This window comes from Lissotriton helveticus, chromosome 6 (genome assembly GCF_964261635.1).
Source record: "Lissotriton helveticus chromosome 6, aLisHel1.1, whole genome shotgun sequence".
In the NCBI taxonomy this organism is placed as follows: domain Eukaryota; kingdom Metazoa; phylum Chordata; class Amphibia; order Caudata; family Salamandridae; genus Lissotriton; species Lissotriton helveticus.
This window is the reverse complement of record NC_136067.1, coordinates 1,312,713,485-1,312,857,663: the sequence shown is the minus strand read 5'-3', so window position 1 is coordinate 1,312,857,663 and position 144,179 is coordinate 1,312,713,485.

The window sequence follows — 144,179 nt, the reverse complement described above, 5'->3', positions numbered from 1 at the left end:
TCTGGTATACTTGTAGAGACGCTCCAGGTAAGCATAACTTTGATCTTTTTTGGGGTCCCTGTTAATTATGCATCACAGATAAAAAACACAAATAAACAGATTTTCCTCCTTATACTACTCGCCCGTAGGGAAGTATGTAAAAATTGGGTGAAAGCGGTACCTCCTAGTAAAATAGAATGGTTGTCCTCTATACAACACACTAATGTATTAGATAGATCTTCAATAAGCAAGAGAAACAACTTTTGGGTTCCATATGAGAGATGGGTTGAATCTATTAAAATCAGATTAGGCCTCTATACCATATTGCCTAATATTCTGACGGTGGCATACAAGCGCCGTAAAGAATCAGCTACCGATGGGTGAATAAGGAGGGCACGGCATAGAGTGATCCATCCCAATATACGGATGTTTGGGTAGTTTCAATTCTTTCTTGATTGGGACCTGAGACCCAAAGCTCTGGTATATTTGGGCAATGAGGACAAAAAAAGAAATGAGTGAGGCAGCTCAGATTAAAACAGTGTTAAAACAAATATAAAACATAAAAACTGCAAACATTGTTTCAGCATAATAAATACAATGGTATCAGAAAATATATTTTTGTGACTGCACAAGTGCAAGCCGTTGTCGTGTTGTAAGCTCATAACTTACATGGTGTGTGGCCAAGCACACACAAACAGCAACAGTACATATGTGTGGATGTACAGCAGATACGGAACAACACTCAATGAACAAGGAATGAAATAGATGAAATAAGTAGTGTTAGAAAAGTAAAATTTCAAAAACGTATAGGAGGGCAAAGAATCAAACCGTATACTTTAAAACAAGCATTGGCATAGCCAATAGGTCTCACTTTTGGGACCTTCTAAGTGTTTAGCCATGCAACAGTTGATGTTGTTGCACAAAAGGATATTGTGCTGCATAACTAAATACTTATAAGGTCCCAAAAGCGAGACCTATTGGCTATGCCAATGCTTGTTTAGGACTTGTGCCCTGCGGAGGACGATCCTTCTCCTACCTCGCCGCTAAGACCTGGTACACCCCGTCTACCCAACTCAGGCAATCCCTGTCGCTGACCCAATTAGGAAGGATCTCAATACCTGGCTCATCAACTGAACAACTAAGCGCAAATGGACTAGCAGCCCCCCACCCAGCCCATCCCAGCGCCATGAGACCCTCACGGGTGAGTAGACACGCTTTACAAACCCTAATTGGTTGATGGATCACACATTGCGCACGTGCGCTTTCACCAACGGGGGCTTCCAAAACTAACTCTGGACAACGGATGTACACACGGTACACAACACCATGATATGTCCCACCTTCTACCACCAGATCCATCAGCCACGGCCGGTAGTGGGACTACCTGCCGGGCGGTGACATGGGCAGGGGGAGGGGCAGGGTGGGGGGTAGTAATGTATGGATTACGGACCTTAACAGGTAAGTAAACATATAAATAAATAAAATTAATTTCGTTGCGCGCTCTGCATCGCATTTCGTGATGCAGTGCACGCAATGAAATTCGATTTATTTATTTATATGTTTACTTACCTATTAAGGTCCGTAATCCATACATTACTACCCCCCACCCTGCCCCTCCCCACGTCACCGCCCGGCAAGTACTCCCACTACCGGCCGCGGCTGAGATCCATTGGTCCGCGGCGCATCTCATGTCTACGTGCACACCCAACGTGATGTCATGTGCGAGCTGAGACCACACTCAACCACCAGCAAACAGTGTGGGAAGCAAGGATCAGCTGAAAGGCGAGAAGACAAAACAGCAAAGGCACCCCAACAGAAATTATAAGAATGATACGTTAGGCAACGTGGAATGTGCTTTCAGCAACAGGCAGCTTACCCCGCTGTTTAAGGGGGCATCACACTCAAATTCCAGCCTCTTCCTGGTAGGTGACACGCCATTGCAATTGCGCTGTCTCTGGAGCTGTTCGGGCGAAGAGGGAGTCTGGCACGACGCTGTCTGACCAGGAGATAAGGCGAAGCCAGAATCATCGTGACCTGGGGCACTTTTCCGGGGTGTCATCTTCGTAAACTCACCCGCCATGCCATGCTCCTCTCCGAATTGAAGAAGAAAAAAAAACTAAGGTATAAAATACAAATTAAAATCACTGAACTTAAAAGAGTCAGACTAGTTGCAATGGTGTGATCCTGAACAAATCGTGACAGGTCTCACAAAGGGGACAGATGTATAGTTAAGCAACAGCAAAATGTCGGATTTACGGGTCGGGGCAGATTCTGCCCGTGGGTACTTGCGGGGGCCCCTACCTCAGTGCCTGGTGCCGGCCAGACCCCGGCGGTCCTCCGATCTCGCCTCTGTCACAGGTCAGTGGTCTGTAATCCTTGTTCATTCAGACTCACCCTATGGACCCGCAACAATTTAAGAATTGCCTGCTCATTCTGTTGCTGTGTTGCTGGAGTCTGATTTCAGAAGCAGGACTTGGATCTTGCATCTCTTTTGATTTTGGGTGAACACAGTTAAGACATTTATTAAGTGTGCTTTTGGACAGACCTGGATAATAACTGTGTGGCTTCCTCACACAATATAATTTTCACATTTTAACTTTCACTTCTGAAACAAGCATACTTTATTACTGCATTATTAAACACTATATAAACAAGAGCCGCATAGATACCCCACGGAGCTGAAGCAGTGAAAACGTGCAGCACACAAGCAGCTGACAACAAGCGCACGCGCCTCGCGCCGCAGCGGGGGGCCTGTGCAATTCCCTTGTGGGAGCGATAATTGCTGCCATATGACGGCGCTCGCTACCACAAGTGAATGACCAGACGTGCCAAAGCGATAACTAAAGGTCTGTTTGCCTATGCAGCACATGCGCGCTGCGTAGGCGAGACCTAAAAAGAAGTCGGATAATGGCAGTGGTGAGCTAGAAGCGTGACATGAAATCCTAAATCCTGAAGTGCATGGCGATTAACTTCGGATGGGACACGTTCACATGTGTGAGGGGGCTGCCTTAATCGACCATTGTACAAAACTGCAGGATGTCTCGTATCGAGGGCTTTGCAGCAGCTCACAGTGTTTACTCTGTGCCCAGCCTCTTTGGCAGGCAGCCCCATCCCCTATGCGCCCTGCTGGCTTTTGAATGAGCTCTGCTCTTAATCATGCCTGTCCCTGCTTCTGCCTGCCTGCGAGGTTACTGCTAGCAGCTACAGACAAACATACACAGACCAATGCATACACACAAACATATACACAGACACATCCACAAATATACGCAGACGGGTGCACAAACAAACAAACATGCATGGAAACATGCACACAAACACACACCAGAAGCTTAAACATGTGCACACAAACATGCACACACGCAAACGTATCACACAGAAACATGCAGGGCTCGAGTCGGGGTATACGTGGGTGGACGGCACCTACCCACTCTTTTCACAGGTTGGACTCCATCCACCCTGCCAAGAAGTTGTGCCCTACTCTAAAATATGCTGAACTCCTTCGGGTGTAAGTTTGAGACACTGGGATTCATTCAGCAGCCTCACGTAACGCTGTGTAGTCCTAGATCGTGATACAGAACCTAATTTCTGGCGATCGTAGGCCACCCACTTGTTTTACTTATAGTAGGGGAACCACCAGAATAAATTGCTCTCCGGTATCCCTTGCTATATTTTAACACACCCACCTACACTATCCACTTCTTACCTGGCCCCTCACTTGCACTTCACCCACAGGCTGTTGGAAAAAAGATCTCCGATAAAGAGCCCCTCCTAGAGGTGAGCCCGTTGGACATTGCACCGCCTGCCCAACGAGGAGCAACGGCCGATGATGAAGCATGACACTCGCAAGGGTGTGTGAGGCCATTCATTCCAACTAATGGGATGCCCAGGGGAGCACTCCACTGAGCACTACCCCCTCATCAATTTTCATCCTCTCTTGACCGTATTACTATTACTCTTCGTCTAGGAACAACTGAGTCCCTTTCTTGTTATTCATTCAGCAGCGCCTGCTCGTTATCTGCTTTCCTTCCGAGCAGCAACGTGCAGATGGGGAGGGAGGTTTTGTCATTTGAGACTCCAGGTGGACCTAAGTAAAGGCCCAACTTAAGGGCCCATTTGGCCTTCTTTTCTCTGAAGTATCCAGGCTGGATGCTGGCTGTAGCCTCACACCTGGATGCAAATGCAGAGGAAGGGAAACAAAAGCAGCAGCTTGTTAACACTTTAAAGACGCATAAGAGAGACAAGATTTTGACTTTGTTCAGACCCCCATATATAATAGATATTCATGCAATGTAAGAATGTCAAATGCGTTACTCTGTCCCAGTGCAAATTATTTAAATACCAGTATTTTCTATTTGTTTTACAGCGCTGTTCATTCCAATATAGGGTGTTAGGTCACTTCACAGCAAACATACGCATTATATTGACAATAAATCACAAACGTTTGTAAATCATTGCATAGGATGTGTTGCATAAGACAGTGAGGGTCACTGTGTGAAGGAGACACATATCATCCTTCATAGCTAACTGTGCCATACTAGAAGGATTACAATGCAACTGCATGTAACAGAAGGATCTCTGTGTTCAAAGCAGTACCCTACTTACCTATCTACATAAAATAAAATCTGCCATCTACATATAACATGATGTGCCTTGCAGGAGGCGCATTAACCCTGTAAGCTACTTTAAGTCAAAACAAAGACTAGACAAAAACAAATCTTTCCAGCAAATATGTTAACCACCAGGCAGCTAAAGCAATCACATTTACTTGGAAATGTGCAGCACATGGAATATAACGCCTAGTGGCTGGCAGCAGAGTGGTTGTCAATCCTTTGGGGAAAAGGAACTTGTCACGCTGTGATGTCACTCCCTGTGATGTCACTTCCTTTAATGCCAGGCGCTGTGATGTCACTTCCTGTGATACTACCTAACTTGGAGAGTCCCCCACTTCTTATTTTTAGGACTTGTGCCCTGGAAACATGCACACACAAACATTCACAGATGTCCGAGAACGAGGCAGGGTGCTAATTGCAGCAGGCTGTTGTATATTTATCCTACTTTTATTTCTATGGTTTCTTCTGTTTCTTACCTGTGTCATACATTCCAGAATGTGGATGGCTCTGGCTCTTCTAAGTGTTCTAGGTGGAGACAGTTTGTGCCTGGCCAGCTTGTAATGAAGATGCCTGCTGTCTTTCTTATGCAATAAACCTGCTCAACTACACAGGAAGTCTATGAGAACTTTACTACAATTTTGGCGACGTTTTGAAGCAGGTCAGTGATCCTTCTGAAGACTTCCAATGATTCCTGATGACTTGTCCTGGACATCGTTCTGGTGTGAAGCAGTGTACAGCTTAGGATCTTCAAAAGAAAAGAACCCATTGTGTGCGGATTTCGTCATCTTCTGTATCTCGCGAGTTCTTTTAACTCTGCCAAAAGATGCCAGTTTCGGCGAAATCGTGAGTACCTTCGCCCTAGCGCGAGCGCATTGCAAGAACATTAGTAACGGCTATTGTTACTAAGCTCCTACGCTAGCTCATACGTCACTCCCTCCATTCTCGAAATCACCTTGGAGACGGACGCTTCATCAGCTAGTGTTACATGCGTTCCAAGCCTCAACTATATCAGTTTCAAGCCTCGTTTTGGATTTTCCTTTGTGGCGGCCATCTTAGCTCTCAATTCGGTGTGTTCCAAGCCTCGTTCTCGATAAAATTTCTGTGGCGGCCATTTTAAGTGCAAAGAACGCGAAGAAAACAGTAAACTTACTGAAATACTTCCATCTTCGTCGTGTCATGCTTCTTACACATCAAGAAGACAGAATCCCCTCATATTAAAACGGACTAGAGGTATGTTCATGCCATAATTGCAATCCCTCGTGGCTGTACTAATAATTTAGTTTTCATTTGTTTGCACTTTTACTTCAACTGTTTATTTCAAACATGGCACAACAAATTACTTTACCTCCACAATTCTTACCTGAACCTGGCATCCCAGAAATATCTTGGGAATATTGGTACATAATGTTTGACAATTATCTTGAGGCACTAGATGGACAGGAATTCTCTGCGAAAAGGAAAAAGGCCATCCTTTTGGGCACTCTAGGCAAAGAAGGACAGAGAATATTCAGATTTTTACTGATAGTTTGAGAGCTAATGGTCAGGAAATGCCTGATGAATTTAAGGAGGCTGTTGCAAGGCTTGAGGTCAGATTCTCAAAGGAAGAGAATTTAGTTATGAATCGGTATAAATTTTATACCCAGCGCCAAAAAGACTCAGAAACAATAGATGACTTTGTAGCTCGACTCAGAGAATTGTCTGTTAAATGTAAGTTCGGAGCTATGAATGATGAACTTATATGAGATCAATTAATCATCCAATGCTCAAATAAAAAGATTCAGGAGAGGCTATGGGCAGCCAAGAACCCTTCTTTAAAAGATGCCATTGACTTGGCGAAAGTTATTGAAGAATCTAGCAAATGCATGAAGGTTCTAGATTCTCATAAGTCGTGTCCTCAACAAGAAGTCTCTGTTGTCTCTGACAAGAGAAGTTTAGCGGAGTGTGAACATTGTGGTGGAGACAATATCGCTGTGGTTAAAAACAAACCCAGACCTCCAGTAAAAAAAACTTTCACGATGAATACATTTTGCAATAGATGTGGGAGCAGTAGCCATTCATCTGACGCAAGATTTTGCTTCGCAGCCAACAAGGAGTGTCTGAAGTGTGGTAAAATTGGACACTTCTCAAAAATGTGTAAAGCAAAATCCAAACAAAGAGTAGCTACTGTGGATGACTATAGTAATGACATCGTAACTGAAGCGGAAAGACTTTTAGTTGTCGATGAAGTTGATGTCATTAGTGATGATCCAAGACAAGACAGACCAAGAGCCATCTTCAAGATTGACTCCCATGAAGTGTCTTTGATGGTGGACACAGGATCACGTCATACCATTATACCTACGTCCATATTTGACACTTTCTGGGAGGGTCTAAACTTGGAGGAGAGTGATATTTCTCCTAAGGGTTTTAATGGTCAGAAGATTGAAATACTTGGTTTCTTTGAGTCTGAAATTGTCTTTGAGAAGAGATCTACATTTGGTAAAGTGTACGTCTCCATTGATGGACCTCCCATACTAGGTTGGGTACATCAATACGATCTTTATATAATCATCAATCCCAGGGCTAAGAATCAGATTAAGGTTGTGGAAGATGATTCAGTTGAATGTATTCTAAATGAATTTGGGTCTATATTCAGAGAGGAGCTGGGTGAACTGCGAGGTTATGCTCACCTTATTAAACTGAAGAAGAATAGTTTGCCTGTACAGCATCGTGTAAGGAGAATCCCCATATCTATTCGTAATGAGGTAAAACTCCTGATTGAGGAGATGCTTCAATCTGGAGTGATAGAACCAACAGAAGTATCAGCATGGGTTTCCCCTGTGGTCATTTCTAAAAAAGAAGACGGGAAATTAAGATTCTGTGTTGACCTCAGGGCATTGAATAAGTGTGTTGTCGCAGACACATTTCCCTTACTCAATATTGCTGAGATGGTATCCACTCTTCAGGGAGCAAAATACTTTTCTAAGCTCGACCTGAAGAGTGCCTACCATCAGGTCAAGCTCCACGAGTCCTCAAAACACCTCACTGCCTTTATCACTCCGGAGGGAATCTTCCAATTCACTCGCCTTCCCTTTGGTTTGATATCGGCAGCGAGTGTGTTCCAAAGGTTGGTCAGTGAAATTTTTAAGGGGTTAAAGAACGTAGTATTCTTTCAAGATGACATCTTGGTTTTTGGAGATTCGGTGGCCGATCACAATCATGTCCTTAAGAATGTGTTGCATAGGATTTGGGACACTGGTCTTACTTTGCATAAGGAGAAGTGCTCCTTTCTTGTCCAAGACATTGAATACTTGGGACATGAAATTTCGGTTAACGGGGTCAAGCCAAAGAGAGATCTCCTTGACGCAATATGTTCTGCCCCTTGTCCGTGTGATAAGGACCAATTGCGGTCATTCATGGGGTTGATTGAATACTATTCAAAATTTGTGGAAAAATTCTCTGAGAAGACCATGCCTTTGAGAGCTTTGTTAAAAAAGGTTGCAAATTTATTTGGGGGCCTGAACTTGAAATGTGTTTCAACAATATCAAAGAAGCAATTTGAAGGGGAAAAGTCTCCACTTTGTTGGTGGATGCTAGTGCATGTGGGCTCGGTGCTGTCCTGTTACAAATGCATAGGGATGGTGAGAGGCCAATTGCAATTGCTTTGCGCACTCTTTCTCAATGTGAACAAAATTACTCTGTCATTGAGAAAGAGGCCTTGGCGGCTGCGTGGGGTGCTCACCCTTTTCGACCTTATTTGTGGGGTACACGCTTTAACCTCAAGACTGATCACAAACCTCTTATCCGAAATCTTTCCCCATGTGGTGCAGTCTGTAGTTCTCCAAGGTTGGCGAGGTTAGCTTCCAAGCTTCAAGAGTATCATTTTGACATTTCTCACATTTCTGGTTGGAGGAATTTTCAGGCAGATTGCTTGTCTAGACTGGCTGTTCCGTCTGGTGTTGATTCTAATGTTGGTTTTAGTCTTGAGGGTGTGGAGGAAAACATTGCTTGGATTGATGATGTACTTTCTCTTGGTGAGAGTTCCTTTTCTCGTGTTGACTGGCTTGAAGCTATGTCTAGAGACAGTGTGATGCAAGAAGTTATCCAGTTGATCAAACTGGGTTCGCGTAGGGAGAGTTGTGTGCATGTCTCTGTTCGTCCTTTCTTAAAAGTCATTGATGACCTATCTGTTTGTGAAGACAATGTGGTGATGCGTGGAGATAAATTTGTACCTCCTGCTGATTTGAGGTCAAAGCTTATTTCCATAGCACATGAGGGTCATCTTGGCCAGACTTTAACGCAACAAAGGCTCAAGTTGAATTTCTGGTGGCCTGGGATGGATTCTATGGTTTGTTCCTGGATTGAGGATTGCCATATGTGTAAGGTAGGAGAGAAGAGATTGAAGATTTCAGTTGGGTCTGAGATGGGTGCGTTGCAATTTCCTGAGGTCCCGTGGCATACCATCTGTCTGGATTTTATTGGCCCTATGGTGGAATTACCTCTGTCTCAGAGGTTTGCTGTTGTCATTGTAGATTGTTATTCTAAATGGTTGTCTGTGGAGTTTATAAAGGATATCACTACTGATACTACCATCAAACATTTAAAATCCTATTTTTTTGGAAGGTTTTCCTAATGTCATCATTACTGACAATGGCACGCAGTTGGTTTCACATGATATGCAAACCTTTTTGGCTGATTGTGCTGTTTCTCATCACAGAACCTCTCGCTACAATCCCCAAGGGAATGGTTTGTGTGAGCGCTTAAATAGATTAGTGAAAGGTACTATTCAGATGGCTCTTTCTAATGGCTCTTCTGTTTGTACTCTTGTTCGTGAAATGGTCTATGCCTACTGTACTACTCTTCATGGTACCCAGCTCAAGTCTCCCTTTGAACTCATGAGAGGTAGAGTCCCAAGCACTAAACTAATCCCTTCTTGGCTAAAAGGAATGGTCCTTCAATCTGATCTGGCAAAGAGTGCTTGTATGCCTGTTTCTGCTCCTAGCTCTTCTAATAAGGGTTCTGTGGGGCTGGTGTCGAAAGTGGTCCCTAGCAAGCTTGCTAAGGGTGACCTGGTATAAGTGAAGTCTGGTAGAGTTTCTAGTGGCTTGTCGAAATTCCGTGGTCCATTTATTGTAAGAATGGTCTATCCCCATTATGTTGTTCTTTCCAATGGAGAGAATTTGAACTTAAGGAGGGTGGCTCTTTATCAGAAAGCTGGTTCTATGTCTGGTTCTCCGCCTGCTATTTCTGCTTCCACCCAGGATCAGAGTACTGGTAGGAATGATTGTTCAGGTTATATGTTTATTTCGTCTCATGCTCCTACCGCACCTGTTCCTGTGCATACTTTAGGAAGAAGTAATGGTGGGGGTGATGCTCCTGAATCCCAGCTTGGGTACAGACTTTCTGATCAGTCTGTTCATCTTTCCAGTCCCAGTACCTCTTTGTCTGTTTCCAGACCTCCAAGATGCCGTAGACCTCCTGTGTATCTGAATGATTTCTGTTGTGATTAGTTTTGTTCAGAGGGGTGACGTGTGTCCCTTTCATTTGCTTCAATATTTTACTTTAGTTTTTATTTGCCTTAACATTTCTTTAGATCAATTCTGTGTTAAGTTTCATTTCAATAATAAGGTTTCCTCTTGGCTCTAAAGTTGTTTTGTTTCAACGAGAGGAGATGTGTTGTATATTTATCCTACTTTTATTTCTATGGTTTCTTCTGTTTCTTACCTGTGTCATACATTCCAGAATGTGGATGGCTCTGGCTCTTCCTAGTGTTCTAGGTGGAGACAGTTTGTGCCTGGCCAGCTTGTAATGAAGATGCCTGCTGTCGTTCTTATGCAATAAACCTGCTCAACTACACAGGAAGTCTATGAGAACTTTACTACACAGGTCTTTTCCATGGCAGCCGAAGGGTCATGACAATACCTTCTTAAAACAAGAGCATTGGTGTGTAGCTTACTTTAGGATTATTTAAGCTATCCAGCGTAGCGGGCAAATAGCTGAATCAACCCAGTTCTTAATAAAATAAACAAACTTGCATAATGTAGCTGGTGCTCATGTAAAGCACTACATTACCTTTGGGATGAGTTTGATCTGTATAAAACAGCCCCCCAAAAATACCGTACCATTGCAGCAGAACTCACAGAGGCCCCCTGCACTGTTAACCGCCATTGATTTCAGTGGGTTCACATGCCACAAACTTCTGCTTTCGCTACAGTCCAAGATTGACTATAACCTGCAGTTACAGCAAACACAAATGTTTTGCATTTAAAACATTAACTTTGGCGATGTCTTCCTTATACACAGTTTTTCAAAGGAGATTTGTGTCAGGCTGGCTAAGCAGATTTCTTTGAAGTGGTGTCTGCCTAGGCATGTATGTGCTAGGGAGGGAATACCGATATATTTGTGGCTTGCATTGTGCCACTCCATTTTTCAGGGTGATAGGTTTCTGTTGGGAGAAAGTGTGCAGGCACACTGTTTGATGAATTTGTTTTTCATGGGGAAGAGAGACATGCTACCAGAAGGAGAGAGGGGTGGCGGAAGAGGGCTGAATAGTTTAGCTGTGTTGTGAAAGGAGATGCATAGCTGTAAAGGTACTGCTTCTGTCTCAACCCCACAATGAGCATATCCTCTCCTCCAAGCAGGCAAATCCAACATTAGTCTCAGTAAGATAAATACTGTTCTAAGTTTCAAGAAACTCCTGACTTTCAACTCATTTCTCTATCTCCCCAAACACCAGAGATCTCCCCTTTCATACATTTCACTCATGCCTGAGTCACACAGCCTACGCCCTCAAACGTGTAGACTACACTTCTTATGCTTTCTCTCTCTCCTTTCTACAGTGTGCATGTCTTCTGAGTCGCATTGCAGGCAGCATTGCAGTTAGCAGCACCTCTCCCACCTCTAACAGGACCCCAATGATGACTGGCATCACAACACATCCCTGTCACCCACCCTGGCATGCCTTACTGCTATGCTACAAGTAGACAACTGTCCTATCTCACCACTGCCACAAATGTATCTAGCCTGCACTTGCAGAGGCATCGTCCTCACCACCTTAGGAAAGGGCCAGTGACTTAGCCTCGTATGAACAACCTCACAATGTAATTGTGTAACCAGGGGCGGCCTTAGGCATGTGCAAGCTGTGCACCTGCACAGGGCCACCAAACCCCAGGGGCCACCACGCCAATATATATATCCTTAATATAATAATCCTCTGAGGATGGATACATATTTGCGTGGCGGCCCCTGGCAGGGATTTGGCGGCCACCGGCTATGTTCCACTTCCAAACACCTTCCTGAGCTCCGGGGAGGTGGGGGGGGGCTCCACCCCGCCCGGACCTCCTCTTCCGGGGCCCCCTACCTACGCTCCCTGCCCAGGGCCACCATGAGCCTAGAGCTGTCCCTGGTGTAACCTTTTCACGCCCAGAACCTCAGTCCCTATGCCACCTGCCATAGAGCCTATTTAGTCAACATACATGTCAATCTGTAATAGTCTATGCATGTCTTCCTCTGCACACATATGCAGACAGTGAAAATGTAAATCATTGACACACAAAAGGCCTATGTGGCACCAGAAGGTGAGTCAACAGGTCTGATTTCTTTCCATTAGAGCACAACATACTCCCTTTCTTACTCTGTGGGGGTTTTGGAGGAAGTTGTCTGTCCACTGAGCAAAGAGAGTCCATGCCAGGAAGGTAATGGTCGGCCCATCTCTCATTGACGCGGGCGGACCGAGGGTTTGGTGTGCCTGGCATTATCTGAAAGCATGGGGAGACGCACTGCACCATCTGAAAAACACCGAATAAAGGGGCATATTATCAAGGGATTTATCTCTGCTTTTTTGGCTTTAAAAGCCAAGAAAGCGGAGATAAAATTATCTCCCTATCAGCAACAGGGTGCTAACAACCAAATTTGCATGTTAGCACCCTTTTTCTCTACGCTTAAAGGGGGCGTTCCAGAGAAAAATAATAGGAGAAATGTTGTTAAGCGACATTTCTCCTATTATCAAGGATTTCGCTAACCCTGTTAGTGATAAAAAAAGCAGTGCTAACCGCGGTTAGCACTGCTTTTTTTACACCTGGTATTTTCCTGACTTAGCCATGATATCCTATTGAAGGTGGATATCATGGCTAAGTTTGTGAGCCCCTATCATCAAGCTAACGCCAAACTTCGAGAGATTATCGTTGGTTTTCCAGCGATAATCTCTCATTTGGCAGTTAGCGCAAGGATTTTGATCACTTCTGAGATAAACCTTGCTAATAGCAAGTTATCTCTGCGATAATTTCCGGCGATGCTTAGCGTTAAAAAAATGTGTTGCTAAGCATCGTTAGCAATAAATATCGCTAATCGTTGGTAGTATGCCCCAAAGATTCTTTCAATAGGAGCCAGAAAGAAAGAACAGTCACATCATGTACCCTGAATCAAGGACGCCGTGCGTGTAGAGGTCACGGTTTACTCTGATTTTATAGGTCACTGTTGGAGCTTCAGGCGTGTGAGGGGGAGTCTGGTGTGCCATCCACATGTAATAGAAATGGGAATAATGGCATCTTTCACACTGACAAAGTGGTCTGCAGTGCTGCACAGTTGCTTCCTCTAGGGGAAGAGCAAGGCAGAGCAGATGGTTGCTGAGTGATGTATGTGCTAATAACCTCAGCTCACCAATTTCCAATAAAAGAGATATATTGAAAATGGAAAATTAGTTCTTCTTGGGTACAAAATAAGAATATGCCTTAAACCAGCATGGACTGGTCTGGAACAGAATAACATATTTCAATTTTGATCTCTTCCCAAATGATCAAACATTCTCTCGAAGCAGCTGTATTAATAATGAGCCGGAGCCACTTGAACAAGAATAGTGAAGTCAGAAAATGTATATTTTATATAATGTCATTTTTTTAGTTGTACAGAACCGAATCATAAAGCGTTCTTCCATGAGTAAGCGTTAAATACTCCTGGAAATTAAAGAGTAAGTCACATCTGTTCAACGAAAAATCATTACGAATCTGGCCGAGTACAGCATTCTTGGAGCTTTAAAGTGTTCGAAACACAAAGGCATTTATTTTTATCAACTTCAGAAGCATTAAATGTTGGACGGCCGGACCATACAGCTCCCGGCATGTATCTTGCAATTGACCTCACAATAGGCGCTTAGCCCGCTGAGCTGACAGAGGCTGGCAGAATTATGTCTGCAATATTGCGCATTAAATATGGATAGAAAAGCAGCAGGACTGTACCAAACTTTTCTAATTGACACGCAGGAGGCCTATCAATTTTCAAAAAAACATGCTGCCATGCAGGTAGCTGCATAAGAAAATTCCACTCTTTTTTTATAAATATGTTCCCAAGGGTCCTTCGACCTGAGGAACAGAGGCAGCGAATGAGTGTAGCTGAGAGGCACTGATCCCCGAGGCACGATCCCCCGGGGGGACAGCCAGCCAGCCTCTTTTGATGAGTGCACTACAGTAAATATTGAAGCACCACCAAAGCTGAGCTGGAGGAACTGAACCCCAGAGCTCTGAGCCGAGCCATCCAGTACAGGGCTTTCCTTTGAAAAAGATTAAAGCGGCTGCAGTGCGTGCTTGATTTTTACTTCTTCCTGCCCCATGTCCTCGCTTTTTCTTATATTCGGCCTACCTGCGTTAATACATTAAACATCCTTTCAGGCCTTCCACCCTCAAGGGGATTAGCTGTCGGGAGCTTGCATTCGGATCGCCTGAATTAGGAGTTGTCCAGGACCGGAAATGACACCTATTATGAATTACCGTTTTGGTTCCGAGGCCTCTGGCTGTGGCTGAGAACAGAGTTAAAGGGGTGGAGAGGTTCGGCGCGGTGGGTTGGATTTAAGGGGCGTTGTGGGAAGGAACTATTCAAAGGAGCTCAGTATGGGAGTTAATATGTGGAGACATTTATAAAAATCGTGTTTCACCAAGCAGAGAAGAGTTGGCCTAATCTGAACAAATTGAGAACAACCAAACCGATGCCATGCTGCCCTCTTAGTTAGCAACAAAAATGGAAGCAGGCTAATACTATTTTCCCCACATTGTTTTTTTTCCCACCCTGACATGTCATTCACTACTAATAATGAAAGTGGAAGTTGTTCTGGGAGTAAATTCTAGATTTCCTTATTATGTAACTAGAATAAAGATGTGTCTCTTGGAACCAAGAAAAGTATTGGGCTTGCGTGGGGGCTGAGGACAGCATGGTAATGCCAGGCTAGCCAATTCACACTAGCATTGTACAGGATGCCAGTCTGGCGAGGATCTGAGCCACGATCTACCTAATTCTTGTCTGACTGGTGCTCATCCACCTTTGAGAGCCTTTATGAGCTTTAGAGGTGTGAACATGAGATCAAAATCTTGGCTTCCTTAGACTTAGCAGGACTAGGTGCAATCCGGGCCTTTTCTAGGTTTGTGTAGTTTCTGCTCAGGGGTACAACTTACGCTGTACGCAGGGCTTTAAGTGGCAAAAAAAAACCTGGGGGGGTGCTCTAAAAGGGGCGTCGCACATTTCTTAAAGGGTTGTGGCCTATCCGAGTAGGGGCGTGGTCTGAATCAAGATAACTAGCATTGTGTGCTTAAGAAAATCATGAAGTCGCATCCAGCAAAGGATAATAAAATTGGCAAAAAAGTATATTTATTAAGTATAAGCCATAAAATACCAAACACTTTAAAAAAAATATAAACATTATTTACATAACTTAGAAATCTATTGCAGGATTTCCCAAAACCCTTGAAGATATTCACTGTCTATTTTGCTGGGGTTTCTCACAACAATTTTCTTTGGCAGACCTACCTTTTGCCAGCCAACTCTTTACATACAGCTTTGCGTCAAATGTTTCAAATGGAGGACCATTGAGTTTTACCCATAAGCATGAAGAAATGGTCTCTACAAGAAGAGAGGCCCTTGTTTGACTAGCAATTAAGTTCATTGCGCTGAAACCTCTCTCGCAATCCGCATTACTTGCTGGCAGGGTTTCCATGCTAACTACTAACTTTTTTAATGCTGCAGGGGTTTTCTTTCCACCAAAATCTTAGAAAAGTCTAAAAGCATGGATAGTATCTCTTGCTGGCAGCTGAAACTCTGAACACAGTTTCTGGATCTCTGTTTCACCATAAAGAATGCATTTATCACCAGAAGGCAAGTTGCCTGCATCTAGCACACTGAAGCTGGCTATAAGTTCTTCTCAGAATCCGGGGAACATCGTTTATTGATATTTACAGACAGACTTTGGTAAAACTGATTTGGATTAAGGGCAACATAGTTACTTCTACCATGGAAAAGAGGAACATTTCTTGAATTTGCCCTCATCAACTGCTCTTTGAGCCGCAGAAGCACACTCCCCTTGGTGAGTCCTTCATTGCTCTAAATCATGGGTACTCATAGTACGGCCCGGCAAGCCTTCCTCGGCGACCCGCGGACTGTTAGAAATGGGATCCCTGGCTGGCCAGGGCTTGCGCCAAAGTCAGTCAGAGACCACCATTTCCACGTCAGGGCAAGGGAGTTACACGCCAAGATAACCCCTGCTCACTCCCTTGGTAACATAGCACGAGCAGTAAGGCTAAACTCGGAGGCAATGTGAGTTAAGTGTTTGCGCATGCACCCCCAGCAACAACACCCAAGGCCCACCACAAAGGAAACTCGACACAAGGTTATGTATAAAAATTGCCTTTGTATTACACCAAAACACATTAGATAAAAACACACACTTTACAATGTGCCAACAGGCACGGGCAGAATTTACAGGGGATATGTACAAGACAGGGCCACCTGGACCACTGTCAGGAATCAGCACTTTTAGAACTAGAAATACTGTTAGAAATAGCACGTGGTAGATCATAGAATAATAATCACTTTAGCACACAACCAGTAACCACTGGTAAAGGTTAAGTACCACCTACGCAACCCTAACCACCGTAGGGAAATATTGCGCAGGGAACCAGGACCTCCCTAGAAACACCTGTACTAGGAGAAAAACAACCACCTAAGTATCACCATACATTTAGGGGTATAAGCATAGGAACATTACACATGATGCATAAACATTCAGAGGTGTAGGGAAGGAAAACACATGATGCATAAACAACACATTCAGAGGTGTAAGAACAATTGCGAAGCACTCACATAAGTCACCACCTGTGACTGTACCCAGGCCAACTGGCCTTGTTGGGGCTAGGACGCCCTGTGTCCCAAAGTCAGGGGGGCCTAAACGGAGCAGCTGCCCACTAAGTGCTGGGCAGCTGTGGAGACAATGGGGCCAATGCTGGAGTCTCGTGGTCCTAAACAAATAGATTGTTCCCCTGACGTTGGAGTCCCCCCTCTGGGGACTCGAAATCAACAAATGACCCCAAGAGCCTCGTGGGCTCTAAACAAACACTGCGGCACTCCAGAGCCTCTCAGGGCTCGTAAAACAAATATACCCCCTTGAGCCTCTCTGGGGCTCTAAAGAACTGTGCTCCTTGTGGGAGTCCCGCTCGGGGGACTTGCGAAAGGATGGCCCCCAGGAGCCTCATGTGGCCCTAAAACAACAATGGCCGCCGTTGGAGTCCCTCCCTGGGGGACTCGAAATCATAGGATGCCCCTGTTAGTGGAGCGGCCCTCTGTCAGCCGGGGCCGCTCTAGGAATCTGCCCGGGCCCCCACGGGGCCCTTAACGATCAATGCTGCCTCCAAGAGCCTCTCAGGGCTCTAATTACCAAGGCGGCTTTGGCCTCGGGGCTCGATGACCAACAATGCCCCACACGTTGGAGAAAGCGCACTGGGGGGCGGGCACCGGCAATGTGCCCCGACGCCCTCCTCCTCTACTGAACCCCGGGCCCCACTCACCGGCTTCTCCAGGTGCGGCGGCGGGCTATGCTCTCTCCTCTGTCGGGCGGGTCTCCTGCTCGGTGTGGAGGCGAGGGCAGGCACGGGAAGGGGCCTCACGCCCTCCCTCCGTAGGGATAGGCTGCCGGAATTCTTCTCCTTGCCGGGCAGGAGCGCGGGGTGGCCTCCCGTCCGCTTCCTGCCTGGCCTACTGTGCTTCCGGGTCCCGGCTGCGGGACCCAATCGCAGCGTGGCCCGGGGTTGTGGAGGCGGGCACTTCCGGGTCGCACTAGGCAGCGGCCCGGCAACGATTCAAAACACTCCTGGGCTGCGGCGGTGAACTCGGTGCTACGAGGGGTGGGCTCCCTCTAATTAGATCATAAAAGTGAATATGCGGCGTGGGCGGCAGCAGAAGGGGCATAAACGTGTTACCAAGCACTGAGGGGCAAGGTCAAGCGCTAGGGTGATATAAAGCGCTCCCAGGCGCTAGAGGGGTGAATACAGCGCTCCCAAGCGCTGTGGCAAATATAAAGCGCTTCCATGCGCTTAGAGGACAATAAGCCCAGCAAAAGGTCCCTCAGCAGAGCAAGGTAGGGGGGGGCAAGGCTGGGCCAGGGGCCAGCTCACTGGGCCCTCCAGGCAGGAAGGCAGTCCCAAGTGGCGGTTCCTCCTGGCGGCCAGCACCAGCCCCCCTCAGATAGGATCTAGGAAGAAAGCAGTTTGTAAGGGGACACAGCCCCTTTTTATACATAGTATTCCTTTGTCTGGCTCAGGGTGAGGGGGCAAAAACAGTCGCAGCAGGTTTGTGAGCACTCTTGATGTGCTCAGCCCCTCATTCTATTCACTGGCAGGGCTAGGGTCGTTAGACGCACCACAGGGGGTGGAGCCAGCATTGTGTGGGGAAAGCCGAGCCCCATTCAGGACCCAGGTGCACCACTCCCTCACATCACACATGCTAATCTCAACACTCACTACCAGGCAGACCCATCATGACTCATGGTGCCTGGCACCCCAGCCAGCTCCAGCCAATCACACGCCAGCACCTTTACAGCACAGAGAGGCACACTTCCAGAAGTGGCACTTCCACACTAGACACATGCACACCGCATGCATCATTGCGCAGCATTCAATCACACGAGTCCGCACATACCAGACTCGAGCCTGCACACCCCACGCATCAGGAACTACCAGGGACACATACATTCCCCATGCATTCCTATGGGAGGGCAGGCCTATCTTACCACATGCACTCAGAGTGCGCACGCACTTTCCACTGGGACACAGTGAAAGTGCGCAGAAACCAAAAATCACTACTACTGGGTCACCATTAAAAGCAAAAAGTTTAGGGGTGAACATGCCAGAAGGGCCAAGTCCAACACAACCCCCTTCCAGCCAAAACGCAGGGTAGACCAATCACCACCGTGATGGACTTCCCTGCTTGGGGCGATAGAACACGGACGCGGGCCCGCAACTGCAGGGACACCCTCCTGTTCTATGCCACGGTGAACCCATCGGGTTCCTTCTAAAACCACTATCTTGAACAACTGGGCTACCCCACTGGTACTCCCAAGCTGTCCGCGGCCAGGACCAGGCCCTGGGCCACCCAGGTGCCACTGGTCCTTGCCTATTCGCAGAGCGGGGGGTAGTAACCCCTGGCACATAGTAGCCATTCTCCACTGCCACTGGTTCTCCAGCCTAGGGTCTACACCCTTAGGCGGACCAGGAGTCTCAGGGAAGGCTCTCCTCCCCCTACCTCTTCTTCTAGGGTTCCTCCACCTCCAACAAGGGGTACACCTAGAATGCCATTCCAACCAAGGGTTTAACCCCTCAGGTTGCACCGGGGTCAGAGGTGGGCTCTCCCACCCTCTGCACCCCCTTCCAGAGGTCTGCACCCTCCCAACTGGACAGGTTCCCCTGGAAGATAAACCGGTCAGGACGCTGCTTACAGACGTCCTACCCTTCAGGTCAGGCGGATCCTGAACCTGGCCTTCCAACCTCGGGTCTAGAACCTTTGGTGGAATAATTGCCTGGCACTCCAGGACTTCTGGGGATTCACACGCCATCCCCCTGAGGCTGACACATGACCCATGTGTCGTGTGACTGTCTGTCTGGCGCAGATCTTCCGTCCCCTGTCCACCTGATAGTGCGTGAAGATCCCCCAGAACAGAAGTGGCACCACCCGGGTCCCCCCAAGAAGATCTAGCCCAACTGGCTAGTCCCTGGTCCACTGGTGCATCCACTGGGAAACTCATCCCCCAATCACTCCTGACTTCGGACTTCTGTGCCCTCCCCCCTGGAGTAGCACTGCCGGACACTGGAACCCCTGGAGCTCTAGTTACAGATGCTCCAGGTTCCCTAGACACTAGGAGATCCTCCTCAAGTGGACTAACAGGACAGCCTAGGTCCCCAACCTGGTGTTCCCTCATGAAACCACCCAGGTTCTGAGATAGGGCTTCGGGCATCTGGGGACTCTCAGCCACCCACTGACTCCTGCTCCACTGAGCCAGGTAGTAAGCCTCTCCACCCCTCTCACTATACTGGGACCTAGCTGGGCTACACTGAGCCTCTTCCACCACGCTGGGCTGGAAGATACCTGAACCACTACTTTTGGAATCACTCACTAATGACTCTAAAGAACCTCTGGCACTTTCCCAGTGGTCTGCTTCATCTGCAAGCTCACATGCCTCAGACAATCCACACCCCAACAGGTGTTGGCGCAACCCAGGTGAACAATAACTGAGCAGGTGCTCTTTGACAATCAGATCAAACAGTTTGCCAAAATCAAAGTTAGTGTGAACCTCTACCCAAGCCCACAGTGCTCCACAACATTCATCCTCAAACTCCTCCCAAGACAGGTGAGACAGTTTCTTACTGTTTCTGAACTTCAACCTTAACTCCTCCTCTTGGGAAACAGGTACCATACTCTGGGGAGTGGGACTGCTCGCACTGGGCTCTATACTGCTGCCACCACTGGACTCAACCCGCCCTGGGGAGTCTAGAAAATTAAAACTGCGCACAGGGGATAGTCTACCCTCCAGTGGTAATTTCTCTCTGGTGAAGGCCCTCTCAGCCTCCTCTATCCCCTCCTGCGCTAAGACCCTCTGAGTCTCTAGCTGTTGCTTTCTAACGCCCAGCTGTGCCATAGCCTGGGCATGCTCTAGCCTGAGCTTTTCTAAAGCTAGCTGGTGCTCCCTTTCTTTCCTCCTATCTTCCCACTCCTCTGGGGACAGGAAAAGGGATGAGGAACTGCCTCCTACACTGGACCCAGCAAGGGACTCCCTTTCTATGGGGTCTTCACTATCTGCTGGTGTCCCTGTACTATCATTTTCTTCCTCCTCTTCAGACTCTTCAGGGCTCCCCTAAGACCCACCATCCTCATGGTGTGAGACCCGGGCCCTCTCCTCACTGTGCTCGCGCTCCCAGTCATCCTTCTGCCATTGGATTAGGTTACCCCTAAGTTGGGACTGGGTGTCTGACTCATTCACTGCAATGTCTCTCTCTTCGCAAAATTCTCTCAACTCATGCATAAACAGACCCCAGACATTAAAAGCAGACTCCATCTTGGCAGGATGCCCACAGACACGTGCAACACAGGGGACTTAACGGTCAGAGCTGAAGCCAGAGTACAAAATTTACAAAAAAATTCAGTGAGCTCCCTATCCCAGAGAACTCACACTCATGTGTCCAGTGAAACACACCATTCGTCTACACACAACCCCCCCTCGGACTAGTAAGGCAGTTTCTACCACCTCTGATTTCTCAACCTGACCACACGTGACACAGGTACCAAACTCTGGGAGCGGGGCGGGGAACAAATGTACTGGACACTATTACGCTGCTACCACTGGATCCCACCCTCTGGTGAATCGAGAAAATTCAAACTGCATTTAGGGGATATAAAACCACCCAGCTAGTGACACCTAACTCACAGTGCACAAGAAACACATTTCCAAAGAAATGACATTAAGAACAATTTAGAAACAATAATCCCCAAAATGTGATTTATCTAAAATGCAGAGTTTTTTAGTGCGGCCAGTTGCTACTGCGGTACAACGCAAACACAAACCCGGATCCTTCCGCTGCTGCCAATGTTAGAAATGGGATCCCTGGCTGGCCAGGGCTTGCGCCAAAGTCAGTCAGAGACCACCACTTCCACGTCAGGGCAAGGGAGTTACACACCAAGATAACCCCTGCTCACCCCCTTGGTAACGTAGCACGAGCAGTAAGGCTAAACTCGGAGGCAATGTGAGTTAAGTGTTTGCGCATGCACCCCCAGCAACAACACCCAAGGCCCACCACAAAGGAAAGTCGACACAAGGTTATGCATAAAAATAGCCTTTGTATTACACCAAAACACATTAGATAAAAACACACACTTTACAATGTGCCAACAGGCATGGGCAGAATTTACAGGGGATATGTACAAGACAGGGCCACCTGGACCACTGTCAGGAATCAGCACTTTTAGAACTAGAAATACTGTTAGAAATAGCACGTGGTAGATCATAGAATAATAATCACTTTAGCACACAACCAGTAACCACTGGTAAAGGTTAAGTACCACCTACGCAACCCTAACCACCGTAGGAAAATATTGCGCAGGGAACCAGGACCTCCCTAGCAACACCTGTACTAGGAGAAAAACAACCACCTAAGTATCACCATACATTTAGGGGTATAAGCATAGGAACATTACACATGATACATAAACATTCAGAGGTGTAGGGAAGGAAAACACATGATGCATAAACAACACATTCAGAGGTGTAAGAACAATTGCGCAGCACTCACATAAGTCACCACCTGTGACTGTACCCAGGCCAACTGGCCTTGTTGGGGCTAGGACGCCCTGTGTCCCAAAGTCAGGGGGGCCTAAACGGAGCAGCTGCCCACTAAGTGCTGGGCAGCTGTGGAGACAATGGGGCCAATGCTGGAGCCTCGTGGCCCTAAACAAATAGAATGTCCCCCTGACGTTGGAGTCCCCTCTCTAGGGACTCGAAATCAACAAATGGCCCCAAGAGCCTCGTGGGCTCTAAACAAACACTGCGGCACTCCAGAGCCTCTCAGGGCTCGTAAAACAAATATGCCCCCTTGAGCCTCTCTGGGGCTCTAAAGAACTGTGCTCCTCGTGGGAGTCCCGCTCTGGGAACTTGCAAAAAGGATGGCCCCCAGGAGCCTCTTGTGGCCCTAAGACAACAATGGCCACCGTTGGAGTCCCTCCCTGGGGGACTCGAAATCATAGGATGCTTCCGTTAGTGGAGCAGCCCTCTGTCAGCCGGGGCTGCTCTAGGAATCTGCCCGTGTCCCCGCGGGGCCCTTAACGATCAATGCTGCCTCCAAGAGCCTCTCAGGGCTCTAATTACCAAGGCTGCTTTGGCCTCGGGGCTCGATGACCAACAATGCCCCAGACGTTGGAGAGAGCGCACTGGGGGGCACTGGCAATGTGCCCCGACGCCCTCCTCCTCTACTGAACCCCGGGCCCCACTCACCGGCTTCTCCAGGTGTGGCGGCGAGCTCTGCTCTCTCCTCTGTCGGGCGGGTCTCCTGCTTGGTGTGGAGGCGAGGGTAGGCATGGGAAGGTGCCTCGCGCCCTCCCTCCGTAGGGATAGGCTGCCGGACTTCTTCTCCTTGCTGGGCAGGAGCGCGGGGTGGCCTCCCGTCCGCTTCCTGCCTGGCCTACTGTGCTTCCAGGTCGCGGCTGCGGGACCCAATCGCAGCGCGGCCCATGGATGTGGCGGCAGGCACTTCCGGGTCGCACTAGGCAGCGGCCCAGCAACGATTCAAAACACTCCTGGGCTGCGGCGGTGAACTCGGTGCTACGAGGGGTGGGCTCCCTCTAATTAGATAATAAAAGTGAATATGCGGCATGGGCAGCCGCGGAAGGGGCATAAACGCGCTACCAAGCGCTGAGGGGCAAGGTCAAGTGCTCCCAGGCGCTAAGGTAATATAAAGCGCCCCCAGGCGCTATAGGGGTGAATACAGCGCTCCCAAGCGCTGTGGCAAAGATAAAGCACTTCCAGGAGCTTAGAGGACAATACGCCCACCAAAATGGGCCCTCCAGGCAGGAAGGCAGTCCCAAGTGGCGGTTCCTCCTGGCGGCCAGCAGCAGCCCCCCTCAGATAGGATCCAGGAAGAGAACAGTTTGTAAGGGGACAAAGCCCCTTTTTATACATAGTATTCCTTTGTCTGGCTCAGGGTGAGGGGGCAAAACCAGTCGCAGCTGGTTTGTGAGCACTCTTGATGTGCTCAGCCTCTCACTCTATTCACTGGCATGGCTAGGGTCGTTAGACGCACCACAGGGGGCGGAGCCAGCATTGTGTGGGGAAAGCCCAGCCCCATTCAGGACCCAGGTGCACCCCTCCCTCACATCACACATGCTAATCTCAACACTCACCGCCGGGCAGACCCATCAGCACAGACAGGCACACTTCTAGAAGTGGCACTTCCACACTAGACACATACACACTGCATGCATCATTGCGCAGCATTCAATCACACGGGTACGCACATACCAGACTCGAGCCTGCACACCCCACGCATCAGGAACTACCAGGGACACATACATTCCCCATTCATTTCTATGGGAGGGCAGGCCTATCTTACCACATGCGCTCAGAGTGCGCACGCACTTTCCACTGGGACACAGTGAAAGTGCGCAGAAACCAAAAATCACTACTACTGGGTCACCATTAAAAGCTAAAAGTTTAGGGGTGAACCTGCCAGAAGGGCCAAGTCCAACACGGACCTTGGAAACATCGTACCCATGTATTATTATTATTTTTTTTTAAGAGTGTCTGTTGCAGCGTGACTCTGAGAGTCTCTGCTGCTCTGTGGGGGTCGGGCGATTCTCGCTTAGCCAGAGTGGAGCTGCAGGGGCCTACGATGAGGTGAAATAAAACAAAGCCTCATTAGCATGCAAATGGCCTTTAACGACCTGTGAAGTGCTTGGGTGCAGCTGTGTTTGTGTGTGTGTGTGCACCTGGTAGCGGTCTCAGCCCCGGCTGACACGCAGGAAGGGTGAGATGACAGAGGGTGACAGAGGGAGGTAGAGAGAGGGAGGGAGGGAGAGAGGTAGTGATGGAGGGGGAGAGCGAGGGAGAGAGGGAGTGAGGGAGGGGAGAGCGAGAACGAGAGGGAGACGGGGAGTGAGAGAGGGAGTGAGACGGGGAGGGGGGAGTGAGAGAGGGGGAGTGAGAGAGGGGGGTGTGAGAGAGAGACAGACAGAGGGAAGGGGACAGAGAGAGATAGACAGACAGAGGGAGGGATGGAGAGAGGGAGCGAGGGAGAGAGGGAGCGGGGGAGCGAGGGAGAGAGGGAGGGAGAGAGGGAGGGAAAGAGGGAGAGGGAGTGAGAGAGGGAGGGAGAGGGAGCAAGAGAGGGAGTGAGAGAGGGAGTGAGAGAGGGAGAGAGGGAGCAAGGGAGAGAGGGAGCGAGAGAGAGTGAGAGAGAGAGGGAGAGAGAGAGAGAGGGAGAGAGAGAGGGAGGGAGGGAGAGAGGGAGGGAACAAGAGAGGGATGGAGAGAGGGAGGGAGAGAGGGAGCGGGAGCAAGAGAGGGGGCAAGAGAGGGAGCAAGAGAGGGAGGGAGTGAGAGGGAGAGAGGGAGTGAGAAAGGGAGAGAGGGAGCAAGGGAGAGAGGGAGAGAGAGAGAGAGGGAGAGAGGGAGAGAGAGAGGGAGTGAGGGAGAGTGAGAGAGGGAGTGAGAGAGACAGACAGAGGGAGGGAGAGGGAAGGAGCGAGAGAGGGAAGGAACGAGGGAGAGAGGGAGAGAGGGAGCGAGGGAGGGAGAGATGGTGGCAGAGAGGGAACAAGGGAGGGAGTGAGAGAGAGGGAGTGAGAGAGGGAGGGAGGGAGAGGGAGGGAGGGAGGGAGAGAGAGAGCGAGAGAGGGAGTGAGTGAGAGAGGGAGGGAGGAAGAGCGGGAGGTAGAGAGAGAGAGGGAGTGAGAGAGAGAGGGAGTGAGAGAGAGAGGGAGTGAGAGAGAGAGAGGGAGTGAGAGAGAGAGAGACAGACAGAGGGAGGGAGAGGGAGGGAGAGAGGGAGAGTGGGAGCGAGCGATGGAGAGAGAGAGGGGGAGAGAGGGAGCGAGACAGGGAGCGAGAGAGGGAGAGAGACAGGGAGCGAGACAGGGAGTGAGACAGGGAGCGAGGCAGCGAGAGAGGAAGGAAGGGAGAGAGGGGGCAAGAGAGGGAGCGAGAGAGGGAGGAGAGAGGGAGAGAGGGAAGGAGGGAGAGAGAGAGGGAGCGAGGGAGGGAGAGAGATGTGTATATGCCGGGTCTGGTGCCTCAGTGGATGAAGGCATTCGCTTCAGGGACCTGTGATCAACCTCATGGTCATAGTTTTTTTGTTGATCTAGCCCGCCCCCTCCCCCACTGACCCTGCCCCCATCGGTGCGGCCCTCGGACACAAACCACACTGTAAATCTGGCCCCGAGAGAAATTTTGTTTACACGTACTTGACTAACCAAAAGTCTGTGGGCATTAGCAATTGTAATGTCCCTACTCTGTAAGGAGAGTGATAAGTCTTTGAGCTCTTGAAGTGCATCACACATTACCCCCAAATCTCTGATAAAAGAATAGGATGTAAGCTTCTTCAAGAGACCTTCATACTTACTCCGGTCTCTTATGGGTCTGGATGGGTCTTTAGAAGCATTCTCAAAATGTTTGCACAAGGCAGGGAAGCAGTGCCAAACAGCTTTCACAGATCTGTAACTGGATGCTACCCATCTAGTATCAGGCATTTTTCCTATCTTCTGAAGCTGTACACATAGCTCACTGGCGGCCAGATTTAGCTCTCTCTTGTTTTTTGGTGACATGCTGTATGTAGCATACAATGAGTCCATGAAAAACTTGAAGTAATTGGCTGCGGCAACCTCATCAACTGTATATGCCACAGCAAGTTCTAGTCTGTGAGCCTAACAGGGCCATGTCAGTACAAGATTTGGAAATTCTGATTTCAGCAATGCTACTAAGCCTCCTTTTTTACCAAACATTACTGCTGCTCCATCTGAACATACTGCAATCAAGATATCATGTAGCAGACTTTGTGAGTCCAACTTTTTCGAAGTAGCTTAGGAGAGCTGTCTTTACGCCAAGGGTATTTTTTCTGCCAGCTCCAGCTGGCCGAAATAGATGGTCACTGGGGTACTTTCATTTCCAAAAATGCCACGGAGGTAGATGATTAAGGTAGAAGGTAAATGATTAAGGTAGAAACATTGCTTATAGAAGTGCTTTCATCAATTAATACTGTGATCTTTGGTTTGTGTTGTCTGATATAACAGGCCATCAGCACTCAACTTATGCTTCTTAATCTTCTTCCTGAGCTGTTTCTGCCTGGAAGCTTTTCCGTCACCGGAAGGACCAACCTCGCCATCTGCCCACTCTTTACTTTACTCTTTACTTTACACGCATGCCCTGAGTGTTTTTGTGCACTGAAAGACCTGTTCCTTATGAAACAAGCTGTACTGGTTTCAGCAGTGAGTGGTACAACAGTGACCCGGGGGCGTGCCAGGAATCTGACTGAAGGACCCGGCACACTGCTGCAAACACACTTGTAAGACCCACCAAACAAAGTAGGCAAGAAGCAGCACTACAAAGGGGCATGGCAGGAGAGGTGCTAACGGTGACCCAAGAAATAGAGATGGTGACAATGAGCAACTGCGAGGGCCGCCTACCAGATATGAACTGAATTATAAACTGGAAAGCGAGGGCAGCTATTGGGCTAAAGTCCAGAAGAAAGCTTGAATATGGATCTCCCCCAGTGGTGTAATGATGCGGGGCTCCCCAAGCTCCTGAGTGTGGTCAGAGGGGGCCCCCTCCAGGTACTTTGCAGGGGGGCCCCCTTAAGTTTCGTTACACCACTGACATGTAAGTAGCAACAGGGCGACCTGTAAAGAGAAGGCAGGCCCGCCGGTAGCACGTGTGATCATAATCTCTCCCCCTGTGCAAACTCCGGTTAACGGTTACCTTAGGATGTGAAGGGGGCTCTGCGGTCCGTGCTGATCTCCAGTGAGGCCGCTTTCGCCGGTCGGACGCGCCTCGGCCTCAGGTTCAGGCAGCTCTTTTCCTCGATGACAAGCGCAAGGGAACCCTGGTTGCTATGAGACACCTTGCGCCTCTTCAGACGCAACGTAGCCCCGCCTGATGAACCTCCGCGTTGCTGAGGGAAATCCTTGTTGCTGTGACCAATCCGAGTGCGGTTCGGAAATGATAATCCCGGGCCTGTGGTGGTGAATACTGGCAGGGTGTCAAGTCTCCTTCTCAGAGCTGCGAACCCGGCCTTGGGCACACAACACAGCTCCAGGGGCGGCAGTGGAGTCAATGCACACACAGCGCTCCGGGGCAAAGCAGGCGCTCCAAAGTTCCTCAATGGTGCGTTAATCCGCACACACCGAGCGTGAGGGACTTGATCCTGGGGCAGATCATGTTTGAGGAAGAGCAGGCCTCACGACCTTACGCCCCAGCTGTGTGCTGATGAGCACACCAAGACAGATTTCACAGGGGGGCAGCTTCACGAAGGCACAGCGCAGAGACCCACACAGCAGCTGGAAGGGTGGGTGCTGGAAAACTTTTGTATCCCTGAGTATCCAGCTCTTCTTAGGCCCTTGGAGACAGGCAGGCTTCAGAGGGGCAAAGCACACAGCACAGCTCCTCTTCAAGTTAGGGGGACACAGCACACAGCAGACAGTCCCTTCCTCAGCAATCACAGCAACTGTAGGCCAGCTCCCAGACACTCAGCACGGATTCCTTCTTGATCACAAAGTTTCCTAATCTATTTTTACTGAAGCTCCAGTCCTACTTTTATACCCCAAAAGTCTTTGTTTGTCTTGTGTGAGGGGTCCTGGACCCAAACTAAACTAGTTCTGGGTGCACTCTGCCAGTACACCTCTTCTTCCTTTGCGAGTGTGGGCCAGAGCCATCAGATGCACAGCAAGAGGTGGAGCCAGCATTGTGGCAGGCAGGCACAGCCCTATTGAGACCCAGGTGCTACTCCTCCCACCACTCTACATGCAGAAGGGTCTATTCAGCCGTGTGTTGACTCAGCCAGCCTCCCGGAGCCACCCCCAGCCCCTGTCACTCACAAACCAAACAGTCAAAACACAACCAGGCAGAGGCACACAGAAAGGTTGAACAGGAAAATAGCCATTTTCTAAAAGTGCTATTTCCAAACTTAGAATTTAAAAAACATCTTCACTAAAGGATGTGTTATTAAATTCTGAGTTCAGGGATACCAGAGTCCATATGTCTATCTTGCCGTTAGGGGAAGATCTGCAGGTAAATATGTCACACAGCATTCCCCCTGTTATCCTATGGTCAAGATAGGCTTTCAATAGTGAAAAACGAAATTGGCAGTATTTCACTATCAAGACATGTTACCCACATTAGTAACACCAAAAAAAAACGGGACGTCTGCTCACCCTACCTTTGACCTTTGAGGCCTGAAAATAGAGCCCCCTAGAGCCCCCTTTCGAGCCCCCCCCAAAAAAAATGGGGGGCTCAGCCCCCCCCCCACTTAAAGCCCTGCCTGTAGTATTCCTCTCCTTCTGATATCTCTCCCCCACCTTTCCTTACACTATTTCCATCACATCTCTCTCTCTCTGTTTCTCGCTGTCTCTTGGTGCATGCCCCAACTGTGCCGGTTACAATAAAACCTTAGGAGTTGGAGAAAGTAAAAGAGGCAGGCAGGGGCTTCAAAAACCTTCCTCTAATGGTTCTAGCCCTTCGGGAAAAGCCAGATGAGATGGATGGCCAGTCCGGCTCTGCTTTGAACGAACGTATCAACAATTAGCAAGAAAAATGAAAATGACAAATGAAAGAGTGAACTATTTTCACCATCCTTGTTCCCATAGGTGCGTTGGGACATGAGCCACTATATTGGCTTCACCCCAGAACTTGTAGGTTTCTCTTTTTCGTTGACTTTGATCTCACAATGCAAGTGTAAGCGAAACAGAGAAATACATACACATGGGGAAGCTGGGATTTTTCTCTAGATTTTCTTACCCATCTCTAGAATCCCAAACCAGGTCGACTGGAATTTTTTCCCTGTTCTAGAAAAATGGAGAAAGATTTTAAAATGATGTCTTTAAACAACTTCCAAAAGAGAGTGACACAGGTTTTATCACTAGCTTGTCACTTTTGTATTTATTCGCGTGCTGGCCCAGAATCGTGGTCTGCCCGAAACCACGTGCTTGTGAAACGCTCTAAAAATAATGGGGCAACCTCTCACCCCATTTCCAGACGCACAGCGATAATGGAAGCATTTCAATAATGCAACGCTTTAAACCAAGTTCATTCCAACGTTTATTCAAAGTTCATCAAAGTTGTTCACGGTATCTAGGATTTATCCATAGTCACGTGCGAGGCATTTTACTTTCATCACTGTAACCTCAAAAGCTACAGACATGCCGAGGCCTTAATCAGTAGCTAGGAGTGTATGCAAGTAATCTTCATAATTTCATCACGATAACCCAATGCATTTCGGGCCTTGACATGGCCCTTCGTCAGGGGTATTTCTACAATTAAAAAACAATGTTTTAATACAAAAACGATGTATCTTTGTACATGTTTTAACACATTTCAAAGAGATTATTTCATAACCCTTTCAACGTTTTCCCGCTAACCGTGACCATAAACCGTCACTAAATTGTGCATTAATGTCTAGGTCTTCCTCCCTTTATCTTCCTCATTCTCTTCATGTATAGTTGAATTTATACATCCCCGTGTAATTATCATAAACATACAAGATGCAATATAATGCCTCTATTTAATTTCCAAGCTAATTTTAAAAATTCCTATACGTGCGCGAATTCAGATACTATATTTCAGTTGGTTTTCAAGCCAAATCTCTTCCATCACATTCCTTACCTTTACAAACATCCATCTCATTCCCTCCCAGGTGGTTAACTAACTGTGTTTCACCCGCAATTGTCTTTTAAGTACAATTGGATATGTTGGAAGTTGTTTAAACGCACTAGAAACAATGGGGCAACCTCTCACCCCATTTCCGGCCCCTGGGCCCGGCATTATGCCGGGCCCAGGGGCCAGGCATAATGCTCCTTACATTACTTACACCCTGCCTGAGCTCTATAACCTACAACATGATGGTCCCATTAACTCTCTGGACAGGCAGGCTGCACTTACTTCGGATATTTACGTCTCCAAATATACCGGGTCTAAACGTCAGACAAGATCACCTCCTGCTAGGTCTCCTGGGATCCCTCACTGTTCCCGTACATCTACCACCCCGGCCCTAGCCCCTCTAACTGTTACCTATCTTAACACACGCTCTATGGTGAAACACCAATTGGAGATTTTTCAACTACTCGATGCTGGTACTACGGATATTCTTCTTTTGACAGAAACCTGGCTGACGGACGACTCCGCACCTGACATTCTTGCTGCAATCCCTAACGGTTATTATTTACTCCACTCGAATCGCCCTCAAGGCAAAACTGGTGGCGGAGTCGCAGCTATTATACACGATAAGCACAAATTTACCACCTTAGAAAGGGTTAGCATTCCTGGTGTTGACAGCCTTGTACTACAATTCACCTCTCCCAAATTTGCCTTTATTTGTGCCCTTTTTTATCGACCCCCGGATTACATGCCCTCGTTCCCTCAACTCTTTGGAGAACAGATATCTCAACTTGCTCTTAATCATGCCAGAATCATTGTTGTCGGTGATTTCAACTACTGGCCTCTAGATCCTGGCGAAAGCAACCTCTCGGTGGAATTCTCCGACCTATTGACTGGCTTAAACTTCACCCAAAATATTGATAAGGCCACTCACATCAGGGGGCATATTCTAGACCAAGCCTGGACCTCCAATATTACCAACACTCCCCCTATTATTTCTCCATGTCCATGGTCTGATCATTCCTTTATTTCCTTTGTTATTACTCAGATTCCTTATGTCCCTCCCATTCTTGCCAATAATTTCTTGGCTCGAAATTGGACCCGAGTTGACCAGAGCGAATTCCATAGTCTTTTGATCTCCTCTGCCCCCAAGGAACTGTCTTCCACCTCCGCCCAAGCTTCTAGCATTGTTAACTGGCTGGAAACAGCATGTGATAAAGTCGCTCCCATGAAAAGAATAAAATCAAGCGTCCTCATGATGCTCAGCGCTGGTTTTCAGAGGATCTCAAAAAGGAGAAACTAGCCTTGCGGCAGGCTGAACGAAGCTGGCGGCGCCACTATACCCCTGAGGAGAAAACTATCTACATCACCCTACTAAAACAATATAAAAATTCTATCTCACAAACCAAACATACATATTTCTCTCAAAAAATAATTAATTCCTCGTCCAAATCCAAAGATGTCTTCTCCATTGTTAATGAGCTCACTCTACCAGACCGGGTACTAGCTAAGCCAGTCCCCTCTCAGGCACTGTGTGACTCACTAAACACCTTCTTCATTGAAAAAATTGCCCTAATCAAAAACAATATTCCGCCCTCTATTCCTTGTCTGGTCCCTGCTAGCACTAGCGGGAATCCACTGGTATTAGACCATATTCCCCCAATTTCCATGCCAGAGTTTTTGGCTCTTCTAAATAGAGTCAATTCTGGCTCCCCAAATGATTGTTGCCCCCCTGAGGTCCTAAAAGAAGCTTTTCGAGCCTGCCCCGCCCCTCCACTTTCCCTACTTAACAGTTCTCTGATCACAGGCACCGTTCCTGATTTCTTTAAATGTGCCGCTGTGGTGCCCATTCTTAAAAAACTCAATGCTGATCCCTTAGTATTGAGTAATTTCCGCCCCATTTCCCTACTCCCTTTTCTCAGTAAGATTTTAGAGGCCCATGTGACTAATTGTCTCAGTTCTTTCATCGAGTCTTCCCAATTCTTGGACCCCCAGCAGGCGGGTTTTCGGTCGGGGCACTCCACCGAGGCTTGTCATTATGGCTGTGATGGATGAGCTCATGAAGGGAGCTGATCATAACATCCCCCAGGCTGTCGTGCTGCTGGATCTGTCGGCTGCTTTCGACACGGTCGATCACACTCTCTTGATCGACCGTGTCGGCAGCGCCGGCATCCGGGGCACAGCGCTAGAGTGGATCAGATCCTTCCTACTCCATCGCTCCCAGGCCGTTCATCTATCCTCCTTCTCTGCCACCCCTGAGAAACTAACCTGTGGAGTTCCACAGGGGTCGGCCCTATCACCACTTCTATTTAACTTATATATGCAACCTCTGATTCACTCCCTACACAATTACCCTGTCACCATCTTCAATTATGCTGATGATATTCAAATGGTCTTCAATATTTACTCTACATCCGCATCCATCGCCGATTTTCAGTCTACTATGACTTTTATCGGCGAATGGATGAGCCAAAGCTAATTGAAATTGAATCCCAATAAAATGGAGCTGGTCCTAACAGGAGGCCCCCATAATCCGTGGAACTCTAACTTTTGGCCACCGTCTTGGGGCCCTGCTCCTCCCCCCTCTGACTCTGTAAAGAGTTTAGGGGTTATTATCAGCAAAGATCTTTCCCTCACACCCCAGATCAAGGCAGTTACTTCGTCATGTTTTTTCCACCTACGGCGAATTCGAAAAATTTCTAGGTTCCTGACCACCGAGGCCCTTGTTTTAGTCATTATGGCATTGGTCATCGCCCGTCTTGATTATGCCAACGTTCTTTACGTTGGCATTCCCGCCTACCAACTCCGCCAATTACAACTGGTGCAGAATCAAGCGGCAAGACTTGTCTTCGGCCAACCCAGATATCAACATGTCTCCCCCTACTGAAAAAGCTTCATTGGCTGCCAGTGGTGAAACGGGGCATTTTTAAACTTGGCTGTACCACCTTCAAATCATTGACCGGACAGGGCCCTGCCTTTGTAACATCTAGGATCCATCGTTCCGTTCCGTCTCGTAACCTACGCTCCTCGCATCACAACCTTCTTTCTGTCCCTTCCTTTAAGCAGAAGAAACATGGCGGCCTTGGGTTTTCCTTTCTTGCTCCCAAGATTTGGAACTCTCTCCCCTATGAACTACGGTCAACCTCCTGCTACATTTCCTTTAGAAAACTATTAAAAACCCATCTGTTCCGACAAGCATATGATGATTAACACTGTCCCCTGTTTCCACCTCTGTTCATCTGTACTAAAGCGCCATGAAACCAGTGGTGACCGAGCGCTCTACAAATAATTTTTACATTACATTACATACATTACCACAAGAAATAAAGTCAGTGTAAACTCTATGCACCCTCGCTCTTACCCTTCTTCCCAAAACTACACTATTAACATCTTTGACCTAAGCCAAGATGAGAGTACTTTTGGGTCATAAAGAGGACAGCACAGACAACATACTTGCTTATTGTGTGAATAAGGGTGCTTATAAGACAGGTACACATCACATTAACCGTAAATACTCTAGGCCTTTGGCTCACAAAACTAGTCCTCACTATACATTACTTCACCTAATTCCTCCTACACCCAACCCCTAAACATCTTTACCTTGCAATTGTAACTCCTACATTGAACTGTCAACATTTACATCCATAACACTTAAACCTACATCTACTACCATCTAACTATCTAAGTATCTGAACTCTTAACTTTTAATTTGTTGCTTCCTCCATGTTTAACTTTATTGCAACCCCCACTCTCCTGATTCCCCTATGTTCACAACCATCCTCTAAATATATAACAATGGCAACTGAACCTGCTGACCGCCAACCAGAAAATACCTACCCCCACTTTTCTCCCCGGATAGCCTCTCTTATCTCAGTTCCCTTTCATTGTTTTCTCAAGCACCTCCTTGATTGGCATCAAATATGACTCTTTGCCATACTTGGAGAAGTAAACCCCATCCCTTCTAAAACATTTGCTGCATCGTACCTCAATTCTGGATGTTCCGCCAGCCCAAACCTTTCCTCTCTGCAAAAAACTTGCATGCCCCTATTTATTTTGTTTTCGCACAACAAGGAGCTTCAGAGGAAAAAGGAATGATTAGGTCATCCTCCACTCAAACTGCAATAATAACAATAAGACCTGATCATCAAAGGCACCTCCTATTGAGGAAAAATATAAGTGGAGGATGGGGGGGTTTCATAATTCTTTCTCCCATCAACAATCCTCACTTTCAACTGAGGTAATGTCCTCCCATTTTATTGCCTGATTTTTGATTCTGAACCCTTACAAATGACAGTCACTGTAAGTCCGCACCCTCCATTTATACAGAAGTGTGCCACCGATAATATTACCAACACAAGTCGCAGATACATGTGTATAAACCAAACAAAAAGTGTGAAAGGACAAGATGGCACCTCACGTGCACAACACCAATGGAGCTGTTGTTGTTATTCTTATTTATTTTGTGTCAGGCCTTACTAATATCAGCGGGCCTAAACACCCTCCTTCATTGCTGCCTTGGAATGAATTCCGTCCATGTGACGAAAGTTCCTGACCTGTGTCTCCTAATCTCTAGCATGCCCTTCTTCATTTTTTTTAACAGCACCAATACCTTCACTGCCACAAAATCATTTTCACCTAGGTGCAAAAGCAGAATATCCGGACATTTATGTTTCCTCATCAACTTATTCAAGCATTGCAACAACCATTGCCATTTCATTCCACCTTTTCCATGCCAAGTCACTTTAAAGAGGTGTTCATAAATCCCGAGGTTATGACCTTTTCCCTTTTGGGGTTCATGCCTTTCTGCCCATTTTATAAAAGAATGTCCTACAATACATATTGATAATTCAATCACCTCCACCTACTGCACCTGAAACGAACAACATATGTGAGATATCATCGAATGGACTTACTCATAAACTTCCCTATTTCTCCATGTGCATATACCACTTAAAACACTCAGTTGACCATCTACCCAACTGCATAATCCTGTCCCTGCCCCTCCCTCACTGAGCTGTCTCCGTGACCACACCAAGCCAAAATAATGCGTCCCATATTCCCCTGGCACCTCTCCCTTGACAACTCTCTCTGCAATCGCATGGCGAAAGACTGTTCCTGGTGCTGCCCGTTAACATCTTGCCACTGTGTTCCCCAGCACACAGGACATACCTCCTTGCCTGGAAATGCTTGTAGCAAAACCATCGCCCCCCTGTCTTCTGGTCTGTTTTTGACTGATAAATGCACATCTCAGTCCTTTCCTTTTTAACTCCGATGTCCATCCAATCCAACCCTGGAAACCCTTTTCACCCCAGTAGTGCAGAGACCCTGAAGGCCCCGAAAAACACCCAGGACATGAGTGTGGAAAACAAAACTGTCTCCTCCTTGTTCCTGCACAACATTGGCATAGCCCCATTGACCTGGCCCAACAAAATGCCTAGATAATAGCCTCCTCATCCATGACCTACAACCCTTTTCTCTTGCCCACCCCTCTAGCATCCTCCGACCCAGTTCCTCAGCCGATGGCATATAACCCCAGAACAGTTTGCCCATGAAGGCAACCCCAGCCAGTTTCCCCTCTATTGTTACTTTAGATAAAACATTTTAAACCAATGTGAGTATGTACTGCACTACGTCCGCTTCCTTGCTTTCCAGCTCTGACCTCCATTCCGCCCCGCTCCTATAAACTCCTGCCATGCCTGCGAATATGATTTCCTGTTTGATTCCAGAAACAACCTGTGGTGAACAAAGCAATTCCAGATGCTTCTGTAAGATCGGAAAAATTGACTTTATTGAGTGCCAGCAGTGTAACTGACTTTTTACAGCTGACCAGTCGAGCAACTGACTAAACCAGAATGTTCACAGAGGAACAACACTAGAATTAACCTGAGGAATTATATAAGGGTAAGGCAGCATTACTTATAGTATAACACATCTTCCTCCTTTATACAAACAAATAGACAAAAGAAAAGAAAAATAAGAAAGAAATATGGAAGGAAAAACTAAGGGTTAACAAAAAAAGTCATTTAAATATGCAGGTGGTGTGCGCCTTCTTAAACTCCTGACATTAATATTATTATTATTATTATTTGTGTGTTTATAGAGCGCAGACCTGTCACCCAGAGGGCATCCTGGCGCTTTGAACTTCTGGACGGATACACTTCTCACTGCTCACCGCTGCTCACCGACATCATGGAACCTTTTTGAGTTTTCTTCTCCATAGGTATTGGCATCACCACCACCCCCTTCCCTTTCATCACCAATGGAAGGGGCCACTGAAGGACCGAAATCTTATGCATGTAAACGCTACTCCTACTCATGTTGTCCCATCCCAGGTCAGAGGCGGTAAACTCAGAAGGATGTACAGCTCTCTGGTATAAAGCCACACGACAAAGGTTCCATTTTTCACCATTCTCCAAAATGACGATGTGCGGGAAGGCACGTTTGACTTTAAAAGGTCCATTGAACTTAGAAAGGCTCTTGTTAAACCTACCCGACTTGACCTTGACTAAGTCTCCGTCAGAAATATGAAGTTTCCTACCTCGAGAATTGCTTAAGGCACTGCACTCATCACACCACCGCTTGATACCCACTCCTTTATCCAAGCAGTAACCAGCTGAGTGCCTGGTGCCCTTCTACGCATAAGTCCAAAGGGAGAATTATCGCTTTGATTGAATTTGGTGGTATGATAAGCCCACACCATTTCCTCCACTATAGCTTGAGCAACATCTCCACTGACAAACGCCATATGGATAATGAACTTGACTACACGGTTAGGTCTCTCACAGAGACAATTCCCCTGTGGGTTGTACATAAAAGTCTGATGATGCATCACCCCACTGTCTGTAAGAAAGATCTGCATGTCACATGAAGTAAGTTGAGTACCATTGTCAGTGATGATAATGGAGGGTAAACCTTCTTGGAATAAGCACCTCAAGAAAACAATAGTGCTCTCTGTGGTGATGTCCCTTACAAACATCACACTCAGCCATTTGGAAAAGACATCAATACCCACAATGGCAAATCTTTGACTAGATGGTAACTCATCCATGGGCCCAATAAAGGATGAGATGCCAAGCATTGCCTGGGTCCCTGCTATGAACCATCTCGGACTTGAAACTCACCTAAAGCCTTTTCTCTCCCTCCTTGCACACAGAGCACTTTCCTACCCATGAGGTCCCCTGTTCATCCATGCCGGGCCACCAAAAATGTGTCTTAAAACGACATTGGGTCAATGTTTGACCCAAATGTCCCTTATGAGCGAGAGCTGGAAGTTTGGACCTCCGACCAAAAGTTGGAACAAATCTTTCTTCCCTCATAAGAACATTAGTACTTCACTCGGATAACTCCTCTAAACGTTTTATGTATGGACGCACAGGGACAATCACACAGCTCTCATGTCTGGCACCTAACTTAATGAGATCCATGCCAGCTTTCAGGACGTGATACGCATCCATCTCTCAGCACCACTCTTCACAAGTAAATGTTCTTTTACCGACTGCCACTGCGTCGTGTACAGAGGTGACTGCACTATCCTCACTGGTCAGAAAAATAGGTGATCCATCGTTTATTTCCCACTTAAGAGACAACCTGGAAAGACAATCTGCTTGGAGATTTCTACAACCTTGAACAGGAGTGACCTCATACCTGAATTCTTGCAGTATAGCTGCAAGTTTAACCAACCTTGCTGATCCTTTATCTGCACCTCCAGGAGACAAGATCTTCACTAAAGGCGTATGGTCAGTCCTAAGTGAAAATCTTGTGTCCCAGAGGTACGTTAGGAAGTACTCAATGCCCCAGGTCACCCCCAGTGCTTCACTTTCAATAACGTGAGGACGTGAGTGTCCTAGACGCAAAAGCGATAGTTTTCTCTCCCTCAGGATGTTTCTGCAAGAGGATGACTCCTAAACCAGTAGCACTAGCATCAACTATAAGGATGGACTTGAGTTTTTATATCGAACGGTGCCAAACCATTTGCCTCACAGATTTTTTTTTTTTATGTTGTTAAAACAAACAGTTTGTTTTTCCCCCATTCAAATTTCACACCTTTTTTAAGCAATTGTCTCAACCATAAAGTTTTATTAGAAAAACTCTGAACAAATGTAGAATAATCTATGAGGCCAATGAAGGACCTTAACTGATTCTTGTTTGTAGAGGATAGAGCCTGTTGAATAGCGACAAGTAAGTTCCTCAGGTTTCATTGCTAGCGCTGATATCTCATAGCCCAAATATTCAATGTGCTCCAACAAATAAAAACATTTCTCTTTGCAAAGAGTGAGTCCAACATCTACAATCCCGTGCATGACTGGTTTCAGAATGTGGTCGTGTTCAATGACAAACTTTCCAAACACGAGGATATCGTCTGGAAAAAATACAGCTTTGTCAATTCCCTTCAATAGTTCAGTGCCCATCCGCTGAAACACACTAGCCGCAGATGACAACCTGAAGGGTAAACATGTGAACTGAAATGTTCCTTCTTCGGTGAAGAATGCTGTTAGGTGTTTGGAACTCTAGTGCAACTTTATTTGATGGTACGCACTCTTAAGGTCGAGTTTGGAAAAGAACTTGGCATCTTCTAAGGTGGAGACCAACTCACCTATATTGGGTAAGGGAAACGTTTCTGCAACTACACCTGTTAAGGAACCTCAAGTCTACACAGAGCCTAAGTTTGCTGTCTGCCTTCTTGGTAATCACTACTGGAGACACCCAACTAGAGGCCTCTATGGGTTAACCCCACCATCCAACATCTCTTTTATGATGGACTTCACCTCATCCCTCACAACCAAGGTGACTCTCCTCAAGTTATGTTGGACTGGTACAGCGTCTTTCTTTAGCAATATTTTGTGGATGTAACCTTTGAGCACTCCCAACTCTCCTATAAAGACCCTACCAGACTCTTCAAGAATATCATCTAAACTCTCATTATCCACCAGCATGACTTGCCCTGGGATTCACAACAATATGGAGATCATATTGGTGAATCCAATCTAAAATGGGGGTCCGTCCACTGCCACATACACCTTGCCTTTTGTGGACATATTGGAGAATACAATTTGTGCTTTGAAAAAACCTAACAAGTCTATGGACTAACCCCTGATAACCTGAAGGTGATATACCTCTGTCCTGCCGGAGAGGAAGGAGGTGGTCCAGTTCAGTGCTGCGTAGTGTGCGGTGGCAGACTGTGTCGAAAATGGCTGATAGGTACAGGAGGATGAGGACCGCGGTCTCGCCGTTGTCCAGCAGGGCCCTGATGTCATCAGTAACGGCGATGAGGGCCATTTCGGTGCTGCAGTTGCTGCGGAACCCGGACTGGGACGGGTCCAGGATGTTGTTCTCCTCGAGGTAGCGAGTTAGCTGTTTGTTGACAGTTTTCTCAATGACCTTCACCGGGAACAGGAGCAGGGAGATGGGCTGTAAGTTCTTGAGGTCCCTCGGGTCTGCCTTGGGTTTCTTGAGCAGGGCGTTGATCTCGGCGTGCTTCCCACTCTCCTGGAAGGTCACGGTCTTGAAGGAGATATTGATGGCTTTGCGGAGGTGGGGTGCGATGGTGGAGCTGGCTTTGTTGAAGATGTGGTGAGGGCGGGTCTGACGGGAGATGGAGTGGATGGTGCTCATGATTTTGATGGTGTTGTTGTCGTTGATGTTGGTCAAGGTGAGTAGGGGGTCCCCATAGGTAGTGGCCGTGGGGTTTGAGGTGTCGTTGGCTGCCGTGGTGGACTGGTTGTCGAAGCTGTCGTGGATGTCTGTGATCTTGCAATGGAAGAAGGAGGCCAGGGAGTTGCACAGGTCTTGCAATGTGCTGGTTGGCGAGGTTACATTCGGGAAGCCAGGAGGCCATCTTTAGGAGGTGGAAGAAGCCCCACTTTCCAGAATTGAGGGTTCTCATATTTGGCCGAGGACAACATTGAGGGAACCAGTAATGGGACCAACACCAAGAAAATGGTCCGAAGTGTCTGCTGCTGGACTCCGCTTGCAGGATGCTGGGTGGGTAGGAGGTTGCAGGAACTTGTCTGGTCAGTGAAACAAGATCATTGCCAAAATCTGCGGTGAACAAAGCAACTCTGGGCACTTGGTAACATAGGAAACGTTGACTTTATTGAGAGCCAGCAGCATAACGGACACTTCACAGCTGACGAGTCAAGCAACTGACTAAACTAGAATGCTCACGCAAGAACAACACTAGAATCAACCTGAATTATTGTTGGGTAAGGGAGTACGGAAACAAAGAAAGGGCTATGGCATAGCTTATGAGTATAACAGCATTATTTATAGTATAACACATCTTCCTCATTTATACAAACAAAGAGACAAAACAAAATGATATGAGTATAACAGAATTACTTATAAGTATAACACAACCCTACCACCAACTGAAGCATCCTGCCCTGTCTATGCCTGCCTCCGTGGCAAGCCCATGGAACCTCTCCCACTGTGAATGAGCATCCCCAATGTCATTGTCCCCCCCTCGTACATGTTTCACCTTAAAGGTTACATTGTGTTTCAAACAGCTCAACACAAAGGTGCTCAGCAACTTGCCATTCTTCCGCACAGCACCTGCCCTTCCAAGATAGACCATAATCGCAGCCACTGGAAGCATCAGAATATATCTGTATATCCAATTTGCATTCCCTTTGAATTATCATTAAGATTCTAAAGAACTCCGCCAAGAATTTGCACCACATTCGCAGACCCTCTCGGGTGCCCGCAGATAACCGCATGTGGTGATGGGGAAGTGACAAACCAGCTAAAGACATACCTAGATGCCTACAAAAAGTCCTACCCATTCTGATTCCTCTACATACAAAATAAAAATGGCTTAGCAGGACTTGCACCTCCTTGACAGTCACCTTTGGTTTCTCCACCATTTGCATCAAGCAGCAGCTACATTTGTTCCTTTTTCCCACCAGGAAGTGTGCCTCCATGGACAATGAGTCCAATTCAGTGCCCAAAAATGAGAGTACAGTTGCCAGCCCTATTATCTTTTCGGGAGCCAACAGCACCCCAATGCCACCCATGAGCTCTTGAAAACTTGCATGCTGCTGCTGGCAATGTGCAGAACTGGATTGACCAACAAAAAAAGAAGTCTTCAAGGTAGTATGTCACTGTCTTCTTCCCCAAGTGCAACATAAAAACCCACTGTAGGAAGGAACTGAGCCACTCAAATAGTGCACACATTATAGCACAATCCTTGGGTAATGTCTTGCCCCTACTCTACTATATTCCACTCCACTCTATGCCTCTCCACTCTACTGTACACCACTCAACCCTACGCTACTCCAATCTATGCCACTCTACTCTCCAGCACTATACTCTATGCCACTCCACGCCACTCTACTCCACTCTCCTCCTCACCACTCTCCTCTATGCCATTCTACTCTACGCCACACCACTAACTTTTAGCCATGCTGAACAGCAGCCATTTTTCTGTAAAATATGGAAAAAAGACATTGGCAAAGCCAAGAGTACTCAAATAGGCGACACCTATTGACTTTGACAATGCTTATGGAGGTCTGGGCCTTACTTGTAATCACCAGACATTAACCAAGAGAGAGAAAAGCAGAAAAGGGAGAAAGAATTAAGAAGAGCAGATGTATTCTGAGTTTTTGCTATGGGTGGTGATAGGTGGGATTTAAAAATATTGTTTAGGTTGCATGGATGTGGCATGTACATTGTATACATGGATATGATAGGCAAGAGATGTGGTCTCAAGTGGTTGTGATTTTGTGTGTAAATGTACTTATGGGTGGTCATGGGAGCAGAGATATTCAAGAATTGATGCCCTATGCCCTTTCCAGAAAATAAGGCGCCCAAGGAGGAAAAAATCATGTCTTATCCAAAAATGTCCGAATGTGTACAACATGATTTTTTCAGCAAAAACAGCTCTGCGAACTTATTGGAGTTATGATGGCCTTACAAGCAGGTCATGTGACCAGTGCCACAAAGTGCTTTCTGACGCACATTGGTGTAAGCTGTCTATTTATCACTCTCTATGCATCTTTGTCTATCTGTATGTCTCTCTTTCTCTGACTGAGTCTAGCTCGATATTGTGCTACCTAGTAGCTACTGGACATGTTGGTGGATTTTCTGGCTTTTGTTTGTTAGTATGTAAGCACATCGAATGGTGCTAAAATGACTCCCTAGGTTGATTCAAGGAATAGCATACCAGAGACTGAGATCAAAACACCAGGCCACCGAGTATTGCCTGAGCACACTGGTAGCTTTTGCAGCATCTGGTCAGACATTTTGAGCAGGTCGGATGCCTGAAAATAACTCAGGAACCTGATTAGAGAAAAGGTAGCTGTAACGTCAGGTCACATGAACTGTACCAGCTGTATCTGCTGTGCTGTGCTGTGCTGGTGGAATGTGTTTATTTCCCAATCTACATACATCTTGACCTATCCCTATCTCTCTCTGTCATTATCTATCTATCTATCTATCTATCTATCTATCTATCTATCTATCTATCTATCTATCTATCTATCTATCTATCTATCTATCTATCTATCTATCTATCTATCTATCTGTCTGTCTGTCTGTCTGTCTGTCTGTCTGTCTGTCTGTCTGTCTGTCTGTCTGTCTGTCTGTCTGTCTGTCTGTCTGCCTGCCTGCCTGCCTGCCTGCCTGCCTGTCTGTCTGTCTATCTATATATCTATATATCTAGGAAAAAAATACAAAATGAAAATTTGCGTTCAGGGCAACATCCTCTCAGTTTAAAAATGAATGCATTTGTGGCAATAAAGAGGATGGAAACTACCTGCACTCAGGTTAATCATGTACCGAAAACAGCATTAATGCAAACATGTCTGCCTTTAAACTAGTGCCCTTTTTCTCACTGCTTGTACTTACAGGTTGGTTGTGCAGTTAATTGTCGTGCCACTAGTAGCATAAAATAGTAATTATTCGTCTTTTTTTCATTGCTTGAAGGCTCGATTTAGGAAATTGCCAATGTCAGCATTCCTCTGTTTCAAAAGCACAACAGAAACCCTCATATGGGTCCTCTTTCTAAGTGTAGAGTCGATTCCGAAATCAGATGCACATGTGTTTGTCAGATTTGTGCGAACATTTTGTAGACATTTTGCGAAAATGTTGCACTCCCTCGCAGCATTTCCAAGAACAAATTCCACCAGGTAATACCAGGCAAAATGTGTGAGTGGAAAAATCCATCTTCCCTGTGGCAGGTGTCCGTAACCTCAAGTAGGTAAACAACATCTACAGTTGATTCACACAAGAACCACCCACCATCTTGAATTGCTCTGGTAGAGCCGGCAGGTGAATGCTCGCTTGTCCCCAGGATGGTCTCAGCCAATAAATAGCTGGTAAATCATCAGTCACCAACGATGACCCTATTCTAGGTTGTCTCCGGAAGACAATTAATAAACACATAGCGCCATATCGCAAAGATATAATATATTCATTTTTCACATCTGGAATTTTTCCTGAATTTTTTTGGCACAGTTTAGTGCGTCCATTCTTAAAAATCCACCTGACCTGGCAAATCATAGGCCAATGTCTTTATTTCTGCATGTATCCAAATTTTTGGAAAAACATGACCAATCGATTATAACACTTTGCAGACAGTAACATAACCAGCTTTTGCATTCTAAGCAAGTAGGCTTTAGACCTGGGAGGGGAACAGAGTTTGTGTTCACTTCAGTTGTAGATGCGATCTGCACAATGGTGGACAATGTGATGGAAGGATTTTGATTATACCAGACCTCTATACCGCATTCAACACCATCAACCACTCAATTTTATTCCAGTGCCTAGTATCCCTGTCACGCCACCCAGCTCTACTTTTTAGGTGTTCTCCATGTTGGAATAATTTCCATTCTTCTGTTTAATCTTAATTTATGTACTCTAGCATTTTTGCTACGCAACTTTAATGAGAACACTTATTTTTATGTTGACCACACTCAGTTTATATTCAGGCTCTTAGAAAACTCTGCCTACCCTACCTCTGACCCCCTGCTTGTATTAGCTGCCAGGCAAACATGGGTGTTGAATAGCTTTTTAAAACTTATGCCATTGAAATCTGAAATGGCATCCATGTTATTAAAGTCAACAGATGTGGTCAAACATTATGGCCTGTCCCACTAGGCGATTGCCTGGAACCTGCAACAAAAGCCCAAAATCAAAGGACCATTCTTCATTTTCAGTTTTCCTTAGCATACCAAATAGCCCCTGTTACCAAGTTATGCATCTTTCACCTAAAAGTGCTGTGCAGGATCACCACCTTTCTTTTTTTTCTCACTGAGTCAGTGTGGTAAATGCAATTGCCCAGTCTTGATTAGACTTTGGAAATTCAGTATACCTCAGTCTACCAAATAAAACTTGCAACCATTTGAAAGCTATGCAGCATCAATGTTTAATCAGTTGCTTAATTTTAGGAAATGTAACCACGTTTCTTAGGCAACTTCACCATCTTCTTATTAGGAAAACAAATTATTCAATTCAAATCCTCATACTAGGCACATTACGTTTTTTATGTCTCCAACCCAAAATATTTATGGGAACGATGTCCTACTGAGATCATCTGCTAAAATAAAATTAGTTGTGAAAATTAATAGGAATTAATGAACTGAGGAGGACATACCATTCATGTCCAAGAAACATCCTTAGGGAATTCCTTCCTCTTGCTATCAGATTTGTACCTAACTTACTTAAATGTAGGAAAGTCCAAAAGACCGGTCTCTTCTTTCTGTTTTTGCCTCTCTCCTCTTTACTTGCTTTCTGTCAGCCTGGATCAGTCGTTTGCACTATTGCAACAGGAGACTTTGTTTATGAGTGATGGTGCCGTGGAAAAGTCGATTATTAGATGGGGTGGATAGTAGTCCACCACAAGTGATAATGTCACTATCTTTGTTAGTTCCAGTAAAAGGTTTCAGTAATTTAAACTTGAGCTCAACCTATGGCACAGAGTAGACAGGTTTAAGTTAGGAAAATGTGTAAAGCATTTAGAAAGTCAAAGGTCAAACATACAACATAATAAAAATCCCTCTCTAATTTATAAACATAGAGAAACTTCTAAAGAACAAAATGAGACCAAAAGGACAAAAGTCCAAACACGGGAACTGGAGCTATGAATTTTTAAAGTTGTAGGTAAAGATAACTCAAAAAAACAGGACAAGTGGTCGTGCTACATCGGGATAAGGGTAAGGTTCGCGGTCGACTGCGATGGATCCACATACTGTGGTGCCTTTGCCCAGTGAATATTTCTGTTTTCGGACTTAAGCACTTTTGGGAGCTTGGATTACTGCAGAGGGGCAAGACTAAAAGCTATAGCTGAACAGGGCTCCACGAGGCCGGATACTTTCTCTGCGACATCCCACTAAAACAGATTTGCAGCTGCGGGAAAGCTCTGAAATGAAACAACCTGCCTCTTTGACCTAGTGGCAAAACACCTTCCACTGGCAGACTTGGCAGGATTGTCCCAATCTCCCGTTTATTCTCCGGACAAAATTGCTTGAAAACATTTCTACGATCCACGTTTTAGGGTTAAGCTGGAGGAATACCTTCTGATACTTATCTAAGGACCCCAGGAGCTTAGGGACACCACTTAGAGGTCAAAACCGACTCCACTAGAAGCCACCAGCAGGGTCCATGGCAGGTCCAATTGGAACAAGTCAGTTGGGCTCTTCATGTAAGTGGGCTTCTTGCAATTTATGTGTCCCAGTATCTTAACAGGAGGCCAGCCAACTGACCCTTGGAGTCCATTTCTTGGTCCTGGATAAATGTGGGAACAAGTCCAACCCTCGGGGTTCTTTTAACAGGTCATAGCAGCAAGTACCGGGAGGAAATATTTTTGTCCAGTGCCAGCCTGGGGGTGGGGGAAACTATTTTTCACTACCTAACCAATCGAGTAAAAGTTAGCAGGGGTTACCCAATGTAGTGTGTGTCTTCAGCACATATAAGTAATATAGCGGGCAACTGGAACATATTAGTAACCTTCTATTTTTTTAGGTTCCAGGCATACAAGAAACAGGACCTCTCATCTCTTTTGCCACAGCAACTGTGTCCATGGTATCAAACACTTGTTCCGGTGCAAATAATTTACTTTCACCTCTTGGCACTTTATAAGGCTTCTTGACTTGTACCCAATTTTTCAAGGAACAGGTTTGACACTATGTACAGTATTATAGTAAGATTTACTCTTTACATGCGTCTCTTCCAACTTCTTCTTAACCAGGTCAGGCGACCATTGATCCACTGTACTGTGTCGCATCCACGCTGGAGTGCACTTACATCTGGATCTTCTTCATCTCATCATCACAAATTGAGACACACCTGTGGTATCATTTGCCATCACCCTGTAAGCCCACACAGACTTTCATATGGCAATGCGCCAATCGTACTGGTTTCTATTCGCTCACTGCATGACCCTCTTTATCACCCAGCTGAACCTTTCCACAGTACCATTCCCACTGGGATTATAAAGATATGTAGTCTTGTGCTTCACACCCACCTTCTAAAAATAGGTCTTTGCAGCATTGGAAACGAACTGCACACTATTATGATTTAACAACACAGCTGGAATCCCTTCCTAACAAAAATTCCGATTCACAAATAGCAAAACTGTGACTATCGGATCCCTCCACAATATCCACAACAGACCATTTAGAGGAGAGACCCATCAGTACCATTAAATATTCCTGTAACTCTCCCACGGGGCCCAATAAATCCACATCCACACGTTCTCTAGGCTGACTGGGAATGACACAGTAACTCATTGGTGGTCTTAAAGTGCACAAAGATTTGTCAGCAAAAGAACAACTTCCACAGGTCCTGTCAAAACTTTCCACCGCCTTCTCCACACCAGGTCACCAAAATAATTCCTTTACCACTGATTTAGTTCTCATGATCCCAAAATGTCCCTCATAAGAGACTTAAAATGACCTCACGCAATCCACACAGAGGAGTTATTTTACTACCTCTAAAAATCAGTTATATATCTATGGACAGCCGTGACCTAACTTCCCAAACAGGTTAGCACTCTACTGTTAACAGTTCTTTTTTAAGCCAGCCTTCAGATCTATTTCTTAAACTAAACTGTAACATAGCACCCTCCTTTTCTTTCTTCTCCAAGTTCTTCCTTTTGATAGCTGGTGAACCAGAATCATGTACCAACGCAATCCTAAAGTCATTCCAGGGATCATCCTCACATTCGTCTAAAGAGCAAGGCATCCTTGATAAACAATGCAGCACCAAATTGTCTTTACCAGGAACATACACAATGTGATAGATGTAGTCTTCCATCCTACTAGATATTCTTGCAATCCTAGCAGATGCTGTAACACTCCTCTCCATGGTCAGTAAATTGCAGCTGAAATGTCTATGGTTGAAAACAATGTAGCCCCCTTCAAGCAGGATACTATCTCAGTGATCTTTGGTAGGGGAAAGCGACCAACGACAATATTATTATTCAAATGGTGTAAATCCACACATAGACGGATCTTGTCATTGGTAAGGTGCACTATCACCACTGGAAAGATCCATTCTAAACTCTCTACAGCTTCAATCACTTCTTTTTCCACAATCTTGTCTATCTCCATTGATACCGTTCCCACGCCATCATTGGTACTCTTCTCAATTTGTATACCTTGGAAGTGGCCTCACTTTTGAGCATTATATTATGCTCAAAACCTTCCAACATTGCTAAATGTTTTCTAAACAACTTCGGACATATTTTAAGATGTCATTTTCCACAGAGTTCCATTCATCTAACACTAGCACCTTCTCTTTGCTGTCCGGATCTAGGACAATGTGCAGGTTACCCTGGTAATGCCACCACAGGTTAGACAAGCCTTGTTTTACCACATACAGCTTACCTCTTGCTTGTCTACCCTTAAAAACAAAGAGTAACCATCTGAAAACCAACATATCTATTCTTTCACCAGCGTTACTCTCTGGATTAATATCTGATGGTGAAAGATGTATGCAGCTTTATCCACAAATTTGTCATTCCATATATCCTCATTAACAATGGTGAATGGTTAACCTAAATCAACATATATTCTTATTGGGACTCCTTGTATTGTCATACTGCATTCAGGTTTGCCTTTGACTTGTGGAAGAGGTGTGGCCCAGCGGCCATGGTGCCTGACTCCAGATCACGGGGTTCACGGTTCGATCGCCGGTGGCAGGTTAGCCCAGTACCTGGGCAATAGCTCACTAAATCTCATATTTATTTATTATTTGACTCCACTTCCATTAATATTCTAAACAAACTTCTCTTGTAAGTTCATGACACTCTCCAATTTAGTAGATTCATCCTCTATATCACTCTCTTTCTAGCTTCCACCTTCATATATGCATTTTAAACTGCAATTTTTTCTACCACACTTTCGCGTAATGGCCGATGATACCACAACTGCTGCACTTCTGTTTGAGTGCAGAACACGTTTTACAGAACACCAAATGATCACCTTTCTTTGCCCCCACATTTCTCTATGTTGCTACTTTTTTGATCCATACAAGCTGGCACTTTACAAACACAATCTGGTTCTTTTTCAGATTACTTTAATTCCATGGCACGCCTTCTTGAGATCTCCTCTTTGTGTGCAATTGCCAGCACTTCCTCAAGCAGGGAATCCCCATTAACCGGTAAACATTCTTGAATCGCTGGATTATTGGCATGCATGACTAATTGATAGCTAATTATGTCATCATTGATAGCACCAAATTTACAGTCAATTGGCAACTTCTTTAAATCTGCCACATAATCATCAACAGATTCACCTTTGCTCGGTTTGCGCTGAAAAAATGTAAATCTCGTTATGCCTATGCAAAGATTTGGTTCAAAGTACTTATCCAGATGTTGCAGTCCTACAACAAAGAAGTCTGCATCACCACTTACAGTGGTTTTAGGCATATGACTAAATGTTTTCAACCCTATGGGACCAAGTGGTTGTAGAAGGAGCCTTTTCGTTTGGTCACCTGACATTTTGTTAGCCTCATCAATTGCAGAAATATAATTCACAAAGTAATACTTCCACTCCACCCATTTCATGTTAGGTTCATACCCTGATACCCAAAAAGGGTGTGGGGGACTGATTATAAAAATATTTTCAGCCATAGTGAGGATCCCACACTAAATAAAGGAGATCACTGTAAGGTTTTTCCCTGAGTCTTACTGACAGTACGCACAGGTTTTGAAAAGTAATAACAAACCTCACCTTCTTCCTGTATAATACTGTTCATGTACAGTTCATGGGTGTGAGGAACGAAAACACAAGCGTCAATTTTTGTTTCTTCAAAACAGTTCCCTTCAAGTGTGCCAAATAAGACAACAGAAATAAGCCCATTATTTTAATTTGCCTAAAGTGCCAAATTGGGCTACAAGAACTGCCTAAATTCAACCCAGAGGCGAATGTGGGAGACAGATAAAATTTGCAATTTGTGCACATTATAAAGATTCTTTGATGATCCAAAGTCCACGGAGAAAAAAACACAACAGTTTGTGTGGCTTCATGTATGTGGTTTTCACTGGACCTCGTTTTGGTAGCAAGAAACATACAGGGGCATATTCACAAGCCCTTTCTGCCACCACAATGCCACTTTAAGTGATGTTGTGATGGCGATACGGGCCTCGCCTTATTCACAAGGCAGTGTTAAGCCATGTTAATGTTAAGCCACTTAACGTGGCTTAACACTGCCTTGTGAAAAAGGCACCCTTTCACGCTGTATTTAGTGTGAAAGGGGCGTGCAGTGGGTGTTGCGGTGGGCGTTCCACCGCAATATCCATTGATTTTGACGCTGCCCCCTATTCACAAGCACAGCGTAAATAGGAGTAAGCGCCAAAATTAAGACCAGGAAAATCCGGGTCTTAAACAGGCGAAACGAGGAGAAATACTTTATTTCACCTCTTTTTTGCTTTTTCCATGTGTGCTGACTTGTGCAGCACTCATGGAAAAAGCAAATTGCCACGGTTTATGTATGTACAGGAAGGTGTGCCTTCCTGTACATAAACAAACCTTTTTTTTAAAATGCCATTCTGTCACTTTCATGTGTGCTGCTTAAAGCAGCACACATGAAAGTGAGAGAATTGCATTTAGGATTGTTTATGTGCAGGAAGGGACACCTTCCTATACATACACAATCCTCCCCTGCACACAGACACCCTTGCACTCTGGTGCAAGGGTGCCTGCTTTGGTGCTAAGTTGTACAACTTAGCACCATCGCAGGGGGGAACGAAAGGCTGCACCGTATCCTTGTGAATAGGGTGCAGCCTTGCGTTTCCAAAGTGGAGGAGAGCGGCGTTAAGCCAAGAAGGCTAACGCCTCTCTCCGCCACTTCCTTGTGAATATTCCCAAACGGGTTAACTGTCAATTCGCCGTCCTGTGTTTTTAACTCTGTGGTAGGCAACACTCAATTTTACAGAATTCTGTAGGAATTCGTTTCTGCATACACCACTCGTCATCTCACAGCCTCGCTATCTTCAGATAGTAGAACTGATGTAATTTCAGGAAGGGCTTGCCAAATGATTCATGAGATCACTGTATTAGTCAAAATTACTCCGCGAATTATGGTGTTAGAGTTAACAGGCAGCCCTGGCGCCTACTTGTCTTGAAATAACTTTCTGAGGTAGAAAGGCCACAGAAATCTAATTTGAACATTCTATCCGTGTATTGCTAAATTGCTAGTAGCACACCCTGGAGGTTACAGATATCTTCTAAGAGTTCATATTTTTTATTTGTGACTGGAACATTAGCATGACCTTTAACTCCTTTCCCTATTTATTTAATTTGTTTTAAAGCTCTCGGGCACATTTTCCCAAAACAATAAAAATACAGCAGATTGATTTGGGGAATAAGTTCATTGGTTTGTGAGCATCTTCTAGGTTAAAATCAAGGGTTGTACTTCAAGTAATTACGCTTTCTTTCAGTACAGGCAAATTAATAATGCTTTATTTCTCCCCTGGTCAGAGTTCAGTCTTAAAGATTATCTTGCAAGAGATAAGCTACAATAGAATTCCTTCAAGTCATCCATCATATCGTCACCTTTATTTCTACTGTTTCTAAGGCAACACGAGAGTAACAATGGAGTGAAGGAAAAAACTAATTTTCTTTCTCTTGCATACCTCTGGGGAAATGTGTAGCTGCCAGAAGGTACTTACAAGCTACAACAGCATATTGTCTCCCTAAATAAGAGCAGGACTCATTGGCAATACGGATTCTCCAGAGTTTCCAAGGATTTACTAAAAGTGATTTAAAAATAAAATTCAATTTTTACACGGATGACATTTTTTTCATTATGTGAAAGCCGAAGATGTATGATTATAGAGACAAAAAGCCATCAGATTTCAAACACCGTGCTGATATACAAAGATCTCAAAAAACATAACTGTTTGAGGCTTTTGGAAGACTACGCACTGGATGAGATCATGCAAGAAGTGAAGTATACAAATGCACACCTGACTACTTATCGAACGATAATATTGCATTATGGTATGCATGAAGCATAAAACAATTCACCAAAAAAATCAGCTCTGCTTAGGGGCCCCAAAAGAATACCACAAGCAGACACAGTTAACTAAATGTAAACAACGTGACAGAAATGTAGGACACAATTCATGAGAATATATACACACCCTACCAAACCAGAACTAAATATTCTTTAATGAAAAACAAAAGTTACATAAAGACTTTCATGTTATCATCAACGACCACCTTTTAAAGATAAGGGTGCTCACGAATGCTCTGAATTTGGCAATATTAAGTCTGTTTCTGAGATTACCGAATTCAGGGCTACCAATAACTCTAAGGCATGGGCTGGGTGGAGTTACCTGGATGAATGGAGAAAACTTAGGGGCGTATTCACAAGGAGCTATCACCAAATTAATGGCACTTTAGCGCAGCCAAAGTCGTGATAAATTTACCCCCCCCATTCACAAGCTGGTGCTAACAGCCCACAGCACCAGTTTACCCGCGGTAGCAGTCGCAAAAACATCGCCAAGAGGACCCCCGCAACTATCGCTAATGAGATGCATAGTAGGCATTCCCGTGCCAAAAGCCACAACAACACCACACCACAACATTCACAACGACCAGACAGAACCGCGATAAGAACGCAAAACAGGCGATAAGGCGCGTTAGCAGCAGGAAATTAATACCTGCTCTGACCTGGTGTAAAGTCGGATCACAGTCTACACCACAAAAGGGAGCACAGCCCAGAGCCACACACGAAGAGCAACAGATGCCCACAAGCAACTGAACATGCAGCACGGACACCCAAGAGGGCCACAACACCCACCGACACCACAACCAGGCCCGCAAACATCAGGGATGAAAGCTCCATTGTTCCAATGCAGAAGGCGGGAGGACACCTGCACCTCTGAACTTGGTCCAGAACGCGCATGGAACAACCTGAGAGAGATGCCATGGCAGATGTGGATGACTCCCACACCACGCATTGCGCAAATTAACTATCTGACTTATCCACACCCCACACACAGAAGCCCCTGCCTGAGGGATCCCCGCATGGGATGCCCTTGACACTCACGAAACAGCAACCCATTCAGCCTAAAGTTGCACACACATTCAAATCATTGCCCAGAGCTATGGCATATCCGCCACATAACTGAACTGCCACAGTTCATAAGAGTGCCACAAGACTCACCAAGGCAATGGCAGGCCATACCGGGCACTTGCACAACCCCCGTCATGTGGAACACTACCGTGCATGTATGCTGCATTTACTGGGCGCAGTGCCACTAGCAGTGCTGCTGATCAGTTACCGGCTCAGCTTCCGCATTGCCTACGTCATCTGCGTCCTGGTTTTACTGCCGAACATGCACATTTGAGTGTCCCATGGAAGTCTGCCTATCCAACACAACCGTAGATGAATTGGACTATGACTTGTGTCTGCGCCCCCTGTTGGAACACGAACAGGAGTGTAACTGAGACAGCCGTGCATGGGATGCCTTGACATACTGAGTAAGTATTAGCAGTTATACATAGGAGATTGTACAACTCCTCGTGTGCAGTGACCACATGGAGGCACTCCCCTATTGGGCTGTGTTGCGGATTAGTGAAACAGCGTTGGCTGAGCACACCTGCCCAGACCAGTTAATGGATTGGCTCACCCTGGTGTTCCTTGAACACGACAACAACGTACTATTGGAACACATTGCACATGAAGCTGCGCGGGCATTCATGGACGAGTAACCACGTTCCTACAGCCACATCCGATTGTTACCCACAGCACAGGTCCCAACAATTTGTTGCATCGTGGGGAATGCTCACATATCCCACCACAAGAGTGGGCACATCTGCCATCATCTGGACTCTGGATGAATGTGCGTGGACCAACGCGTGTGTACACACACCTGTGCAAGGTTGATGCAGGTCCATGGTTAGAGCAACAAAGCGTTGTTTTGCAACATTGCCAATTCGGACACACTGCTGGGGGAGAGCACAACAAGTGAACCTGTCGGACCCTTTCACCTGATCACTGTCAGCAGAGCAGACAATCGGTGCACTCCGGTGGTGGAGCACTATGCAGATATCATGGGCAGTGAATCGTGTCCCCTCACACGGGGCAATGGAAAGATGCCAAATAGTATACCACATGACTCATCCAGCAAGGCAGGGTGGGGTGGAGTGTTGCTATCCGTGATGATTGTGGTCCATTTTCGCACCAACATTTTCTGAACCTCGACATTTACCAATGCTGCATGTATGTGTCTTAAGCATGTCCCTGCCTTTTGTGGCCGCTGCCTCGTCCATACTGACACGCACATGGCAATAAAGTCTATGCCGCCCCACTAGTGTCTAACTGTGAGGTGTGTTGATTAGATTGTCCACTCGTGTGCCACAATGAGCATCGTCCCTACACAGGGATGAACTGACTGATGCATGTGCGTTGGGGGTGTGTCCCTTTTGCAAGCTCAATTTCTGTGAGCCAGACATGGCTTGGGGATAGGTGCTGGCCGACATGTGCACTTACGTGACTCCAGCAATGTGAGTATGGTGTCCAACCTCTGACCATGTGGAGCAATGTCATATATCATAACAGAATGTGTCCATACAGATGTGTGTAAGTAGTGATGCGTCGTGAAGTTCTGTTGTCACATGTGATGTAGGACCTCACTCCTGTCCTGCTACAGATTTGGTCACTCCAACACACAGTCCTATTCAACACATGGATGTGAGCCTACGTTGGGGGGTCGTGCGATTGTTGTTGATGTGCAATGGGGACACAGCTAGTACTCACCTTCACAGTCATCCAATTTGCCATGTGTCGCAGAGATGCACATGCACATAGAAGTCAGTTACCATGGTGTACCTTCATGTGCAATCATTGACCCTACATCCAGCCATTCAACCATACATGAGTGAACATAGTAATGACACGTCTGTGTGATTTAGAATATTTTATTTACATTCAGGTGATTGGGGGTGCTGGAGCTGTACATGGCTATCCAAACCCACATCACATGGAAGCCCAGGGGTGGGCCAACCAGAGACCTTTGGGAATTGTGAAAAGATTAGGAAGTGGGAGAGTGCAGTCCGCAGCAGGAATGCTGTGTAATTGGCCAGCAGTGATGAAATGGGAATCTGTGTCAGGGTCCGGGTGAATGTCGCAGAGTGTTCTGGAGGTCAGTGGGGGAGGTATTTCCCAGGGCACGATGCATAGGTCATAACCAGGCAGGGACAGGGCATATGGCGGTGATGGATGTTACTGCCTCCTTCCTCAAACAGTAATTCCCATCCCCTTCTTACTCCCCTGATACAGGTTCTATGTCCGGTGTGTCCAGTGTGTGTGGTGGAGTGATGGCTGCAACACTGTGTGCCACTGACACAACAGACTGCGAAGATGATGGGGCAGCATCACTGTGTGCCACGGACACATCAGGGGTCGGATCAGTGTGTGTAGATGTTCCTGATGCAGTCATCTGGGAACGGCTCAGTGGCAGCAATGGAAAAACAAGCATTGGAAATGCAATAGGTCTCGGATTTATTTGAGTTAGAGCTAATGGCATTGTAAATGGCAATGTCTTTTAGCCATGTGTTATGGAGTGTATGCATGTGGTGTGTAGTGGAATTATGTGGGTTGTTTTGGAATTGTAGCAGTAGTGGCATGCTGTGCTTTAGATGAATATGTTTAAAAGTAAAGTGCACCATACTGCGATTGCTACAATAGTTAATTGTGAATGCGTTAACAATTGATGTGTGCACTGATGGCTGGTGGTGTGTGTGCCTGTAGAAATTGTGCACTGATGGCTGGTGGCGTGTGTGCCTGGTGGAAGCGTGCACTGCTGGCTGGAGGTGTGTGTGTCTGGTGGAAGCGTGCACTGACGGCTGGAGGTGTGTGTGCCTGGTAAAAGCATGCACAGACGGCTGGTGGTGTGTGTGCCTGATGAAAGCGTGCATTGACGGCTGGTGATGTGTGTGCCTGGTGAAAGCGTGCACTGACGTCTGGTGGTGTATGCCTGGTGGAAGTCTGCACTGACGGCTGGTGGTGTTTGTGCCCGGTGAAAGCGTGCACTGACGTCTTATGGTGTCTGTGTCTGGTGAAAGTTTGCACTGACAGTGTGGTTGTGTGTGTGTGTGGTTGCGTGTGTGGTTGTGTGTGTGGTGGTGAGTGTGTGGTGGTGAGTGTGTGATGGTGTGCACTGAGTGTGTGGTGGTGAGTATGTGGTGGTGAGTGTGTGGGGTCTTGTGTGTGGGGTCTTGTGTGTGGGGTCTTATGTGTGGGGTCTTGTGTGTGTGTGTGGTGGACTTAGTTCGAGTTTTCGTACCCTGCACACTCACACACTGCTCACCCTACACACTCACACAATGTTCACCCTGCACACTCACACACTGCTCACCCTACACACTCACACACTGCTCACCCTACACGCTCATACACTGTTTACCCTACACACTCACACACTGTTCACCCTACACACACACACACTGCTCACCCTACACACACCCTGCTCACCCTACACACACACTGCTCACCCTGCACACTCACACACTGCTCACCCTGCACACTCCCACACTGCTCACCCTGCACACTCACACACTGCTCACCCTACACACTCACACACTGCTCACTCTACACACTCACACAATGCTCACCCTACACACTCACACAATGTTCACCCTGCAAGCTCACACACTGTTAACCCTGCATCCTCACACACTGTTAACCCTGCATCCTCACACACTGCTCACCCTGCATGCTCACACACTGCTCAGCCTGCACGCTCACACACTGTTCACCCTGCATGCTCACACACTGCTCACCCTACGTAATGCGAAAAGACCTAGCTCTGCCCTTTGGCCTGTGTTGTAATCGTACAGTAGGTTGTGAGTACTTGCGCTTGATTGGTTGGGGCGTCCCCTCCTTGCTGCTCCCCTCACTGAGGGCCGACGGCCTCCATGACCATCACTCTCACACTCACTGTGCACTCACAGTCACTCTCAAACTCACTCTGCACTCACAGTCACTCTCGCACTCACTCTGCACTCAGTCACTCTCGCACTCACTCTTCACTCACAGTCACTCTCGCACTCACTCTGCACTCACAGTCACTCTCGCACTCACTCTGCACTCACACGTACTCTGCACTCACTCTGCACTCACACTCACTCTGCACTCACTCTGCACTCACTCTTGCACTCACTCTGCACTCACTCTTGCACTCACTCTCGCACTCACTCTCACACTCACTCTTGCACTCACTCTTGCACTCACTCTCGCACTCACTCTTGCACTCACTCTTGCACTCACTCTGCACTCACTCTGCACTCACTCTGCACTCACAGTCACTCTGGCACTCACTCTGCACTCACAGTCACTCTGTACTCACTCTGCACTCACAGTCACTCTGGCACTCACTCTGCACTCACAGTCACTGGCACTTACTCTGAAGTCACAGTCACTTTCGCACTCACTCTGCACTCACAGTCACTCTGGTACTCACTCTGCACTCACAGTCACTCTGGCACTCACTCTGCACTCACTCTGCACCCACAGTCACTCTGCACTCACTCTGCACTCACAGTCACTCTGGCACTCACTCTGCACTCACTCTGCACCCACAGTCACTCTGCACTCACTCTGCACTCACAGTCACTCTGGCACTCACTCTGCACTTACAGTCACTCTGCACTCACTCTGCACTCACAGTCACTCTGCACTCACTCTGCACTCACTCTGGCACTCACTCTGCACTCACAGTCACTCTGCACTCACTCTGCACTCACCATACGCAATGCGAAAAGATCTAGCTCTGCCCTTTGGCCTGTGTTGTAATTGTACAGTAGGTTGTGAGTACTTGCGCTTGATTGGTTGGGGCGTCCCCTCCTTGCTGCTCCCCTCACTGAGGGCCGACTGCCTCCAGGAAGCTCCCAAGACACATGCTCAGCTGTTCTTTGTTTTAGCTCCTGTGTGTCAGTGCACAGTGTAAGCGCACAAGCATTCCCTGCTCTCTCTGCACTCACTCTGCACTCTGCACTCACTCTGCACGCACTGTCACTCTCACACTCACTGTTATGTTATGTTATGTTATGTTATGCGCTTTTATTAGGCGCACAGATGCTCCAGCGAAGGAGCGTCCTGGCGCCGCGACAAGGTAGCAGCACAACACAATGTGACAACACACAGTAAAATAAAACTAAGGGAACAAGAAAGTTTTCACCGCACGGCGAAAGGAAAGCAGGTCCCTGGAGGCGCGAATCGCCGGGGGGAGGGAGTTCCAAAGCACCGCCGCACGGACTTGGAAGGAACGTCCGCCAGCCCTACTGCGCTTAAAGCGAGGAACAACAGCCAGTTCTAAATCAGCAGATCTTAAAGCTCGCGCTGGAGTGTAATGAACCAGAAGTTTGGACAGAATCATGGCCGGAGACCCCTTGAGTATTTTATAGGCGACACAGAGGACCTTGAACTGAATCCGCTGAGCCACCGGGAGCCAGTGCAGCGAGCGCAGGGTACTGGAAGTAGGGCATGATCTAGGTAGTCCTACCACCGATCTCGCAGCGGCATTCTGGATCCGCTGCAGGCGTCCAATTTCTGCCTGGTTCAGGCCAACCAATAGGGAGCTCGCATAATCCAGCCTAGAGATGACAGTGGCTTGGATCACAAGTTGCCTGGTGGCGGCATCAAAAAACTTAAGCACAGGACGGAGCCCCCGTAGAATGCCAAAACAACAGGCCGCCGTACGTTTGGTATGGCAGGCAAACGTAAGGGAAGGATCCAACCATACCCCGAGGTTTTTAAGCTCAAAGACTGGGGTAGGTGTAGGACCCAGATCCCCTGGCCACCATCTCCCTCCCCAAAGTTCCGGTTGTTTGCCAAAAATCATGACCTCGGTCTTACTGGCGTTCAACTGGAGACAGTTGGACGTCATCCAGCCAGCGACCGCCCGCAGTCCTTGTTGGAATCTGGGTGCATCCACATCGGCATCCCCGCTGATCGTGACCGCTAGCTGGGTATCATCGGCGTATGACACCATTGTCATACCCCATTGCCGGACAACCTCAGCTAGCGGCCTTACGTATAGATTAAACAACGTAGGACTCAGTGAGGAGCCTTGGGGGACCCCCAGATCCAACAGATGGTATTTGGACTGGTACGGAGGAACGGTCACGCTGAAGGTCCGATTGGCTAAAAAAGACCGGAACCATTGGAGAGCGATGCCGGTGACACCAGCCTCCTCTAAACGACGCAGAAGGATGGGGTGTGATACGGTGTCAAAGGCGGCGCTCAGATCTAATAGCACCAGCGCCGCCGTTTGACCCGCATCAAGCACGGAGCGCAAATGCTCCACCATATACAGCAGAGCCGTCTCCGTGCTATGACCTGCCCGAAACCCATTCTGCGTCATATCAAGGATATCGGCTTGGTATAGATGTTCCGAGAGGACCGCGTTAACATGCGCCTCAGTCACCTTGGCAGGCCACGGCAGAAGTGAAATTGGCCGATAACTTTCGGGCTTGCTACCATCCAGGCTAGGTTTTTTGAGAATAGGCCGGACCATGGCCTGTTTCCACTTGTGTGGAACTACGCCGGATGTAAGCGACGTGTTGATCAAAGAACATATCGGTGAGATGTCATGCACAACTAGGTCTTTGAACACAGCCGGACAAAGCAGATCCACTGGGGACCCCGACCTCACTTGGCAAGCCAATTTGCCAAGGCTTTCAGATGTTAAATTCGGAAAAGAGTGCAGCTCCTCAGATGTCAAAGGTTTAAAAGGTGTATCAGCGGGTGGAATAGCCGACGGAAAGGCCCGATAAATAGCATTGACCTTTTCCAAAAAGAAATCCGCCAATATTTCACAGTGCTCGACAGAGCTCTGGTGGATCGCAGTCACCTTTTTAGCGGTAAGGTCTTTCAACACCTTGAAAATGGTTTTAGAGGGGTTAGCACTAGTCCGAAATTGTAAGGCATAGAAGGCAGCGCGGGTTCTGCACACTGCCCAATGATAGAGTTTCACAGTGACCAGGTACAGGACCTTTTTCTCATTGTTATAGGTTTTGCGCCATGCCCGCTCTGCACGCCTACAAGTGGTCTTGAGTGCCCGTAACGCGTCGTCATACCATGGGCTGGAATTCCTGGCTCCCGATTTACACCAGACTGTGGGGATAAGGGAATCTAATGCCCTGATCACCCAGTTGCAGAAGCCATCGTAGCCTTGATCTACAGCCCCAGTTATATCTAATGGGTCGGACGACAAGAGATGGTAAAACTCATCCAACTTCAGTTTGTTCCAACGCCGTCTGGGAGTTGGACACACCACTGGTTTGGGCTGCATAGCAGGTACGGAGCACCGGATCTGTATCAAATAATGATCAGTCCATGCCAACTGTGTAAGGCTAGAAATGCTGGCTTCCGCCAAGTTGGTAAAAAACGGGTCGAGGATATGGCCCCCTATATGGGTAGGTTGTGAGACCATCTGAGCCAGCTGGAGCGCTTCAAGATCTCGATCAACAAAGGGAGAGACAGGGTTCAAGGGCACTCTTAGTCCCCAATCAATAGATACAAAAACAAAGGAAGAGTGTCCGTCAGTAAGGCGTGAGTGTGATCGAGATAGCACGTATTAATATGAGGCCAGCTGTAGTTGGTCAGAAGGCTGGGCTAACTTTCAAGAAAAAACTCATTATTTCTTCAAGAAACCCTCACTCACCCTAGTGGTGACATGCTTCATCATCGGGTCCACTAGGGAGATCGAGTACCTCCCGAGTGTGCTACGACGCCAGGAGACTGCGGAGCAGGTTGTTGTGAGAGTGAATGTGAAAAAAAGGGTGTAGTTAAAAATGTCAGCGGTTGTCCCAAAAAATCATTTATTCGCTGGTCAACTTGACATATTAAAAGTAAAAGCTATGTGCAGGGAAACTATCCACAAGAAATACAGGTGTTTCCCTGTTAGGGGAAGGTCAACATGTTTCTGCCCTTTAAGTGTGTGAGTTTACAGGGCTTTCGTCAGGACCAGTAAGTGGGTGTTACCTCAACAGGTATAGGCGCGCTAAGGCCTACCCTGCTGTAGGTTGTGAAAGTTAAAAACAGTGGCACTATGTGTAAAAATAAGTGCGTGAAAATACAAACCAAAAGGCTTGGGGATTTGCCTCTATTGCGAGGAGCCCAGAAGTCTGCAGGTAGGTAAAAGACAGACAGACAAACAAAACACAAAACACAAAAATGAGCAAATGGTCATTAATGATCATGGTTTGATGCCATGCAACTTAAGGTGTGGCGTGATACGTGCTAACAGACCTATCAATGGCCGTGGTCGGGGGGGATCACGTTGTAGAGTGGAAGTTGTGCCCAAGACCCTTGGTGATGGGCCTCAACTAGGGCCAGGGTAGTGTGACCTGGCGCAGTAAAAATAGTGAGGTAATGCAACGGGGGCTTGCAGTGCTAAGTCCGTCCGTGTGGGAAGCCAGGTAGGCTGCCCATAATAGTAACATTACCTATGGTAAGAGTACGGAGAAATATTCCCCGAAGAGTGATGTAATAAAACAAAGCTACGTAATAGTAATGCGCAGCCCTGCTGGCCGTGAATTAGAGAGCTTAAAGTGGCACACTAATTGAGAATATCGGTGGCAGAGTCCTCACTTGTATTCAGTATGAACCACGCCCCATAGATTCAGAGGGGGGGTGGGAGCGACAATGGCACACCCTGTCAGGGTAAAAAACAAAAACACACACAAAGGAGAGTTCAAGAAGAGTAGGCAGAAGCTCACACTCAAACACTTAGCTTGTTAAGATGTCAGGTCGCTTGTACATACGCCCGCAACGCTCAGCACCCTCTCGGCACCTAGCTGTCCCCGCTGGATCTCGTGGATCACGAGCGAGGAACAAGCCCGGCGCTAAGAGAGGGAGGCGTCGGGACGTCGTCCAATCACGAGCGTTGACTAGAACGAGGCTTGGGAAGCAAGCCTCGCGTCGTCGCGTGCAGATCACTGTCGCACGCCGTATCAAAAACGAGGCTTGGAATGCACATTGGGTGCGCATGCGCGCACATGAACAGAGTTGGAACCAGATCGAGGCTTGGCACGCAAGCTGCCGACCGGGATACTAAAAGAGGCTTGGCACGCAAGCAAAAGGACGGACCGGCTGAATGGGTCATAAAGCAGAAGTCCGCTATGATAAGGTGTTAAAAATCACGCTAAACTAAATTGACACTGTGGGTGGGTATAGGTTCATTGACAGTTAGGAGAAATACCAAACAAGGTGTTGGAGTACCCACCATCAGAGATATAATTAAAGGGTGAAGAAGTTATGTTCAGTCATATTTGTGTACTGTGGGTTGTAACACGGGGGTACATTTATTCAATATGAACGGCACACATAACGATAGTGGTGAGTACCCACCATCATAGATGATATTTGCAAGGGTTACTCTTGTGATCTATGGTATTGGTATACTGAGGACTGTAGCAAAAAGAGCGATATCATCAGTAAAGAGCATACATCATGGGCAGTGCCCTGAATTGGGGAGTAGGACAATATTAATGTTTGAGAACGCTGGCCCAAGGTATTTGGTCATTTAGACCTTGAGAGTGTGTGTTGAGTCTGTAGACCCAGCGCTGCTCTTTTTCAAACAGGATATTCTCTCTGTTCCTGGAGTTGTTGACCTGTTCTATTACTGTCCAGGTCATATCATTGGGGGTATGATTTGCCTGCAGAAAATGCTCGCTGAGTTTGGTCGTTACTTTCTTGCAGCGAACATTGCTGCGATGTTCGCCAATGCGGGTCTTCACTTTCCGAGTTGTCATGCCCACATATCTCTTGGCACACGGGCAAGTAATCAGATAAATAACATGAGTGGAATTGCAGTTGGTATGGGACATTTGCGTCCATACTTTACCCGGTTCCAAATTTAACTGTTTAGTGTGGGTGGTTAAATGACAGACACTGCAGTCGGTGCATGGGAAGTGTCCGGTAACGGGGGGTAAATTCCATGGTTCAGTAACAGATCTGATAAGTGGTGATGGACATGCTAAGGGCCTTGTATGTACCAGGGCATCCTTAATACTCCTGCCCTTTTTGAAAGAGAACAATGGTTTTTCCCAATTGCCAATGCTACTGGTGATAATTCTCCAATTTTTGTTTATTGACTTTTTTACATTGTCTGATAGTGTGCTATATGTTGTAACACACGTCAAAGGGACCTCTGTGTCGATTTTTTCGTTCTCTTCCAGAAGGGCTTCCCGGGGTTGGTTCCGGGCCCTAGTCTGTCCTTTGTTGAGGATGCCTTGTGGGTAGCCTCTTTGTTTCAGTTTGACAGTTAGGTCCTCTGCCTGTGTCTTGTAGTCCGTAGTGCTACTGCAATTCCTTCTAAGGCGGAGATATTGCCCGTAGGGCAGGTTCTCGCGTAGTGGTCTTGGATGGAAGCTACTGAATTGTAGAAGGTTGTTCCTTGCTGTTGGTTTGTGATGGGTCACAGTAGTGAGAGCTGTCCCATTGATCCTTATCACCACGTCCAAGAAAACTATTGATTCTTTGCTGTAGTTGTTTGTGAATTTTAAATAGGGGTCAAGAGTGTTGACCCAGCTTAGGAATTCAATAAGACTGTTTTCAGTGCCCGTCCATAGTATGAGAATATCATCTATGTACCTCTTCCATAAGCCTATGGAAGAGGCGAAAGGGTTGGAAGGGGGCAGGATGTGTTTAGTCTCAAAATCGTACACGTACAGCCCCGCTACGCTTGGAGCGAAGGTGCTGCCCATAGAGGTCCCTGTGCATTGAAGGTACAGTTGTCCCTTGTACTCAAAATAATTTTCTTTTAGTGCCATCCTTGCACATTGTAAAATGAACGCCTTAGGTGTGACATATTCCCAAGTCACTGTGTCCAGTGCTTGTGCCAGTACCCGTAATGTTTCTTCCTGCGGGATACTCGTGTACAGACTCTCTATGTCCATAGTGACCAAGATGACTGAGTCTGGTTCAAAAGAGATGTCATTCAGTAGCCTAAGAAGGCTTTTAGTATCCTTCAAATAGGTGCTGGAGTTTTGTACTATTGGCTTTAGGTAATGATCGCAGAATGTGGATAGCGGTTCCAGTACTGAGCCAATGCCAGACACTATAGGGCGTCCTGGTGGCGGTAATCTATTTTTGTGGGTTTTTGGCAATGTATAGAAATAAGGGATTGTTGGTCCCCCTGCCGTGAGATATGCCGCCTCATGAGCTGAGATATGTTCATTCAACTCCGCCTCCCGTACAATTGTGGATATTCGTGCTTTCATATCAGCAGTTGGGTCTATATTGAGAAGGGTATAGTTGGTCTTGTCATTTAGGAGAGTTAAGCATACTTCGTCATAATCCTTGGTATCCTGGATGACAATTCCACCGCCCTTGTCGGCGGGTTTTATGACGATGTCTTTGTCATTTTTCAAATTCTCAAGGGCTTTGTGTTCCGCCGCCGAAAAGTTGTTGTACCGTTTGGGGTTTTCAAGGGCTTCCAGATCTTTTGTGACCGCCTGTTCAAAGGCCGTGATTGCGGCTGGTATAGTATGCGGGGGTGGCATGAAAGTTGATTTAGGTCTGAATGTTGTATCAAACTCCTGTTCGTGGGTTTCAGGCTGTTCTTTAGACTCAAAAAACGCCTTGAGTTTGAGTTTACGGAAGAATTGTGCTAACTCGCAGTGGAGTCGAAATTTGTCCGGACGTGAAGTGGGGACAAACCCTAGGCCCCTCTCTAGGACTTTTGTTTCTTCTGGTGTGAGAATTTTCTTTGAGAGGTTTGTTACGAGACTTAGATTGCACTCGTGCTGGCTGTTGCTGTTCGACTGCGAGTGTGTTTCCCCACTGAGTCTTCGTCCTCCCAGGTCACTTGTGTGTTTCCTCTGCTCCGTCCCCGTCCCCGCCCGCCTCTCCCTAAAAAAGGCATGGGTGGGTGGTTCTGAGGAAAAAGGGGTTGCATGTAGGGGTTCCAGTTCATCATCGGGAACTGGGGTTGTTGGTAAAACATAGGTGGGGGACCATTGTCTGGTTGTCCATAGTTCTGCCACCTTGGTTGTTGTGTAGGGTAATTAAATCTGCCTCTACCCCCTCTTCGTCCTCTTTGTTTAGGGCTCTGGTTGCTCGTGGAGCTCCCACTGGTCGAATGGCTATCTGAGTCATCAGATTTGTTGGAATCCTTTTTTGATATACTATAGTTAGGATCAGAGTAAGGGTATACAGTTTCAAATTTGAATTTTTTTAGATCCTTTTGAAACTTTGTTAATTTTGCTTGCATCAAGTTGTCTTTGTATTCCACAAGGTCTCTATTAATTTCATCCAACTTTTTTTTATATCCAGTTATTGTAGTTTTGAACTGGGCTTCTGTCTGTTGGATCTCGACTTGTAGGGTTTCTGATAGGCGTAGTGCTGTTTTAATGATCAGCACTAGCCAGTCTCTTGTGCAATGCCATGCAATCATGGCCCAATCCCTTCTAAAGGTGGCATCATTTAAGAATATTCTTGGAGCGTTGGTGACCAATAGCCCTTTTGGGGCTGAGTTAGAGGTGAGGTATTGTTTTAGAATTGTACCATGTAAAATGGTTCTAATTCTATCACGTTTTATTTCTGTCAATTGTTCCCATTCTGCTGTGTGTGACACTGCTTGGGCTATTGCTGGATCTGCAAAGATGTTTGGGTCTGCCAGTAGTTCGTCTATCTCCTCCGTGGTGAAAGTTAAACCCAGGTTAGGTGTTGCCATTTTGGTTTCTATAGATACACGTTGTTGTATCTATGATTATTTTGATGGAATCAACGGAAAGGGAAGGGTAAAAACTCTCACTGCTGTGTGCAGCTGGATATCGATCAACAAAGGGAGAGACAGGGTTCAAGGGCACTCTTAGTCCCCAATCAATAGATACAAAAACAAAGGAAGAGTGTCCGTCAGTAAGGCGTGAGTGTGATCGAGATAGCACGTATTAATATGAGGCCAGCTGTAGTTGGTCAGAAGGCTGGGCTAACTTTCAAGAAAAAACTCATTATTTCTTCAAGAAACCCTCACTCACCCTAGTGGTGACATGCTTCATCATCGGGTCCACTAGGGAGATCGAGTACCTCCCGAGTGTGCTACGACGCCAGGAGACTGCGGAGCAGGTTGTTGTGAGAGTGAATGTTAAAAAAAGGGTGTAGTTAAAAATGTCAGCGGTTGTCCCAAAAAATCATTTATTCGCTGGTCAACTTGACATATTAAAAGTAAAAGCTATGTGCAGGGAAACTATCCACAAGAAATACAGGTGTTTCCCTGTTAGGGGAAGGTCAACATGTTTCTGCCCTTTAAGTGTGTGAGTTTACAGGGCTTTCGTCAGGACCAGTAAGTGGGTGTTACCTCAACAGGTATAGGCGCGCTAAGGCCTACCCTGCTGTAGGTTGTGAAAGTTAAAAACAGTGGCACTATGTGTAAAAATAAGTGCGTGAAAATACAAACCAAAAGGCTTGGGGATTTGCCTCTATTGCGAGGAGCCCAGAAGTCTGCAGGTAGGTAAAAGACAGACAGACAAACAAAACACAAAACACAAAAATGAGCAAATGGTCATTAATGATCATGGTTTGATGCCATGCAACTTAAGGTGTGGCGTGATACGTGCTAACAGACCTATCAATGGCCGTGGTCGGGGGGGATCACGTTTTTGATAGGTCTGTTAGCACGTATCACGCCACACCTTAAGTTGCATGGCATCAAACCATGATCATTAATGACCATTTGCTCATTTTTGTGTTTTGTGTTTTGTTTGTCTGTCTGTCTTTTACCTACCTGCAGACTTCTGGGCTCCTCGCAATAGAGGCAAATCCCCAAGCCTTTTGGTTTGTATTTTCACGCACTTATTTTTACACATAGTGCCACTGTTTTTAACTTTCACAACCTACAGCAGGGTAGGCCTTAGCGCGCCTATACCTGTTGAGGTAACACCCACTTACTGGTCCTGACGAAAGCCCTGTAAACTCACACACTTAAAGGGCAGAAACATGTTGACCTTCCCCTAACAGGGAAACACCTGTATTTCTTGTGGATAGTTTCCCTGCACATAGCTTTTACTTTTAATATGTCAAGTTGACCAGCGAATAAATGATTTTTTGGGACAACCGCTGACATTTTTAACTACACCCTTTTTTTCACATTCACTCTCACAACAACCTGCTCCGCAGTCTCCTGGCGTCGTAGCACACTCGGGAGGTACTCGATCTCCCTAGTGGACCCGATGATGAAGCATGTCACCACTAGGGTGAGTGAGGGTTTCTTGAAGAAATAATGAGTTTTTTCTTGAAAGTTAGCCCAGCCTTCTGACCAACTACAGCTGGCCTCATATTAATACGTGCTATCTCGATCACACTCACGCCTTACTGACGGACGCGCTTCAAGATCTGCCATGAAGCTAGACACCGACGGGCTAGAGAGATTGTCGAAATGCAGATTCAAATCCCCAATAATGGAGAAGTTGGAACACCCTACAGCCAGCTTGCTGATGGCATCAGGTAGTGCAGCTCTAAAGGTCACTTCACTACCTGGGGGTCGATAGATCAGTAACCCCGACAGAGTAAAATTAGGCGTGATAGCCACCTTAAACATTGCACTTTCACAGCCAGAGATACTCCGTCCCTGCCACGTACACGAGTAACAGGACTTGACCGCAAGGGCTATCCCTCCACCTCTAGAGGCTCGGTTGAGAGTGAATACCGAGTATTCAGGCGGGAAGGCCAGGTTGACAACGGCCGTATCAGCATCCTGCAGCCAGGTCTCTGTCAGACAGAATAAATCTGGCGGATCGTGGCATAGCAGGTCGGAAATATCCAGCTGATGCTTTACCAGCGACCTGACGTTCAAATTCCAGATGCTGATAGAAGGAGAAGAACTGACAGCCACAGTGACGCGTTCCTTGGAACCCCTTCCAAGGGGAGCGGGAAGAGTGAACCGCCCACAACCACAAGAGAGGGGGCCACATAAGGGGTCCACCCGCGTTGTCCCACAGGTCCCAAGTGACTGACCAATGGCAACGAGTCTGTCCCTAGCATAGCACAGCATACTGGCCAAGAGAAAAGCCACAGAAAGGATCAAAGTCCTGCCCCGTCCTGCACGTCCTGTCGCGGACGGGCGCAGACGGGCAGGACTCTGGCACGACTCCGGCTAACCGTAGGCACCACCGCTGCGCGTTACCGCTGCACTGGGCGGGGAGCTTTAAGTACCTGTCCCTCCGTAGCTCCTGCGCACTAGAGCGCTCGCCGGAAATAGTCCACCACCACACCACTCCAAGATGGCGGCCAATACAAAAACGGACCCCACCCCAGAACCGGACCCGCACAAGCGGCGGTGATATTACGATAATAGTGCAGGTAAGGGGGCACTAAAAACAGGGGATAATAACCCAGATAAACAAAATAGTAAACAGGGAGTTTTAAAATGCTTTCCAGTAATCAGCAGTAAAAAGCGCCAAGCGCACAGCAGCGTAGCGTAGCGCTACCTTGTCAGGGCGAGCTCCAGGGCGACTCGCCTTAAGTACCTGTCCCTCCGTAGCTCCTGCGCACTAGAGCGCTCGCCGGAAATAGTCCCTGACCACTCCACCACCACACCACTCCAAGATGGCGGCCAATACAAAAACGGACCCCACCCCAGACCCGGACCCGCACAAGCGGCGGTGATATTACGATAATAGTGCAGGTAAGGGGGCACTAAAAACAGGGGATAATAACCCAGATAAACAAAATAGTAAACAGGAAGTTTTAAAATGCTTTCCAGTAATCAGCAGTAAAAAGCGCCAAGCGCACAGCAGCGTAGCGTAGTGCTACCTTGTCAGGGCGAGCTCCAGGGCGACTCGCCTTAAGTAGCTGTCCCTCCGTAGCTCCTGCGCACTAGAGCGCTCGCCGGAAATAGTCCCTGACCACTCCACCACAACACCACTCCAAGATGGCGGCCAATACAAAAACGGACCCCACCCCAGAACCGGACCCGCACAAGCGGCGGTGATATTACGATAATAGTGCAGGTAAGGGGGCACTAAAAACAGGGGATAATAACCCAGATAAACAAAATAGTAAACAGGAAGTTTTAAAAATGCTTTCCAGTAATCAGCAGTAAAAAGCGCCAAGCGCACAGCAGCGTAGCGTAGCGCTACCTTGTCAACTGTCACTCTCACACTCACTCTGCCCACTCACTCACTGTACCCAGTCCAAAGATCAGGGCTTGATCCATCACCGTTTTTTAGCTCACTGCACCATCCCAGCTCAGAACTTGGCTATATGCAAATTAGTCTGTTCCTGTCCCAGTGCATGATGGGAACAGGGCAAACCAAACTACCAAGCCAATTCTTGTACTGGGAAGGAAACAAGCTTCCGGGGACCGGTTTCTGCCATTTCAGGCGTCGTCGGCCCGGCTTGCTTGAATCCTGATGGTGCAATGAGCAAGGGACTCACATCTGAGTATACCCTTCCACGCTTATGGTGGACAAAATGATTCAGAAATGAAAAGACTATAGGTGTGGCAGGGTATACTCAGACATGAGTCCCTTGCTCACTGCTCCATCAGGATTCAAGCAAGCCGGGCCGACGAGGCTGAAATGCCAGAAACCGGTCCCCGGTAGCTTGTCTCCTTTCTGGTGAAGAATTGGCTTGGTAGTTTGGTCTGCCCTGTTCCCATGATGCACTGGGCCAGGGACAGACTAATTTGCATATAGCCAGGTTCTGAGCTGGGATGGGGCAGTGAGCTAAATAACGGTGATGGATCAAGCCCTGATCTTTGGACTGGGTAAGAGTGGTCTGCTTAATTCAGACACTCTGTTCATCACCACCCCCTTTTCTGAATCGTTTTTGGCCACTATAGGTGTGGCAGGGTATACTCAGACATGAGTCCCTTGCTCACTGCTCCATCAGGATTCAAGCAAGCCGGGCCGACGAGGCTGAAAAGCCAGAAACCGGTCCCCGGTAGCTTGTCTCCTTTCTGGTGAAGAATTGGCTTGGTAGTTTGGTCTGCCCTGTTCCCATGATGCACTGGGCCAGGGACAGACTAATTTGCATATAGCCAGGTTCTGAGCTGGGATGGGGCAGTGAGCTAAATAACGGTGATGGATCAAGCCCTGATCTTTGGACTGGGTAAGAGTGGTCTGCTTAATTCAGACACTCTGTTCATCACCACCCCCTTTTCTGAATCGTTTTTGGCCACTATAGGTGTGGCAGGGTATACTCAGACATGAGTCCCTTGCTCACTGCTCCATCAGGATTCAAGCAAGCCGGGCCGACGAGGCTGAAATGCCAGAAACCGGTCCCCGGTAGCTTGTCTCCTTTCTGGTGAAGAATTGGCTTGGTAGTTTGGTCTGCCCTGTTCCCATGATGCACTGGGCCAGGGACAGACTAATTTGCATATAGCCAGGTTCTGAGCTGGGATGGGGCAGTGAGCTAAATAACGGTGATGGATCAAGCCCTGATCTTTGGACTGGGTAAGAGTGGTCTGCTTAATTCAGACACTCTGTTCATCACCACCCCCTTTTCTGAATCGTTTTTGGCCACTATAGGTGTGGCAGGGTATACTCAGACATGAGTCCCTTGCTCACTGCTCCATCAGGATTCAAGCAAGCCGGGCCGACGAGGCTGAAATGCCAGAAACCGGTCCCCGGTAGCTTGTCTCCTTTCTGGTGAAGTATTGGCTTGGTAGTTTGGTCTGCCCTGTTCCCATGATGCACTGGGCCAGGGACAGACTAATTTGCATTTAGCCAGGTTCTGAGCTGGGATGGGGCAGTGAGCTAAATAACGGTGATGGATCAAGCCCTGATCTTTGGACTGGGTAAGAGTGGTCTGCTTAATTCAGACACTCTGTTCATCACCACCCCCTTTTCTGAATCGTTTTTGGCCACTATAGGTGTGGCAGGGTATACTCAGACATGAGTCCCTTGCTCACTGCTCCATCAGGATTCAAGCAAGCCGGGCCGACGAGGCTGAAATGCCAGAAACCGGTCCTCGGTAGCTTGTTTCCTTTCTGGTGAAGAATTGGCTTGGTAGTTTGGTCTGCCCTGTTCCCATGATGCACTGGGCCAGGGACAGACTAATTTGCATATAGCCAGGTTCTGAGCTGGGATGGGGCAGTGAGCTAAATAACGGTGATGGATCAAGCCCTGATCCTTGGACTGGGTAAGAGTGGTCTGCTTAATTCAGACACTCTGTTCATCACCACCCCCTTTTCTGAATCGTTTTTGGCCACTATAGGTGTGGCAGGGTATACTCAGACATGAGTCCCTTGCTCACTGCTCCATCAGGATTCAAGCAAGCCGGGCCGACGAGGCTGAAATGCCAGAAACCGGTCCCCGGTAGCTTGTCTCCTTTCTGGTGAAGAATTGGCTTGGTAGTTTGGTCTGCCCTGTTCCCATGATGCACTGGGCCAGGGACAGACTAATTTGCATATAGCCAGGTTCTGAGCTGGGATGGGGCAGTGAGCTAAATAACGGTGATGGATCAAGCCCTGATCTTTGGACTGGGTAAGAGTGGTCTGCTTAATTCAGACACTCTGTTCATCACCACCCCCTTTTCTGAATCGTTTTTGGCCACTATAGGTGTGGCAGGGTATACTCAGACATGAGTCCCTTGCTCACTGCTCCATCAGGATTCAAGCAAGCTGGGCCGACGAGGCTGAAATGCCAGAAACCGGTTCCCGGTAGCTTGTCTCCTTTCTGGTGAAGAATTGGCTTGGTAGTTTAGTCTGCCCTGTTCCCATGATGCACTGGGCCAGGGACAGACTAATTTGCATATAGCCAGGTTCTGAGCTGGGATGGGGCAGTGAGCTAAATAACGGTGATGGATCAAGCCCTGATCTTTGGACTGGGTAAGAGTGGTCTGCTTAATTCAGACACTCTGTTCATCACCACCCCCTTTTCTGAATCGTTTTTGGCCACTATAGGTGTGGCAGGGTATACTCAGACATGAGTCCCTTGCTCACTGCTCCATCAGGATTCAAGCAAGCCGGGCCGACGAGGCTGAAATGCCAGAAACCGGTCCCCGGTAGCTTGTCTCCTTTCTGGTGAAGAATTGGCTTGGTAGTTTGGTCTGCCCTGTTCCCATGATGCACTGGGCCAGGGACAGACTAATTTGCATATAGCCAGGTTCTGAGCTGGGATGGGGCAGTGAGCTAAATAACGGTGATGGATCAAGCCCTGATCTTTGGACTGGGTAAGAGTGGTCTGCTTAATTCAGACACTCTGTTCATCACCACCCCCTTTTCTGAATCGTTTTTGGCCACTATAGGTGTGGCAGGGTATACTCAGACATGAGTCCCTTGCTCACTGCTCCATCAGGATTCAAGCAAGCCGGGCCGACGAGGCTGAAATGCCAGAAACCGGTCCCCGGTAGCTTGTCTCCTTTCTGGTGAAGAATTGGCTTGGTAGTTTGGTCTGCCCTGTTCCCATGATGCACTGGGCCAGGGACAGACTAATTTGCATATAGCCAGGTTCTTAGCTGGGATGGGGCAGTGAGCTAAATAACGGTGATGGATCAAGCCCTGATCTTTGGACTGGGTAAGAGTGGTCTGCTTAATTCAGACACTCTGTTCATCACCACCCCCTTTTTTAGAGAGTGACTACAGGCACGCCTACCACGGGTACTGCCCAGTAACCACTGACCGCCCCAGTGCCAGCCAGAGCACCCAGGATGCAGGGGTACATCGACCACCCGCCCTGGGTGCCCACACTGGATTTGTGATTAAAGGGTTGTTGATAGTGTCCTTTTCTATGTCAATTTCCTTTCATTGACCCTTTCCCTCTCACGTGCACAGCGCAAGTCTGCATTGGAATGTGCTTCCGGGTGCAGGCAAGTGGCCCAGTACACTTGCTTGAAGCGGCTACGTGTTAAGTGAGAATCAGAAATCAGGTCTGGTCCTTCCCATCGTCCCTCCCATTCTCATCACGTTGAGGTGACCCCTCAAAAAGAAATACCTCCCCCCACACCCCGCATATTGACCGGCCCTGTGTTGTACAATAATGAAACCTACTATCTCCTCTCCCAATATTCCCCCGATTTTAGGTTCTGTCTCGAAAACTCTCTGAGGCACTGCTAATAGACGTAACTGTGACCCATCCAGCAGTACTCGCTTCATCGACCTCATAAGGATGAAGGATCGGCCCTGCTGCTATTCACACTGCACACAGCCCTCAGCAGCAGGGTGCGTGCACTGCGAGTCTGAAGCCAGACAGGGGGCTGATGGAGACAGCCACTCTGTCTGCCTACCTGCAGGAGACCGGAGAGGCCTTAGTGCCCAGATGCTGCTGGGCATTAACTGTTGTTAATTGCCCTTTCCTGCTCGCTGGAGGTAGTGCTTATTTAGAGGGTCTAACTGCTGTTAACACCCTCCGCAGAGACTGGAAACGTTTAAGTGCACATTTCTTGTTCGCTCAAAACAAACATTATATTTCCGGGGCCTCCTAAGTTCAACAGCTGTTCATCAGATCACACGAGTCACCCTTTGTAAAATACCAGAGTGATTACAAGGCGGGCACGCGCACCGCTCCTTTGTGTACATTCTAACGCCGGATACACACTCTGCGTCGCATGGGCACGCCGCGGTACTGGCACTCTTAAAGTGCTCCGACTACAGCGTTTCTAAGCGTTTCGAGAGACGGGGGGGGGCGTTTCTATCATGTTGCATGTTTGTGTATTTTTTAATTTTTTTATTTAATGTGATTTTATATAGCGCAAACATTACCCGAAGGTGTCAGAGCGCTTTACAGCACAGCGTTCGTCACTCACTGACCTCCTGACTGGTAAACACGCTGATGACTACACAGGTGGGGGTACAACTGCTATGAATTAATGGAGGGCAGGACAAAGGTAAATTCATGAAGTGCAAGCAAGCGTTCTGACGCCGGCTGACGCTGTGCAGAACTCAGGTGAATTCAAGAAGTTCAGAGAAGCGCTGTGAGGTCACCGAGTGAAGAACTGGGGCAAATGTGAAAAATAGAGCCTAGTACTGCTGGTCTGCAATATGATTTTACAGGGCTTAAAATACACAAGTTTTTATATTGGCCGTTTCCTCCACAACAGTGCGTGATGCCTTTTTTACCCAGTTCTTGCATAGAAATTGTTTCTACCGTCTACTACCTGGAGGGCATCTTCAAACAGTAAAGGCGCGGTAACTGCCACTAAGACATGAGGATAGAACTTTGGGAAGTATTAGAGGACTCTTGTACATGTTATCTGCTTCTTTACAAGATTACGTAAGATCTGGTATCACATTTTTATTTGACACAGAGCGGGAACACAGGCAAAACGTGAACCATGTGCCAATGTTCCGGAAAATGCTTGATGGTTTCCGAAAGAACGGAAACAAGTTACTCGCAGAAAGTATTTTGTACACATATCAGGATAAAGGATGTATATTTAAAGAGGCGCTAACAGGGAGAGCTTCGGGAAATGGATTAAAAAAAAAAGCGTGCACCCAGCATCTGTCTTCAATTACCGCGGCCCCTGACAGCTGGTAATTGAAGATATATGCCCTTCTGCTGCGCGTGTCCGCACGGAATATGCACTAGGCGGAGCAACTCTAACTCCTATGGGCTATTGCGTACTGGCTTGTAAAAACACAGGCATGCGAGGCCCAATTGCCATGCAGCTGCCATAAATAACTAGCAAAAATCACAAGCTTTCTGGAATTCGGTAGGTTAGATTTTCGAAGCCCTCATAAAAGGACTCTTAAGCCATGCCCACTTCGTGGGACGTAGGCCGAGCCCTAATGAAGTACTGCAGGGTATTGAAGTTCCCAGATACTAGTCACTGGTGTCCAGCCCTGACAGACATACTTCCAGCATGTATTTGCTCCATGATCTCCATTGACCTCCGAATCTGTGCCAACTCTGTGCTGTAATAGCTTGCGCCTCTCTGACCAGACAGTTCCTGTATTCGATTCCTGGCCCCAGCGAGGTCAGCCAAGGTCTGTGGTGGAGCATGGTGCGTACAGGGGGTGTCTGATAGGGACTCTACGTGGTCCCTGATGGTACTCAGACACCACGTATGGCATCGAGTTTGACTGCAACGAGTTCGAAACCCACCCGCAGCTGTTCAGCCAACTCCACCTGGCAACCCCACACACATTGTAGGAACTCCATGTATTGGTCGGGGGTGCTGGGAGACAGCTGTGGTAGGTTATGTTTCCTGCTGTGTGGTCTGTGCAGGTGGAGGGCTCACCTCGGGGCAGCTGGCTTGCCCTGCTCCTGGGGATGGGGTGTGGAGGCTGTCCATTATCCGTTGGAGGGTGTCTTGACATATGTGCAGCTTGTCCTCTTCATGATCAATGATGTGAAGTGTGGTGTGCCCTGCAGGAGGTGTTTTTTGTCCCTCTGCAATGTGAAAGGGGAGATGCAGGTTAACAGAGTTACACTTTTATGTTGAGGATTTGCAAATGTTTACATTCAGACTGCATGCCAATGTACATTGTCACTCTTTTGGTGGAGCTGGCTATTTGATGGAAGTCAGTGTGTTTTTCGACTACATGACAGATGTGTGATAGTACCCATGCATTATCATCACACAGTGTCAGGCTATGCCTTATGTGAGTGGACAGTTACTACGCACGTGCAGGACCTGTTGTGAGCTGTGTCCTATGGGGTTGGTGTTGCACATTGTACCTCATTGCCATCATTGCTGATGTTCTGTGATTGCTATATGTGTGTGCTGCATTGTGGGGGAGTTGCCCCTGCAGCTCTGATTTCCTGTAGCCTTCACCCTTAGAGGTAGAGTGCCTTTGAATTGTGTGCTTTTTGGGGCCTGATTTGTTTTTGACTTGGGTCATATGTGCCTCGGACAGATTTTGTACCCTGGTGCATTGCTCATCTGCTGCGTGTATTGTACGGCATGGGTTGTAAGTGCACATGGACATGTCAGAGTGTGAACTGCTCATTTATGGATGTGATCCGCACTGGGCTACCTCCATGTCGATTCGTGGGCCATCTCATGATTTTGGGCTGCTGGCTTGCTATCGGGCATGCAGTGTTACTTGCACAGATGGTGTGGGTCACAGAGCCGCTGCTTTCCTGGATTCAGCACATGTGCATGGGTCGGTTGTGATATTGGTGATATGGAGGGGGGCCCCTTTGTGCACATTGTGGACAGGGACCCACTTGGCGTTTCTATGTATGCTGCAGTGTGCCAAGGTTGTCGGTGGCATGTTCTACGATCATTATGGGTGTGCAGTGTGCTACACATTATTATGCATGCGTGCCAATGTGCCCATCTCCCCCCATCTCCCCGTCCCTGATTGATACACACCCTGTTGCTGTTCGGTCCAGTCGTATCGTGCTGTGTCCAGGGCCCGAATTCCTGCCACCGTCTCCACACTGCTGACTGTTGCCACCATTTCCTCCAGCTCATCAATCTCCTCCTGTGTCGCAGGACTCCCACCTCCAGTCGCCCTTGCTGCCTTCCTGTTGGCGGAGAGCTACTCCTTGGTTTGGCTGTGCACTTCATGCCAGCTACTCTTGACCTACTCCAGTGACCTCCTCGACACTCCGACTGCATTGACGTTGGTGACGATGGCCTGCCATATTTCCGTTTGGGTTGTCAGTGCTCCAAAAACACAAGTCCTTCCTCTCTGTCCACAAGACGGTCCCAACTTGGTCCCTCTTTTCTGTTCACATCCTCCTCTTTCTTTGCGTGAACAGCACCCTAACAAACTTCATACATCCTGTTTGGAACCATCATTCCCTGCAAGAACAGCCAGAGCCAGATACTACTTCTACCATGAATGGATCATAAGTACAACCACTGAAGAGACACAAACCGCTATGCAATGCTTAACCATAGACACAATCTGACAATGACGTTTATTTCTCATTAAACCATTAAACCAAGTTACTTGCACCAGAACGGGGAGGGTCCGCGTCGTACTGATCGCTGGGCAGGATAATCCTCGCCTCTGTGTCCTTTATAGAATTGAAACTTATCCGTACTAAAGCTAGGCAAAATGTCATTCTATGTCAGGACCTGAGACCCAGATTATGCCAGTTCAAAGCTTGCCCACTACCAGTTGTGCCACGTCCAGCACTGGCCTGAAATAAAACCTCTTAAAGGTAGAATCTGCGAACCAGTCAGCAGTGTGCATCAGATCCTCCAAATGCAGTCCGAGCGAAAAAGCCTTTGAGGCCATCGCCCTTCTAGCTGAGTGACCACCAAACACTTTCAGATCAATCTCTTCTTCTTGCATTATCCAGCGCACCCATCTGGCTATGGATGGAGAAGAAACCGCCCTCTATGGTTTTCGTAATGCAATAAGCAGCTGTCTCTCAATCTGGAGGGCGGACTTCTTCGGTCAAGTCTCCGTAAACTCTAAAGGCACTGTACCACACACAGCTTGGGTGATTCCAGGACTGCCGGGCATAAGATGATCCTGGTATTGCACTTGTTCCTTCTATTGACTGTACACGAAACACCATCCGGGGAAAAACTGTGCCAGAGATGTCCAGGGCTCTCACATCTGACACGCACCTGCAAGAAACCAGACACAATAGCATCGCCAACTTGGCTAAAATCTCCTTGCATGGTAAAAAACTATTTGGCTCCAGAGTTAGGAAAAGATTCAACACTAGATTAACATCCCACAGTGCAGAATAGCGTGGGTCTGACTGACGGGAAAGATGAATTCCCAGAACAAGCCAGCCGACAAAAAGGTGCTCCCCCACTGGCAACCCGTGGAATGTATTGAAATAGTGGTAAGCCAACCCTTACTCTGAGACCCGCCAGGAAATTAAGGATGTGGACTACATCTGCGCCCATTTCATTTACACTCCATCACATAGCGCAACAACGCCACCTGTTCCAGGCAGAACGGTACCTTTTGGTCGTTCTGTCTGCCCATGCTCTGGATAGCAATGACACAGGGTGTCATGAAAGGCCTGGGAGCGATCTGTGTCTCCTGAGACCCGCTAGGCCTTCATCTGCAACGTCCCTTTCACCACCAGATGCTGAGGATTGAGATTTGGATTCAGCAGGATGTGAGAAAAGTGGGGTAATCGGATTGGAGAATCCCAAGAAATTTCCAGAAGAACCAGAAACCACACTTGAGATCTCCAAAAATGTGTAATAAACACAATCTCCGTTTGCTGGCACCGTACTTGGGCAGACACTAATATGATCATGAAAGGACGGAACACGTAGCTTACTTCCCGACTCCATTCTTTGAGGAACATGTCTGTCGCCTCTGCCTGTGGAAATATCTCCGCAACTAATGATCCAGACTTGGCGCAAACAAATTAACCGAAAATGGACCCCACCTCACCAACAACTGAGAGGTCAGGTTTCTAAACATTGGAGTCCATCAGCTGGTGAGAGTGGCAGTCTGCCACCTGGTTCACCCAACCTGGAAGGTATTCAGCCACGACTGACACTTGGTTATCTAGACATAAGCTCCAAAAATCCTTGGCCAGGTTCGTCAGGGCACGGGATCTGGTACCCCACAGGTGGTTGATGTACCTGACTGCGAAAATATTGTCAATTTTGAGAAGAACATAAGATTGAACCCCGTCTTTTGTCCAGGACTGCACCGCAAATGGCCATGATAGGAGTTCCTGGCAATTGATGTGCAAACATTGTTCTTTTGTGGACTATGCTCTATCTTTGGAAAAATCCCAGCATCTGGCACCACAACCAGAACGGCGGGCATTGGATTCGATCATGACGTCCGTGGCGGAGGCGAAGATTGCTCTCCCGTTCCACTCCTCCATGTGTGTAAGCAACCAGACGTATGGGACTTGGCCAAGGTTTGGCACACCTTGTGCCTGATCTTCGCCATCTTACTGGCCAGGAGGTTCAGGGTAGAGGAGATGGAGTCCATTGTAAACCTCTGAAAGGTCTCGCATTGAACCGGGGTCAGCAGAGATTTATTTTCATTCATAACTAATCCCAACCCTTGCAATAAATGTACTGCTGTCTGTAAGTGTTGTGTCAATTTCCAGGGACACTGAGACAGGAAGAGCATGTTGTCTAGGTTGACTATCATCCTGATGCCTTGTGCCTTTGGGAGATCCACAGCCGGCCTGAGGAATTTTGTGAAACACCACAGCGCCGAGGATAGCCCGAAAGGTAGAGTGGTGAACTCGAAGACTTGTCAGTCCCACCTGAAATGCAGGAAACGCCAGTGAGGGGAAACAATCGGGACCATGAGGTACACATTGTTCAGATCCAACCAGACCATCAAGTCGAGTGGCCTCAACAAGTCCCGGAGTAGGTGGATACCTTCCATCTTGAAGTGGCGGTATTCCACCCACTCGTTGAAGTCCTTCATGTTGATCACTGGTCTCCAACCACCGTCGGCCTTGTCAACCAAGAAAATATTGCTGACAAACCCATTGTGGTCCTCTTCTGAGCAGCAAATTGCCCTTTTTCGGGTAAGGGCAGAGACCTCTTCGTTTATCAATTCTGATTCGCCTGGGGAGAATGAAATGGGGATGGGGCACACCACCTCTTGAGGGCAGCCGTAGAACGCCACCTAGAAGCCCTGCACCCAAGCATCGCTTGTGATAGAAGCCCAAGCTGGGAGGAAGAGTGCCAGGCGACCCACCACTCGCAGGCGTGCCGAAGGCAGAACACTCACCTTTGTCACAGGCGTTGGATTAACCTCCGAAGATTACGCGGCCTCAGAACTTCTGTCCTCTGGTAGGATAGAACCTATTGATGCATGCTCTGTCCTGGTATTGCCTACACCTAGAGCCTTTTTGCTTGTCAGGGTTGTAGTAGGAGTAACGGCTGGTCAAGCAACCCCTGCCACGACCGGCCCCATGGAAAACCCTACGGGTAAAAACCCTGCAAATGTTGGACTGGACCTAGTCCAGTGAGGTGAACATCTTCACAAACCTACTAAGGTCCTTGACAAAGGGGTCCCCAAACAAGTCCCCCTCGGCCATAGCCCCAGCCTTCGTAGAGGCAAGATCTACCAATTTTGGGTCTACCTTTATCAAAAGGGAACACGCCGCTCTGTAGAGAGGGCATAGTTCGCATTCCTTGACAAAAAATTGGCGGGCTGCACACATCCTGACAATACCGCTGAGGAGATCAAAGAGCCCGAGGCCTTAGCCTTCTCTGCCATATCTAGGATCTTGGTTATCGGGCTGACTGCGTCCAGAAGCTTATTAAGAACCATTTGATACCCTTCTTTGGGCCCTTGATGAACTTTGCCAGGAACGTCGCTATCTTCGTTCAATATCAGGTGCAAGGGTAACCTTGCCATCTAAACTGGGCGAGGACATTCTGTCTGGAAGTGGTGGCGAACGTCCTTCTCCATGGGTTTACCTAAATGGTTTGTGACATACTTGGCCACCTTGTCCCCTGGCACCAAGTTTGCAGACCGAGGATGGACAATGTTGTCTGTGTCTAACATACCTGAAACGCCCTCAGAGGTGGGGCAAAGAAAGGAAGGGCAGGTAGCTACGGTCTAGAGGGATCCGAATCATCATCTGCATTCCCAGGGGAATCCCCTGTGTCCTGTGGTTCTGGAGTGGGGGTGGGTTGGGGGGTCGGTGTACTATCTGGGGGGCCTGTCTGGTCTGGTTGTGGGTGGATCTGCACGAAAGATGCTTGCTTCAGGTGCACAAAAGCTTCTACATCCACCCCAGACTTACACTTTCATTTTTTTGGGGGGTGTCTTTCCATTTGGGGTGCTTGGAGGACCTTTGTGGGATTTGGCGTGGGTTTAGCCCATGTGGCGCACTCTCATGCAAACTGCGCTGAGAGGTGCTGTTCTCAGGGCTCCATGGCCTAATTAACAGCCCTATAGATGGAATCATCCACTGCCAAAGCTCCTCCTCCTGGAATTGCTCCTGATCTGATTGCATAGCTGGGTAATAGGGTTGAAAGCACTGAGTACATGCTTGGCACAGCAGGCAGCTCCTTAAGTGCTGGAGAGCACAGGTTTGAAGGTATGCAGAGCGTAAACAGAATTTAGGCTGGGATTGGGCCCAGGCTGATATGGGTGGGCCAGAGGCACACAATTCACTGGCAGGACCCTGGGACACTCTCAACCTAGATATAAGGGGCTACTGCCTTCCGAGTCAAGTGTCCCATGCTGTACTGTTAGCTGCAACTCCAACCCCGTAGGCCATTAGAAACAACAGCAAACAGACCGCTTGGGGCGTAAGCAAGGTGGAGGGTTCAGACCCACAACCAGTGTGTCACTCAGGTAGCTGGGGATAAGGCTGGGCTCAAGATAGCAGTTGACAGCACTCTGAGTATGTAACTTGCACTGCCCATAGAGGTGCCACAGCACCCCCAAGCGGTGGGAGGTCCCCGCTGCGGGAGAAATAGGGCAAAATGTCACATAAGGTATGCAAACCTGTCCCGCGACAGAAGGAATCTGCAAAGAAAGCAGATTATTTTCAATAATCAAACAAATGGCATGTAATCGTCACGTGTAAACATCACCCCAAAAACAGGAGAAGACAAGGAAATCAATGTAACTTTTTGCTGAGCAGCGAAGAAAGAGGAGGAGTGAACAGAGAAGAGAAACCAAGTTGGGTCCGGCTTGCGGACAGAGAGGAAGGGCTTGTTTTTTTTTACTTTTGCCTATTTCCCTGCTGTTCATGGGAAAATTAGTTTGTTGGTGCTTTAAAATGACTGCTGAAATGGTAAAGCGAAGGAAGGAGGCATAATATGAGCCTCCATTCCTGATATACAATTGCCAAACAAAGTTCTCAAGCCACTTTTTAGGTCGAGCTGACGTTAGCATTCATGCGAAGCATGAATGCTGTCAGCTCGACAACTAATGTGATCCGTTTTTAGGAGAGTGGACACCAAAGTGTTACGAGCGTGTTCAGTGCCGGATTTCACCTCGGGAGCGCGCAGCATTGTCTGCAGTGGCAGTGTCAGTTTCGCTTTTGTATTACTTTCGTTTTTTCCGAGGCTGGCTGAGGGTAGCTTGAAATGAACAGGCTTGCTTTGAACATCATGAGTAATTATTTCTAGCCGTCTTGTAATGAACATGCACGCTGGTATTCTTTTTAAAACACTTCTTTGTAAAGGCACATTTTTAATTATCGGAAGCATCACAGTGAATAAATGGGTCAAGCTGCTGGTTTATTTATTTATTATTTTGGCGTCATATTTACTTTTACATTTAAATGAGTGGCCCCCACCCCTCTGCATGCACGCACGCACACACAGGCGCACACACACACACACACATACACACTGCCGCCCTGCACCCCCTGCATACACACAGACACGCAAGCACGGAGCCCCACTCACCCGGACTTCTACTCGTCCCGCTCCGGGCTGCTCCCTCCGGCGTCAACGGGCACAGGGACACTGGCACTCCGCTCCTTGGCTTCCCGGGCGGACGCCGGCTGCATGCAGGGCTCTCCTCTCTCTGCTCCGGAGCCTTGCGCCAGCCATTGCAGCCTGCCTCCTGGGAAGCTCCGGTCGCGGTCGACTTCCTGCTTCTGGTCAGGCCCCGCCTCTGTCTCGAGGAGGGCTGCCTGACTTCCGCCCAGCCCGGCCTGCTTTCGCTGGAACAGCCGCTGGACGATCAGAGCCATCAGACGAGCACAAGAGGTTTACGGTAAATGTCTTTTTAATTTTTTTTTTTATAAACACTATTACTAGCCTATGCACTGATTCTCTTATCCCATACCCGCATATGCTATCTCTCATCACGCATCTCACTATATGAGTGACATTTTGATAACGTATGAAACTTTTTGAGAGGCACTTCACTGCGAGTAGAAGGCGGCAGTTATGTCGTTGTAATAAAATGAATATAAGAAATAGATTCCTTTGTGCGTTACAGTAGGCACTTAGCTTTGTTCCCATTCAAGCATGGGTTTCCCCGGTCCAACATACAAGTGGCGATGACTAAAAATACAGGACTGCCTGAACAAATAAACTTTCAAACAACACAATGATTTTGGACTTTAAGCAAAAAAAACCTGATAGATTAGTTTTGTATAGCCCACTGTTAAACAGCGCCTTCACTGAGTGAATTTAATTGTCCTGGTGGCAGACACTCACGAAAGCTACACAAATGAAGCCTTTTTTCCTACATATTGCCCCTTTGTTTCTCTCTTCTCTGCTTTATATCAACCGCCTCAATACAATTTCTTTTCCCCTCTGCCTTTCTCTTCAACTCTTCTCTCATCTCCCTGCTCTCGCTCTCCCTCCCTACTTACACCCTCCCCTCTATCCACACCCTGTGATGTCGGCTTACAGGCCCTCTTGCCGCACATGGAATCTACCCGTCTCTCACTGAGAGTGACTATTTTAAGTGAAAGTCGATGACATTATGTAAGCCACTGGTTTTTAAATGCCGCAAACTTTTATCCCCCTCCTGTGATGTGAACCTTCTTTCGGGACGTGGTCGCCTATCGCCACCTGCAGGCCAAAACTGCAGGCCTCACACCCTCACTCACCCTCACTCACCCTCACACCTCCTCACCCTCACACCTCCTCACCCTCACACCTCCTCACCCTCACACCTCCTCACCCTCACACCTCCTCACCCTCACACCTCCTCACCCTCACACCGCCTCACCCTACCCTCACTCATCCTCACTCATCCTCACTCACACACCCTCACACACCTTCAGACACCTTCAGACCGTCTCACCCCCTCACCCCCCTCACCCTTATCCTCACACACCCTCACTCACCCTCACCCCCTCACTCGCCTTCGCCCCTCACCCACCCTCACTCACACCCTCACCCACCTTCATACCCTCACACACCCTCATCCTCACTCACCCTCACACCTCCTTACCATCACACACCCTCACATCCTCACCCACCAACACACCCTCACCAACACACCCTTACCCTCACTCACACCCTAACACCCCCTCACCCCCTCATCCCCTCATCCCCTCATCCTCATTCACCCTCACACCTCCTCACCATCACACCCCCTCACCCACCCTCACCCACCCTCACACACCCTCATTCACCCTCACACACCCTCACTCACTTTGACACCCCCCACCCTCACACCCTCACCCCCTCATCCTCACTCACCCTCACACCTCCTCACCATCGCATACCCTCACATCCTCGCACCCTCACCAACCCTCACACACCATCACTCACCTTCACACCCCCTCACCCCCTCATCCTCACACACCCCTCACCCTCACAACCCTCACACCCGCACTCACCCTCACCCCTCACTCACCTTCACACCCTCACACCCCCTCACCCTCACACACCCTCACCCCCTCACCCCCTCATCCTCATACACCATCCCTCACCCTCACACCCTCACTCACCCTTACACCCTCACACACCCTCACTCACCCTCACCCCCCTCACTCTCCCTCACACCCTCAGCCTCACCCCCCCATCACTCACCCTCACACCCCATCACCCTCACACCCCCACTCACCTTCACACCCCCTCACCTTCACCCCTCACCCCCTCATCCTCCTACACCCACACTCACCCTCACACACCCGCACTCACCCTCACACACCCGCACTCCCCCTCCCACCCTCACTCACCCTCCCACCCTCACTCACCCTCACACCCTCTCACCTTCACCCCTCACACACCCTCACTCACCCTCACTCACCCTCACCCTCACACCCTCCGCCTCACACACCATCACTCACCCTCGTCACCCTCACACCCTCATTCACCCACCCTCACTCACATCACACCTCCTCACCTTCACACACCCTCACATCCTCACGCCCTCACTCACACCCTCACCCACCCTCTCACCCCTCACCCCCTCATCCTCACCCACCCTCACACCCCTCACCCACCCTCACACCCTCACTCACCTTCACACCCTCACACACACTCACCCTCACACCTCCTCACCATCACACCTTCACATCCTCACCCACCCTCGCACCCTCACCCACCCTCGCACCCTCACCCACCCTCACTCACCTTCACCCCCTCATCCTCACTCACCCTCAAACCCTCATCCTCACTCACCCTCACACCTCACTCACCCTCACACCTCCTCACCCCTCCTCACCCTCACCCCTCCTCACCCTCACCCCTCCTCACCCTCACCCCTCCTCACCCTCACCCCTCCTCACCCTCACACCTCCTCACCCTCACACCTCCTCACCATCACACCTCCTCACCATCACACCTCCTCACCATCACACCTCCTCACCATCACACCTCCTCACCATCACACCTCCTCACCATCACACACCCTCACATCCTCACACCCTCACTCACACCATCACACCCCCACACACACTCACCTTCACACCCCCTCACACCCTCATCCTCACTCACCCTCACACCTCACCATCACACACCCTCACAGCCTCATCCTCACCCACCCTCACACCTCACCATCACACACCCTCACTCACACCCTCACACACATACAACCACGCACACACACACAACCACGCACACAACCACGCACACAACCACGCACACAACCACGCACACAACCACGCCCAACCACACACCCAACCACACACATACAACCACACACATACAACCACACACATACAACCACACACATACAACCGCACACACACAACCGCACACATACAACCGCACACACACAACCGCACACATCTATCTATCGCCCTGACCCTATCTATCGCCCTGACCCTATCTATCGCCCTGACCCTATGTATCGCCCTGACCCTATCTATCGCCCTGACCCTATCTATCGCCCTCACTCAATCTATGGCACCACCACAGCATCACTCAGGGGCACCACAGCATCACTCAGGGGCACCACAGCATCACTCAGGGGCACCATAACATCACTAAACGCCACACCATCACTCAGCGCCACCACAGTATCAATCTGTGCAACCATTCAACAACAACTGGTTCAAATATGTTCTCTCAATGTTTCAAGCTTTATTACAAATGTCACAAAAAGTTGGTAATATTTCACTTCTGTTCTTGGATTTTCATCACAATAAAATACACTGAACATATTCTTCACAAAAGTTATTTACAAAAGTTTAAGATATTGCCATTATAAGTTACAATAACTTTTATTTAAGTATTAATTATTGAAAAAAATTAAAAGCCATTGTTATTTGTAATATCAATACATCTAAGTCACGTAAATACAAAACATGTTGCATTACAAATGCCTATAGGTGTCACAATTACAAAAGATAAAAGTATTGGCATTGAAAATGACAAAGCTATTAATTTCGCTATTTTGAAAACAAACACATAAATAAAAAATGTGTCATTTACAAGACCAATAGCTCAAACTTTCCTAATGCGAGACCTATTGCATTGCAAATGCTTGTTATTGTATGCAGCCATTTTCAAAATCTAATGCCCTCCCAGTGGACGTCTTCCTGTCTTTAACCTAGAACATACTTTTTTAAAGGTAAAGATATGCATATATGTATAGTCTTACCAGACTACTGCATTATATAAAATACTCTCAAAATATTTGTATTAATCTTCAATAGTAAATACAATACACATACAGTTTTGCATTTTCAAAATGCATAATAAAATGAGGTTAGAGATACAATATTCCAGTGATATCATCTATACTAATATTATAAAGAGAGAGCCCAAACCTTTGAGGCGGGTAATCTCAGGAACCACAGCACCAATCACAACACCCAATACAGCATTGGAAAGGGCAGTTGCGGCAGAAGGACATAGGCTATACAGATGCCCACCATATACATTTGAAAGGTAAAAGAACCTTACCAGCAAAGTAGCCCCTTGTGGGCGTGAGCGTAGGCGGGGCGCGGCATGACAACAAAAAAAACACAATCCTTATCTCAAGAAAAATGCCTGTTTTGATCACTAGCTGTATTAAAATTCGATTGGTTAAGAACCACCACAATTATATTTATCTTCACTATGAGGGGGCAATTGGGGTGAAGCTAGAACAATTTCAATGACATAATTTCAATGACCTATAAGACCAACGATCTTTTCATTTTGTAAAAAGCCATTAATTTTCTCCTGTAACCAAGTTTAACCAACTTGCAGGTAATTTTTTCTAAAAATTCATCAACTTTAAATCTCTCATAATTTTCAGTAGGTTATGTAATGCCTCGGTCTGCAAGTATAGTTTGTCATGCCATATGTACCAGAAACAATTTAATTTTTTTAGCACATTGGTAAACCTCGACCATGCTTTTGTGCTTTTCAAGTGTTGGTCTTTGGGTGGTGATAGCAGGGGACAAAGAGCCTCAGGCCTCATGTACGACCATGTCACATTGTCTTGTAGAGTGTTGTCTTGAGAGCGCACAGGTATGTGATTTACAGTCTTTCATCTGAGGATCTCTTTAAGTTGACTGAGACGCAAAGGTAGTTACCAATAACAAAACAATTCAACTTTTGTGACGTTCAAAGACAAGGGATCTGTAATTGAAGTTAAAGAATTTTATTTCCAATTAATACTCATTCTAATATACAAGCATGTCAGGGGAACATTAAAAAGATACAGAAGTTTAGAATAAGGATGGTTTGTAGAATAAGGTCTCAAGAATATTTGCAAGAGAAAGGAGGTGTTGGCATTGCAAAAGACTCCAGTAGGAGTATTCCAGAATTGGAATAAGTGTTAAGCATGGAGCTTAACACATGTACGAATAAATGAAGCAGAGAGGTCTGTACCCCTCAAAGTCTAAGCCCTAATTAGAGCGGTAAAATGGATTTTACAGACCCCCCAGCCATACATGCTAATCGGCCATCGTACAGGGAGTGAAATTCATTTCAATCCTATATTCTACATATATCAAAGACACATTTGAAAACTGCTTATTACCTAGGGGGGATCTATACTCAGTTCTTCTCTGTTCATCAATGCACAAACAAATGTTTGAGAAAAAGGATTTTCATATTGATTTTGCAAAAAATATATATTAATTTGCCCTGATTAAGTGACATGTTGCCGTGAAACACATGTTGGCCTATGAAGGAGCCCTGAAATCAATAAACTCTCCATTGATTCTATAATTCTTGACTATGCAAGGCGCCACCCCCCTTAGGGGAGTGGCGTCGTTAGTGGCAGCCAAAGGGCCGACCCCGGCAGTGAATCACTTCCGGGTCATCTGACCCGGAAGTGAAAGTAGGTAAAAAAGACCAATGGAAGCGGGGCTTATTAACGCCCCGGAAGTAGTCGAAGGGCGCGAGGCTTAAAAGCCTGCGTCCATCTTAGGGACCCCCTCTTCGTCCACTGACCACCCAGGAGTCGGACGTCTCGGGAAGAAGGCATCGCGGGACCGTCGCGTCGAAGTGTGGCAGCGAGGGTCAATCCGACTCGTGATTTAGGTTAGTGGGCCATTGCAGTGTGTTGCGTGGTGATCGCAGGGGTATGCATGCGTTAAGGGCGTGCGAGTGGTTTTTATGGGAGAGAGCATGCGAGACGGAGGTGGGGAAGCGTACGGCTCGGGTGCGCGTGTAAGTGTGAAGAGGGGTTGCGGGTTGCAGGCATCGTGAGTTGGAATTAGACTGAACCCCTTGTCTACATCACAGCGCATGCTGGGGGAATTCCGCTGTCTTGCAGGCTTACATTTGTACGGTCGTACTTGCGTGATAAAACAGCAAGTTGCTGAAATGCTTCATGTGGCAACAGGCCGACATATTCATTCCTACAATGGACATGACCGTTAGGGTAGCGGAGGTCCCTGGGTGCAGCGTTTTACATTAGCGGCGAACGAGGTGGATGGGATGCATCCCCTCCTCCCCCCTTCAAGGAATTTCAGGAATGGCGCTCGCAAGAGGGGTCAGCGCGGTGCCAGCAAGACATTTATGTGCTCTCAAAGGTAGATTGATGATGAATTTTAGGCATCGTTTGGGTGATGGTCATGTTTAATATTAATTTTATGATAATCGGTACATGGGGGCTTCTGTAGGGGACAATTGCATTATTATAGTACCCAGTGGGGAGGCGCAAGCATCTGAGGCACAACCTGGTTCATCTTGGGCAAGCTTCAAGCTAAGGCAGGGTGGCTTATGCCTGGGTAGAATGGGGTCCGGGTTAAAGAGAGCGCGGATAACCCAAATGCATGTACTGTCATTTAAAGAGTACTAACGCTTGTTTTCTTCAAGTGCAGGATGCCGCCCAAAAGGGCACGGAAGGGCAAAGAGCCCCCAGCCACAAAAGATGAGTACCTCGCTTTTACAGAGCTTCTGGAGTTCACGAAAGAAAAAGGCGTGGACTGGGCACTAAAGACCATGCGAGAGGGGGCTAGAGCAGACACGAATTCACAGGAAGAAAGAGGGAGAGGCAAGAGAGCGAGGCGTACGCCGGGAAGGTTTAAAGAGGCGGCTAAAGACAAGCGGCCCAGGGCAGCTGAGCCCCAGCCAGCATCACCAGGTGAGGAGGAGGTGCTAGAGACAATTGATTTGAGTTCAGTCGCTGATAAGGACAAGGACGCTGTGGAGGGACAGCATGTTACTGCCAAGACTACACACATAGGAGGGTTCCCTGTCGCTCATGCGGGGGTGCCCTGTTCACAGGTGGCGTTACCGCCAGTAGTGGCGCAACCGGGTAGCGGAGTATCACAAGTTTGGGTACAGTCCGGAAGGGTGGCACAGTTACCAGGCATGCAATTATATGGTTCACATGGGCAAGCAATTGGTAAATGGCCCTATAAGCTCGATGATTCCCACCACGACTTACCCGGCAAGTGGGGGGCCCGTAATGATGAATGCTTACTCGAATTTAGGGTGTCCACCACAGGCCCCAATAGCTAACACCGCAGTTGATTTGTCGGTGTCTAGTAATAGCCAGATACAAGGGGGGGCTGGGGGGCAGACGGCCGGTCAACCGATGTTGGCATTCAGCCCGTTAATGTTTGGTTCAACCTCAATGACCCTATCACCATCTACGGGGATCACCTGGCACGTTCCAGCAGATATAAAAGAAAAGATACTTAGGGGTGAGTACATGGATGTGTTTGACCTCATTAATGCAGGGGTGGCCTCAGGAAAGTCCAGGGGAGTGAAAGAGGGCGAACACAATCAAAAGAAGAATTGGGTAGATTGGTCCATGAAGAACTGGATCACGGGATTTGCCATTTATGCCGCAGTTATGCTGGAAAAATATCCCGTGTTGGGTCCTCAAATGATGAGTTACATATCCCTAATACATGGTGCTGCAGCTGAGTTTCCAGGCCTGGGATGGTTAAAATATGATAAAATGTTCAGACAGATGAAAGCAGTCCACCCGGGGATAGCATGGGATCAACGGGAGATCAATCTATGGCACACAGTGTTTTATTCTTCGCCTTCAACGTCCAAGACTAGTTCCCCTGCTCAGAGTCAGTCCTTTCGGAGTGACAAAGGAGTCAGTGATAAAAAACAGGCCTGCTGGCAGTTCAACAGAAATGAGTGTACTAGGGGGATCTCCTGCAGGTTCAAACACTGCTGTTCGTACTGCGGGGGAACATCCCATCCAGAAATCAGATGTTTCAAGAAAACAGGAAATCCCAAAGAACAGTCCACCCATACCACCCCAAAAGGAAAGCCACCTAAAACATCTGACAAAGCTCCCAACTCCCATTAAACGTCATGTCTTGACACACCTCCTTAGTAAGTATGACAAACTTGAGGAGGCGCAGTTTCTGCTTCACGGCTTTACATTTGGTTTCCGTATCCCATCTTCAGCCTCCCCCACTAATGTCCCGCCTCGCAATCAAAGTTCAGTGCTTCAGAATATGGAAGCAGCGCGAAACAAGATCATGAAAGAAGTCTCCTTGGGGCGGGTCGCGGGTCCTTTCAAAAATCTACCTACCCCTGATCTGATCTGCTCACCGTTGGGTTTAGTTCCAAAAAAAGAGGAGGGCAAATTCCGCCTTATACATAATCTATCAAGCCCCCCAGGGTTATCTGTCAATGATAAGTTAGACCCAGAACTGTGCACGGTGCGCTATACGACATTTGACACAGCAATTGAAAAATTGCAGGCTCTGGGTGAGGGAGCCTTAATGGCCAAGGCTGATATTGAGTCGGCGTTTAGGTTACTTCCTGTTCACCCAGAAGATACCAAGTTCTTGGGTTTCACTTTTGATGACAATTACTTCATAGACTTGTGCATGCCCATGGGATGCTCCATTGCTTGTGCAGTTTTCGAGACTTTTGCCAGGTTCTTAGAATGGGCGGTGGAGCAATTCCTGACCTCAGACAAATCCCATGCATTGGTACACTACTTGGATGATTTTCTATTCATGGGCCCTAAGTGTTCCCAGTCATGCAGGAAGGCCCTGCTGGGCTTCCAGCACCTGACTGAAGCTCTGGGGGTACCATTGGCAGCGGAAAAAACAGAAGGCCCAACTACATGTCTGACATTTTTGGGCATCGAAATCGATACCAGATCAGGTGTGTGCAGGTTGCCAAGGTCAAAAGTGGATGCCTTCAAGGCCGCAATTGATAATTGCTTAGGAGCAAAGAAAGTAACTTTACACCAGTTACAAGTCCTCTTAGGGCAACTGAACTTTGCCTTGCGGGTCATACCAATGGACAGGGCTTTCTCCAGGAGTATAGCACGGGCAATGTCTGGGCTGCGTGCAAAGCACCACAGAGTGAGACTCTCAGCTGATGTGAGAAAGGACTTATTGATTTGGAAGCACTTCCTGCAGGAATTCAATGGCACGGTGTTGTGGCGGTCAGCCAGCACCTCAAATGCCGACCTCGAGCTGTTCACTGATGCTGCAGGAAGTATTGGTTTTGGAGCGATCTTGGGTCCTAAATGGTGCATGCAGCATTGGCCAGATGAATGGATAGAACGAGGTCTGACCCGTAACGTTACTTTCCTAGAGTTGTTCCCCATAGTGGTGGCGTTGCACTTGTGGGGGGACATTGTATTTTGGTCAGACAGCATGTCAGTAGTGATGGTGATCAATAACCAGAGAGCAACCTGCACATGGGTGCTCCGTCTTTTAAAAGAGTTAATATTGCAATGTTTGAGCCACAATGTCCATTTTACTGCTAGGCATGTTCCTGGGGTGGAGAACCAAGCGGCTGATGCGTTATCTTGTTTTAAGTTGACAGAATTCCGTGTACATTGGCCTCAAGCAGAGAAGACAATGACAGCTTTCCCAGCGGAGCTATGGAAGTTTGGTGCCCCACTGCCTCCGAGTTGATAGCAGCATCCTTGGCCCCCAAGACTAAGTGTATGTATCAAAAGTCTTGGGAATGTTATAAGACATACTTAAGGGGAGCGGGCCTAGTAGAAGCTTTTGTTCCGCAGTGCGTGTTAGGATTCATAGTACAGCAGAAAGAGAAGGGGAAATCAGTGGCATTTATGAAGAGACAATTATCAGCATTGGCATTCTATGCAGGGTTAAAGGGAGTTACAGACCCAACGAAGGACCAGAGGGTGAGAAGAGCTGTGAGGGGTTGGGAGCGATTGACGCCCGGGGTGAAGGACTCCAGAAGGCCCATAGATGTAGGGAAGTTGGTTAAAATCTTAGAGACGTTGCCGCTCGTTTGTTTTTCCCCATACGAGACCCAATTATTTAGGGTGGCCTACGTGTTAGCCTTTTGTGGAGCACTACGGATCTCTGAATTACTCCCGGCATCAAAAACAGATAGGGAGGGAGGCTTAAGGTGTTCAGACATAATAGAGTCAGAAGATGTCCTGAGACTCAGAGTTCGAAGGTCGAAAACGGACCCTTTAGGTAAATGGGCTTGGTTACAATTGGGTAGAGTAGAGGGGGAGTCTTACTGCCCGGTTAGCTTGATGAGAGGGTTCATGCAAGCCAGGCCTCAAGGGGCTGATGATAGAGTACTAGTTCACATGAATGGTCTACCCCTTACCAGGTTCCAGTTTACAAGGGTAGTCAAAATGACCTTGGCAAAGATCGGTGTTGACCCGACCGACTTTACATCCCATTCTTTTCGCATCGGTGCAGCAACCACAGCTGCTGGCCTGGGGCTGCCCGAACAGGCGATTAAGAGATTAGGTCGTTGGAAATCAACATGCTATGAACGTTATGTACGTCCGCAATTAGTTTAACAGTCTTTATCATTACTCTTCCCGCCTTTCTGCCTAGGTCCGTTCTTACCGTGTCTCTTAATGTTTACTATAGGTACTTCCCCTCAGAGAATCCAAATATGTTGGTGCGGCCACTCCTTCATTCGCAGGGCGGGGGTGATCTTCAAAGAGACACTTGGAAAAAGGGTGCACATGGCGCAAGGATGGGATCATCATTGGGTGGGGATAGGCGGGCAGCTCCTAGCTGACGTCCCGAATGATTTAAAGGCGGCTTTGGCCAGAGGCATGCCTTATCCAGATGTATTCGTGTTGCACGGTGGAGGCAATGATATGATTCCGGCCGGAAGGAGAGGAGTGAAGGAGTTCTTGTTTACTACTCTAGCAGCTGTCAAAAATATCTTGCCTAAGGCTGTATTACTATGGTCTGAAGTCATCCCGAGGCAAGTATGGTCGCGGGGCGCACCCACGAAAGCAGTGAATAAATCGATAAAAAGGTTAAATCAGTCAGTGGCAGAAATCCTACAGAAATCCAGCATTAGAACTATTCGTCACAAGTTAATACAAACGTCCAGGCCAGAACTATATGCGAAGGATGGAGTGCACCTTTTGGAGGCGGGTACTGAGATATTTATACAAACAGTCTTAGGAGCCATCTCCGAAGCTCTCGAGTGCAGGGGGGGAGGTCGAGTCCGCCAGTAAGCGCCTCGCCCTGTGGCGGGGTTCCGGACAAGAATACCACGGGAACTTCTTGTCCAGTGACAGTTTTACCTCTGAACAGGTTTTTCTAAATCATCATGGACTCCGGGCTGGCGGGAGAGTTGGGGCTGACCTGCTGGTGGCCTCGGCTTCTCCAGCCCTACCCCGGAAGCCGCTGGTTGCCACAAGTGGTGGCACATTATTCACCTGCGGCTCTGTTGACCGGAAGGGGGTTAACTTAAAGAGAGCAGGCTATCTTGGTTGTGGCCTGCTGGCGCAACCCGAGGTTAAACCAAATGCCCATTGGAGAATGGGCGGTAAAAGAGTATATATGTATATAAGTGTGAGTTTCTTAATACTGTGGTGTAAAAATAATTTGGACGTTAAATAAAGAACTGGAGGTCAATGAAGTAATTGACCTGTGAACTTGTTTTAATAAACATGCACACTGCAGAAAAATCAAAGCAAGACTCCTGAGTTTAATTGTTGAAGGGGCCCATTTTTTAATGCATGCATTGGGGGGAGAGTGCACTTTGTATGCCATCTATGCAAGGCGCCACCCCCCTTAGGGGAGTGGCGTCGTTAGTGGCAGCCAAAGGGCCGACCCCGGCAGTGAATCACTTCCGGGTCATCTGACCCGGAAGTGAAAGTAGGTAAAAAAGACCAATGGAAGCGGGGCTTATTAACGCCCCGGAAGTAGTCGAAGGGCGCGAGGCTTAAAAGCCTGCGTCCATCTTAGGGACCCCCTCTTCGTCCACTGACCGCCCAGGAGTCGGACGTCTCGGGAAGAAGGCACCCACTCACCCATCCCTAAAATGTTAGGACTTCAGGCAAGGCTTTAGCGGGGTTCCGGACAAGAATACCACGGGAACTTCTTGTCCAGTGACAGTTTTACCTCTGAACAGGTTTTTCTAAATCATCATGGACTCCGGGCTGGCGGGAGAGTTGGGGCTGACCTGCTGGTGGCCTCGGCTTCTCCAGCCCTACCCCGGAAGCCGCTGGTTGCCACAAGTGGTGGCACATTATTCACCTGCGGCTCTGTTGACCGGAAGGGGGTTAACTTAAAGAGAGCAGGCTATCTTGGTTGTGGCCTGCTGGCGCAACCCGAAGTTAAACCAAATGCCCATTGGAGAATGGGCGGTAAAAGAGTATATATGTATATAAGTGTGAGTTTCTTAATACTGTGGTGTAAAAATAATTTGGACGTTAAATAAAGAACTGGAGGTCAATGAACTAATTGACCTGTGAACTTGTTTTAATAAACATGCACACTGCAGAAAAATCAAAGCAAGACTCCTGAGTTTAATTGTTGAAGGGGCCCATTTTTTAATGCATGCATTGGGGGGAGAGTGCACTTTGTATGCCATCTATGAAGCTTCATATTTAAATACTAGCTTGACCATAAATACAATCATTGTTTAATATATATTTATGCAGGGCTTGAGGGTGTTGCCCTGTAATCCTTTTTGAGGGCTGTGTTAAAACCGTAGAGCCTCCTTTCAGCTCCCCTTTTTTGTAGCAAATAGATAGTGTCACATGTAGGTATATAGGACTTTTCTGTGGCGTGTAAGGGTGGAGTCTAAATTGTGCTACTCCATCCTCATCATGCTTTGCAATGTGTTTTTAAACATAGGGTTCATAACTTGCATATTCCAGAGAGACTTTGGAAGTATTGCAGGGATGTTTCCAAGTATATCCTCACTGATAAACATTGCAAACCATTTTCTATTTCAGACTATAGCACTTTATTTAATGAGTTATATGTTGTTGCTCCTAGTTTGTACCAAAAGAATCTAGAATGTTTTAAAGAATTTAGGGCCAGATGTACGACGCTTGCACTTAACGAGTCACATATTGTGTCCTTGCGTCAAATTGCAACTCGCAATTTGCGACTCACTAAATTCACTGTACAACAGTGTCTCAGACACTCTTTGTGATTCCCAATGGAGTCGCAAATTGCATGCCTCATCAATATTCATAAGGCAAGCGTAATTTGTATCCCCATTGGAATGGCCAGCACTCACAGGGATGGTGGCCTGCTGGGTCAGCAGACCACCATTTCTGTGACTGCTTTTTCAATAATGAAGTTTTTTTTTATGCAGCCCGTTTTCTTTAAAGGAAAACTGGCTGCATTCAAAAAATAAAAATGTAACTTTTTTTTTTTAAGTGCAGGCAGTGGTCCCTGGGACCAGTGCCTGCTCTTAAAAAATATTTATGCACACACTCACAAAGGGGAAGGGGTGCCATGGGTACCCTTTCCCCTTTGTGAGTGTGTTAACTCATACTTGAAGTACGTGGTATACTGCAAGTGTTTTGCACCTGCAAATCTAGTCACAAAACGACAGTATATGGCATGGTGACTCGCTATTAGGAAGGGACACCCCATTCTAATGCCGAGAGTCACAAATTGTATTTTGCGAGTCAGTGACTTGCAAAATATAATTTGTACATGCCTGGAAACTTTTTGCAGTCACAAACAGGCCGATCTCCCATTTGCAGCCGCAAAAAAGGGGTGTACATCTGGCCCTTGGTGTCCAACACATTGAGTCCCATCCACGCGATGCTTCATTGCCATAAGTTAGCTTTGGTAGCAGTTTTGCAGACACAATTCTTCTGCTGGAATCAGTGGTGTTGATCTTTCTCTGCGATAGCAGAGGCATCACCCATCTTTATTATTACCCATGTGTTGCTATATAGTAGTTGCATGGCCCTGAGGAGGATGGATGGTATTGCGCATTGCACCAATTTGTCCCATAATTTGGTTTGCTGGACACAGACATGCAGATTTTATTGATGGTTAAAGAAAGAGCTAAAAAGCTGGTGGTTGCGTCTGTTCCTCGGTAGAAGCCTGTTGATTAATGGTAATTAATTCCTTGTCAATCAACCAGTTTATTAAATCTTGCTTAAGCAATGAGGGGAAATATTTAGCTTTGCTGTCGAAGAGGGCTTTGAGTTTATAATTCTCTAGCAATGAGCTGTCTGCCTCTTTTAGGTTGGATTGATGTTGGAGACACTCCAGGAGTCCGGGATCTCCTCAGACTGAAATTCATGGTTAAAAACTAAGGACATTATAGCATCCCAGAATGAAGGATTGTTCTTATAAATGGCCTGTGGGATGCCATTCGCCCGGGTTCCACATCGCAATGCTCTTAAAGAATTTTCCAAATTATTTGATACGATGAGTAAAACATTGAGTCTTCCATCTTGCCTAGCCTTGGTTCATGGGAGATACTCTCAAAAACAGGTGAGTCCACACTGTTCTTGTCCAAGACCCTGATCGTAACATTCTTTGTGTCTGCTGTTTGTATACATTTCCCTTTTCCTGGGATCAAATAGAAGTGGGCCTTCAAGAAATCTACTCCCATTGTTTCTTCAATGCTTGAATTATTTGTAGTGCTGTTGACAATTCACCAAAATGGTCTTTATTATTCTCCCTGCTTGTGTGGAATACTTTCATTCATCTTTATATTGCTTCAGAATAATTTTTTGTGTGTGGCTTAACCCTGACATAGATTCTTGAATACAGAAATATTTGAAGATGATCTTCTCAATGACCTTAATTTCTGGTTAACCTTCCTGTTAGACCTGTCAGCCCTAGCGTTCTCGTGCCCTGTGATTTTTTTGCCCTGGCCTCATTTTTCCCACCTATTTTTTTTGTTGGCCCTTAGGTCTTCAGGCACCTTTTCACAGCTAACCTGTGTTAGGGTGCAGGTGCTCTCTACTTTCAACATGGCTGCCACTGGCCCCTGCTACTGCAGCGTGGTCTTTTTAGTGTAGCACCCTAGTTACCAGGAGCAGGCTGGGTCCCCATACAATGTTGCAACACCAGCCACCCAGCCCCTGTCCATAGTTAGAGTGGGGAAGCTCCTGGAACCTTCCAGAAGAAAGGCGGACCTGACTTTTCCCGCCTTAGAGAGTGGTCACCTGACCTGGGCATATATAAGCCAGGAGGAAACTTTTTCCAGTCAGTTGGGGCATCACTGACCTGGGGAACCCACGCAGGAGTTTTAGGCGGGGTGGCCTAGTGAGGAACCTATGCTACTGGGAGTGACAGGATTTAGGTGCTGCCTCTTAAGCTCAGTGAGGTGTCCAAAGCTAGCCCCCTGATCTGGCCCAGTGGTAGGGAACCCCAGGGCCCATCTGCAGTGACTGAGGAGAAATTCTTCAAGCCTTCAACTCACCCCCCCACTTCTTCAACTTCAAGAAACAAGCAACTAAGGGCGCAGAATCATCCAAGCGCCAAGAAACCTATTTCCTGGGACCAGGTACTGGACTGAGCTGCCCTGCACATCCCCTGCCTACAGTGTGGTCTACCTGACTCCCCCTGACTGAACTGTGTGACAAGCGCTATCATTTGTCCCCATCCTGCCTGCAGTTCTGGCTGACTAACTTGCAGAGCACTGTAATCTGCCCTGCTGCCCAGCGCTGTGATCCTGAGGCGCTTTTCCCCTCAGAACTCCTTCTGCCGCAGTGGCCTGCCCAGCGCTCTCCTGAGCCAACTGATCACTCCCCCATGAGTAGCGCTGCGGTGCCTGTCACCATCGCCACGAGGCACTGTTAATATCCCCACTCACCGCCACAGCCCGGAGCTGTGTGAAGGCGCCTGAGGAGGCCTCCACTTCACTGCGGCATCAGCGCCGCCTACGCGACGCCTCTGAGGCGCTGCCGGCCTTCCCTGGGGCTGCCCACCTTCGCGCTGTGTCCAGCGCTGTGTTGACCTCCCTCGGCGGCCCTCGATGCCAGGAGAGGGCCGCCGCTTTGAATCTGTCAGGCCGCGGTAGGCCTGAAGCCAAGCTGTCCTGTCCCACGTGATCGGGGAGCTCCTCTGCCCCGCCCCCGGGCGCCGCGCTGCCATTGGTCGAGGCGGGGCGCCCTCGAGGCGGGAGACGTGAGTGGCTGGAACGGCCCCGGCCCCGGAGCCTTGCCGGTAGGCCTGAGACAGCCCGTAACGATCGCAGAGGGGGTTGTGAGCCAAGGGGCCCCCTCCTCTCCGAATCCTGCTCGTTGGCCTCGCCCCGGCCCCGGCGCTGGTGCCCCGAAGCCGCAGCGACACCGCGCCGGGCCGAGTGAGGCCCTGGGAGGGACGAACACCCCTCCCCTCTGCCCAAAGCCAGCGTCTTCGCAAGGACCCCGGAGGGCCGAGTAAGAGAGGTAACCCCCTGGGGAGGAGGGCGGTACATTCTGGTTACCTAAGGAGGTGATAGCGAGCTACACCAAGGGGGATGACATTGCCAGGTGGTTGGAGGCATATGAAGTGGCCTTGACTGCCCATGGGGTGCCTGAGAAACACTGGGGAGGTGGTTTGTACCGGTATATACCTCCTGATGTCAGAGACTCACTCCTGTACTTGGAGAAGGCGGACCAGTTTAGGTATTCCCCCATGAAGGAGGCACTTATCAAAATTTTGGCCTCAACCCTGAAATGTATCGCCAGAGGTTTCGTGGCAGCCATAAGCTGTCCACGCAGAATTGGGTGGATTTTTTTGAGTATGCCCGAAAGGCTCTGGATGGTTGGGTGCGTGGCAGCGAGGTGCGTGATTTTGAGAGCTTGTATAACCTTTTTTTGAGAGAGCACCTCTTGGATAAGTGTTTTCCGGAGTTGCGCCAACACCTGGTGGACCGCAAGCTTACTGATTCCCGTGAGCTCGCGGACGAGGCGGATATTTGGGTTAGCACCCGGGTGTCACACAAGGGCCCCGGGGGAGATGGCCCGAAAGGTGGACAGGGCGCCCCTCAGAAGAAAGAGGGTGGAGATAAAAGACAAGAGTTCTCACGAGGCCCACAAACTAGACAGTTTGGGAAAGGAGTAGGTACCCCACCTCAGAACCGTTCCCCAAAACCCACTTACCCTGACAAGAGTCAGCAGCCAAAAGTAGTCCGGTGCTATGAGTGCGGAGAGGTCGGACACTACAAGGGAGATCCCCAGTGTCGCAAACGACCCCCAGCCCCCACTGGTGGCAAGAGTCCCGGGGTGGCTTGTATAGCGCTTGGGGTGGAGCTGCCCCTAGATAGGGAAGGGGAGTGGACAGGCCTGACCCTGGTTTCACTCGGGGATAAGGAGATGGTCCCAGAGACGCCCTTACCATCGAAAACTGCTAAGTACCAGCAGAGGGTGAAGGTCAATGGGGAGGAGGTGGATGCTCTGAGGGACACAGGAGCCAGCATGACCACCGTAGTGAGGCGGCTGGTGTCCCCTGTGCAGGTTGTTCCTGATGTGTACCATCCGGCCGTGTTGGCTGATGGCAGAATGAGCTACTATCCCGTGGCTCAAGTTCCCTTTCAATGGGGAGGAGTGTCAGGCCCGTTGAGAGCTGCGATCAGCCCTGCCTTGCCTGTGGACTGTCTGCTCGGTAATGACCTCGAACATACCGCCTGGAAGGAAGTGGAGTTTAAGGCCCACACTGAGATGCTGGGATTACCAGGGTGGACGTGCGTAGTCATGCGGTCCATGGCTGCCCGGCAAGAAGCTCAACCGGGTTGGAGCCTGAAACAACGGCCCAGCCCATTGTCGGTCCAGAGGAGAGTGTTATGGAGGACACACCCCGTGTGACGGATGGGGAGCCTGCGGAGGTAACCCCGGAGTCCGTGGAGGTGGATGTCGTTCCCGTGGGGGATTTGCCGACCCTTGCCGGGTGGCATGTGGAAGGAGGTCCTACCCGGGAGGAATTCTGTCGGGCGCAAAAGGAGTGCCCCACGCTTGAAGGCATGCGGCGACAGGCCGAAGCCCAAGTGGTGAACAAGGAGACCGGCAACTACCACGTGTATTGGGAGGATGGCCTCCTGTACAGTGAGCCAAGGGTTCCGGTGCATGGATCCTCGAGGGCCTTAGTGGTCCCCCAGTGCTACCGAGCCTTTTTGATGGAACTGGCGCATGAGATACCTCTAGCCGGACACCTGGGCCAGGACAAGACCTTTGCGAGGCTAGTCCCACATTTTTATTGGCCTACGATAAGAGTTGCCTCTGACACTTATTGCAAGACCTGCAAGACTTGCCAGGCCAGTGGCAAGACGGGGACCAAATTGAAGGCCCCATTGGAACCACTCCCAATGGTCGGGACCCCTTTCGAGCGGGTCGGTATTGACATCGTTGGGCCGTTGAACCCTCCGACCTCTGCGTGACATCGGTTCATTCTGGTGTTAGTGGACCACGCCATTCGGTACCCGGAGGCCATTCCTCTGAGGACCGTTACTGCACCTGTAGTGGCGCGGGCCCTGATGGGGATATTCACCCGAGTGGGATTCCCCAAGGTCGTGGTGTCGGACTGGGGCACAAATTTCATGTCGGCCTACATGCAGGCCATGTGGAAGGAGTGCGGAGTGACCTATCGGTTCTCCACTCCTTACCACCCCCAGACTAACGGGCTCGTGGAGCGCTTCAACAAGACCTTGAAGGGGATGATCCGGAGTCTGCCAGAAGACCTGAGGCGGAAATGGGACATCCTCCTCCCTTGCTTGCTGTTCTCGTACCGCGAGGTACCCCAGAAGGGAGTCGGATTCAGCCCCTTCGAATTGCTCTATGGCCACCCCGTTAGAATTTGAATTTGAATTTGAATTTTAATGTATTTATAGAGCGCGCTTATACCGGACCGGTTTCATGGCGCTAAAATAGCTGTGAATCAGTGGAGGCGAGAAAGGGGCTAGGCTATTGCGGATCTAGAAAACAGGAAGGTCTTTAATAATTTACGAAATTCCAGATAGGAAGATGAAGTCCTTAGTGTAAGAGGGAGTGAATTCCAGAAAGATGGGGCTAGCACTGCAAATCTGACCCCCCCGGACTTTTGTTTCTTAAAACGGGGGACTGATAAGAGAGCCTGGTGGGTAGAACTGAGCGCTCTGGTCGGAAGATAGGGAGAGATGGCTTCACAAAGGAAGGCGGGGGCAGTCCCTGTCCTGGCCTGGTAGGTAATGCAGCCCAGCTTAAAGAGCGCCCTCTCCCTCACTGGAAGCCAATGCAAAGACTGTAACAGAGGGGTTACATGGTTAGACCTGGGGAGTCCATATATCAGGCGGGCCGCCTGATTTTGGATCAGTTGGAGCCGGCGGATCAAATAGGCCGGCGCACCGTTATAAATCACATTCCCATAGTCAAGGCGCGAAAGCACCATGGCCATGAGGATGAGTTTGAGTGCAGCAGCAGTGAAAAAACGGGACACCTTTCGGATAATACGGAGGGAGAAGAAGCAAGCAGACACCACTGAGTTGATCTGTGCATGGAGAGTGAGCAGGGGGTTGATGAAAATGCCTAGGGTTTTAACCTTGGGGACTGGAAGGGGGGGGCCCGAGGGATGGGGGCCAGAAGGAAGAGGACCAAGGACTGCAACCACCCCCCCGCCAAGACTAGTTCAGTCTTGTCAGGGTTTAATTTGAGGTGGTTGCCGTTCATCCAACCTTGGATGAAGAGCATGACCCTCTGAAAATTTGAGGCAGAGGAAGGGGAGGAGGAGAGGTCAAAAATGAGTTGGAGGTCATCGGCGTAGTTAAACACCGAGACCTCCATCTGCTGTAAAGAAAAAATGAGAGGTGAGATGTATAAATTAAATAACAAGGGGGACAGGGAGGAACCTTGGGGGACTCCACAGGTCACCCTCCGAGGTGGGGCGGTGAAGTTGGCCAGATGAGGGGACCCCTTAGTCTGGTCAAGGAGAGTTGGGAGAAGACTTCGAAGAAGCTTCCCCGGGATGTGGTCAACTATATGCTGGCATTCCGCAGTCAGATGGCCAAGCTGTGGAAGGAAGCCTCAGACAATCTGGAGGTTAGCCAAGCCGTCATGAAGGAGTGGTATGACCAAAACGCTCAGACGGTGGAGTTGGACACTGGACAGAAGGTGTGGGTCATGGAGCCTGGGGAGCTTAGTGCCCTCCAGGACCGGTGGACTGGACCGTACGAGATTGTGGAGCGTAAAGGCCAGACCACCTACGTCGTGGACTTGAAGACCCCCCGACAGCACCACCGGGTGCTCCACGTCAACCGCCTGAAGCCTCATCATGAGCGTTCGGAGCTTGCTCTCCTCATGGTAACGGATGGGAGCGAGGAGGAGGAAAGTGAGCCTCTTCCTGACCTTCTAGCGGCTCAGGAGAAGGATGGTTCAGTGGAGGGAGTTGTCCTCTCCCCATCCTTGACCCCAGAACAACAGAGGGACTGCCGCCAGGTTTTGGCGCAGCACGCCTCGTTGTTCTCCCTCACGCCTGGAATTACGCATCTGTGTACCCATGATGTGGACACAGGGGACAGTCCGCCAGTGAAAACCAAGTCTTACCGGCTGTCCGACAAAGTAAAGAACAGCATCCAGGGTGAGGTGACCAAGATGCTAGAGCTGGGAGTGATTGAACCCTCCAGCAGCCCGTGGGCTAGTCCGGTCGTTCTAGTGCCAAAAGCGGCTCCACCGGGCGCCACACCAGAACTTCGGTTCTGTGTGGATTATCGGGGGTTGAACTCTGTCACTAAGACAGATGCTCACCCGATACCACGGGCAGACGAGCTGATTGACTGGCTGGGAGCAGCCAAGTACCTCAGCACCATCGACTTGACATCAGGGTACTGGCAGATTGCCATGGCCGATGGAGCAAAGGAGAAGACAGCGTTCTCCACCCCCGAGGGTCACTTCCAATTTCGAGTGATGCCCTTCGGGCTCAAGAATGCTCCGGCCACCTTCCAGCGGTTGGTGAACCAGGTATTATCTGGCCTGGAGTCCTTCTCAGCAGCTTTCCTGGATGACATAGCTGTCTTCAGTAGCACCTGGGAGGACCATCTGCAGCATCTCCAGGAGGTGCTGCGGGCGTTACAAAGGGCTGGCTTGACCATCAAAGCTAGCAAGTGCCAGATTGGACAGGGCTCTGTCGTGTACCTGGGACACTTGGTGGGTGGAGGTAAGGTGCAACCCCTCCAGGCCAAGATTGAGACCATCATGGCCTAGGAGCCCCCCAAAACTCAGACTGAGGTCCGAGCTTTCCTCGGCCTCACTGGCTATTACCGCAGATTCGTCAAGGGATATGGCACCATCGTGGCCCCCTTGACCGAGTTGACGTCCAAAAAGCAGCCACGTCAGGTCATCTGGACGGCTGCTTGCCAGGAGGCATTTGAAACACTGAAGCGCGCCATGTGCACCGCTCCGGTGCTGGCCACTCCGGACTTCCAAAAAGAATTCATCGTGCAGACAGATGCCTCAGAGCATGGCGTAGGCGCCGTGCTGTCGCAACTCAACGATGACGGCCAAGACCAACCTGTGGCCTTCATCTCCCGAAGACTCCTTCCTCAGGAACGGCGATGAGTTCCATCGAGCGAGAAGCCTTTGCTGTGGTCTGGGCTTGGAAGAAGTTGAGGCCATACCTCTTTGGCTCTCACTTCCTGGTTCAAACCGACCATCGACCCCTTCGCTGGCTCATGCAAATGAGAGGCGAAAACCCCAAGTTGCTAAGGTGGTCCATTTCCCTACAGGGGATGGACTTTAGGGTGGAACATCGGCCCGGAGCTGACCACGCCAATGCTGACGGTCTTTCCCGGTTTTTCCACCTTAGTGACGAGAACTCCCTAGAGGTTGGGTAGCTCTCCCCACTTTCAGCTGGGGGGGACGCATGTTAGAGCTGTCAGCCCTAGGGTGGTCTTTCCCTGTGATTTTTTTGCCCTGGCCTCATTTTTCCCACCTATTTTTTTTGTTGGCCCTTAGGTCTTCGGGCACCTTTTCACAGCTAACCTGTGTTAGGGTGCAGGTGCTCTCTACTTTCAACATGGCTGCCACTGGCCCCTGCTACTGCAGCGTGGTCTTTTTAGTTTAGCACCCTAGTTGCCAGGAGCAGGCTGGGTCCCCATACAATGTTGCAACACCAGCCACCCAGCCCCTGTCCATAGTTAGAGTGGGGAAGCTCCTGGAACCTTCCAGAAGAAAGGCGGACCTGACTTTTCCCGCCTTAGAGAGTGGTCACCTTACCTGGGCATATATAAGCCAGGGAGGGAACTTATTCCAGTGAGTTGGGGCATCACTGACCTGGGGACCCCACGCAGGAGTTTTAGGCGGGAGGGCCTAGTAAGGAACCTATGCTACTGGGAGTGACAGGATTTAGGTGCTGCCTCTGAAGCTCAGTGAGGTGTCCAAAGCTAGCCCCCTGATCTGGCCCAGTGGTAGGGAACCCCAGGGCCCATCTGCAGTGACTGAAGAGAAATTCTTCAAGCCTTCAACTCACCCCCCCCTTCTTCAACTTCAAGAAACAAGCAACTAAGGGCGCAGAATCATCCAAGCGCCAAGAAACCTATTTCCTGGGACCAGGTACTGGACTGAGCTGCCCTGCGCATCCCCTGCCTACAGCTGGGCCTACCTGACTCCCCCTGACTGAACTGTGTGACAAGCGCTATAATTTGTCCCCATCCTGCCTGCAGTTCTGGCTGACTAACTTGCAGAGCGCTGTAATCTGCCCTGCTGCCCAGCGCTGTGATCCTGAGGCGCTTTTCCCCTCAGAACTCCTTCTGCCGCAGTGGCCTGCCCAGCGCTCTCCTGAGCCAACTGATCACTACCCCATGAGTAGCGCTGCGGTGCCTGTCACCATCGCCACGAGGCGCTGTTAATATCCCCACTCACCGCCGCAGCCTGGAGCTGTGTGAAGGCGCCTGAGGAGGCCCCCACGTCACCGCGGCATCAGCGCCGCCTACGCGACGCCCCTGAGGCGCTGCCGGCCTTCCCTGGGGCTGCCCGCCTTCGTGCTGTGTCCAGCGCTGTGTTGACCCCCCTCGGCGGCCCTCGATGCCAGGAGAGGGCCGCCGCTTTGAATCTGTCAGGCCGCGGTAGGCCTGAAGCCAAGCTGTCCTGGCCCACGTGATCGGGGAGCTCCTCTGCCCCGCCCCCGGGCGCCGCGCTGCCATTGGTCGAGGCGGGCGCGCCCTCGAGGCGGGAGACGTGAGTGGCTGGAGCGGCCCCGGCTCCGGAGCCTTGCCGGTAGGCCTGAGACAGCCCGTAACGATCGCGGAGGGGGTCGTGAGCCAAGGGGCCCCCTCCTCTCCGAATCCTGCACTTTGGCCTCGCCCCGGCCCCGGCGCTGGTGCCCCGAAGCCGCAGCGACACCGCGCTGGGCCGAGGGAGGCCCTGGGAGGGACGAACACCCCTCGCCTCTGCCCAAAGCCAGCGTCTTCGCAAGGGCCCCGGAGGGCCGAATAAGAGAGGTAACCCCCTGGGGAGGAGGGCGGTAGGCCGAGTGTGGCCCGAGGTCGCCCCTCCCCCGGGGTTAACTGTGAATGGGCCCTGTTGGCCCCTTTCTGAATGTGCCTCAGTTTATTGTTTTGTGAACCATATTCACAAGCCTGAGTTATTCTTCGTGAACCATATTTACAAGCCTGTTAAATGAGAGGGAGAGTCACTTCACTGTACTGAATTTTCTTGCAGAGGTGGACTTCCATAACATTCTGATGATCTGATCTAGGTCGCAGCCGACCTGTATTCACAAGAAGAAAGGCTTGTCACAGATGACTAAAGGCTGTGTTCTTGGAAGTTCTTTGTTAGACTGATGAGTACTTGCTGATATGTTTTATTCCTTTCTAGGAAAAGCGTCCATGAGAGGTTTGATGTGCTATTTAGATGCATTATAATTGTCGCTTCTTGTAGGATCCTCCAGGTTTAGACCATTACCCCTTTGCCTGTCAAAGAGTCTGATGCGACAGGCGGGGTCAGTTAATGTTTCATTGCATAGATGAGCTGGCTGTAGTTTTAATGAAAAGCCTTACTGAAATGCTTACTCTTCACAGGAAATGCAACCTGCACGTGATATATGAAATGTCTTAATGAAATGCTTATTTGAAATGCTAGTGAATTACCAATGCCTTGCTCTAATTGAAAGCCTATATAAAAGATCTTGATTTTTCAAATACAACCTCTGGTGTGGTCTCCATTATTGCGCCACTGTGTGTTTCATTGGATGTGTGTGTTAAGTAGCTGCTTTACACATGAGCCACTGGCCGCCTTCCTGCTCGAGCCATGCTACCCCCCTGAGAACTGGCGGTCCCAGTTCTTACACTTCCCTTTTGCCAGCCTGCTAATAGTGGCTGGTCTTAGCAAAGGACTTGGTCCTCAGCTGTGGCATAAGCGCTATTTTATGTTTTGTTACTGGTAAATTTGGCTATGAGTATATCTGTCAACTATTCCCAGTTCTTCGACGGTGTGGGCTTGAAGTTTTGATATGTTTCTATTAGAGTTGCTGTTGTTTTTTACTCTATCTTTGATCATTTTACATTTTTGAGTTCTAAGTGTGTTAAGTGAAACCATTTTTCGTCAGAAGCAGAGTACACAACAGTTCTATTTTCTGTGGTAGATGGTCACTCTCTGATCTCTCATAGATGGAAAATGATCTGATATATTCGAAGAGTAACAGAGAAACTATAGTGTAGTCAAGTAAGTAATGAAACTTAGAGGTATAATGCATCATTGCAGGTGGATTATCAGACACGTGTCTTCCATTTAAAACCCTCAGCCCCACGGTTCAAAATCCATGATTAAGTATTCACCCTTTTTATCCCTATGCAGTGCTTAATTTGTGCCTGTGTTTTCAGGTGCTGAGCACCTGCACCTATTTCTCAGGGCCGGATCTTTTCAATTTTTCTTCAAAGCATAGCCAGCACTGTGCACAGGCCATTAAAATGCCCCTGCCCCAGAGCGAGGCTGGTGCACCTGCACGTTCAGATTTGGTTCATGCTGCCAGTATGTGCTAGCTTTGATGCACGCCAGTGCCTAGTCTCAAGGATGGGGGACAGGCAGGTGTGTTGTGCCATGCGTAGTATAAACTGCACACACGATCAAGTGGAAGCACATTACAGCGGCGCCAGCCAGCTGTCTGCGCTCTCCAGTGTAGCTGAAGCTGCGAGGTCAGATGAGTTGTGTGTGCGTTATTTTACATGCAACTGTTATCCTACAGGTAACAGAGTGACAGAATTGTGTTCCTTGGCCATGGGACACCATCAATGAATTCCTGCACAGCGGCACCTGCAGCAAACTGCCTGCCTCAGTAGCACAGACAAGGCTATGCAGCAGCATAACACAATACAGGAAGGAGCTGAGGGTGGTCCGAAAGTGAAAACCTTTCTTCCTGCCAGTCAGTGTATTAGTACCTAGATTAATAAAGCATTCTGTCAAGAGGGGCAGTGTAATGAGGCGTGCGCAAGCAATGGATTTGCCTTATGCTTGCAGGGTGCATGGGGCTTCCGCAGCTTTAATGACACGGAATGCACAGGCTTGTGGGGAAAGTGTTTGTATACTCATACTCGCTCCTACTTGTCCCAGTACTTTCTCGTCCCTATCACACCCAGCCTCTCCCTTCTGCAATGGGCACCGTTGCAGCCACAAGCGCCTTTATGAATGCCTCCCATCCCTGCCACTGTGACTGTTCCCCCACTGCTAACTTGTACAGTGCCCCTATCTCCATGGGGGCCCTCTCCCGCTATCACAGTGCTCCTCTCTCCACAGTGCCTTTCTTACCTGTATCTCAGTGCCGCTCTGCTTACAGTCCCCTACACCTCTGTATTACAATGCCCCTCCCTGCCACAGCACTTGTTCATTCCTGTTACAGTGCACCTTGGCTCCAGCCCTCAATCTCACAGCCATCCCTCCTCACCACTGTTTTGATTAAAGCTTGCAGTGGGCCCTGAGCACCCATACTTTAAGAGTTTGCACATGAGACCATGAAGCCCTTCTCAGTCTTGGCCACTCGAACCAGGAGGCTTTTCCAATTCCCCCAACCAGAGAGAGGATACACAGGGAATTTATCAGTTTCGACCTGGAGAAAAATAGCTTTGATTCAAAACATGCTAGCTGAGGGGCTAGGCTGTGTTGGGCGCTCTGTACCTCCCCCCACCCCCACAAACCTGCTGATATCTATCACCCACATTGTCTCTTCACCTCCAAAGATCCATGTCATGTAAACCCCTGCTGCATACTTACAGCCTTATGTCCCTATTGGAGAGAACCAATGGGGTGGGACACGCACAACCAGTTGACTGTGGTATTCAAATTGCCAGGTGTAGCGTGCAACTAGGGCTTCGCTGTCTGTACTCAACAGCGTTATAAACAGTATCTAAGGTGCAGCCCCTGTATAGGGGTTGTCCCCCAGTGCACAGCGTAAAATAACAAACAAATGTTTAAATCCACTTGTGTGACGGGTACATAATAATATAGCTTGAAACCAGTCCATATTCATTGGTTCTTTAATGACCACTTAGTGTCAATAGTCATTCATAGTTATATCCAATGTAGTTCATGAAATCGAAATAAATCACTCAAAGTATTCATTCACAGTTGATCAGCACTCCCAATGCATTTCGGGCATTGAATCTGCCCTTCGTCAAGGGACAATCTACGAGCAAACATAATTGAATGGGTCTTATTAAGGAGCATCTCACTACGTAAAAGCAGTAAAAAAAGAAATAGAATATATCAGTAGTGGCGTATGATAGCCCTAATTGTCAGGACCAAAAAAGATAAACATGCTTGGAGCAACATGGTGTTAGAATCGAAAAGTAATGCAGTAGTCGAGGAAGGTGTGGGGTGATAAAACGGAAGTCAATGATCTGTGTAGGTAATCATGCGGGAACAGGGGCTGCACCTTAGATCCTATTGGAGAGAAATCAGAGTTTTGTCTAGTTGTAGTTTTGACTGTAGTTCAGAGGGGTAATGTAGAACATGTACCATGCAGATGACACAACTGTATTTATGTGGATAGCTCAGTGGGTTTCTGTTTTTGTCACAGATGTCCTTTTGTTACTTGCTGATCATAAATTACAATCCTAATATAGCACAGGCGGCAGACTCAGTTGAATTTTGTGCTTTATTAGTTAAAAAGTGTGTGTGGAAGTCTCTCTGAATGGAGTTGAATGTCTGACTTCGTTTGAAAATAGGTGGCAGTGGGATTTCACGACTTATAGCCTGATCATGTAATAGAACTATTTGTTTGAAGCATGAGAGCGTGGTTCTCCACCAAAGCGTAATCCCAATGGTATAACTGACACTTTCTTATGTTTTATCAGGAATACCTATTGTGATGGCACAAAACATCTTTTGATGGCATAAAACTTAACACAGTCAAAGAATCGCTATTGTGTGTCTTGGACAACACTGCTATGCATTGATGAGATGGGCCACGAATGATACACTCCTGTAACCCCTCAATTTTACATAATTAATTACTGTATATTTAATAAAGCAGAGGTGTACTCTTTTCTTGCTCTCTCTCAGTATCTGCTTTTCTTCCTCCCCTTCACACCTCACTCCTTCCCTTCTCTCCAATCTTCCTTTACTTTCTGCCCTACATCCGCATTTTTTCTTAATCGCCACCTCCCCTCATTAAATCCTTGTTCACCTTTCCATCTTTCCCTTCCACTCTACTCTTACACGCTCCCCGCTGTCCACTCTTCTTCCCTTGCTTTTCTGCTCTTTTCACTTTTCTTTCTCATCACGTTCCACTCCAATCTTGCAATCCCAGTGTCTGCTTTCCATATTTCTATTCACATTCTTAGTCTACCGTATCTATCTTTGCCTTCGGACCTCTTCTCCTCCCTCACTCTCCCTTTTAATTTTTTCCTTCTTGCACATATGTTTATATCCACTCCAGAAATCTGGGTTCTATCTCAGGGTCATACATTGAAATATTGGTGTGGCCATTCAATCTTTCATCTTTAGATACATTTAGTGCAATTGAGCTGGATAACAACATTTTAATTTGTTGTTAAGGCCCCCTCTAGTGAATATGTGCTTTACGAACATACGTGGTGTGTTTCTCCCTCCATCCCTTCATTTCTTCCTTTCACATTCTTTTCTTATTTCCTCCTCCTTTCACCCATTACTTATTTCCTCAGTCCAGGGCTCCTCTTCCAGCCTGCATTTGTTGCCGCCTTCTTTAATGTATTCCTTCCTTCATCCTTTCCTTTCTTTTAAACAGCACAGTACAAGCACATTCTCTTTCATTTGCAAAGCTGCCTCAAGTCCTCAAATGACCTTTTCTAAAGCTGCATTTTGAGATTTACACAAATTCTCTAATTTGAGTTCACTTAAAGTTGTTGTCATAGGCTTCCTACATGTTATGTTATATTGATTTGTATAGCGCATTAATCACCCAGGAGGGTACCCAGGGGCTTCGTAGGTGTGAGGTGCCTGAGATGCTTTTGTGAATAGCCAGGCCTTTATCTTCTTGCGGAACTCAAGAAGTGAGGAAGTGGCTCTGATTTGTTGACGCTTGTGGATGTGGGTGAAGCCAACAAAGGAAGTGGGTGGAGCCACTGGAGGAAGTGGATGGAGCTGGGGAAGTTGGTGTGGCCTCTATAGAAATTATGAGCACCTGCACTTCATATTTTACAAATTAAGCACTGTCCCTATAATTAGTGGGCTAGTACCCCTGAGGGTGGATAGTCCACAATTGATCCGGTGATGTGAGCAGGTCGACGGGGGAGACGTATGAATCATTTTCATGTGGAGGTCCCCTGAAATCTAAATTTCCGTAGCAGGTCACTTTCTCAAATCAATAATTATGCCAGTTAGCTTTTCCTTGAGATCTTGTTTAGTTTTTGAGTCTGGATCGTTACATACATTATTACCAGAGATGAGCTAATTCCAGAGGACCAGTTATCCAATTGTACTATCAAGATGCCAGCATCCTTGTTGTGCAAGACTGCACTTTTCAACTGAATGGAAGCTGTTATATAGGTAGCCAGTCCACCTCTGGGATCGCTTATTTTTCTGTGAGTGGAAAGCATCTGATGAAGCATGCTATTGAAAGAGATGTCATCATAGGCCAGATATCTTGTAACATTATTATATGAAACGTTTCCCAGTCATTTATTAGTCCAAGGTCTTGTATTTTATTTGGTAGACACTCAATATTCCATGAACAGATAGAGAGCCTGTCAAGTAAGGTAGTTTGACCAGGGAGTTGAATAACTTCATTTCATTTTCTGAATTTGTGTGAAGGGCTGCTGACAGCCAGTCCTAGTCCTCCTATAAATGGAGATCTGTGATATTTTAATTCTTCTTGTGGGAGCTTGATCTCTCTTTGATTGTTGTGTAGCCAATTGCGTTTCACAGTCTAGAATAAACCGTTTTTTTTCTTCTTTAGTTTGATTGGGGGTTCTGTGGCTAACCTAAGTGGTGTGAATATGCCGGGGGTTTGTGTAAAGAGACTTTTATACCACACTTTGTAAACAGAGATTATTTTTTCATTACATGGCTTCTATTCTTGTGTGGCCCAGGTTACTGAAGTGGGATAGTTAAACTGATGTGGTGTGATGGAGCATAGATGTTATCTGGCATCTACTTTTTAACAATTCCTACCTGAAAAATGTAATTAACTACACTTTTTATGGGATGAGACATTTTAACCTATTAAGTCGAAAACATGAGATTACATACTGCATCGTAAAATCATGCATAATTTTAGAAAACAATGATACAATAATGTTAACAAAGTGAGAAAAACGAAAATTTCATGCAGATGCATTTAGGTGTTATAAAAAAGATGAAAAATTAAAATAATATAGAGAGCTTTTGTAATAACAATATTCAAATTTGCATTCAAATGAACGAATATATGCAGAGTGGTTCTAGATAAATGCATAAAATGCTTTTTATGAAGAGGAAACCGACATAGAATGATTATGGGCTTTTGTAATGCATATGAAAATAATACATGCTCTAAAAGTGTCAGGTTGAAAGATTTTGCTTGCATGGTATTGTGCTAATAATGACTAGATTTGTTTTTTAGTACTATCTAAAATTGAGATACATTTCATGAAGACGGTCATAATTGAATTAATGAAGACAATTAAATGTGAACTCTTCAAAAACATTAACACAACAGTAAATCAGCTATTTCTCCATGTAGGCCTAAAAGCTTTCTTTTCCTTACACTGATGTAAAATCATGTGAGACAGTCACGTGAGCCCTATGAGAATTTTCTGTAAAGTTTCACTACTGTCCTAGCTAACAATGGACTCACTTCTCACCAGTAAAATGAAATATCTGTCACGGCATTTCCTCTGCATCAGCTGCCATGGAAGAAATCCAATAGATTTGATTTCCTTTGAAGTAAAAAAGTTACTATCTGTCCGTACCCGTTGAGCTCTGGGGTGCTATTTTTCATTTAGTCTTTTGAGAGGAGGGAGGTTTCACCGTGCTCTGAATACTCCTCTTGATTTGCATTCAGTAATACAACAATTAATTCTGATATTTGTAATGCTGAATGCTCACTAATCAATTCTTTGTGCATTTCGTGGCCTACAGTTTCAATGGCACTAATTTGCTTAAGATAGTTATAGCCTTTTTGTGAATTATCCTTACGATGTTTTTTAACTCAGTCAGAGACTTTACTATTGTGGGCTTAACTGTAAAAACAGGTACAAATTCTGTGTTATCTGTTTGTTTGAACCAAGACTGACTCATTTGTCTCTAGCCGGGACCGGCTTTAGTGCTCGTGCCAGCCGGTGAAACAATGTTTGTTGCCCACCCCCAATGACCACTTCCTCCATGGATTCCCCCATTTCCACCCTTTAACAGTGCACCTTAAGTCTCCGTAACCACTCTCTCTCAGATGCATTTAATGACTTTTTTGTGCCACTCATACCAGTATAGGCACTTAGAGCACTTTACATCACACACAGTACACAGAGACAATCAATCCTGCATGTAAATTAGTGTATAGGAAATTTTACATAAGACAATGGACTACAATGTGTAAGAGTAACCTGCCGTACTGGTAGGCAGTATAGACTGCGAGTGCTGGGTCTGGATAAGCACAAACTCAGAATTTAAAATGCAACACCATGGTTGGGGGTTCTCTTTAATAATAAGAATCGATTTCTACCCAAATGAATCCATTTTGCCGCATTAGAGTAATTGAAAGCCAAGAAAAGTATCATAATGCTCTAATCCCATGGTACTCATGGTATGGCCCGCGGGACGTCCAGCAGCCCAGCAGGCCTTCTTTGGCGGCCCACGGACCTTGCAGGTAATGTACCCATGGCCCCCCAGAGAAAGAGAGAAAGTGGAGAGAGGAGGAAGAGAGGAGGAAGAGAGGAGGAAGAGAGAGTGGAGAGAGAGAAAGTGGGGAGAGAGAGAGGGGAGAGAGAGGGAGAGAGGGCGCTAGTGAGATAGAGGGAGATAGAGAGAGGGTGAGAGAGAGAGGGAGAGGGAGAGAGAAAGATAGAGAGAGGGAGAGAGAGAGGGAGGGCACCAGTGAGAGTGAGAGAGAGATAGTGGAGAGAGAAAGACAGTGGAGAGAGAGTGGAGAGGGTAGAGAGAGAGAGAGACTGACTGACTGACTGAGGGAGACATTGACTAAGAAAGACTGACTGACTGAGAGAGATTGGCTGACAGAGAGAGACTGACTAAGAGAGAGATACTGACTGACAGAGAGACTTACTGACAGAGAGAGACTGACTGACAGAGAGAGACTGACTGTCAGAGAGACTGACAGACATAGACTGACAGAGACTGACTGACAGAGACTGACTGACAGAGAGACTGACTGACTGACTGACAGGGAGAGAAGACTGACTGACTGACAGGGAGAGATTAACTGATTGACAGGTAGAGAGAGACTGACTGAGGGAGAGAGAGACTGACTGAGAGAGAGAGAGAGAGAGACGGACTGGGAGAGACATGGAGGGACTGACAGAAAGACTGACTGTCAGAGAGAGACTGACAGAGAGAGAGAGAGAGAGAGAGAGAGAGAGAGAGAGATGGTGACTGACAGAGAGAGAGGCTGACTGACAGAGAGAAACACTGATAGGGAGAGACACTGACAGAGAGAGAAAGATGACTGACTGACAGAGAGCGAGAGACTGACTGACTGACAGAGAGAGATAGACTGCCTGACAGAGAGAGAGACTGATTAACAGAGATAGAGACTGATTGACTGACAGAGAGAGAGAGACTGACTGAGACTGACTGAAACAGAGACTGACTGACTGACAGAGAGAGGCTGACTGACTGATTGACTGACAGCGAGACTGACTAACAGAGAGAGACTGACTGAATGAGGGACTGATTGACTGACAGTGAGACCGACTAAGTGACAGCGAGACTGACTGAGTGACAGAGAGACTGCCTGACTGACAGAGACTAACTGACTGAGAGAGTGACTGACTGACAGAGAGACTGTCTGACTGACAGAGTGTGAGAGAGAGAGACTGACAGCGACTGACTAGCAGAGACTGACTTACTAAGAGACTGACTGACTGACAGAGCAAGAGAGAGACTGACTTGCTGACTGAGTGAGAGAGAATGACTGACTGAGGGAGAGAGAGTGACTGCCTGAGAAAAAGAGAGACCCCCTGAGAGAGAGAGAGAGAGACTGAGAGAGAGAGAGTGACTGACTAAGAGAGACTGACTAAGAGAGAGAGAGACACTGACTGAGAGAGACTGACCTACTAAGAGAGAGACTGACTGACTAAGAGAGAGAGATACTGACAGAGAGAGAGCGAGACTGACAGAGAGAGACTGACAGAGAGAGAGAGAGAGACTGACAGAGAGAGAGAGACTGACAGGGAGAGAGAGAGATACTGACTGACTGAGACTGACTGAGAGAGAGACTGGCTGACTGAGAGAGACTGACTGACTGACAGAGACTGACTGACTGACAGAGAGAGACTGACAGAGACTGACTGACTAAGAGATTAACTGACTAAAATAAAATAAAACGAATTTCGTAGCGCGCCCTGCATTGCAAAATGCGATGCAGCCCGCGCTACAAAATTCGTTTTATTTATTAAATTGGTTACTTACCGCCAATTATCCATATTCCGGTGTTTAGTACCCACCACCCTGCCCCACCCCCACCCCGCCTCTCTGCCCCCCTGAACTCACTCCACGGGCCGCGGCTATGAGGGAGAGAGACTGACTGACTGAGGGAGAGAGAAACTGACTGACTGAGAGAGAGGCAGACAGAGAGAGAGACTGACTGAGAGAGAGAGACTGACTAAGAGAGAGCGAGACTGACAGAGAGAGAGAGAGAGAGAGAGAGAGAGAAAGACAGAGACTGACAGGGAGAGAGAGACTGACTGACTGACTGATAGAGAGACTGACTGACAGAGACTGACTGACAGAGACTGACTAATAGTGACTGACTGACTGACAGAGAAAGACTGACAGAGAGACTGACTGACTGACTGACAGAGAGACTGACTGACTGACAGAAAGAGAGAGAGACTGACTGACAGAGAGAGACTGTGATGGAATTGGGGACAAAGTGTGTATGAAGCTATGCAATGCCTCTTAAGATTGCTATTGTCTGTTAATAAAATTGTATTATAAAATCCACCACTGCTGGTGCGGCCCTCTGCCACAAACCAGACTGTAATTTTGGCCCCCGGCAGAAAGTTTGTGAGTACCCGTGATCTAATCTATACCCTGCAGTTTGCAAGTAACTCTTTGATGACAGTTTATAGCTCACTGTTCTATATTAGGATTTTAACTTGTAAATTATAATTAACAAAAGGATCACTCTGACAAAAGCAGTACCACTGACCTATTTACATTATATGCACTTTGTGATCTGCATGTTATGCCTTCTTTGCAGCAGGAATAGTAACCCTCTGTGCTACCTTCCGATGAGTCAACACTTCCATTAGACAAAACTCTGATCCCTCTCCAAAAAGAACATTAATCACAGGAGTTATCTTGACATTTATGTTGTAGCTTGAAAGTTTCTGGAGGCCAAGAATGTGGCAGCAGGTTCTTTTAACTTCATAATATACTTACAAAAACAGTGCCCCCACCAGAAGTCCACCCCCAGGGTAGTGGCACTGGTTACACTGCCCCTGAGCCAGCCCTGCTCCTAGCTTTGCTTTACTTTTCCCTTGTCTAGTTGACTAGACCTGTGAAAAGTGGGGTTGGGAGGTTTCTTGGTTGGTGTTGTTCACTGTAGTATTCAGGGTGGGAGGGGTCAGCTTTATCTCCCTATTCATAATTCTCCACTTGTAATGGCTGTCCCTTTTTTACTACCTCTGTTTGAATTCCAATAGTTTGAAGTCATGGTGACGTCTATAGCACCTATAGCTGACCTATTTGGTTGTGAGTCCTATTTCACATACATTGATTCCTCTTTGCTTGAGGTTGTGCTTTGATTCATTTTAGTGTTAATCATACTGTGGTTCAAGGTAGATTGACATCGGTAGTAACTAACTGAACAGAGCGTGCTAAGTTTTTTACCTTTATACTTAAAGTGTTTAAAATTGATGAAAGGGTACTTAATTAATTTATCACGGCTGAGCATAAGCATTAGATTGAGTATGACTCTGTCTCGGTCTGTGCACAAATTATATATTTGAACCGTTGCTGCCCCCAATTTAATCCCACTTGGGGGAGATCAATGACTCTTTTACCAGTCAATCCTTCCATGGGTAAAAACACCATCTTACACTTACTAATGAGGAGGCCAGAGACCTCACCAAACCATCCGAGGGCTCATGGCCATCTGGCCACCGACAGTTGCAGCTGCTGCAGATATATTATTATATAATCTTGCTAAATGGAGACTTTATGTGTTTGATTCCCAACAACTGTACCCCAGTCCAATAGTTCACTTATCAGGTACATCACCAGCATCTCCATTGCTAGGGAAAACAACAGAGGGGACAGGGGACAGCTTTACCTCGTACCTAGCCCTAATTGTCTGACTACAGGCTGCCGGGTTGTACTCACCCATTAGTTTAGTGTACAACAACCGTATCCAACTCAGATACGTGGGACCAAAGCTCATCCACAGTAACTCCTTCCACCAATAGTCCAGTGTGTATAACATGCAAGAATCTTCTTAAACTGCAGTGACTGTGCCTACCATTTTTAATGCCATACTGGTCTTCATGTATCGAAGAGCTGACCATATGATGCAATTGGTGACAGAAATTGGGCTTCTAGTTCGCAGAGGCATGCACCTTGTTCAAGTAGGAGCAACAATCATAGTCAAGATAAGGCAGATACAAACCATAAATTAACCTGTGCTCCCTCTCTGGTAGCTTGACACAAAACAGGAAGGCTTATCTTAAGAGGCAACGTGTAAAGTATTTGTGCTACACTTCAAACTGTAATACAGCCAAAACACCACAATCATTTCATAAAAAATCTTATATTTTTATGACCAAACAACCAAAATCACAAAAATCCAATAAGTATACTCGGATTATGATTATTTAAAGAATAAATGAAAATGTAGTGCTTAAAACGTACAGCGCTGACCGGGGACATCTGGTCACACTTTAACGGGGTAAATCCAAAAGTTCAGGCCGACCGCAATGGAGCAAGAGTCTGATAGACGGTGCAGCCTTGGCCCACAGAGGAGTACCTGGGATATGTCATCAATGGAGTTGAGATGCAGGAAGCAAAGAGACGATGCCTCAGAGCTAGTGGATCAAAGGAGATGAATTGTGCGAAATTGCTGAACTGAAAGCAGTGAGTCGGCGCTGAGCCACACAAAGCCAGAAATGTTTCAGGATCTGGAGATGTTGCACCATGCAGTCGGAGATGTGAGGTCCGAGGTTCCTGCAGTTTCAGTGATGCATCGGTGCCAAGCGAGATTCACCGGCGCAACACTGTCAGTGCATGGATTTACAGTTACAGCACTTTATACTCACTTCCAAGGGTCCATAACTCGATTCGCAGTGCAAGACTTGCAGCAAGCAAAGTCCAGGTGCTATTGCAGGTAAGTCTTTGATGTCCCTGAGACTTTGAACAGGGGAAAAGTCAGCATGACCTTGGAATCCCTCTGTGTTCAAGTGAAATGGGTCCAGTAGGGCAGAGGGTAGCAGGTAGCAGGCAGCAGGGCAGCACTGCAGAAATGCAGTTCTTCAAGAGCAGCAGTCCAGCAGGGTGGCAGTCCTTGTAGCAGCACTGCAGTCCTGCAGTCCTTCCTCCTGGCAGAGAACTTCATGGGCCACGAAGTGTCAGATTTGGTGGGATCAAAGACCCAGTGTTATATTCCCAAGTTAGGCCCATGTAGCGAAGCAGCTTATTTCTTACATTGCCCTATTTTACAGCAGTATTCTTTGGCACATATTTGCGTGTGTGACAATGTTGGATTAGTTTCCCTGAAACTAAATTTGTTTAACCATCTAGCTTCGCACAAAATTATCACAATGCCCTGAACATCCTGTACAAGGTCTCTTTTCGCACTATATACAAATGTCATCTCTATCTTCATCCATGTGACGACAGGGCTATCTAGATATCCATAACACTCCTAATCTATATGCATATCGCCAGCTTGCTTTCTATTATAAAAGGTGAGCATCCTGACATTTTAGCAGAGGAGGCGCTCCAGCTGACATCAGAGGTACTTGCATGCTGAGAATTCACAGGGCACTGGCCTGACATCTCGTGAGGGGTGTCCAGTTTGTGACCCAAGACGGGGTCCTTCATTCTCTCCCACCAAGTAATGGGGTTGGATCGTCCCCTGGGATTCTTGACACCGAAAAGGTACACATGGAGCAGGGTCCGCACAGTAGGAGCACTTTCCGTTAATTAAACATGGCTCCCGGGCTCATTGTGCCACTGGATTCAAGCTATCTTGGCTGATGAGGGGTGAACCCCAAAAGCGGTCCTAGGATGCTTGTTTCCAGTCCAGGGAGGACCTGTCTTGGCAGTTTGGGCTGGACTGTTCCCATAAGGCACAGGATCAAGACTGATTTGCAAATGGCCAAGTCTAAACTGGGGTGGTATGGTGAGCAAAAGAATGATGGATGTAAATGAGATCTCTTGACTGGGGATGAATGTTTTGATTTGTTCTGCATTCCGTCCATCAATTGTGTGTCTTTTTTTATATGCCCGCATATATACATTGTTTTAGCACCATGACAGAACTATGTCTACTATTCACGCTTTTGGTGCTTGTAATCACTTTTATCTGCTTCTGTCTATTAATCAATGCAGCACATATATTCTATACAAGAATAACATTGGTTTAATAAATATATAGAAAACTTCCCACTATGTATTCGCTGTGTACTTCTCTGAAAATAAGTGAGCACGAGTGATGGAGAGAAAGGTTCTGCATTGTTTCCACGATCCCGGAGGGGTCAGAGTTGTCATGTTCAGTGGTTACGAGGAAACCATTCGCTCCCTGAAAGGTTAAAGGGGCTTATGGTGGCACTGTGAGCTAGCTGGTCTAATTGGCCAACATATCATATGGGAGTGTTCAGAATCAGCCTTGGCACCAGGCTTGTTGTTTATGTTTGGGATTGCATTACCATTTGTTAATACTAGGGTGAGACATAATTCAATAGCTTAAACACCACAAACGCCCCGAAAACCACTGAGACCTCTGCCCCCATGGCCACCATCCACACCAACCCCCTGCTCTCCTGGACCTACATAAACGACGACTACATCATCAAAATCATGAACACCATCCACTCCGGACCTCCGTCAGACCCATGCCCACAGCACATCTTCAACAAAGCCAGCACCACCATCGCACCCCATCTTCGGAAAGCCATTAACATCTCCTTCGAGACAGCAACCTTCCCGGAGAGCTAGAAGCACGCTGAAATCAAAGCCTTACTCAAAAAACCCAAGGCTGACCCCAAGGACCTCAAGAACTTCCAAATCCCATTTACAATGAAGGTCATCAAGAAGACCGTCAACTAACAACAGACCCACTACCATGAGGAGAACAGCATCCTGGACCTGTCCCGGTCTGGGTTCCGAAGCAACCACAGTACCGAAACTGCCCTCATCGCCGCCACGGATGACATCAGGGCCCTGCTAGACAATGGAGAAACCACGGCCCTCATCCTCCTGGACCTGTCAGCCGCCTTCAGCATGGTCTGCCACCGCACCCTACGCACACGCCTCCATGACATAGGGATCCAAGAGAAGGCCCTGGACTGGGCCACCTCCTTCCTCTCCGGCAGAACCCAGAGCGTCCGCCTCCCCCCTTTCCGCTCCGAAGCCACAGAGATCATCTGCAGCGTACCACAGGGCTCATCTCTCAGCCCAACACTGTTTAACATCTACATGGCACCGCTCGCCCACGTCGCCTGACTGCATGACCTCAATATCATCTCCTAAGCCAACGGCACCCAGCTGATCCTCTCCCTCACCAAGGACCCCCACACCTCCAAAATGAACCTCCACGAAGGAATGAAAGCCGTCGCCGAGTGGATGAAGATCAGCGGACTGAAGCTAAACTCGGACAAGACGGAAGTCCTCATCCTCAGATCCACCCCCTCGGCCTGGGATGACTCCTGGTGGCCGACTGCACTGGGAACAGCTCGAACACTTACCGGCCACGCACGTAACCTAGGGTTCATCCTCGACTCTACCCTCTCAATGACAAAGGAGGTCAACACCGTCTCGTTCTCCTGCTTCCACACCCTCCGCATGCTCCGCAAGTTCTACAGGTGGTTCCCCACCGAAACCAGAAGACGGTCATCCAGGCCCTCGTCAGCAGCAGGTTGGACTATGGAAACGCCCTCTACGCAGGAGCCTCCGCCAAACTCCGTCAAACACCTCTGCACGCCTGATCCTCGACATCCCTCACCGCAGCCACATCACACCCCACCTAAAGACCTGCACTAGCTCCCCGTCAACAAGATGATCACCTTCAGCTCTTCACCCATGCACACAAGGCACTCCACAACACCGGACCAACGAAGAGTGATGGGCAGAGGAAGAACATGGCCGCCGTGAGCAAAACGGTTGCTTGCTGATCCAGTAATCTCTCCTGTTCGACAATCTACAATCGCGCTGCCTCGCTAGAAGCTCATGAAATAGGTCTATGAGGTTGTGGTTTTCTGGTTCCTTAATGCACTAATTTTGTTATAATTCTTACCCGTCAGATGCTGGTTAGTAGCCGGGGGATGTGTCTGGCTGTGTTGGTGGACCTCCCGCGCTGTCTCGTAGCTGCCTCAGAGCTGAGGAAACGGTGGAGACTTGCGGCGTGCTGGTTGCTCAGCGGTAGCCTTCCCCGAAGTGTGTCCGGGAGCAGAGAGGGCAGAGTCAGCACTGGGAGGACGGCGGGAGCCGCTGTGTTCATGCTGGAGACCGCTGCTGGGGGATCGGAGGTCTCTGTGGTGGCGAAGGTGACGACGGGCAGTTTACCCCTGATTGAAGGCCAGGCTGAAGTTTTGGCTGAAGTAAAGGAAACAAGGAAACCGGCTGAGGTATTGGGGTTCAAGAGATTAGGTACGAGGGTGACATTGAAAAGCCACAGGTTGGTGAACCCCAGGCTGCACCCTAATGTCTGAGGCGGAAGGGGGTTTCTGCGCCTAACAAACCAGCGCACAGTAGTACCAACTTGCGGGAGACTGATTGGGGTAAAACAGGCAAAATAGGTAAAGCACTTCACCCTTGCTTAATGATAGCTTAGCCGATTTGCCCATTTCTGGTCCTTTTTTGAAGACTACAAACTGCCCGACGACACTCGCTGAGCCATTGGATGCACCACCATCCCAGTTACATGACTCTGGCTTTCCAGATGCTACAGAAGCAGCAGTAGGCAAGGAGCTTGCATTCCTACGTGGACAACTAGTGAGTGTTAATGGTGCTAATTTGAATGGAGCGGAGGAGGCTCATAGGGGGACTGTCAATGAGCTAGGGGAAGAGACCCTAGGAGATCTAGTGGACCAACCCCCTTCAGGGAGTTCAGGGAGTTCTCTAGAGTCATAGTATTTCTCACCATGGCATCTGATATAAAAAATGGATTTGCAGTCTCAGAGTCCAACCAGGCAGAAATTAGACTTTTCTGCGAGTCCTTGGAAAAAAAGTTTGACACACTAAACTCTAGGACAACGGTCTTGAAGAGTTCTGTGGAAGAACTTAAAATAGATTTGGGAGTTGCCAAAGTTGATATTTCCACACTCAAGAAGGAAGAAGCCGCACTCAGAGACCAAGTGGAGTCACTGGAAAACCATTCTAGGCGCAACAACCTGCGTCTTTCGAAAGTGCCAGAAGGTATAGAGGGGGATGACTTAAAATCTTTCGTTGTCAATCTCATTAAAGAAACAGTGCAGATTGATGAATCAAAAGACGAACTAAGGCAACACATACAGAGGATTCATAGAGACCCTTTCGAGATTAGATCAGACCTTTCGCGCACTACTTTGGACCGTCAATGGGAGCTGGAAAAGAGAATGGAAGCCTTTAGGAAGCTGGGGCAGCCGTTCAACTTAAATTCCCAGCACAATTGAAAATTATGCATAATAACAAGATGCATAATGTTCGAATAGTGCAGGAGGCAGATGATCTTCTGGAGAATTTGAAATAACTCAAGCTATGTAGGGATATTGTGCGTGGCTTTGTAAATACACCTGTTAGAAGTTTCGGGGGGAAACTATTAGTGTTAAGGAAGTAAATCAGCCAACTTATCATTACATATATCGTAATACACTTAACTACACTAGTCACATTAGTAATAGTGGATTCAATCCAAGTCTTTTTTCAACTACATAATTTTTCCTTCTACTAGGGTAAAATGAGGTAGAGCAGGGTTTTCCGGTAGGCAGAATCTGGACTTGTCCAGGTAAATGGAGGAAGGGTTCTCCAGGGGGGCTAGGGTGGGGTGTAAAGGTGGTGTGTGGTTAGCACGGGTGGGGGAGCAGATGGGTAAAAAAAGAAAAAAAATTCTCATTCGTCCTTTAACCTTAGTAGGGTTTATTTTTCATTGTTACAGGTTTGACACAGACACCTTGCAGGTTGGGCTAGAGTTAAACGGCGGCTCTTTTAATCCCCCATGATAACTTTGCAATTCTTATCATGTAATGTGAATGGCCTCCGTGGTAAGATTAGGAGAGAAAAAATATTCCAGTATTTGAAGGACTCACCCGCACATATAATCATCCTGAAAGAAACCCATCTTCTTAAGGAAGAAATTACATAAATATGTAGGAAATTTAGGTGGGTGGAACACTGTCTCTGTTCTGGCCAATCGTCAAATGTTAGGGGGGTCGCTATTCTAATTAAAAAACAAGCGGACGTTAGCCTTTGGAAAGTGGCAGATGGGTCAAAGCTAAAATCTCTGCAGAAAATATGCCGATCACAATTGTCGGGTATTATGGTCCTAATCAAGATGACCCCTCCACCTTAAAAACAATTTTATTCCAATTTGTTGGGGTTTACGGCACGATAATCTTAGCAGGGGATTTTAATATAATAATGAATCTTATACTGGATAAATCCCCAAGCAGTAGGGCCAAAAGCCCTGTATAAATCTAGAGCTTTTTTAAAAACTATGATGGGGCAGAATGCGCTGGTTGATATCTGGAGGGAAAGGTCAGGTACCCAAATGTGGGTGTCGTTTTACAACAAAAAATATAGACACAAATCCAGGATTGATTATATTTTAATAAGTAATGACTTAAGAGGTAACATCAAAGACATAGGGTATCTGACACCACACCCATCAGATCATGCGGCCATTTGGATGGATTTGAATTTAGTCGGATAGGTTCAGCAAAGGGTGTGGTCATTTGATTGCACAATCCTCTTGGATGAGGCGGAAATTGGCTACCTGTATCAGGAGATAAAATTCTTCCTAAATATTAACATCAGTTTGGCCGATCTTATGGTGGTCTGGGATACTTTTAAATCCTTTCTAAGCGGACTAGTTACCAATAGGATGTCATATAAAAACAGGCAGTATATGGAGGAAATTTCATCTACAGAGAGACAAATGAAGGAGGTGGAAAAGGATATCATTAAAGAAACTGATCAAGATCAAATTCAACTACTACCAGGTAAGTTGGAATCCCTGAAAGCCCTCCTAGATAGCATAGTTCAGACTAGAATATCCCAAAGGTGGGAGGTTAGCAAACTTGCCCATTTTGAGTACGGCGAGGTGGCAGGCAGATTGTTAGCCTGGAAGGCCAAATCTGCGTAATCTGATAAAGCAAATAGATGACACATATACTAACAAACCAACAAGCAATGAACGAAGAAGAGTTAGGAAACGCTTTTCATACCTACTTTAGGGAATTATATGACGAGGACAACAGCGTAGACACTATTTCGGCAAAATACTGGTTAAATTCCATCCATCTACCTGTCCTAGAAGCCAGTAAACGAGAAAACCTTGAGGTAGTAATTTTTCAACAGGAAGTCAGGAAGGCCCTAATTACCTGTAAATCTGGCAAGGCCACAGGGCCGGACGGCCTTCCAGCTGAAGTGTACAAATCTCTGGACAAAGAGATTATCCCCTTTATGACCACAGTTTTTAATAAACTCCTGGTAGAAGGGGTCAAACCACCAGCTTCGTGGGGAGAAGCAAAAATCATCCTGATTTTAAAACCAGATAAACCTTCTACGAAGTGTGGGTCATATAGACCTATTTCAATTCTTAATTCCGATTACAAGGTTTTTACAAGGATTCTGGCCAACATATTGGGTGCAGTTGCAGGGGATCTATTGCATATTGATCAGAAGGGTTTTTTAAAAGGCAGAAATCTCTTTGATCTCACGCATGATCTTATAGGTGCCATCGATTTTGCCTCTACTTTCACTCTCCCTCTGGCAGCAATGACCCTAGATGCAACAAAAGCCTTCGATAGGGTTAACTGGAACTACCTTGCTGCCGTACTTGAAAAACTAAATTTTGGCCCAAAAATTCGACAAACTATAAACCTTATTTACAGCAACCCGTCAGCAAGGTTGGTGGTCAATGGTGAACTGACTAGACCCTTTCACATTAAGAGAGGAACTAGACAGGGCTGTCCTCTCTCTCCCCTCCTCATCAATTTGTACATAGAGCCATTTGCTCAGCATCTTAGGGAGGAGGTGGCAATTCCACCTTCAAAGAGCGGCACATGGGAAAGGAAGGTAGCTCTATATGCAGACGACATTCTTATCCTTTTGTTTAATTTAGAGTCATCATTCCCTCCAGTCATCTGTTTAGCCGAGGAGTTTAGTCTAGTTTCTGGTTATGAAATTAATGCAGATAAGACCGAGATCATGACCTGGAATCTACCAAAAGGCCAATACCAAGGATGAGATGAGGTACTTGGGTGTAAAAAAAATCCTAACATAGATAATATAGCTAAGGTGGCGTTCTACTGTCAGCAGCTGTGCACTCGGCCGGGCTTTGCTCCGCCGTGGTGTCTCTGGCCGGGCTTGGCTCCGCAAACATCTTCCTGCATCGTGGTGTCCTCGGCCGGGCTTGGCTCCGCCAGGGGGACGCTGCGCCTACAACCCCCAGCTGCCTCAGCGCTAAGGGACGCCGCACTCGCAGAAGGGCAGCGCCGGGAGGCACATAAAGGAGAGCACGCCGTTGTGTGCGTTGGGAGGCGTTCTACTGTCAGCAGCTGTGCACTCGGCCGTGCTTTGCTCCGCCGTGGTGTCTCTGGCCGGGCTTGGCTCCGCAAACATCTTCCTGCATCGTGGTGTCCTCGGCCGGGCTTGGCTCCGCCAGGGGGACGCTGCGCCTACAACCCCCAGCTGCCTCAGCGCTAAGGGACGCCGCACTCGCAGAAGGGCAGCGCCGGGAGGCGCATAAAGGAGAGCACGCCGTTGTGTGCGTTGGGAGGCGTTCTACTGTCAGCAGCTGTGCACTCGGCCGGGCTTTGCTCCGCCGTGGTGTCTCTGGCCGGGCTTGGCTCCGCAAACATCTTCCTGCATCGTGGTGTCCTCGGCCGGGCTTGGCTCCGCCAGGGGGACACTGCGCCTACAACCCCCAGCTGCCTCAGCGCTAAGGGACGCCGCACTCGCAGAAGGGCAGCGCCGGGAGGTGCATAAAGGAGAACACGCCTCCTCGTCCCGCGGGACGCGCGCGGGAGCGCCCGGGGCGGGCCCTCTGTGGCCCTCAGAGGCCTGAGGAGACTGGACTGGGCCAGGGACCCTGTTTCGTCTCACCTATAAGGTTATCGTGCTGTGTGCACGCAAGATTTTTTTTTTAAAAGTGTTAGTATTTTTGTGTTATTATTTTTCATGTGAGTGTATAGACTAGAGAGTATTTGTGTGTATGGTGATAGCCTCATTACTTATGATGTCTAAACCCAAAACAGATAAGGTGATGGTAGGCCCTGCGTCTATGGATAATTTTCTGGTTAGGAAAGTTAACCAGATTAACAATAGTAGACGTGCATCTTTGGGGAAGGACTCTAGGACAGGGGACTTACTAGAAATGTCTCCTGACATTACTCCACCTATAGATTCTGATGCTAATACCATTAATGTTACTTCCATTGATCCTCCAGTACCCATTACAGTGAGTGTTGATGTCTATTCTGACCCATTGGTGCAGTTGATTGATGACACCGATGTATTGAATGAGACTCAAACTGAAGCTAGGCCCCTGAGAACTTGTAGAACTGTATCTCAAAAAAATAATGGTAAACATAATAATTCTAAGGTTAATAAAAAGGATGGCAAAAAGTCTAGCTGCCCTGCTGCAATAACTCCTTTTGTCTTTACAGGCAGTAATGGTAGTGGGGGTAATTTAAATTCTGATTTACTTGCCTCACTTATAAAAAATCTTGAAGTTTCTTTAACAACAAAATTAGAAGAGCTTATTAAACCTCTAATTAACAGGATCGATAACTTAGCAAAGGAAGTTACACGGTTGGGTGGTCTGATATCATTACAAAAAACTGTAACATCTGGTGGCACAGCTCATTGTGGGGGGAAAGGGAAAGAATCTGCTGAAGCTAATGACACACGGAACATGGGCAGGGGGAATACTGCTGTAGCCGCACCAGTAGGGCCTGATAGACCCAACATACGGGATGCCCCAGTGGTATCGGCTTCGCAGGCACAACCATCTATAACACCCCAAAACAGTAGAACCCCCAGACCCCCAAAGTATAACCGTTATTTAAATCTACCACCGGATTGTGCTCCGTTTGTGGCAGTGCTGACAAATGTTCCCCCTTGTGGCACACATCCTGCATCTCCTTATGATGAATCACACAGTTCCCTGAAAAACAAGACAGTGGCGTGGCTTAATAAAAACTGTGGTTTTCCCATCGCATATTCTGACCACATAATGGCAGTTAGACGCGTAAATTGGGTGGGACCTTCTAAAAAATATGGCTCTGGAGACTGTATAGTCATTAATTTCAAGCAACCTCAGCATGTGGCAACTGTTCTCTTGAGAGCTTCTTCACTGGTGTATAATGTAAACAGCATCTGTGTTCGCCCCTTGGGTTATTTCTATGCACACCTCTGTAAACCCACACCACAACAGAGTTTAACCAGGCGAGGGCTTGAACCATATACTCCTGTTCAAGATACCCAATTCTTTTATAACATCACGAACCCTTGTAGGTCAGGTGGACTGAATAATGTTCATAATAGGAGTACTAGTGCTGGCCATTACCGTCATGACCCGGATCTAATTACACAGAACATGTATGAGGCATTATCTGGGCTTGAGATGTGCAATTGACGGATGGCACCTGCGGCTCAGGATACTGTGGCTACAGGTGAACTTACAAATATAAATTCAGATAACATGGCGGCCACTAACCAAGGATATCATGTTGTTTCCTGGAACATCGCCGGTCTTGCGTCAAAAATGTGTGATGTAAATTGGGTGACCTATATGAAACAGTTCTCAATCATCTGTTTACAAGAAACTTGGGAGGTGGGTTGCAACCTCTTTCTGGAAGGTTATAAGGCTTTCTATGTACCACCTTTGCCATCCTTAAGGGGTAGGCCGAAGGGGGGCCTTGTAATTTTCATCTCTATATTAATACCGTGTGGAGTACGCAGAATTGAAGCCAAGCATACAGGTGTAATGGGCTTGGCCTTATCTGGTGGAAATGTTCATGTGGGTTTAGTGAACTTCTATAATGCTATCTATGATAGTGAGGCCAAGAATGATATTTCTACCCTAAATTCTTTTGTTTCTAAAAACATGAAAGACCTTGGTCATAACTTGATGATTATGGGGGACTTCAATTTGCATCCTTGTATAGACCCATTACATAAGCGCTTACCAGAAATGTTTTGTGAACGTGCATGTTTTCTCCATATGGAACACACTAAGGAGGGGGAACTGTGCAACGATCTAATGGATGATCTTGACCTTTCACTGGCCATGTCTCTTAAAGACCCTTTATATTGTTTTGATACCCCAACCTTTAAGGGACATGGTAGGGGCACCTTTATAGACCATATACTGGTCTCTCGGACGATGCAAAATTTTATAGACTCTTTTAGCATTGTTTCAAGTGCATTTAGTGATCACAATCCTCTAACAATCTGTTTAAAATGTCCCTGGGTAAAGAAGGGAAATAAGACCATCAGTCAAGGCAGTTTGGGAACAACTGACGGGAGGAGGAGGCTAAAATGGTCTATGGTTTCTGCAGATATACTGTACAAAACAATTGCTGAAAAGTGTACAGTGGACATTGAAGTTTGCATGACCGAGGGGGGCGACCCCAGGCTAGTGTTAGAGTCCTATCAAAATGTGTCGGAGAAGGTGTCAGCGCTTCTTACTGTCCCTAACAAAAATCATCCTAAACTAGGCCCGAAATGGTTCAGTCATGATTGTACCAAAGCTGCTCGCAATTTGAGGGTAGCTTTGTCAGCTTCAGTAAGGAATCAGGAGGAGGTAAAAGCTTGTAGAAAAGAATATAAGGCTATTACTGTCGCCCGCAAGGAGTTCCTCAGGAGGGAGGCTTGGCAGGACCTACTTGATCCCTCCACCCTGAAGTGCAGCACCAAGTTCTGGGCACTGGTTAAAAAACCTTTTTTGACCGATGCTCCTTGTGACGAACTTGCTTGCTGCATAACAAAAGAAGAATGGGAAAGCCACTTTAAAAGCCTGTACCACTCAGAGGGTGTTGGAAGCAGGGCAACTGTTCCCCACGCTGGAAGCAGTAGTATAACATTTGGAAAAAGCGAGGTTTTGGATGCCATTATGGGCCTTACGGCAAATAAAGCGCCTGGTCCTGATGGAATTCCGCCGGACCTTTACAAATATGATCCAGCTTTCTGGGCTCCGATTCTGGCTGCTGTTTTTAACGCTGCGGCTAGTGTGGGCTGTCCGGGAACGTGGGGATTATCAACCATAGTCCCGGTCTTTAAAAAAGGCGACAGGGGAAGTCCTCTTTGTTATCGACCAATATCCCTGATCGATTCAATGGTTAAAATTATGGGGAGAGTCTTGCTTCAACGTCTAGTAAGCTGGTCGACTGAAAATAATATTATGTCGGCTTCCCAATATGGGTTTTGTGAAGGCCGGTCCACTATAACTCAGTGCCTAAATTTGTTTCTTATCTTGAATAAATACACTGTTGTACAAAAAGGAACAATTCACCTAGCCTTCATGGATCTGTCGTCAGCCTTCGACTGTGTTAACAGAGGGAGGCTGTGGCAGACCATGAAGGACAAAGGCGTTGACAGGGGGATTGTGGATTTCCTTGCGGACCTACACAATGACACAAGGGCCAATGTGAGGTTCTCAGCGAATGGGGATATCACAAGCAATTTCTGTATCAATAAAGGAGTACGACAGGGGTGTATCCTGGCCCCATTTCTTTTCAATTTTTACATAAATGACTTAGAGTCTGAATTGCAAGAGATAAAATCAGATTGCCCGAGAGCTGGTGCGAGGGGTATTCCACTACTTTTATACGCTGATGACGCGGTTTTAATATCACGAACAGAGAAGGGTCTCCAAGCACTTTTGAATGCTTTTAATCATTTTATGTCTGAAAGGGACCTTATGGTCAACAATTCGAAATCTTTTATTATGCATGTTGGCCGTCAACCAAAAAAGAAGTTCGTTTTTAAATTAAATGATGTTGTGATTCCTGTCACTAATACGTTTTCATATTTGGGTATTTTATTTGATACTAAGCTAAGTTGGGCTCCGCATTTGGCCAGGAAGAAGGGTGAACTGATCAGAGTGAACGCATCAATCTTTAATTTTGCCAGTAAATTGGGGAAAAAACCGACAGAGGCCATGATGCAACTATATAATGCTAAATCTATATCTACCGCAGTCTACGGCAGCGAGCTATGGGGCTATAAAAATAATGAACAACTGCAAATAGCCGAAAATAATTTTTTTAAACGCTTGCTGTGTGTCCCAGGTAGTACACCGAATTTAGCTGCACATGAAGAGCTTGGTTGTCAGTATATTTCAGATATTGTTGGTCTGAAACCATTGTTATGCTGGGCAAAATTATGGTTAAGTGAGGATATTCCCTTAACCCACCAGATACTGGAAGATCTTGTATCAATGGACTATGCTATGTGTGTACCCTGGCTCAAATATTTGAAGTCCCAATTTTTGAAGCTTGGCCGCCTAAATTTGTTTGAAAATCCGAAGGATATAGTTAAGGGTGATGTGGCAGCAATTAAGAGGGCTTTTTTAATGAACTGTAGTGCCACAAGAGATGAAGTTGAGCTTCTGAAACCAAATGTTAGAAAGTACATTATGTTAAGAACCTGTGACACCATGGAAATGTACCTAACATGCTCCTTTTCCTCTCATGATAAATTTTTGCTGACACGATTCAGGTTCAACATCTTTCATCATATTTTAATTAGACCAAAGCTGGACACTTTTAAAAAACCTGCAGCACCCTGTGGCTGCGACGGGAAGTCTCCACAGGATATGCTGCATTTTATATTTTTATGCTCATTTTATGAGTACCCCCGGAGGCGGTATCTTGTGACTCTTTTAAGAAAATTAAATTTTAAACAAATCAGACCTGCCCTTGTATATCTACAGCTATTGCATTCTGATTGTGTCCTTCAGGTGCTAGAATATTTAAAATTATCAGTGAGAATAAGAAAATGCCTAGATGAATAACTGTGATTCTAAGCTAGACGCACTATTTTGCACTTTTTCTGTACATGGGCTTAACCTGCACTTTTTCTGTACTGCTCTCGTCCACTCACTATTTTAAGAAACTGTTATGTCTTATGTATTATCTCATATTGATTTGTCATCTTTGTAATGCTTTTAAATGTAATGTATAATGTATTGTACTTTTATGGATTGCAATATATCCGAAATAAAGTCAATTTGAATTGAATTGAATAGCTAAGGTAAACCTCTCTAACATTCTAAAATAGAGTTAAAAATGTAATGAGATCCTGGGCCCACCTTCCCCTAACAATCCTAGGTAGAGTCAACTTGACTAAAATGATAATCTTACCTAAAGTAACATTCCTTTTTAACACCATACCACTACATTTTGATAAACAACTGATTGATAGATTTCAGCAAGCAATTAACTCATTTGTATGGGCCTAAAAAGCGGTCAGGATTTCCTGGAAGAAACTTAGATGCAGAAGAGAAAAGGGAGGTTTAGCGCTTCCAGATATACAGTATTATGCATGGGCGTTTAAATTAACACACTCGAGGAGGTTGCTGAAATCTCCAGATCTTTCAGACAGAGGGAAGATGTATAAAGCTATGTTAGATCATGAAGGTTTTCTTTTTTAAATTTGGGGACAAAAGATTCTTCAAGAAAGTAAGGCTGAATGTTTTATGGGGTGCGGCCCAAATATGGGCTAGAGTTAGATTACTAACGGGCACAGAATACTATTCAAGATTAGCTCCATTATGGGATAGCCCGGGGGCACCAAGTTGCCTATAAGATTTGTTGGCTATACCTTTAAAAACAGCAGAGTTACAGACATGGGGAGACCTAACCGAAGACGGCTCTCTTCTGTCTTGGAGCATGCTCAATGAGAAAAAGGAAGAAGGCATGTCCAGATTTAAATATTTACAGATAAAGAGCTGGGCTCAGGAGCAAGAAACACCGATTGGGTGGGGAAATGCTCTAGAAGATCATCTTGTGAAAAAGTTAGCAGGGAAGAAGGAGGTATCTTTTTTCTACTGGGCAATCGAGGAGGCCATAGATGGGGATTTTAAACTAGCTGGAGAGTTCTGGGAGGAATCTATCCCAGATGTAGATTGGGCCGAGCTGTGACAAACTTCCTATGGTACTCTGTTTTCAACTGTAAAGCCAGCATGGTTGAGACAAAATCATTACTTCACCATTCATAGGGCCTATCTATCCCTGGCAAGACTCTGCAAGATGTCCAAGGACCCACCTGCTAAATGTAAAAAAAGGAACCTGGAAAGAACCCCGATACACATATGTTCTGGTCTTGCCCTGCCATTTCTGAATATTGGGAAAAAGTGGGGTCCACTTATTCTAGGATAACCTGTATCTATCACACTTAGTTTAATAATCTTTGGCATCCAAGACGGAATTACTGGCCCTAACAGGGTTTTTTTGTTTTTTGCTATATTGCTAGCCAGACGAGAAATATGTAAGAGATGGGCCGAAGCCTTGCCCCCCACATACTTGGATTGGCTTTCCTCTTTGTATAAAACATCAAGGATTGATCTGGCTAGACTAAAAATTAGCCAAAAGAGAGCCATTTGGGAACCTCTGATAAATTGGACCCCGGCATAGATAACCATTACGATTAGGTCTATAGACCATGCTTTCTGTTTGTCAAAATCTTCTTTTTGTCCTATGATTAAGCCTCATGGGAAGCTCTTAGGTTGTGCTGGACTCTGCCAAATAATACAGGGCGCTTCAGATAACAGTGATTTAAGGTGAGATGCCAGCTTCAACACTTGTCCCTTGGAACCAGGGGAGAGCATGAACACCCTTTCCTTAACAACGAGAGGTCAGCAAACAGGTAGATAGTCGGGGAGCCACTGGTAGGCGGGCGAGCAATGGGGGGGCACTACCCCAAAAGAAATCCTACCTCTCCATAGCGAGTGACAGTGGCGACCTGCAGATCACCGGAAAGTTGTGGTCAGAGGCGAATGAGGAGAAAAAAGAAAAGAAAAAAAAACAACACTGGACCAGCTTACCTCAACAGAAGACTCAGCTTGTACACCCCCAACCTCCAGCTCCGCTCCGCCGACCTTACCCTCGCCACAGTCCCCCGCATCCAAAGAGCGACCTCCGGTGGCAGATCGTTTGCCCACCTCGCGGCCAAGACCTGGAACACCCTCCCCATCCCCCTACGGCAGACACAGGACCTGCTAACCTTCAGAAGATGCCTCAAGATATGGCTATTCAAGCAGTAGCAGCTTCCCCCCAGTGCCTTGAGACCCTCACGGGTAAGTTGTGCACTTTACAAATGTTTTGATTGATTGATTGATTGATTGAGCAGTTACAAAAATAAAGTTAGTGTTAGCTCAAGTGTTTCATGTTATGATATGCCCTTTATGAAAGCTGCAGTTTGGACTCAGTTTCAAAAGGCATTATTATACAGCCAACGAATGGAGGCGGGGTCAGTAATAGGTGTGGTTACAAGTTTCAACTGGACCACAATTTATTTTTTGCATGTATACTTTGATATACAATGTAAAGCAAAATGTAACTATGATCTCAAAATCCTAAAAAGAATTAATATACAAAAGACCTGGCCTAGTATATCTATGGAAACTGCACCTCTTGCCCCCATCCCCTGGTTCTGCTGGTGCCGGAACTAAGTATATACTTCTTTGAAAGTCTAAAGCAGTGAAGGTTTGCATGAGCCTTAATTACATGACTAAAGAATGTCAGTGTAGTAATGTGGGGGAAAGCAATGAAATGAGTTAGTTTGACCCTTGGTACATGGCACTTTAAAGACCTGTCCTTGTGCGCAACATTGGATGAGCTTTAGTGGCCCTGAGGAAATGGGTGCCATTCTGCCACCGTATGTTATGGGTAGATTGGGCCATTCGGAAATTATTGCTATCCCAATTACTCTATTATTTTGTAAACATACCAATAAGAATTTTGGATAGATTTTTTAAGGAACTGAGGACATAACAAACAGACCTAATCTGTGGAGGGAGCAGGCAAAGTAGGGCCAGAAGAAAGTACAGCAGCCTTTAAATGAGGAGGGAGTGGAGAGACCAGATCTTAAAATATAGTACCGTGTGGCTCCTCTACAATGGGTTTTGTAGCATAATGCCCTCTCTGCAGGGTAATCCCCAAACATTTTTCTTCCCCTCCACTTTTTCTGCCTTCATTTTAGTTGGTTTTAGTACTATTTGCACTTTACCACTGTTAACTAGTTAACTGTTAACTAGGGCGGCGAGTGTGGGTTGGTGGCAGCTCCCATGCTGACCCGCTTTGCTTTGTAGCCATACTCCTGCATCTTTTAACATTTTAACTTGCTGATTGAACTGTAATATTTTTGTATAGTTTTGCACTACTTTGCACATTTTTGACTCGCTTCTCGAGTCCTTGTTTTTTCGGCTGCTGTCTTTTAATAATTCGATCTAAAACATTTGGACGGTGCTACGACCTACCTGATTTCTTCTGTGGGGTGAGGTGAGCCTTCCCTGCCCCGGTCCACCGCGGCTGTTGTGCGTTTGTGTGGAGGGCGGGCGGCCATCTTGCTAGTAGTCCTGCTCCCCGGCAGAACCTGTGGCAGCGGTCTAGCTGGGGGAGGGACGTGCTCCTATAAAAACAGCTGTGGGCAGAGTTCTTTCTGGCAAGAGTGGGTTGGTGGCAGCTCCCATGCTGACCCGCTTTGCTTTGTAGCCATACTCCTGCATCTTTTAACATTTTAACTTGCTGATTGAACTGTAATATTTTTGTATAGTTTTGCACTACTTTGCACATTTTTGACTCGCTTCTCGAGTCCGTGTTTTTTCGGCTGCTGTCTTTTAATAATTCGATCTAAAACATTTGGGGGGTGCTACGACCTACCTGATTTCTTCTGTGGGGTGAGGTGAGCCTTCCCTGTCCCGGTCCACCACGGCTGTTGTGCCGTTTGTGTGGAGGGCGGGCGGCCATCTTGCTAGTAGTCCTGCTCCCCGGCTGAACCTGTGGCAGCGGTCTAGCTGGGGGAGGGACGTGCTCCTATAAAAACAGCTGTGGGCAGAGTTCTTTGCGGCGAGAGTGGGTTGGTGGCAGCTCCCATGCTGACCCGCTTTGCTTTGTAGCCATACTCCTGCATCTTTTAACATTTTAACTTTCTGATTGAACTGTAATATTTTTGTATAGTTTTGCACTACTTTGCACATTTTTGACTCGCTTCTCGAGTCCCTGTTTTTTCGGCTGCTGTCTTTTAATAATTCGATCTTAAACATTTGGGGGGTGCTACGACCTACCTGATTTCTTCTGTGGGGTGAGGTGAGCCTTCCCTGCCCCGGTCCACCGCGGCTGTTGTGCCGTTTGTGTGGAGGGCGGGCGGCCATCTTGCTAGTAGTCCTGCTCCCCGGCTGAACCTGTGGCAGCGGTCTAGCTGGGGGAGGGACGTGCTCCTATAAAAACAATATGCCCTTTCAGACGCGCAACGGTCACGCGTGGTGGGCGCGCCTTAGGCGCGCCGAAGGTAAGCCAAAGGTCAGCCCGTCTGCGCCAGTCCGCGCCTCGGCCGTGGCGGACGCAGGACTCGCTGCCCTACAACCACGAACTTCCGACAGGGCTGTCATCTCCTTTACACGCGAGCAGTTGTGCTCTCTGCGTCCTTTGAGCTGTTCTAGCTCAGGAGGGGGTGAGGGGTACTTTAATATGTTCAATCCTTGTTCTGTCTGTGGCTTCAGCTGTGCTACTACACTGATCGGTCAATCTCTTCCGGCGAATGCTGCCCATTTTATTTCGGCGGCTCTGGTCAATGCTCGATCGCTGAGTAAGCACGCTGCGGACATATTTGAACTCCTCGCGGATGGCTCCCTGGACGTTCTGTTCGTGACCGAAACCTGGCTTAACCACGCCAGTGCTCTGGATGTCGAGTTGGCCATCCCCAGAGGCCATAAAATATATAGGAGAGATAGAGTACTGGGAAGAGGTGGGGGTCTGGCAATTATTTTGAAAGATTCCTGGGTTCTTCAAGTTGACCCCCCTGAGGAGTTTGGAGTTGGGGAAGTTTTGAATTTTTCCCTGGTCCTCTCTCCCCATTTCACCTTAGGTGGTACGTTAATCTATCGGCCTCCAGGGCCATCAGGTTCTTTTCTGACAACACTGCTTGAGTCTATGGTGCCTAGAGTTCTGAGGTTCCCGCATTTTTTATTACTGGGTGATTTTAATATTCATGCTGAGATAGTGGAACTCCCGGAATGTAAAGTTTTGTGTGATTTTTTTTATCTGGCTCATCTTTCCCAATGGGTTTCTCTGCCTACGCACTCAGGGGGCCACACTCTGGATGTGATCTATTCAAACTTTCCCCTTCTGGTGGAAGCCCCTCAAGCCCTCACGTGGTCGGATCATCGGCTGATCAGATTTGCGTGGTCAGCCCAGAAAACTATCACTACGGCGGCTAAAACCGTGTGCGCCAAGAAAATCAACATAGGTTCTTTGGCTGCCGCCCTGAATGAGAGTAGGCCCGTGCTTGGCGTTGAGCTTGCCAAGGCGGTGCTGTCCTTTAAAGAATGGGTGGTAGCGGGGGTGGCTGTTTCATCCAAAGGGGGTAGTAATGGTAGAGTTCGCTCTACCCCTTCTAAACCTTGGTTTTCCCCCGAGTTGCGCACACATAAGCTGGCCTGTAAAAAGCTAGAACGTGTTTGGCGCCAAACTTACTGCCCCCTGGCTAAGGCAGCTCTGAGTGGGGCTCAGAGGAACTATTATGCCTACATTAAAACAGCTAAAGGCGAATATTTCGCTAGTCGGATTGATAGGGCCAACAACAGCAGCTGTGAGATCTTTGCGATTGTTAATAGCTTTCTCTTTCCCTGTGCTGAGCAACGGATGGTCCCAGCCTCGGGGGCGTGGTGTGAGAGTCTTTCAGTGTTCTTTGAGCAAAACATAGCTGCTATTCAGTCCAGTTTCAGCCCCAGTAACATCCTGGATGGCATTCCTTACCTCTCCCCTCCTTTAGGGTTATCTTCTCCTAGGAAGGTGGAGTTTGTGCCTCCTTCAGCTACTGACACTCTGGCCGTGATTAAATCCCTGAAATCCGGGTCGCCAACCGACCCTTGTCCGGCGCGGGTGTTGGCAGGTATAGCTGAAGTGGTAGTGCAGGAAGTTGTGCATATCGTTGGCCTCTCATTTAAATCGGCCATAGTGCCTGTTGACTGGAAACAGGCTAAGCTTCTGCCTTTGCTTAAAAAGGCAGGGGCAGATCCTGCTGTGTTGGCCAACTATCGGCCAATTTCGCTGCTTCCGGCTATGGCTAAAATTGGCGAAAAATTGGCATTCCGGCAGCTGAACGAATTTGTTGAGTCGTCAGGGGCTCTACACCCGGCACAATCACGGTTCCGTGCTGCTCACAGCACGGAGTCCGCACTGGTGGAGATCTCTGAAGCGGTTAGGGAGTGTCTGGACAGCGGCGGCAGAGCGGCTCTAATTCTATTGGACCTCTCTGCCGCGTTTGACACGGTGCCTCACCAACGTCTTCTCGCTCTGCTTGCTGATATTGGTGTCACAGGCTTAGCTTTAGACTGGCTGCGCTCTTTTCTCTCGTCTAGATCCCAGCAGGTCTGACTTCCCCCCTTCTCATCCATGGCTAAGCCTCTTTCGACGGGGGTCCCTCAGGGCTCCACATTGAGCCCTTTGCTTTTTAATGTTTATTTGACCCCCCTGATAGAGCTAGCCGAACAATTGGGGGCCAAAATTATTGCCTATGCGGATGACACGCAGTTGTTATTCACGTGGCCCAGTGATGTTTTGGATACAGAGCGGATTCAGTCCTGTCTATCCTCAGTTTTTAATTGGCTGGCTTCCTCACAACTGAAGTGTAATGAGGATAAGACAGAAATATTACTGTATGGTCATTTCCCCCCCAGTTTTAGAGAATTACTTTGGCCGGCTGGCTTCCCGACGCCCTGTTTAGTCAATGTCCTCGCTAAGAACTTGGGGGTCTGGTTCGGAGAAGACCTCCGGTTTGAGGGGCATATTAAGAAGCTGACTGGGGGTTGCTATGGGACCCTTAAAGCGCTTCGGAAGTTTTTTCCTTATCTTCCCGCTCCAGCAAGAGAGTCAGTAGCGAGAGCTTTAATTCTCTCGCGTCTGGACTATGCCAACGCCTTGCTGAGCGGCTCCCCGGCCTACTTGGTGGGGCGTCTCCAGGTGATTCAAAATGCGACCGCCAGATTGTTGGGTAACATCCCCAGCCGGGTGAGCGTAAGGAATCATTTGCAGAGCTTGCACTGGTTGCCAGTTCCACAAAGGATTATTTTTAAAATTCTGACACTGGCTCATAAATCCATAAATGGGCAGGGGCCTGCATATTTGATGAAACGATTTAGTCATTACTCTCCTAACAGACCCCTGCGCTCTGCAGCCCAACATCTACTACAGGTCCCTCGTTTCCGGCGTGCCCGGCTGGGAGGGCAATCTGTGGCGGTGAAGGCTGCCTTGGCCTGGAATGAGCTTCCATTATTCTTGCGTGCTACCCTGAACTTTGCTTCTTTTAAAAAAGCGTTGAAAACACACTTGTTCCGGTTGGCCTTTTAGCTGTCTTTTGTTTTGGAGTCTTTGGCTATTATTCTGTTTCCTCTTCTTCGCACCAGGATACTCCGGCAGTAATTGAGCGCGTTATAAAACAGCATAATAATAATAATAATAATAATAATGAAGTGCTTGTGTTTTCTTCCCTAAACATGGTAACATTGGTTCATCCACAATTGGCATATTTCATTTACTCATAAGTCCACAGTAAAGTTGCACCCCCTCCCTGTACCCAGAGCCTGTAAATTAAATGCTACTAGTGGGCCTGCGAGAAAACAACACTGGGTTTGGGCTCCCAACAGTAAGGCCAAGCCACTGACCAACAGAAAACTGAACGAATGCCAATACTGTTCAAATTAATCCTTTCCTTTTTTCTCAACACATTGGAATTGAATACAATGTAGATTCAAGACTTATAGTCTGAATTAATCTCTCAGTTTATTCTTTATTCTTTATTCGTGGACCAGGGTCAGCGGACACGATAATTCTCGCTTCGGTGCCTACTCTAACCAGGGATCACACTCGGCAACTCTGGGCATTAGCTTGCCTCATCTCCACGACGGCCCCCCACATACACCGGGGATGCCTGGTTTCACCTTGGAGATACCCAGCAGGGATCATCTCACAGGGAAAGCCAGGACTGGTTCCCCAGTGGTCTACAGCGCTGGGACGCCCCATTGCTGGGGTAGCCATGCGCTTTACAAGACAACCTAACATAACATAACATTATCTTATTACATTTTATAAATGTACTTTTCAATTGGGAAGAGATAAGACCCCAAAAGTCTAGTGTCTCTAGAATCCTAATTTAAAATCCTAACTTATGGTGAAGTCAGATTTTAAATTACAATTCGGAAAATGCCACTTTTAGAAAGTTAGTCTTCAGGAAAGTGGGGAACCCAACAGACCCTTGGAGGCTTGGGTAATCCCGATCGCTGACCGAAGCAGCAGCGCTCCAGTGCGAGCCAGATCAGTTCTCCAAAAAATTATGAAATGGCTGGCGGCACTACATTAAAAATAAACCTGAATTCCATTAAATAGAGTGGACCACATGATGAGTGTTTTTATTCCTCCATCATGATTTCTGTGAAACCGATTATACAGATCAGACTGTATTCTACAGCACCTGGATTTATCAAACATTATCCACCATTCAGTTCTTTCTGGGTCATTCCACATATGAAAAATTTTGTCCTGAAGATGGTCTTGTAGATTTCTTCACACCAAAGACTGAAACGTCGACTGCTGCACCCATTTTCTTTGTAATTTCTTGTATCACAGAAATTGTTCCTGGCAAAATTAGATGACAGTTTCATGATATATGAAATGGGTGATCATAAAAGTGTCAAAGAGATAAGAAATGCTGTAAAAAATTGCTAAATCTCTATCACTTTTTTGTTTATAAGTGAATTACATTTTTTGTTACCTTCAACTATTCATCTATTTATATAAATATGTGTATCAATAAGTATACACCCGTCTTGTATTGTTTTTTCTAAATTAAACGTTTTGTAAAGATTGATTCATGTCTTATTTTTGAAGTAACATGACTAATAATTCATTATAAGCTACTGGCTAGAGCTCATTGAGATTTACTTCTAAAAACACATGATTATTACCTTTGGAAAGAACCCCTTGTATGCACCTTTTACCTAATAACTTTTAGAAAGTTAACAATTTTCTTACAGTAGCCATTTGGTGCCTGCTGCCTGTCTTTGATCACGTTTGGGCTCGATGACAGTTGGGTTTTGTGTATTCCAACTACACAGTCACACACAATGGGAGATTAGATGTGACTTGACGGACCACCCTGGGAGGATGGGAGAGAGGAGCTGGATCCAGCCTGTCTTACACCTGAATAGGCTGTGTCCTGTTCTCGCACAAAGGGCTGCATACACCCCTGTAGTGAGTCGGGAGCCAGGGCATGAAGGGAGGATATCTGTGCACTTCAAAGGCCTGTCTTTGAAGTTTCCCCCACTTCAAGGCCCAACTGTGTATAAGTACTGGACCTCTGACATCATGGATTGAGTACACCTTGGGACCTGTGGATACTCTTCCAGGAAGAAGGACTGCTGTGCTGCTGAAAGGACAGCCACTCTGAAGGAGATGCTGCTGTGCTGTGCTGACTGGCTGCCTGCTGCCCTCTTGCCTGGAGAGGAAGAACTGGACCTGGAACCCATCTTGAACGCAGGACCCCAGGGGGATTCAAAGGGCTAGTCTGCTAACAGTTTCCTCACAACTCCTGGACCCAACTTCAGCAAACTCCTGACCCCCAAGAGGTGCCTTTCAGGTCCTGGGCTCCTGGAAGTGGTTGTTAAGCTCTTAAAGTGAAGCTTTTTGGCTGTTTTACTTTACTGTTTGCAGTGTTGCACAAATACTTTACAAATTGCCTCTAAAGCACAGCCTGACAGCTCTGGGCCAAGCTACCAGAGGGTGAGCAACGCTTAATGTAGGGTGTACGTGTTCCTTACCCTGACTAGGATTGTGGTTACTGCTTGACCAGGCCTTATACTCCAGTCAACCAGGACCCCAATTTCTTACAGGTGTTCAATTAGTTTGCAATGGTACTTGGGCAATGATGGTGGAAGCTATGTGGGGTGACGTTGCAAGCAAGACCCTTCACATATGGCTAGGTCAAAAAATTGTGACAAATGTATACCAAGCACTGCTGAAAAAGTCTCAACAAGAACCCCTAGAAGTTTGGTACTGGTCGGGAAATGGATATATATGCTAAGATGTCAGAAAATATGTGTACCAGGATGAAAGAACATGTCAAACACGTAGTGCTCAATGCAAGGTTCCCACTCAAGGAAATAACGAAGTTTCCTTTCTACTAGTTTGAGTGAGGGTGTCAATTGATAGAATTAAATCAGTTTCATGACACTTCTTAACTTCCAATTGTGAGTCCTCGATTGGTCACCAGAAATAAGCAGAAACTAATAAATATCAGAAAAAATATACTACAGCACATTTGTGGGGTTCGGGATAAGGGGTGAGAAAGCAACCACACATGGTTACAAATAGAAAGAAGAGTCATGAGTATGAGTATGGAAACCAAGTTATACAGTTGAATAAAGAAGAATTCAAAGAACGACAAATGGAGTGAGGGCTTAAAAGAAGGGAGAAAACAAGAAGGGAAAGAAGAAGACAAAGAAGGCACAAATAAAGCAGTGGCAAAGAAGGTTGTAAGGAATGAAAGAAAATGGAAAGAATGTAAGAAAAAGTAAAAGAGAAAGAGAAAATAAGAAGGAAGGAAACGTTCTTTGCTGAAACGATTCCAGTATATTTTCATTGAAAAGGCCAGGCCCGGGCACTGCCCTCTCTCACTCACTCAGTGGCAGCCACATAGTTAAAAGTGTGTGGCATTTGATTTTTTTTGTCTACTCCCATGCTCAAACTTATACAGTTGAACTTTCTGCACCAGGCATACTTAACCCTGAAAGAAACTGTGCATGCAGAACTCTGTTGCCTGTGGGGAATGACGCAGCGGCAGGAGGGATGCGGCTGGCTAATCTCACATGGTTTGGGAGCGCCCCACTGTAGGAAAGTAGGATCTGATTCTTATGGTTACCCCCACTTTTTGCTTCATCTGATACTGTTTTTGACTAGTCTGACAGGGACCCTGCTAATCAGGACCCCAGTCTATATGATCTCTCCCTAAACTGTTAAAACATGTACTTAGGTGCACTCCAGATTGGATACTGGAGTACCTTGTCAGTCCCTAAAATAAAAATGTAAATGTCGGAATTTGTTATGCGCACAGCTACCTCCACCGGAGGTGTCCCGGCGCTGTCCGTATAACACTTAGGAACCCTTCCTGGCTTTCCTGGGAAATGTCCACTCCTGGGCACCCCCCAAGTGCAGCCAGGCATCCCAGCGCTTTTGGGACCGTTGTGGAGACTAAGCAAGCTATTGCCCAGAGTTGCAGCGTGGGACCCATAATCAGAACAGGCACTGAGGCGAGAATATCCAGTCGGGGGAATTAATGAGCCGGAGACCCACCGAGGCGGGAATCGAACCCTGGTCCCTGGCCAGAGCTCTGCATCAAGGTCTGCCTGCTCTAACCATTGAGCCACACTTCTCCCTAGTACATGGTACCCATGTACCCAGGGCATAGGCACCCCAGAGGCCTCCCGTGGGCTGAAGCATGTATTGTGCTACCCATGAGAGGCCATGCAAAATGGAACTACTTGCCTGCAATTGCAGCCTGTGTAAGTTGGTGCATGCACCACTTGCTCAAGATATAGGTTTATCTAAGGGTCACTACACTTAAAACCTAGAAGTCACCCCTATAGCAGTCCTTAACAATCCTGAAGGCAGGGTGCTTGGTTTTAAGTGAGAGGGTGCCACTGCATGAGCAGGACACCCCTGCAACCTACGGAGTCTATTCTCCTGGGTTATTAGTGCAGTAGCCATTTACGATATATAGAGTGGCATTGTCCGACAGCGTGATGACCAACTCTAAAACAGCTGAAAGTAACCCTATCGCATTTGGTGTCAAACATTGTGGAATTATACCCCCACACCGGTAACCAGTGTGGGAGGTATGATTCCACCCCTCAGAAGCCTTCTAGTCATGGGCAGTACAAAATGGTTGCTGCCAACCAGAGACAAATTTCTGCCCTCCTGCTGCTGAGTCAAGCTCAAGCAGACGAAGGTGGAACACTAGGCATTCTGTCACAGGGAGGGGTGACCACCTCCCAGACAGGATTTATTGTATTAGGGCTGGGTGGGTGCGCTTCTCAGCGACCGAAGGTCTGCATGAGGGCTCCATTTGGTGTCCCTGTGCATAGTCCAGTTCAAACCAGCTCTGGGAGCCGTTGGCTCCTGCTCTGGCGTGAAACTGGACAAAGGGCATTGGCGTAACCTCCCCACTGCCCAGACTCTCCCTTGGGAGGGTCCCCTTAATCTGTCCAACCCTCTCCCGTGGGTAAAAAAGGGCTTACCTGGCTGTAGGACCCTACATTCAATGTGTACAAGATTCTAAACCAGAAACCACTGAACGTCAACCGTTTGGACACTCTGGGCTTCACTGGACTTCGTTTGGGCCTGACTTCGTCTCCCTCTCAGTCTGAGGCATTGTCTGTGCCCATGCAACATACAGGCTCAGTGCAGGACCTGTGGAGCTCAAGGAAACCGAAGATACTCCCTGAAGGAGTCACTCCACTGCAACCGCAGGCACCATATCTTGACTGACCGGTCTGCTTCTCTTGAGCTCCTATGGACTCCGAAGGTTCCTGCAACCCAGGAGGTGAGTTTCTATGTCCTTCGAGAACCAAGCTGCCCTCTCACCAAGTTTGAGGCCAGAATCCCATGTGGGGGCTGCAATACCTGTACCTCTGTACATCGTGTTCATTTGCAATTGCATAGGCTTGTTGGTGTTTCCCGAACAAGTGTACTGGGCTCCAAGCAGCCCTAACCTCTGGCATTACTTTCTACAAAGTACTCTGGCCTACTCGCACCTAGTTCTCCTTTGGTTGCTGCTTTGAGACAATGCTCGAGGTCCCCTTGTGACTCCTGGGCCTCCAACCTGTGGGTCCACTCGAGGGTCAACTCTGATTTTCTTTGGCTCCTCTGGTTGCTACAGGCTTGCCCTGACTCCCCTGTGTTTGATGAGTCTTTTGGACCTTGCTGGTCCGAACCGTAACCCTCCTTGACCTTCTGCGTAGGTTGCCATTGCCAAGGCTTGTTGGTGCTCCCGCCGGACACCGACCACCTCAGCAACCGATATC